Source organism: Coregonus lavaretus (assembly GCF_964263955.1).
Source record: "Coregonus lavaretus genome assembly, chromosome: 27".
In the NCBI taxonomy this organism is placed as follows: domain Eukaryota; kingdom Metazoa; phylum Chordata; class Actinopteri; order Salmoniformes; family Salmonidae; genus Coregonus; species Coregonus lavaretus.
The window spans coordinates 12,561,060-12,676,871 of NC_140014.1; the positions used below are offsets into that span (position 1 = coordinate 12,561,060).

Here is a 115,812-nt window from a genome sequence, read left to right on the forward strand (position 1 = left end):
TAACAACCTCATGATGGGTATAGAGCAAATTCGAGTATCATGTAGTAGCCTAAAACTATCGCTATTACATTGAGCTGGGTGAATGGAATTTGAATGACAGTCATTCAATGTCCTGTAATAGAAATAAGGCCCTGCTCATTAAAAAAATTAATTGTCCTCCCTAAACTTAAACGGAAGCACTGTCTGAATTGTCAATACTTAGTATACAAAACAGTCGGGCCGCAACCTAGGCCTACAGGCAGTGGTGAAAACATTTTCACACAAAAATGCAAGGCAATGCAGTCGCATTCTGTAGCTACTGTAGAAAAAAAAGAAGCACAGACACTTAGAAACTTCTTTCTAATATAAAGCAATAGAAAAAGAGACAGACACAGAAAGACGCAGCAAGGAATACTTCAGGAGAATTGTTAGGCTATTTGATGTGTACTTTCTATAAAAAGTGTATAAATAGCAGCTAAATAGCAGCTTAATACTGTATATAGCTATATATATAGTAGGCTACACTGCATAATGAAAAAAAAAACAATTTGAGGGTGGACTGACTGCATTATTTGGCATTAATAGACTGGTTTTTATGCACCACAACTGTCTATCCAAGCTGGAAGAGCGTAAAAGTGCGCAAGGACGGCTCATGTCATGCAGGTTCAGGTAGCCTATCCAGGACAGTTGTATACTTTAAAAATATATATTGGTAGCTGATTAGTATGCTGTTGCATCCCAAATACATTTTACAATCTTTATTGTTTGAATTTCCAACTTTAATTACTGAACAAGTAATTACATTATTGCCGTCAGCCAGCAGTCTAAATGTCAGCATTGCGACACCCTTTATAGCTTTGTGAAATGTTAGGCTTAACATGAGAAAATGACGACCAAATAGGCCTAGCAATAAACATTTATCCATTAGCTAAAGCAAAGCTATTGGCTACATGCCCTGGCACCACAGAAAGCCTATCATCGATTCGATAGGCAGCCGCATAGACGTGTCGCAATTTCAGCACCATGGACAGCAATCGGTAGTCTATACTTTGTGAGTGGCTGTCTGGCTGACACATTCGATTTTCTATTTTTATTTTAGGTAGGGGAGTGGGGGCAAACTCCGATCTTGAGGGGGTCCAGAGAAACTGCGTTACGCTAGTGGTCAGTCCTTAACTTCAAAACGTTGTTCTCTCCATAGCAAAGCTAGCTTAGCTTACCTCGCTGTACTCACTACTGCCCTTGTTTGTTGTGATTAAATGGCAAAGACACACCCAAAGAAACACCCACATAAAACCACACTCCCAAGACAAAGCTTGTTTGGCTTCAGTCATGGCCGCTCGTATTTCTTAATGACCAAGCATCAAAATGAGGCCAAATCAGGTTCAAGTTCAATCGCTCTTTAAGTTTCACTGTCAAAAATCATATGATGAGGCCCTATATACACGGCATCCATATTAGGAAGTCATCACACAAAACTCCCTGACGACTTCCTGATATGGATGCCGTAATCTTGGCTTTGGTCATCTTTCTCATTAGAGCTATCAGTGCTACCAGGGGATAGGGCGAGGGCGTTGGAGCGAGACATGCTACACCTGTCGACACACAGAGACATCTGGCGACACACCCCACTACCCCCTCAGTTGGCCTAGCTAACCCCACTAATGGTGCACAGGTGGTGGGGGCAGAGAGGGGGCAGAACGAGGGATGGGGAGAGGAGGAGAGGAGTGGAGGAGGAAGAAGTGTGATAGAGGCCAGATTTGTTTTTCCAGTCATCTGAACAGATAGGGTTAAACTCTGCCACACAGAGTTTGAGACAAATGTGCTTGATTTGATGAGAGCGTTGGACCACATTTGAATAAGGGGTGAATTCCGTATGTGCCCAGTATCTGGTAGCTCCACCACAGAGGAGAGAACAGGTCAGGGAAGAGAGGACAGGAGAGAAATAAGAATAGGACGAGAGTAGTGGAGAAAGGAGAATCGTACAGAGGAGAGAAGATGGAGTGGTAGGAAGAAGAGGAGACATACACTACCGTTCAAACGTCTGGGGTCACTTAGAAACTGACGAAAACCAAACTCTGCATTCCATAGTAAGAACATCATACCAAACGTCAAGCATGGTGGTGGTGGTGTGATGGTTTGGGGATGCTTTGCTGCCTCAGGACCTGGACGACTTGCCTTAATAGAAGGAACCATGAATTATGCTCTGTATCAGAGAATCCTACAGGAGAATATCAGACCATCCGTCTGTGAGCTGAAGCTGAAGCGCAGCTGGGTCATGCAGCAAGACAATGATCCAAAACACACAATCAAGTCTACATGGAAATTGCTAAAAAGCAACAAATTAGAAGTTTTGGAATGGCCTAGTCAAAGTCCAGACCTAATCCCAATTGAGATGTTGTGGCAGGACTTGAAACAAGCAGTTCATGCTTGAAAACCCACACGTCACTGAGTTAAAGCAGTTCTGCATGGAAGAGTGGGCCAAAATTCCTCCACAGCGATGTGAGAGACTGATCAACAACTACAGGAAGCATTTAGTTGGAGTCATTGCAGCTAAAGGTGGCACAACCAGTTATTGAGTGTAAGGGGGCAATTACTTTTTCACACAGGGGAATTGGGTGTTGCATAACTTTGTTTATGAAATAAACATGTAATTGTAGTGTTATTTGTTCAATTATGTTCCCTTTATCTAATATTAGGTTTTGGTTGAAGATCAGATAACATTCAGTATCACAAATATGTAAAAGTAGAGAAAATTAGAAAGGGGGCAAATACTTTTTCATAGCACTGTATGTCTCCTCTTCTTCCTACCACTCCATCTTCTCTCCTCTGTACTATTCTCCTTTCTCCACTACTCTCGTCCTATTCTTATTTCTCTCATATCCTCTCTTCCCTGACCTGTTCTCTCCTCTGTGGTGGAGCTACCAGATACTGGTAGCCATTTACAACATTAACAATGTCTACACTGTATTTCTGATCAATTTGATGTTATTTTAATGGACAAAAAAATTGCTTTTCTTTCGAAAACAAGGACATTTCTAAGTGACCCCAAACTTTTGAATGGTAGTGTACACTTTCAGCACCACACACACAAACACTCTCTCTCTGTCTCACACACACGCACACACACACACAAATACAGGTCGTCCTTCCTTCCTGTCCTTATCGGAGCTACAGGAAGTGATTGCTCTCTTATCTCTGAGAGTTCCCTGGATAGCTGGGTGGCTATCCGGCTCCTCACACATACAAACACGCACACACACTCATACAGGCACAGGTTAGGGGGTACGGGGCCACACACAGTGCATGTGTGGAACAGCTTACCTGAGTTAGGCGAGCAGACAGCATTTCAAATGAAGTTAAATCCTCTTTATTCTCCAAGCATGGGATGGCGGTGGACAGGAGGGGGACGTGAGGTAGGAGATTTACAGTATGTAAATCAAAGTGGGGCTGTGTTCAGAAGGAAGGAAACATTACATAAGAGGGGTTTTTTCCCCAGTTAAAGCTCCATTCTTTCTTTATTTTGTGTGTGTCTCTTTCTCTCCATCTTTCCCCCTCTCTTGCTGTGCTCCGCTTCCTTCGCCCTCTCCCTCCATCTCTCTCTTAGAGCACGGCTCCTGTCTAAGTTGTGACGTGTGAGCAGGATATGGCAGGCTGGCGAGTCAATGGGGCAGGCTGAAGACTCAATATGAAAGATCAATCGGATGTCGACGCGGTCTTATCACTATCTGTCTCCTCCTGCCACACTTCGTCCCCGCACGCACACACACACCTTACCCCCTCTGTCGCTGAACATGTTGAGTGTCACTCCTCATCCCAATACCACAAGACTGGCACCACACACACACCTTACCCCCTCTGTCGCTGAACATGTTGAGTGTCACTCCTCATCCCAATACCACAAGACTGGCACCACACACACAGTCCCTAAAAATAAACTGTCCCTCTTGCACTGTGGTGTGTGACTGGCTGATAAATAAATAGGAGGAGGAGAGGAGCAATGCAGTGTGTTCTCTGCTTTCCCTATGGAATCAGTTATTGTTACTAGCCAGGCTACAACACAATTTGATTCTTCCATTATGCTCAAGATATTCTCCCATTATGCTCAAGTCTCCCAGGACAACAACATCCAGGTGATGCCTAATTAGTTTGATCATTACTCTAACTGTGAATGAATTTATTTTCACTCAATGCATGATTTGCTGTCTAACGACTGTCACTCATTGAGAAAATTCTCCAGTCACTGTTGTGCTATTACAGATTACAGTGCAGCATTGGATCGAGTATTATTTTTTAGGGCGCTACCCCTGTTTTGAATGACACAATGACACTGAAGTGAGGAAGAGACGGTGAGAATTGTGGAGAGGTTCGGAGACAGAGAGATAGAGAAAGGGGGCAAATCATCCATGTTAAGGAAACTAACCAAGGTAGTGTTATACTCACAAACAAAGGGACAGCCTTTGTTTTAATTGAGGAGATTTTTCACCACTTTTTTCCACTTGATGAATATTAAAATACATCTCTCACAGGAGATGAGAAAGATATCAGTCAGCATGTGTCTATTTTTTTCCATCTCCTCGGCCTCTAAACCCACAGGGGACACCTCCGGGACCAATTTACCCACAATGCCATTCTGTGTGACCTGCAGGCAGCGGTGAGACAACAGATTTGATTCCCTTGCTTAAGTAATGACCCCCTACCCATAAACCCTCTCAATTCATCCATCTTTATAGAACCCTAGGTAATGGGAGTCTATACGGTCATTGCTGGCTGCAGCCAAAGACCATAAAAGACTAACGTCTGCATCACACCGCTCTCAGTCTCGATCACCCAACATTTAGGATATTAGCCACTCTGAGGTAACTGAAAAAAATTGCATCGTTTTTTTCTTCTTTCATATTGAAATGAAGTGGAGCTACAATCAGAAGTTGGGCCATGAATGGAATAGATATGGCGATTAGGATGGATGGAGGAAAGGGATGGAAATAGGTGATGATGAAGGGATGATGGAGAAGAGGGGGAAGGGAGGTTGCCATCTAAGCTTTAAAGGCCCAGTGCAGTCAAAGTCTTGATTTTCCTGTGTTTTATAAACACACAGTGACCAGTTTATTAGGTAACCCATCTAGTACCGGGTCAGACCCCACTTTGCCTCCAGAACAGCCTGAATTTTTCAGGGCATGGATTCTACAAGGTGTGGCATTCAAACCTTGCTCAATTGATATCAAGGGACCAATTGGATGGGGCCATGGACTCATGCTGCTTACGGCAAATCCTGACTCTGCCATCAGAATGACGCAACAGGAACCGGGATTCATCGGACCAGGTGATGTTTTTCCATCGCCTGGTCCCACTGGAGCCACCTCTTCTTGTTTTTAGCTGATAGGAGTGAAACCCTGTGTGGTCATCTGCTGCAATAGCCCATCCGTGACAAGGATCGACGAGTTGTGCGTTCCGAGATGCCATTTCTGAGATACTGGAATCGGCATGCCTGGCACCGACGATCATACCACGCTCAATGTCGCTTAGGTCACTCGTTTTGCCCATTCTAAAGTTCAATCAAACAGTAACTGAATGCCTCAATGCCTGTCTGCCTGCTTTATATAGCAATCCATGGCCACCTGACATTTCTGCCTGTTCTGGTGGGGTGGAGTTTTGGCCTGCCTAGGCGGTAAATTACTAAATAGACCAATAAGAAATAGTTCCAAACCTCTCTGCCAATAACAGCTAGTTTTCAGTTTTCCCTTCCCCATTGCTCTTTGCTAAGAAGCTATTTTCATTTCTTTTTTTACCATTTTAATTTATTATAATCACAGTAAGGTACTTAATTGTTACCCAGATTTGATTTGATATTGAGATAAAAACGGCTGCATTGGACCTTTAAATAGAGGATTAGGAACTGTGTCTCTTCCACAATATGGCATCTGTGTGCTGCTTTTCAATATACAGTGAGGGAAAAAAGTATTTGATCCCCTGCTGATTTTGTACGTTTGCCCACTGACAAAGACAGAATAACAACAAAAAAATCCAGAAAAACTTATGTCAAAAATGTTATAAATTGATTTGCATTTTAATGAGGGAAATAAGTATTTGACCCCTCTGCAAAACATGACTTAGTACTTGGTGGCAAAGGTCAGACGTTTCTTGTAGTTGGCCACCAGGTTTGCACACATCTCAGGATGGATTTTGTTCCACTCCTCTTTGCAGATCTTCTCCAAGTCATTAAGGTATCAAGGCTGACGTTTGGCAACTTGAACCTTCAGCTCCCTCCACAGATTTTCTATGGGATTAAGGTCTGGAGACTGGCTAGGCCACTCCAGGACCTTAATGTTCCTCTTCTTGATCCACTCCTTTGTTGCCTTGGCCGTGTGTTTTGGGTCATTGTCATGCTGGAGTACCCATCCACGACCCATTTTCAATGCCCTGGCTGAGGGAAGGAGGTTCTCACCCAAGTTTTGACGGTACATGGCCCCGTCCATCGTCCCTTTGATGCGGTGAAGTTGTCCTGTCCCCTTAGCAGAAAAACACCCCCAAAGCATAATGTTTCCACCTCCATGTTTGACGGTGGGGATGGTGTTGTTGGGGTCATAGGCAGCATTCCACCTCCTCCAAACACGGCGAGTTGAGTTGATGCCAAAGAGCTCGATTTTGGTCTCATCTGACTACAACACCCAGTTCTCCTCTGAATCATTCAGATGTTCATTGGCAAACTTCAGACGGCCCTGTATATGTGCTTTCTTGAGCAGGGGGACCTTGCGGGCGCTGCAGGATTTCAGTCCTTCACGGCGTAGTGTGTTACCAATTGTTTTCTTGGTGACTATGGTCCCAGCTGTCTTGAGATCATTGACAAGATCCTCCCGTGTAGTTCTGGGCTGATTCCTCACCGTTCTCATGATCATTGCAACTCCACGAGGTGAGATCTTGCATGGAGCCGAGGGAGATTGACAGTTATTTTGTGTTTCTTCCATTTGCGAATAATCGCACCAACTGTTGTCACCGTCTCACCAAGCTGCTTGGCGATGGTCTTGTAGCCCATTCCAGCCTTGTGTAGGTCTACAATCTTGTCCCTGACATCATTGGAGAGCTCTTTGGTCTTGGTCATGGTGGAGAGTTTGGAATCTGATTGATTGATTGCTTCTGTGGACAGGTGTCTTTTATACAGGTAACAAGCTGAAATTAGGAGCACTCCCTTTAAGAGTGTGCTCCTAATCTCAGCTCGTTACCTGTATAAAAGACACCTGGGAGCCAGAAATCTTTCTGATTGAGAGGGGGTCAAATACTTATTTCCCTCATTAAAATCAATTTATAACATTTTTGACATGCGTTTTTCTGGATTTTTTTGTTGTTATTCTGTCTCTCACTGTTCAAATAAACCTACCATTAAAATTATAGACTGATCATTTCTTTGTCAGTGGGCAAACGTACAAAATCAGCAGGGGATCAAATACTTTTTTCCCTCACTGTAAGTAACCCTCAAGTAATGTAAAGTGCTTTGAGACCCATACAAAAATGCTAGACCTCTACTCACTCTATCACAGTGAACACACACGCACACACACTCTCTTTTTGATTCTTCCCCCACCGTGAGAAGATGAGCATTCACCTCTGACTCTCCAAGCTTCCGCTTCCAAAACACTAATCCTCTATTTGGACAATAGGCATTTTGGGCCCGCATGACTCATTCTGACACGCACACAAACACATACATGCTCGCTTGCACGCATACACACATGCTAGCACGCACGCGCACACACACACACCTCTGTAATTGCAGTGGAACAAAGTAGCAAAATAGCATTGCACTGCCTGAATGAGATTTCTCCTTAAATTATGCTGACCTCTCCGTTTCTGTTTCTGGACCACAAATAGACTGCGGTTTACTATTTACTTAATCAAACCTTTGACCCAGTTACTTACCACCAATTACAAACCTGGTTTTCAAGGCCAACTCTACAGTGGGTATCATAAGTATTCATCCCCTTTCTTTACATTTTATTGTGTTACAAAGTGGGATTCAAATTGATTTAATTGTCATTTTCTGTCAATGATCAACACAAAATACTACACTTTTTAAAATATGAATTAAAAATAAAACACTAATGTACCTTGATTAGATAAGTATTCACCCCCAAGTCAATACATATTACAAACACCTTTGCCAGCGATTACAGCGGTCAGTCTTCTTGGGTAAGTCTCTAAGAGCTTTGCACACCTGCATTGTGCAATATTTGGCCATAATAATTTTCAAAAATAATTAAGCTCTGTCAAGGTGTTGGGGATCATGGATAGACAGCCATTTCAAGTCTTGCCAAACATTTTCAAACAGATTTAAGTCAAACTGTAAATTGGCCACTCAGGAACATTCACTGTCTTCTTGGTAAGCAACTCCAATATAGATTTGGCCTTGTGTTGTAGGTTATTTTCCTGCTGAAAGGTGAATTTCTCTCCCTGCAGTATTACTTTAGTACCTTGTTGTATACAGTATGCATGTTTTGCAATATTTGTATCATCTTTATTTTGTATTATTCTTTTCACTCTTATTTAGGTCATTATTGAGGAGTCACTACAATGTTGTTGATCCATCCCCAGTTTTCTCCTATCACAGCCATTGAATTCCGTAGCTGTTTTAAAATCACCAATGGCCTCATGGTGACATCCCTAAGCAGTTTCCTTCCTGTACTACAGCTCAGTTCAGAAGGACGACTGTATCTTTGATGTGTCTGGATGGTTTAATACATCAACCACAGTAAAAGCATTAACTTGACCATGCTTAAAGAGATATTCAATGTCTGCTTTGTTATCGTTACCCATCTACCAATCACTGCCCTTCTTTATGAGGCTTTGGAAAAGCTCCCTGGTCTTTGTAGTTATAATAATTAATAATAATAATAATAGTTGAATCTGTGCTTGAAATTCAATACTTGACTGAGGGACCTTACAGATGTTGTATGTATGGGGGACAGAGGAAGGGTTAGTCATTCTAAAGTGATGTCAACCCCTATTATTTAACATTTCCATGTACAGTTGAAGTCGGAAGTTTACATACACTTAGGTTGGAGTCATTAAAACTTGTTTTTCAACCACTCCATACATTTCTTGTTAACAAACTATAGTTTTGGCAAGTCGGTTAGGACATCTACTTTGTGCATGACACAAGTAATTTTTCCAACAATTGTTTACAGACAGATTATTTCACTGTATCACAATTCCAGTGGGTCAGAAGTTTACATACACTAAGTTGACTGTGCCTTTAAACAGCTTGGAAAAGTCCAGAAAATGATGTCATGGCTTTAGAAGATTCTGATAGGCTAATTGACATCATTTGAGTCAATTGGAGGTGTACCTGTGGATGTATTTCAAGGCCTACCTTCAAACTCAGTGCCTCTTTGCTTGACATCATGGGAAAATCAAAAGAAAGACCTCAGAAAAAGATTTGTAGACCTCCACAAGTCTGGTTCATCCTTGGGAGCAATTTCCAAACGCCTGAAGGTACCACGTTCATCTGTACAAACAATAGTATGCAAGTATAAACACCATGGGACCACGCAGCCGTCATACCGCTCAGGAAGGAGATGTGTTCTGTCTCCTAGAGATTAACGTACTTTGGTGCGAAAAGTGCAAATCAATCCCAGAACAACAGCAAAGGACCCAAAGTATCTATATCCACAGTAAAATGAGTCCTATATCGACATAACCTGAAAGGACGCTCAGCAAGGAAGAAGCCACTGCTCCAAAACCGCCATAAAAAAGCCAGACTACGGTTTGCAACTGCACATGGGGACAAAGATCGTACTTTTTGGAGAAATGTCCTCTGGTCTGATGAAACAAAAATAGAACTGTTTGGCCATATTGACCATCGTTATGTTTGGAGGAAAAAGGGGGTCGCTTGCAAGCCGAAGAACACCATCCCAACCGTGAAGCACGGGGGTGGCAGCGTCATGAACTTCACAAAATAGATGGCATCATGAGGAAGGAAAATGTGTAGATATATTGAAGCAACATTTCAAGACATCAGTCAGGAAGTTAAAGCTTAGTCGCAATTCGGTCTTCCAAATGGACAATGACCTCAAGCATACTTCCAAAGTTGTGGCAAAATGGCTTAAGGACAACAAAGTCAAGGTATTGGAGTGGCCATCACAAAGCCCTGATCTCAATCCTATAGAAAATGTGTGGGCAGAACTGAAAAAGCGAATGCGAGCAAGGAGGCCTACAAACCTGAGTCAGTTACACCAGCTCTGTCAGGAGGAATGGGCCAAAATTCACCCAACTTATTGTGGGAAGCTTGTGGAAGGCTAACCGAAATGTTTGACCCAAGTTAAACAATTTAAAGGCAATGCTATCAAATACTAATTGAGTGTATGTAAACTTCTGACCCACTGGGAATGTGATTAAATAAATAAAAGCTGAAATAAATCACTCTACTATTATTCTGACATTTCACATTCTTAAAATGACCTAAGACTGGGAATCTTTACTAGGATTAAATGTCAGGAAATGTGAAAAACTGAGTTTAAATGTATTTGGCTAAGGTGTATGTAAACTTCCGACTTCAACTGTAACTTATTATGTGATTTGTCACGCCACATTTTACTCCTGAACTAATTTAGACTTGCCTAAACAAAGCGGGTGAATACTTATGCAACGACAAGACTTTAGTTATTTTATTTGTATTAATTTGTAGAAAGTATTTATTTTCACTTTGAAATTATGGAGTGTAGATCAATGAAAAAAGAAATCACAATTAAATCTATTTCAATCCCACTTTGTAACGCAACAAAATGTGAAAAAATCCAAGGGGGGTGATTACTGATACCCACTGTATATGTGGTTCCCCATTGATCTGAAGGTGCATCAGTTGAGGCGGAATGGTTCTTAAGTGGGAGTAAGTGGTTCTGCATTCACTGCTATGCACTCACTAACTGTAAGTTGCTCTGGTTAGGAGCATCTGCTAAATGACTGAAAATGTCATACTAAGGGTGCAAAGATTTCCAAAGAAAACAAGTAGTGGCAACATTTTTGCCTGATTCACATAGGGACGAGCCAAGCGTTACAGGGCTGGCCTGGTTCCGCATCCCAACATAGCTGCTGGAACCGTACAGTGCTGAAAATCATACAACATTTTCACATGTGTGTTACCCACTGGGAGATAGCATGCTGTGGGATAAGGAATAGCTACATTTGGGTCTGATTTGTAGCTGAATTTTGAGTAATATTGAAATCTCAGTCTGGCACCCCTACTGCTCTCTGGACTGTCAAAGGAAAGATAAGGGTCATTCTTAAAATCAATCAACACCACCCCTTTCTACGCCCAGCTCACTCACACACACACACGTCCGCTGCCATGCTTCCTTCTGATTAGTGGCCGGAAAAATTACTCTAATCATGTCATCTTAATGAAGCAGCTGATAAGTAGAGACTGTGCTGGCCCCCTAATCCAGGAGACCTTCGCCTACTCCCAATATCAGCTGCTATCATCACACACACAGGCGCACACACGGGCACACCCACGCACAAACAAGATACAAAATCATAGTACATGCATACACAGACACTTAGGATGTCCTGATACTCCATGTCCACTCTAACTTGATAAGAAAAAACATCTACATAAGGGAAACATTCTGTCTAGTCATTTTGTGTTGAGGGAGAAGAGGAGAGGGTTGGTCCACCTCAAAAAGCCCAAGAAAGAGGATTTCGACACCCACCATCTTAGATTGTTCTGAAATTGTTTCTGTTGTTAGTAACAGATAAGATTAGCATTCCAGCAACATTATTTTGTTGAAGTATAATTTGATCTGAGAAATTACACTAATTGATTGCATCCAAATTGGCCATTTTAATTTATAGGATTCATATAATAATCAATAAATATAGTACCTAACAAATAGTGAGACATGAGGAATCTAAAGGTCAAAAGCCACCCACGGACCCCTGACGCCAATCCCAACCCAATAACGAGTATATAGAATCAGTTCTCAGTGTCTGACAAGTAATATGGAGCTGCGGCTCTGAGTATCGTTTCTTCATCCTATGTAATGTTTTCTCAGTGAATTTGGTGTTTTTTTCCCCCCTGTTCAGAGTAAATAGTCATTGAAGTTGTTTGTTTTATACTCCCGAGTGGCGCAGTGGTCTAAGACAGGGTAGGGGAGGGATTGGCCGGCAGGGATGTAGCTCAGTTGGTAGAGCATGGCGTTTGCAACGCCAGGGTTGTGGGTTTGATTCCCATGGGGGGCCAGTATGAAAAATAATTTTAAAAAATGTATGCACTCACTAAGTCGCTCTGGATAAGAGTGTCTGCTAAATGACGTAAATGTTTTATGTCCCATCCTACATCTTGATATTACCAGGCTCTTACCACTAGATGGTGTTGTTCCTGCTATTATGGTGCTGTTCCTGCTAAAAAGCTTGGTCTAAATAGGATGTTAGATACTATTTTTATTAAATATTATATGAATCATATAAATTAAGAGAGAGAGCGTAGAGGTAGAGGGCCTGACAGTGGAAAGGAGACCGGGTTCAAAGCCCTTGCCCTTTGCCTAGGGAAACCCCTCGGCGCTTGGCAGCCCACATCACAGCCTCTCCTTCTCAGGTCCTGCCAGGGGGTCGGGGTTACCACCGGCTACCAAAGAGCTACGGCAGCCATAACATTTACATTAAATTAGCCAGCTTCAAAGACTGTCTGTGTCTGTACACACACTGTCTGTACACACACACCCACACTAATGCGATGAGAGACATTTCACACGTCTAATCTCTAATCAATCACTCAGGTTACGGTGGTAACTGATTTTTGCAGCATTTTGCAAGAAAGGGAGATGAACCCTTGAACCACTGCAGCTACACAAAGCCACTGACTGTAGGTATTTGTCAGTGGAGTTCCACAGACCAACTTTGTTTGGCAGAACTTCACTTTGGTTCAAAAGGCTTTTGTGAGTCATAAGCAGTAGAGGAGAGGATGGAGACACCTCATCGCAATAACACACACACTGCATTAACTTACTGCACAGCTCTGTCTGCCCTTGTAATTTCACTCTATTATTAGGTCTGTAGAGCTTTTAGCTGCTCGCATTCCACAATGAAAAGGTCCTTCAACATATTACTCAACCGACTTCCTTTTGCTCTACAGTAGACCAAGGAACAAGGTAGCAGCAAGGGCATTTACGAGTGAGAGCGCGAGAGTGAGAGAGCGAGAGAGAGACTTATGTGAAGAAAATAGTAACTTATCGAAATTTCAATGTTTGCAGACCTGAAGAGACATGTCCAATTCCGTCAAATATGTCAACACTGTAGGGGAAAGGGCAAGAGGGGTTTTCTGAAGATTTAGGAGATCATGATCCAATAATTCTAATCTTTGCAAGATTATGGAGGTCCCCGTATTGGTTATGGGAGTGTCTAGCATCTTCACACAAACATTTAATTTGAACTAATAAGGATGACAGCAATAGTTTTCTCTGAAGATGAGAGCAATATAATAGCCCTGTTCTGATTCTGGTAGCATGGTGCCCTCTAGTGCAGTCTAGTGTAGCACTACATCCTTTACTAACTAGTGGTAGTACCAATGTGTTTTGAGAAGGAAGACAGAAGAGAGGATGTGAATAATGAAGGAAATACAATTGAGATTCACCCACTGGTTGCAATCTGATTGTCAACCTTCGCCCTTACATGTGCACTTGTTAACTCGTGAACGGGTACATACTTCACTGTATGGTTATCACCAGCAGGTGTTGCCATATCACTGTAAAAGATTCCCTTCTACTGTATAATCATTAGCAGCAGTTCCTCCATGTCCCATTGTTTTGACACAATTTAATTAGTTTGCATAGCTCTTTATCACTGACCCATGCAGGTAAACTACCTGGTTGCACAAGGTCCCAGTCTCTGATATCCCAGACCTTGGAGCATTGTAAATGGCACAACGTCTGGGGAGGATGTCGGATTCTCTCTGTCATTTCGAAAGGGACAAAAAAAACGCATTCCGGGGAGAGTCCTCTTCAGACAGACAACTCTCCCAACAAATCATCAGTTTGGGTAGGTGGGGCTTAAAATGCTGAGGGGAATTGTGCTCATGTTTAGCTTGGGCAGCAAGCGGATACGGCAGTGATGTTACCAGTGACGCACAGTGACACGCTTCGCATTTCCGACTCGTCCTCTCTGTCCCAACTGACGCCTCAACTTGCACAGACGTGTTAAGCTGGAGCATTGATACATTGCCGGAAGCAACCTGTCTGTCTAGAGCCCAGGAGGCTCATAATAATGGCCGGAACGGAGCAAATGGATTGGCATCAAATACCTGAAAACCATGTGTCTGATGTATTTGATACCTTTACACTAATTCCGCTCCAGTCATTACCATGATCCCGTTCTCCCCAATTAAGCTGCCACCAACCTCCTGTGGTCTAGAGAGACTAAAGCCTTGTTCACACTGGCAGTTTGAAGTGACTAAAATCATATTTTTTTATTTGAATCTGATATTTTTCCTGAAGTCTGAACAGCCAAAAACCACATGGAATCGGATATTTTAAGCAACATTTCAAACCACCTTCATAGGTGGTTTGAAATCAGATACAAAGCTGATTCCTGGCCATGTGACTTGTGTCTGAACGGTCAAATCTGATTTATTTGCCCCTAAGTGTTTTTTAGACTGTTATTTAGGATATCTTGTCGCTTGCTAGTTACTCTGACAGCTTGACAAGAACATGTGGTAGCTAACTAGCTTGTTAATTGTTTACAAACAAATGAGTGAATGTACTAGCAAACTAAACAGCTAGTTAGTTGACTGTTGTGATTAGCCAAAAAGGACTCATTTTGAAAGTTGGATCAAAGCAACTGGGAAACTTCCATTGTTGGCATTACTGTCACCTGAGCTTGCTACACAACAACTTCTGAGTGAGAGGCAGCACAAGCACCACCACCAATCAGCCTACACCACTGCACACACATCCGCCATTACCATGACAACTAGCATAGCCATGTCAGCAAATGACTGCTGTCTGAACACGAACAAATCTGATTTGGTCACTTGTAACTTAATGTTTGGACAGTCAGTATTTCAAAACCGATTTGAAAAACAAAACCGATTTCAGCATTAAGGCCTGCAGTGTGAACAAGGCTTAAAGGGAAATTTCACTGCTGCTCTATTTCACTGTATATGTCCATTAATATGTTATTAACATAACATATGTGTAATAAAAATCAAGAATTTCCTACACGCAAATACGTTCGTTAGAAACAGCCATCTACATTTCCTGGTTGTAAGCAAACCAAAATATTCACAATTCATAGTGATTTCAGGAGGTAGTACCACCCCGATGTTGGTGGATCCAGTTTATATGAATACTCCAGTCGTCACTAGTTACCACAGCCACAAAGTCATAAACCGCCTATTTCTATAATTTCTCTTCTTAAAGCTGCAATATGTAACTTTTTGGGAAAGCTGCAATATGTAACTTTTTGGGCGACCCGACCAAATTCACATAGGAGGGGGGGTAGAAGGATTACTTTTATACTATTCCAGGTATTCCTTAAAGAGGTAGGGTTTCAAGTGTCTCCGGAAGGTGTTCAGTGACTCCGCTGTCCTGGCGTCATGGGGGAGCTTGTTCCACCATTGGGGTGCCAGAGTAGCGAATAGCTTTGACTGGGCTGAGTGGGAACTGTGCTTCCGTAGAGGTAGGGGGGCTAGCAGGCCAGAGGTGGATGAACGTAGTGCCCTCGTTTGGGTGTAGGGTCTGATCAGAGCCTGAAGGTAAGGAGGTGCCGTTCCCCTCACAGCTCCGTCGGCAAGCACCATGGTCTTGTAGTAGATGCGAGCCTCAACTGGAAGCCAGTGGAGTGTGCGGAGGAGCAGGGTGACATGAGAGAACTTGGGAAGGTTGAACACCAGATGGGCTGCAGCGTTCTGGATAAGTTGAAGGGGTTTAATGGCACAGGCAGGGAGCCCAGCCAACAGCGAGTTGCAGTAATCCAGACGGGAGATGACAAGTGCCTGGATTAGGACCTGTGCCGCTTTCTGTGTAAGGTAGGGTCCTACTCTGCGAATGTTGTAGAGCATGAACCTGCAGGATCGGGTCACCGCTTTGATGTTAGCGGAGAACGACAGGGTGTTGTCCAGGGTCACGCCAAGGTTCTTTGCACTCTGGGAGGAGGACATAATGGAGTTGTCAACCGTGATGGCGAGATCATGGAGCGGGCAGTACTTCCCCGGGAGGAAGAGCAGCTCCGTCTTGCCGAGGTTCAGCTTGAGGTGGTGATCCGACATCCACACTGATATGTCTGCCAGACATGCAGAGATGCGATTCGCCACCTGGTTATCAGAAGATTAAGAAAATGAATTGTGTGTCCTCTGCGTAGCAATGATAGGAGAGACCATGTGAGGATATGACAGAGCCAAGTGACTTGGTGTATAGAGAGAATAGGAGAGGGCCTAGAACTGAGCCCTGGGGGACACCAGTGGTGAGAGCACGTGGTGCGGAGACAGATTCTAGCTAGCGAACTACCTTTGCTTATCTAAATCAAAATCTAGCTACCTAGCTTTCATAATATGCTGGCTATACATTCCAAAGCAAATCACTGTAATTAGCCAGCTGCTATCTGGCGATGTGATTTGTAACTTTGCAAGCTAACGTTAGCTACATCAGCTTACCTTAGCTACAGCCTACCGGACCGTATCTAACCGTTAGTTAGCTAGCTAACTAACTACCGCAGAGGCTAACGTTATGATGTGTTCTATTTAGAGTCCGATCGCATCAACATCAAGCTCAGCACCAGGAACAAGTGTAAGTCACCTTTGCTAAATCTTTCCATGACTCCATGATGAGCAAATAAATATACTGGAGCTAGGCATAAACATGGTCCGTGTCTTGTTGTCATAGTTAGTGTATTTACAAGTAGGCTACAACTTCTGCTGTAGTTTTCTCTGTATTATGGAGGCTTAGTTGATTGTTCATGCAGTCTAAATGGGAAAAAGCAGAGGTATTCGTAAGGAGGGGATGGAGTGGGTGACTGACTGGTGCATGTTGGGGGTGGGTATTGTGTGTGAAGGTTAGTATGCATATTCTTTTGACATGAGGGGGATGGGTGGATATAGTACCTTTTTTTAGTGTGTATTGATGGGACAATGTAGTACAGTATTGGCTAATCACTGACTACTGTGTGTTCTACAGACTGGTCCTGCTGCTGCTCGATGACCTTGACACCAGCTTTAGTAGTACAGAGTCTGTAGACCCATTGGATGAAAGCTTTCAGCAAAAAAGAATAGTAACTCAAGCGCAACATCATCTGACTCGGAAACAAGCCAGGAAGTATTTATGAAAGAAAAGAAAATCACCAATACACTAAACTGTCTACAAACCAAGTGCTCCTCAAACTTTTCACACCCTTGCAGTCAGTTCTTTAGCATGGGGGAGAGGGGCTGTTAGTATACTCTTCTAACCTATTCACTCTATTGTTGGCAGTGCTTGCCTACTCAAGACGCCAGCTTTAGTAGTACAGTCTCCAGTATATATGCTGCAATAGTCTATGTGCTAGGAGGATAGGGTCAGTATGTCATATCTGGTGTTCTGTGTGATCTTCGGTATGCTCCCTATAATTATCCTCCCTCTCTCTCTCTCCCACCCGCTCCCCTCCCAGAGGACCTGAGCCCTAGGACCATGCCTCAGACTACCTGGCCTGACGACTCCTGGCTGTCCCCATCCCCAGTCCACCTGGGCGTGCTGCTGATCCAGTTTCTGCATTTCTGCCTGTCACGGTTTCGGCCGAGGCTGCCTCTCTCCCTTGTTCGGGCAGGCTTCGGCGTTCGTCGTCTCCGGAATTCTAGCTGCCACCGATTTATGTTTTCATGTTCGTTTGCTTTTGTCTGTTTGTGTCACACCTGTTTCTGTTTTACGTGATTAGTGTCCTATAAGTTTCTCGTTGTGTTTGTCTTGTGTTGTGTGTGATTGTTTTCGTCAGTGTTGTGTTTGCTCGGTTGAGCCTATTTCTCTCCACTGCGCTGGAGCTCGTTTGCACTTGTTTCGTGCACTACATATTTTGTCGCACCTGTTTGTGCGCATTTTGCCTACACGCCTTGGGCGTAGTTTAGCTGTTGGGCTTTGTTGCCCTGTTGCCTGTGTTTGGGTCGGAATACAGCTTTTGGAACCTACCGTCTGCGTCCTGCATCTGATTTCCTACACCACACCTACACACGCCGTGACAGAATCACACACCACCCATGGAATCAGCAGGAGCAGAAGCAGCCCAGACAAGACTGGAAGCCCAGGTTCGGGATCAGCAGGAGCAACTCCTGCAGATGGGGAACGCCCTGCAGGAGGTTATTTCCACACTCCGAGGCTGGGGTTCGCCTCCACCACCGCCCGCCCAGCCAGCACCATCGGCCAGCCCGCCCGTTCCAGCACCGGAACATCGAGGAGTCCGTCTATCTCTCCCGAGGGCTTACGACGGGACAGCGGCTGGGTGTCAGGGGTTCTTGCTCCAGGTCGAGCTGTACCTGGCCACAGTCCATCCGGCACCTTCAGGGCATGAGAGCGTGTCCGCCCTAATCTCCTGCCTGGCCGGTAAAGCGTTGGAGTGGGCCAACGCGGAGTGGAGGAAGATCGACGCCACGACCATTACCTACACCGAGTTCTCCCGCCGCTTTAGGGCGGTGTTCGACCATCCCCCGGAGGGGAAAGCGGCGGGGGAGCGTCTGGTCTTCCTTAGGCAGGGGAGGAGGAGTGCCCAGGAATTCGCACTCGAATTCCGTACTCTAGCGGCAGATGCAGGGTGGAATGATCGGGCCCTCATCGATCTCTACCGATGTAGCCTCAGAGAGGACGTCCGTCGGGAGCTGGCCTGTCGGGACGCCAGTCTCACTTTCGACCAGCTGGTCGACATGTCAATTAGGTTGGATAACCTATTGGCTACCCGCGGACGTCCTGAGGGGGGTCCGTCCATTCCATCCTCCAGCGCACCCGAGCCGTGTCCTATGGAGCTCGGGGGCGCTGGCGCTAGAGGTAGGAGGAGTCGGCAGAGTGGGGGGTCCATCCACTGCACCAACTGTGGTCGGGGAGGACACACCGCGGCTAGGTGCTGGGGATGGCCTCCTCGGGGAGATGACGACAGGTCCCGCACTGGGGATTCCCTCCAGGTGAGTAGGCGCCCCACTCACCCAGAGCTCACTGTTGCCCATTTTTGTATGCCTGTGTGTTTTCCGCAGGTGGCACCTCATTCCCAGTGTAAGGCGCTGGTAGATTCAGGCGCGGCTGGGAATTTCATTGATAAGAAGTTTTGTTTAGAGTTAGGGTTTCCCCTTCTCCCTGTGGAAGTTCCTTTTCCCGTTCACGCCCTAGATAGTCGTCCGTTGGGTACGGGCTTAATCAGGGAGGTCACGGCGCCACTTAGGATGTGTGCGCAGGGGAGTCATCAGGAGATAATACAACTGTTTCTGATTGACTCTCCTGCGTATCCGGTGGTGCTGGGCATGCCCTGGTTAAGTACCCATAACCCCGTTATTTCGTGGCAGGAGAGGGCTCTGAAGGAGTGGTCTGCTCAGTGTGTGGGTAGATGTTTGGGCGTTTCCTTAGGGGCTACCTCGGTGGAAAGTCCAAACCAGGTGCCCGCATTGCACATTCCACCTGAGTATGGGGATCTGGCTATCGCGTTTAGTAAGGCGAGGGCGACGCGATTGCCACCCCATAGGCAGGGGGATTGTGCGATAGACCTTCAGGCAGGAGCTGCGCTCCCACGGAGTCATGTGTATCCTCTGTCTCAGGAGGAGAAGAAAGCTATGGAGGTTTACATAGACGAATCACTGAGACAAGGATACATACGGCCGTCCACTTCCCCCGCGTCCTCGAGTTTCTTTTTCGTGAAGAAGAAGGATGGGGGGTTGCGTCCGTGCATCGACTACCGTGGTCTCAATCAGATTACGGTGAAGTATAGTTATCCACTCCCGCTGATTGCGACCATGACTGAGTCGTTGCATGGGGCGCGTTTCTTCACGAAATTAGATCTCAGGAGCGCGTACAACTTGGTGCGCATCAGGAAGGATGATGAATGGAAAACAGCCTTTAGTACCACCTCGGGCCATTACGAGTATCTCGTCATGCCATACGGGTTGATGAATGCTCCGTCAGTTTTCCAATCATTCGTGGATGAGATCTTCAGGGACATGCAGGGACAGGGAGTGGTGGTGTACATAGATGACATCCTCGTGTACTCACCTACCCGTGTCGAGCATGTGGCCCTGGTGCGCAGAGTGTTGCGGAGGCTGGTGGAGCACGACCTGTATGTGAAGGCAGAGAAGTGTCTGTTTTTCCAGGAGTCGATTTCCTTCTTGGGGTATCAGTTGTCTGCGTCAGGGGTGAAGATGGAGGTAGACCGAGTGTCAGCCGTGAGTAATTGGCAAACACCAACCACTGTGAAAGAGGTGCAGCAGTTTTTGGGGTTTGCGAATTACTACCGGAGGTTTATCCGGGGTTTTGGGCAGGTGGCAGCTCCCATCACGTCTCTCTTAAAGGGGGGCCCGGTGCGTCTGCAGTGGTCAGTCGAGGCGGACAGGGCTTTTAAGAAGCTGAAGGACCTGTTCACCTCGGCTCCGGTGCTGGCGCATCCGGATCCCTCTTTACCATTTCAGGTAGAGGTGGACGCGTCTGAAGCCGGTATTGGCGCCGTGCTGTCCCAACGGTCAGGCGCGCCACCTAAACTCCGCCCCGTTGCCTTCTATTCCAAGAAGCTCAGCCCGGCGGAGCGAAATTATGACGTAGGGGACAGGGAGCTGTTAGCTGTGGTCCAAGCCCTTAAGGTGTGGAGGCACTGGCTTGAGGGGGCTCAACACCCTTTCCTCATTTTGACGGACCACCGTAACCTGGAGTACATCCGGGCAGCGAGGAGGCTGAACCCTCGACAGGCTAGATGGAGTATGTTTTTGACCCGTTTCTCTTTTAAGATCACCTACATCCCTGGGTCACAAAACGGTAAGGCAGATGCACTGTCTCGGCGGTATGACGGGGAGGAGAGGTCCGTGGAGCCCACTCCCATACTGCCGGAGTCGTGTCTAGTGGCACCGGTGGTGTGGGAGCTCGATTCTGAGCTCGAGCGGGCATTACGCACCGACCCTAGTCCACCACAATGCCCGGAGGGTCGGAAGTATGTTCCGCTCGAGTGTCGGGATCGATTGATCTATTGGGCTCACACGTCACCCTCCTCTGGACATCCGGGTATCGGCCGGACAGTGCACTGTCTTAGTGCCAAATATTGGTGGCCTACGTTGGCCAGGGATGTGAGGGTTTATGTTTCCTCCTGCTCGGTGTGCGCCCAGTGTAAGGCGCCTAGACATCTGCCTAGGGGTAAGTTACTACCCCTGCCCGTTCCACAACGACCATGGTCCCACCTCTCGGTGGATTTTATAACTGACCTTCCCCTCTCTCAAGGGAATACTACACTCCTGGTCGTTGTGGATCGGTTCTCTAAGGCCTGTCGTTTGCTCCCCATGCCGGGTCTTCCTACTGCCCTACAAACCGCCGAAGCACTATTCACTCATGTGTTCCGGCACTACGGGGTGCCCGAGGACATTGTGGCTGACCGGGGTCCCCAATTCACCTCCAGAGTCTGGAGAGCTTTTATGGAGCGGTTGGGGGTCTCGGTGAGTCTCACCTCGGGTTACCACCCGGAGAGTAATGGGCAGGTGGAACGCGTAAACCAGGATGTGGGCAGGTTTCTCAGAACATACTGCCGGGACCGGCCGGAGGAGTGGGCGAGATATGTGCCCTGGGCTGAGATGGCACAGAACTCTCTTCGCCACTCCTCCACCCAACTAACCCCTTTTCAGTGTGTTTTAGGGTACCAGCCGGTTCTGGCACCATGGCATGAGAGCCAGATCGAGGCCCCCGCTGTGGATGAGTGGGTGCGGCGCTCGGAGGAGACGTGGAACGCTGCACACGTCCATCTGCAGCGTGCCATACGTCGACAGAAGACGAGCGCCGACCTACACCGCAGTGAGGGGCCTGTGTACGCACCTGGAGATCGAGTCTGGCTCTCTGCCAGAAACCTGCCCCTCCGCCTGCCCTGTCGGAAACTGGGTCGGCGGTTTGTAGGGCCATTTAAAGTCCTGAGAAGGTTGAACGAGGTTTGTTATAGATTACAGTTGCCAGTGGAGTATAAATGTATTAACCCCTCGTTCCATGTGTCCCTTCTCAGGCCGGTGGTAGCAGGCCCGCTCCAAGAACATGAGATCTTGGAGACCCCCCCGCCCCCGTTGGACATCGAGGGGGCACCGGCGTACACCGTGAGATCCATCTTGGATTCTAGACGTCGGAGAGGGGGTCTTCAGTATCTAGTGGAGTGGGAGGGGTACGGTCCGGAGGAGCGGTGCTGGGTGCCGAGGAGAGACATCTTGGACCCGTCGCTCCTGACGGAATTCCATCGGGGGTATCCGACGCGCCCTGCGCCGCGGCCTCCGGGTCGTCCCCAAGGCCGGAGTCGGCGCGCGTCTGGAGCCGCGCGTCAAGGGGGGGGTACTGTCACGGTTTCGGCCGAGGCTGCCTCTCTCCCTTGTTCGGGCAGGCTTCGGCGTTCGTCGTCTCCGGAATTCTAGCTGCCACCGATTTATGTTTTCATGTTCGTTTGCTTTTGTCTGTTTGTGTCACACCTGTTTCTGTTTTACGTGATTAGTGTCCTATAAGTTTCTCGTTGTGTTTGTCTTGTGTTGTGTGTGATTGTTTTCGTCAGTGTTGTGTTTGCTCGGTTGAGCCTATTTCTCTCCACTGCGCTGGAGCTCGTTTGCACTTGTTTCGTGCACTACATATTTTGTCGCACCTGTTTGTGCGCATTTTGCCTACACGCCTTGGGCGTAGTTTAGCTGTTGGGCTTTGTTGCCCTGTTGCCTGTGTTTGGGTCGGAATACAGCTTTTGGAACCTACCGTCTGCGTCCTGCATCTGATTTCCTACACCACACCTACACACGCCGTGACACTGCCTGCGGCTATGGAACCCTGACCTGTTCACCGAACGTGCTACCTTGTCCCGGACCTAAACTGTTCACCGGACCTACTGTTTTGACCCTCTCCCGCTCTCTCTCTCTCGCTCTACCGCACCTGCTGCCTTGACCTCTGAATGCTCGGCTATGAAAAGCCAACTGACATTTACTCCTGAGGTGCTGACCTGTTGCACCCTCTATAACCACTGTGATTATTATTTGACCTTGCTGGTCATCTATGAACAGTTGATCATCTTGAAGAACGATCTAGCCTTAACGGCCGTGTACTCTTATAATCTCCACCCGGCACAGCCAGAAGAGGACTGGCCACCCCTCAGAGCCTGGTTCCTCTCTAGGTTTCTTCATAGGTTCCAGCCTTTCTAGGGAATTTTTCCTAGCCACCGTGCTTCTACATCTGCACTGCTGCTCAACCCCCCCCCCCCCCCCCCCCCCCCTCCCCCCCCCCCTCCCCCTCATTTACGTCATTTAGCAGACTCTCTTATCCAGAGCGACTTACAAATTGGTGCATTCACCTTATAGCCAGTGGGATAACCACTTACAAATTGGTGCATTCACCTTATAGCCAGTGGGATAACCACTTTACAATATGTTACAATCTACACACAATACCTCATAATGACAAAGCAAAAACAGGTTTTTAGAAATCTTTGCAAAAAAATAATAATCTAAAACTGAAATCACATTTACATAAGTATCCAGACCCTTTACTCAGTACTTTGTTGAAGCACCTTTGGCAGAGATTACAGCCTCGAGTCTTCTTGGGTATGACGCTACAAGCTTGGCACACTTGTATTTGGGGAGTTTCTCCCATTCTTCTCTGCAGATCCTCTCACACTCTGTCAGGTTGGATGGGGAGTGTTGCTGCACAGCTATTTTCAGGTCTCTCCAGAGATGTTAGATCGGGTTTAAGTCCGGGCTCTGGCTGGGCCACTCAATGACATTCAGAGACTTGTCCCGAAGCCACTCCTGCATTGTCTTGGCTGTGTGCTTAGGGTCGTTGTCCTGTTGGAAGGTGAACCTTCACCCCAGTCTGAGTGCTCTGGAGCAGGTTTTCATCAAGGATCTCTCTGTACATTTATCCGTTCATCTTTCCCTCAATCCTGACTAGTCTCCCAGTCCCTGCCGCTGAAAAACATCCCCACAGCATGATGCTGCCACCACCATGCTTCACCGTAGGGATGGTATTGGCCAGGGGATAAGCGGTGCCTGGTTTCCTCCAGATGTGACGCTTGGCATTCAGGCCAAAGAGTTCAATCTTGGTTTCATCAGACCAGAGAATCTTGTTTCTCATGGTCTGAGAGTCCTTTAGGTGCCTTTTGGCAAACTCCAAGCGGGCTGTCATGTGCCTTTTACTGAGGAGTGGCTTCCGTCTGGCCACTCTACCATAAAGGACTGATTGCTGGAGTGCTGCAGAGATGGTTGTCCTTCTGGAGGGTTCTCCCATCTCCACAGAGGAACTCTGGAGCTCTGTCAGAGTGACCATTGGGTTCTTGGTCACCTCCCTGACCAAGGCCCTTCTCCCCCAATTGCTTAGTTTGGCCAGGCAGCCAGCTCTATGAAGAGTCCTGGTGGTTCCAAACTTCTTCCATTTAAGAATGATGGAGGCCACTGTGTTCTTGGTGAATTTCAATGCTGCAGACATTTTTTGGTACCCTTCCCCAGATCTGTGCCTCGACACAATCCTGTCTCGCAGCTCTATGGACAATTCCTTCGACCTCATGGTTTGGTTTTTGCTCTGACATGCACTGTCAACTGTGGGACCTTTATATAGACAGGTGTGTGCCTTTCCAAATCATGTCCAATCAATTTAATTGACCACAGGTGGACCCCAATCAAGTTTTAGAAACATCCGAAGGATGATCAATGGAAACAGGATGCACCTGAGCTCAATTTCGAGTCTCTTAGCAAAGGGTCTGAATACTTATGTAAATAAGGTATCTGTTTTTTATTTTTAATACATTTGCAAAAATGTCTCAAAACCTGTTTTCGCTTTGTCATTATGGGGTATTGTGTGTAGATTGATGAGGAACATTTTAATTGAGTCAATTTTAGAATAAGGCTGTGACATAACAAAATGTAGAAAAAGTGAAGGTGTCTGAATACTTTTAGAATGCACTGTGTACATTTTTCAACCATTTTCCATTCAGAAAATGTGGAATTAGGTATAAACAAAGGTTTGATTTCTGGTCAAACAGATGTAAAAGGGGTCTTAGAAAACATAAGAACCAGAAAAAGTTAAGGTATTAGAAATACATCAAAACACAATAATGTTGAAGTAAAAGACCCCTGCCAACTAATATCAACACTTACATTTAGTTTGAGACATTTCTCTGCCTTCTGTAAGTTTTAGAAACATTGCCTTGCGCCCAGTGGTGTAAAATACTTTAAACTACTACTTAAGTAGTTTTTTGGGGTAACTGTACTTTACATTACTATTTCTATTTTTGCCAACTTTTACTTTTACTTCACTACATTCCTATAGAAAATATTGTATTTATCCCTGACACCCAAAAGTACTTGTTACATTTTGACAGGAAAATGGTCCAATTCACACAGTTATCAAGAGAACATCCCTGGTCATCCCTACTGCCTCTGATCTGGCGGACTCACTAAACACAAATTTGTAAAATATGTCTGAGTGTTGGAGCGTGCCCCTGGCTATCCGTCAATTACATTTTTTACAAAATTGTGCTGTCTGGTTAGCTTAAAATAAGGAATTTGAAATGGTTTATACTTTTACTTTTGATATTTAAGTACATGTTTGCAATTCCATTTACTTTTGATACTTAAGTATATTTAAAACCAAATACTTTTAGACTTTTACACAAGTAGTATTATACTGGGTGACTTTCACTTTTACTTGAGTCATTTTCTATTAAGGTATCTTTACTTTTACTGAAGTATGACAGTTGAGTACTTTTTCCACAACTGCTTGCGCCTTGAAATTCCATTACTAAAAACCTACTACATCTTTAAGATGTTTTCTAATTTCTCTACCTCATGAGGGAGGATAATGAAACGTTTGCAGAAGTAACAAGTAAAGGTACACCTATCAATTAGTTAGTGTTTTTACTGATACCAATTATGTTTATGAATTATTAAGTAATTAAAACGAAATTTCAGAAAAAACGGTAACGGAATTTCTGCAATTGAATTGGCTACAATGGGAAATCACAGTAGTCACAAACCACAGTTGGGTTCACAAGTTAGGACAGCACAGTAGAGTAGAGTTTAGTACAGTACAGTAAAGAAAAGTAGAATATAGTACAGTACACAGTAGAGCACACTAGAGTTGTACTGTACTGTACTCTACTGTACTGAACTCTACTGTACACTGCTGAGTTCCACTGTGCTGTACTTTGATGTCCAAACTTGTGAAACATAGACTTATTTTATTGGTTCAGATTTGGTCCAGAAATGTGGTCTTTTTTGGCGGCAGACCCTGATTAAAATAATAGCCAGTGTGTAGAATAATACTCAAATATGCAAAGGAGGATATTGCATATTTCTACCTTTGTGTACCTACTTAGGATACATCACCATGAAGAGAATGACATTCATATCCATAATTATGCATTTCTGCGTAGTACTAGGTGAAAAATCTGTCGATGTGCCCTTGAGTAAGGCACTTAACCCTAATTGCTCCTGTAAGTCGCTCTGGATAAGAGCGTCTGCTAAATGACTAAAATGTAAATGTAGTACAGATCAGGGACCTATGATGAAATTGCGTTACCACAATTCTGTTTCCGGGTGTAAATCCACTTCACTTAAATGTAGTTCAATAACCAAAATAGATTTTTTCAAAGTCAATGTGTCATGTCATAGCTGACACCCCATTCTTTCTGCAGACATTGTTGAATCTTAATTCGGAGCAGATATTTAAGAGTTTTAGGAAAACGTGGACACAAAAAACTGAAGGAGATTTTACTGAAATTCTGTTACCAAACCTTGCATCTGCACAGTTCTTCCAGTAAATCTGTTTTTGTAAAATGTTCAGTGCAAATTGTAAAAAATAGTCATTGTGCATAGAGTTGCATGGTTTGTTGAACTTTGAAATCAATGTTTTTTGTTTGGCATACATTTTAAGTGAAATATCTGAGTCTCTGCGCAATTCTGTTACCGTGGAATTGGCCCCCATCTCAATGCCCCATCATTGGCTGAGTGTAACAAAACACATACCAGTCTACAGTACCCTTTTTTGTTTACAGATTAACATGGTTTCTTGTATTGAATGTTTTACACATCCTCATGATCAGTCTTTGTGTCTTTCCAGAAGACTTACAGTGCAAACTAATCTTCTGCAAGAGGTCGAAGCAGTGGGTGGTGAAGAAATTGTACGAGCCCAGAACCCACCACTTCAGGGAGAGGCTTGTCCACCTGGCTGTGGAGCGCAGAAAGTACTAGACGGTTTTCTACAAGGAGCCAGAGTAACAGCTCTCCAAACCCAATAACCCTGCCAACGTCACCGAAGCCTGCTAAACCAGCTGCTGTTGCTCAACACAAGATGGGGTTCACCAGCTGAAGAACATTCTGGAACCTAGCTGAAATATTCAACCAACACAACATCCATATTCAGTTATACTGATGTTGAAGTATAATATAGAATGCCTAGTATGCTCACAATTGCATTGTGGTGGTATAGATATTGCTAGCTCTTGTACATATGTATATAATGGTGTTTGATCAAATGTTTTATATAATATTTTTTGCAAGTGTACTGACAAGTGACTAAGTGATTCCAGCTGCACCAGAAACCAATAAGGTGTTGACTTCAACTTCTGGATCAATTCATTGTTATATTCATTAAATGTATTTGGATAAACTAGCTACAATCTTACTGCTAAAACAAATGATGCAGGGAGTTGGTGTCTCATTTAAACTTCCATTTGTTGGCAAGTAAACCTGTTTCAATAAAATAGTAAATTAGTCAATATAGCAAATAAATAGACATGGCTTGTATTCAAGACAAAGTGTATTTGCTTTGGCGACCGAGCTGAGTTTACACAGCAGTATGCAGGAACAGTTATGGGAACGTATGACATACAGTATATACAGTAGAAGAAAAATATACTACTAACGTCTATAATAAATAATACAGTTCTACAAAGGTAACACTTGCATGGTGTGTTTTGGCTGTGCAGTGAGGTGTTTGGAGTCTCTTTGATACAAGGGGAGATTGTTGTTAAGGGACCTTTCACATCTCCTCTTGAGAGTCAACTTCTTCTTTGTATCCAAGCGGTGTTGTCGGTGAGAGAAAGATAAAAACGCTATTAGACATAAATGGACAATCGTTGTGTACTGTCTGTATTCCTACTGTAGCAGCATGATGTAGAATATGAGACATCCCACAGACACACATTAGCTAGCTAGCTACAACACAGAGGTATAGTTACTCCAAGACTCTTTGTCATCATCATCAAAACATTTCTCCAGTTTTGCTCCTAATGAGATGCACTGAGGCTAGCTAGCTAGCTATAACATTAGACTACAGTACATTTTAGGTATAGCAAACAAAGCTAGCTAAACTTGACTAGCTTGGCTTGTAGTGGTACTAGCAAGTCCCGTTATAGCCGAATCTATCAAGAAATTGTACTGTACTGACCAACACTGCCTTGCGTAAAAAGAGAGCTTATATTGCTAGCTAGCTAGCGACAGAAAAACAACTTACTCGTTTGTCATTTGCCTTCCTGGTCCAGCTGAGGAGCGTTCAGTTCGCTTGAATGTTTTCTTCGTTGCGGAACGGTTTGTACTGAACGACACATTTCCCCACAATGTTCTTGTATGTTCTTGTACAGAGTTTGAGGTATGTTTGCTCCCATTTGGTGGGTGTTGCGAGGTATGGCTTGAAGCAATGAGTGACGTATTTAAAGGGCAGTGGCCATGCTGACAGCAATCAACCCAACCCACAACCCAACCCCTCCCCGTTTTCCAACTGGTCGTTCAGTACAGCACCGTTTCCGTTCAATTGAATGCTCCAGAGCAAAAAACGTACTGAACGCAGCCCTGGTCTAGGCTGCTGCCACTGCTTGCTGGTCTCACAATTATTTTTCTCGCTGTCTCAACTACTCTTCAGTGTATTCCGGCTCAAATAAATAGGGCTGTATGTTCCTATGTAAAAGAACATCAAAAAATGTTTTGTCGTCCAGCACTTCTTGGAAAGAGTAATCATCAGAAGCAGCCATTGTAATTATTTAGCCATCTCAGATAGACAGTGGATTAACATACTGTTGCTCCCGTGAACCTGTAGAAACTAGTACCGCCTCCGTTTTGAAAAGCCCGCCTTCGAGGGTGGGAACACAATTGGACAAGGAAGTAGGGGTCCGGTCAGGCTGTAGTCTTTACAAAGCCAGGGGAAATGAATCAACCTAGATATCCTGTAATGTCCTGGCAGATAGGAACAGGTCCAATGGCTCTACTGAACAAGGACAACCATATCTTCTCGCTGCTAGCGATAATTGCTACAAAACATGACGACTCTATTCGTTTTTAGATCAGACAGCAGGCTCAATCAACCGATGATGTCATTGGTTGAACACTCCGGGCGTGAAAATTCAAAAATACCGCTATAGTACATAATTATGTCTGAAACACCTCGCATCACTCAGAAGTATGTAAGGAGACTGGAAAAACAGTGTCTAGCAGTGAAGTTTCCCTTTAAGCGGTCCCAGCTGCCAGACTACGGGATAATCTCAATTGCATACTCCTTGAGTCCTCTCCTCGCCTCCTTCTCAAAACCCACTGGAAGAGAGAGCCAGACGTCACTGCAATTGAGTTTCTCCCCATGTGTTTTAAATTGAACCAGGAAGCACCAAAGGTCAGCAGCACAGGGCCCTTTAAAATATGATATTTTGGAACCTGACATACAGTACCAGTCAAAAGTTTGGACACACCTACTCGTTCAAGGCTTTTTCTTTATTTTTTACTATTTTCTATATTGTAGAATAATAGTGAAGACATCAAAACTATTAAATAACACATATGGAATGATGTAGTAACCCAAAACGTGTTAAACAAATCAAAATATATATATTTTTTGAGATTCTTCAAACAGACACCATTTGCCTTGATGACAGCTTTGCACACTCTTGGCATTCTCTCAACCAGCTTCACCTGGAATGCTTTTCCAACAGTCTTGAAGGAGTTCCCACATATGCTGAGCACTTGTTGGCTGCTTTTCCTTCACTCTGCCATCTGACTCATCCCAAACCATCTCAATTGGGTTGAGGTCGGGGGATTGTGGAGGCCAGGTCATCTGATGCAGCACTCCATCACTCTCCTTCTTGGTAAAATAGCCCTTACACAGCCTGGAGGTGTGTTGAGTCATTGTCCTGTTGGAAAAGCAAATGATAGTCCCACTAAGCCCAAAGTTGCAATCTACTGTAGAGATAGCCTGCAGAGCTCTATCATACTATCCAGGTCTGTGCCCAAACAGTTTGAGCTTCTACTTCTAAAAATCCACCTTTCCAGAAATAAGTCTCTCACTGTTGCCGCTTGCTACAGACCCCCCTCAGCCCCCAGCTGTGCCCTGGACACCATATGTGAATTGATTGCCCCCCATTTATCCTCAGAGTTCGTACTGCTTGGTGACCTAAGTTGGGATATGCTTAACACCCCGGACATCCTACAATCCAAACTAGATGCCCTCAATCTCACACAAATTATCAACGAACCTACCAGGTACAACCCTAAATCCGTAAACATGGGCACCCTCATAGATATCATCTTGACTAACTTACCCTCTAAATACACCTCCACTGTCTTCAACCAGGATCTCAGTGATCACTGCCTTATTGCCTGCGTCCGTAACGGATCCGCGGTCAAACGACCACCCCTCATCACTGTCAAACGCTCCCTAAAACACTTTAGCGAGCAGGCCTTCCTAATTGACCTGGCCCAGGTATCCTGGATGGATATCGATCTCATACCATCAGTAGAGGATGCCTGGTTGTTCTTTAAAAGTAATTTCCTCTCAATCTTAAATAAGCATGCCCCTTTCAAAAAATACAGAACTAAGAACAGATATAGCCCCTGGTTCTCCTCAGACTTGACTGCCCTTGACCAGCACAAAAACATCCTGTGGCGTACTGCATTAGCATCGAGTAGCCCCTGCGATATGCAACTTTTCAGGGAAGTTAGGAACCAATATACACAAGCAGTTAGGAAAGCAAAGGCTAGCTTTTTCAAACAGAAATTTGCATCCTGTAGCACTAACTCCAAAAAGTTTTGGGACACTGTAAAGTCCATGGAGAATAAGAGCACCTCCTCCCAGCTGCCCACTGCACTGAGGCTAGAAAACACTATCACCACAGATAAATCTACAATATATAATTGAGAATTTCAACAAGCATTTTGCTACGGCTGGCCATGCTTTCCACCTGGCTACAACTACCCCGGCCTCCAGCTCTGCACCCTCCGCAGTAACTTGCCCATGCCCCCCCCCCCCCCCCCGCTTCTCCTTCACACAAATTCAGACAGCTGATGTTCTGAAAGGGCTGCAAAATCTGGACCCCTACAAATCAGCTGGGCTAGACAATCTGGACCCTTTCTTTCTCAAATTAGTCGCCGAAATTGTCGCAACCCCTATTAATAGCCTGTTCAACCTCTCTTTCGAAACGTCTGAGATCCCCAGAGATTGGAAAGCTGCCGCGGTCATCCCCCTCTTCAAAGGGGGTGACACTCTAGATCCAAACTGTTACAGACCTATACCTTCTCCGCTATGCAATCCGGTTTCCGAGCTGGTCATGGGTGCACCTCAGCCACGCTCAAGGTCCTAAACTATATTATAACCGTGATCGATAATAGACAGTACTGTGCAGACGTCTTCATCGACCTGGCCAAGGCTTTCGACTCTGTCAACCACCGCATTCTTATTGGCAGACTAAATAGCCTTGGTTTCTCAAATGACTGCCTCGCCTGGTTCACCAACTACTTCTCAGATAGAGTTCAATGTGTCAAATCGGAGGGCCTGTTGTCTGGACCTATGGCCGTCTCTATGGGGGTGCCACAGAGTTCAATTCTTGGGCCGACTCTTTTCTCCATGTATATCAATGATGTTGCTCTTGCTGCTGGTGACTCTCAGATCCACCTCTACGCAGACGACACCATTTTGTTTACATCTGGCCCTTCATTGGACACTGTGTTAACAAACCTCCAAACGTACAACACTCCTTCAGTAGCCTCCAACTGCTCTTAAACACTAGTAAAACTAAATGCATGCTCTTCAATCGAACGCTGCTGGCACCCGCCCACCCGACTAGAATCACTACTCTCGACGGGTCTGACCTAGAGTATGTGGACAACTACAAATACCTAGGTGTCTGGTTAGACTGTAAACTCTCCTTCCAGAATCACATTAAGCATCTCCAATCCAAAGTTAAATCTAGAATCGGCTTCCTATTTCGCAACAAAGCCTCCTTCACTCATGCTGCCAAACATGCCCTCGTAAAACTATCCTACCGATCCTTGACTTCGGCGATGTAATTTACAAAATAGCCTCCAACACTCTACTCAGCAAATTGGATGTAGTCTATCACAGTGCCATCCGTTTTGTCACCAAAGCCCCATATACTACCCACCACTGTGACCTGTACGCTCTTGTTGGCTGGTCCTCACTACATATTCGTCGCCAAACCCACTGGCTCCAGGCCATCTATAAATCACTGCTAGGCAAATCCCCGCCTTATCTTAGCTCATTGGTCACCATAGCAACACCTATCCGTAGTATGCGCTCCAGCAGGTATATCTCACTGGTCATCCCCAAAGCCAACACTTCCTTTGGCCGCCATTCCTTCCAGTTCTCTGCTGCCAATGACTGGAACGAATTGCAAAAATCTCTGAAGCTGGAGACTTATCTCCCTCACTAACTTTAAGCATCAGTTGTCAGAGCACCTTACCGATCACTGCACCTGTACACAGCCCATCTGAAATTAGCCCACCCAACTACCTCATCCCCATATTGTCATTTATTTTGCTCATTTGCACCCCAGTATTTCTATTTGCACATCATCTCTATCATTCCAGTGTTAATACTAATTGTAATTATTTTGCACTTTGGCCTATTTATTGCCTTACCTCCATAACTTGCAACATTTGCACACAGTGTATACAGTGAGGGAAAAAAGTATTTGATCCCCTGCTGATTTTGTACGTTTGCCCACTGACAAAGAAATGATCAGTCTATAATTTTAATGGTAGGTTTATTTGAACAGTGAGAGACAGAATAACAACAAAAAAATCCAGAAAAACTCATGTCAGAAATGTTATAAATTGATTTGCATTTTAATGAGAGAAATAAGTATTTGACCCCTCTGCAAAACATGACTTAGTACTTGGTGGCAAAACCCTTGTTGGCAATCACAGAGGTCAGACGTTTCTTGTAGTTGGCCACCAGGTTTGCACACATCTCAGGAGGGATTTTGTCCCACTCCTCTTTGCAGATCTTCTCCAAGTCATTAAGGTTTCGAGATTGACGTTTGGCAACTCGAACCTTCAGCTCCCTCCACAGATTTTCTATGGGATTAAGGTCTGGAGACTGGCTAGGCCACTCCAGGACCTTAATGTGCTTGTTCTTAAGCCACTCCTTTGTTGCCTTGGCCTTGTGTTTTGGGTCATTGTCATGCTGGAATACCCATCCACAACCCATTTTCAATGCCCTGGCTGAGGGAAGGAGGTTCTCACCCAAGATTTGACGGTACATGGCCCCGTTCATCGTCCCTTTGATGCGGTGAAGTTGTCCTGTCCCCTTAGCAGAAAAACACCCCCAAAGCATAATGTTTCCACCTCCATGTTTGACGGTGGGGATGGTGTTCTTGGGGTCATAGGCAGCATTCCTCCTCCTCCAAACACGGCGAGTTGAGTTGATGCCAAAGAGCTCGATTTTGGTCTCATCTGACCACAACACTTTCACCCAGTTCTCCTCTGAATCATTCAGATGTTCATTGGCAAACTTCAGATGGGCCTGTATATGTGCTTTCTTGAGCAGGGGGACCTTGCGGGCGCTGCATGATTTCAGTCCTTCATGGCGTAGTGTGTTACCAATTGTTTTCTTGGTGACTATGGTCCCAGCTGCCTTGAGATCATTGACAAGATCCTCCCGTGTAGTTCTGGTCTGATTCCTCACCGTTCTCATGATCATTGCAACTCCACGAGGTGAGATCTTGCATGGAGCCCCAGGCCGAGGGAGATTGACAGTTATTTTGTGTTTCTTCCAATTGCGAATAATCGCACCAACTGTTGTCACCTTCTCACCAAGCTGCTTGGCGATGGTCTTGTAGCCCATTCCAGCCTTGTGTAGGTCTACAATCTTGTCCCTGACATCCTTGGAGAGCTCTTTGGTCTTGGCCATGGTGGAGAGTTTGGAATCTGATTGATTGATTGCTTCTGTGGACAGGTGTCTTTTATACAGGTAACAAACTGAGATTAGGAGCACTCCCTTTAAGAGTGTGCTCCTAATCTCAGCTCGTTACCTGTATAAAAGACACCTGGGAGCCAGAAATCTTTCTGATTGAGAGGGGGTCAAATACTTATTTCCCTGATTAAAATGCAAATCAATTTATAACATTTCTGACATGCGTTTTTCTGGATTTTGTTGTTGTTATTCTGTCTCTCACTGTTCAAATAAACCTACCATTAAAATTATAGACTGATCATTTCTTTGTCAGTGGGCAAACGTACAAAATCAGCAGGGGATCAAATACCTTTTTCCCTCACTGTATATATTTTCTGTTGTATTTTTGACTTTATGTTTTGTTTTACCCCATATGTAACTCTGTTGTTTTTTATTGCACTGCTTTGCTTTATCTTGGCCAGGTCACAGTTGTAAATGAGAACTTGTTCTCAACTGGCTTACCTGGTTAAATAAAGGTTAAATACAAATAAAAATAAAAACCAGATGGTATGACATATCGCTGCAGAATGCTTTGGTAGCCATGCTGGTTAAGTGTACCTTGAATTCTAAATAAATCACAGACAGTGTCACCAGCAAAGCACCCCCACACCATAACACCTCCTCCTCCATGCTTCACGGTGGGAACTACACACGCGAAGATCATCCGTTCACCCACACTGCGTCTCACAAAGACACGGCGGTTTGAACCAAAAATCTCAAATTTGGACTCCAGACCAAAGGACACATTTCCACCGGTCTAATGTCCATCACTCATGTTCTTATTGGTGTCCTTTAGTAGTGGTTTCTTTGTAGCAATTCGACCATGAAGGCCTGATTCACACAGTCCCCTCTGAACAGTTGATGTTGAGATGTGTCTGTTACTTGAACTCTGTGATTCATGTATTTGGGCTGCAATTTCTGAGGCTGGTAACTCTAATGAACTTATCCTCTGCAGCAAAGGTAACTCTGGGTCTTCCATTCCTGTGGCGGTCCTCATGAGAGCCAGTTTCATCATAGCGCTTGATGGTTTTTCGACTGCACTTGAAGAAACTTTCAAAGTTCTTAACATTTTCAGTATTGACTGACCTTCATATCTTAAAGTGTAATGATGGAATGTTGTTTCTCTTTGCTTATTTGAGCTGTTCTTTCCATAATATAGACTTGGTCTTTTACCAAATAGGGCTATCTTCTGTATACCATGGTAGTACCATGGTGTAGCCGGAGGACAGCTAGTTTCCTCCTCTGGGTACATTGACTTCAATACAAAACCTAGGAGGCTTATTTTGTTGTATCTTTTTCACTTTCACTTTCTTAGCTAGCGAATGCAGCTAGCTAGTTTAGCCTACTCAAACACCCGGCTCAAACAGAGAGGGATGTTATGTTAGCTAGCTGGCTATGGCTATCCAACACTGGAACTCTTCCAAGTCAAGGTAAGCTTTTGGTTTCATTAATTTATTGCCACCAGGGCCTGCCGGTGTAACTGCTAAACTGCTTGCTGACTGTACACTGTACTGCATGCTTGTAGCGGGTTTACTAACACGTTAGTTCTAGTAGCTATGTTGACTATGAAGTTAACTTATATGGTGACATGATGTAGGCTGTGTGTAGCAGTTAGTGGTTATGATATGAAGGTTTGGTTTGGAAAGGTTTTATCGCCTGGTCACAGACAGCTGATGTGTTGTGCACTGAAGTCCACAAACGAAGGGAAAAGGTGAGAAGAGGAGAGCGCGTAGATGCGAGAAGGAATTATACAACGATCAGGGGTGTATTCATACCGGCGATTCTGTTGAATAACATTTCTTAAACGGAAGCAAACGGAATGAAAAGGGGATAAACATACCTGAATTTGTCCAATAGAAACTCTCGTTTGCAACTGTTGGACTAATGATTATACTCTAGATCAGCTAGATGCAGGCAAGAGTGTGCAAGGCAGTATTGAATGTGTCAATGTCTGTCACTTTGATTACTCAAATTTCTCGCAATCTGTGCACCTACGCTGTAATCGTTCATTCATAGGCTAGGTTGTAGCAACCTCATGATGGGTACAGGGAAAATGTGAGTATCATGTAGTAGCCTAAACCTATCGATGTTCCATTGAGCTGCCCTTTTCGTCCTCATGCTAAGTAGCCACAGCAGCCATTATGGAATGGCACTCGTGTTGAACAACAAAGGAGCTGATTGACTGACACTGCCATTCCAAAATGGCTGTGGTGGCTACTACTAGTTAGCATGAGGATGAAAAGGCCAGTTGTCCGGGAAAACTAGCAGTATTTCAATCTCCTCGATGTATCAGTGTGGATAAAGGTACAATTTGGGGTACATCCCTGCATTGAGGTACGTTTTCCGACTCATAATTTACACTGGCTCCAAGGTGTCTTATTGTAACCATGATTGGCCTCCCGAGTGGCGCAGTGGTCTAAGGCACTGCATCTCAGTGCTTGAGGCGTCAATACAGACCCCCTAGTTCGATTCCAGGCTGTATCACAACTGGCCGTGATTGGGAGTCCCATAGGGTGGCGTAAAATTGGTCCAGCATCGTCCGCGTTTGGCCGGTGTAGGCCATCATTGTAAATAAGAATTTGTTCTTAACTGACTTGCCTAGTTAAATAAAGGTAAATAAAAAAAAAAAAAATAATTGAGTTCTGACCCAAGTGCAGGGCTGCAACCTGGTCTCAGAGCATTTTGTATTATTCTGTACGTAACTCCTGGAATTAGAATGATATGTTTTGTTTCGTATAGTATGGTATGCATTAATTTGTGGATGTCCATCATCCATTTCGTTTGATATGTTACGAATTACAATTCGTATGATATGTAACGAATCCCAATTTGTTGTTGCTAACGTTAGCTAGGTGGCTAGCACTAACATTAGCTAGGTAGCTAATGCTAATGTTAGCTAGCTGGCTAACGTTAGCTAGGCTAGGAGTTAGGTTAAAGGGTTAAGGTTAAGGTTAGGGGAAGGGTTAGCTAAAAGGGTTAAAGTTAAAGGAAAATCCACCCAAAACCACTCATTCCTATAATTTACAGTGTTATATAGCACTAATATGTGAGTGAGAACAATATTTTTTGTCAACAAATGTTTCATTTTGTCACTATAATAAGATTGGTAGCAAAATGTGAAAATCGTTGTGGAAATCTGTTGCAGCTCAAGTCGACCACAATGCAATGCTAGGTAGCTAGCTATCAAACGTAGCTACACACAATAATACCAAAGTCAATATCAGCATGTGAAGTAGCTAGTTAGTGCAGTTTGTTTCGGCGATTTTATAACTATCAATTTAGGAGTCTACAATTTCACTATGTTCAACCTGCAGATCGATGTGCCTCAGCGTGGAGTCTGACATTCGCAACGGCACCATGCAATGCACCCTGGACTGAAGAGGCTGGCAAATAGGATTTTTAAATGTAAACTTTTAAATTACACATTTCTCGAGGTAGAAAAATCGCTAAAATATGATCAATGGCTCATTCGAGAGAAGACAACCTACATCGGGCAGTTTTGAAATCTGACATATATGATAGACGTTTTTGCGATCTAAAAGTCATATTCCTATTAACTTACAGTGTAGTGAGAGCGGCTTTATCTCAATGCTACGTCATACCAGCCGAATTTCTGTCTGCTTGAATGGCAATATCTCAGATACACATGAAAACATGAATTGACCCAGGGAATCGATAGAACATCGCTCAGAGATGCACAAAAACAATCTAACATTCAAAATAGGTGAATCTTTAATTTAAGTAACCTTTCGTCTTTTGTAACCATACCAAACCTAACATACTGTATCATACTTATAAGCGTGTTTACTATATTACGTCTAGTCTATGAGACCAGGCTAAATCTTCCTCACCCTATAATTATTAGACTACCTCGTGTGAAGAAACAGTGATGTTTTTCAAATCCATTGTGCCTGTACGAAGTGCGTACTGTAAATAGGGTTGTGTAGCCTACCTAAACAAAACGTTTTGATGTGTTTGACCTTACCATTATGGCGAAGGAGTCTTTCAGCCTTACGTTCTATAATGTGCTAGATTCTCAACGTTGCACTTCCAAATAGAATGTGTTTTCACGTAAGAGAAACAGTTACTTTGCTTCAAGTAATAGATAACAAATCATGACCTGACTGTTTTCGAACAAAAAATCACATTTCTCTCTGCAATGTTATGGCAGTGGAACTTCGTTTAAGCATGATAGAATTAGCTCCCGACCTTCCCTGACGGAAAGGGCGTGCACGAGGTTATCCCAGGTTGAGAGCTCCCGAACAGAATCAACGGAACACTGTGCTGACGGGGAATTGCTCGCCAAACAGGTGGAACATTTGGCGAAAAGACACGAATCTGAAACCACACATCACCATTGCAATTCCGTTCCGAAGACTGGATTTTAAAACACGGAGAAGCGTCGTCAGCGGGTAGATTGAGCCTCAGCACTTTCTTGTAAGTCGCGAAGTTGAGTCCCTCGACCCAGCCTGTTAGCTAGCGTTGCACATTATTATTAGCTACTAATTTTGTCAGCCAAGGGGTTCGGTCGCAAAGCAAATATGTTGTTATTTGCGTATTTAAACTATATTGGTTCGTATACACTTTAAATTATATAAGGTATGCTTGTTGGGCGTGTCCTTTAATCAATGTTAGCTGTCATTTGTTTGAATAAAGACACAATAGTTTTCCCCCGAGGGCAAGAAGATAGTCTTAGCTAGCTGATGATATTTAGCTAGGTTAGCGCATAGCCAAGCCAAGGTATCTATGACTATGCTATTTATCTGACTCGATTGCCAATTCATTAACTAGTAATCGATATTGTTTAGCTGAGTCTTAAATGCTAATATGTGAATGCCAAATGCATGTCTACATCGTAAAAGCAACGGTTATAGCCAGCTAGCTAGCATACTAACGTTTGGCCTCTCTAGTCTTGTGAAGACAATCAAATGGATCCAGTGTGAAACTAAACAGATTTCTTGCTTCTTTTGCAACATGTATTGATGCATTTTCTGGATTGTATTTTACAGCTCAAACCCCTCGGGACATGCAGTAACTGGAGGATAGCTGTTTATTGAAGATTTGTTGAAGGAGAGAATTTTCCTCCCAGCAAGCCATTGTGTGATGATGGAAAATGACATGTTTTAGGACGAACCCTTGTAGCTAGCTGGCTGATCAGGCAGCTAGCAACACATATCACGGATTCTGGATGATTCTTCCACTAGAGTCCATTGGGGATCATTATTATCTACCGGAGAGCGCCTCTAATTTATCACCGAGACAGACGCACTGTCTGTCCGTCTGACAGTGGACACAATGGGCGACACCAGTCTGAACGACTCGAACGTGAAGGTCGCAGTCCGTGTTCGTCCTATGAACAGGAGAGGTAAGTAACATTAGCTGGCTTATTGCTAAATTGATGACACGACACTCAGCTCAGTTGTTGTGAAAAGGTTCTAATCGATAACCTCTTAGCGAATCAAAGCCCTGACCCTTGCCTGCCATGGGTCACTCCCTGAGGCAGTCTGTTGGAAACGCATTATTACAGCCACAGTGAATCTTCATTGTTGTGCAATTCCAGTATAATTGTATATTTTCATGGGCATATATTAGAGATGTCTTGATCAATGAATGCCGCTTGGAGGGAAGAAATTACATTTTAGCCGTGTGTGTCCAGTCGAATTTAGCCGTGGGAGAACATGTCTGGAAGTACGGGTGTCTACTTTGTTGGGAAATACTGAGTCTAGCTACAGTGTAACCGGGTATGTCACGTGTTCCTTCTCACAGAGCGTAGAACTCAGTCACAAGACAGGGAATTTGACCAGCGCTCTTTCTCGTGTATCCTCCAATCATACAATGAAACAAGCCCATGGCAGTATCCATTCGACAGTTATATCCCCAACTACACCCATCCTTGTCCATTTTGATAGTAGCCTACTGTCTGCAAATTAATTCGATTCCCACCAAAACAGACCCTAGACTGAAGCCTCTCATACACTGTAATACAATTGTTAATAACCAACAATCAAAACACAACTTACTTTTTTTTTTTTTTTTTAATTTAGCAGAAGCTCTTATCCAGAGCGACTTACAGTTAGTGAGTGCATACATTTTTTTTCATACTGTTGATGTAACTGTACATTTGATTTCTAAGTTGTTAGGTGAAAAATCTGTCGATGTGCCCTTAAGCAAGGCACTTAACCCTAATTGCTCCTGTAAGTTGCTCTGGATAAGAGCGTCTGCTAAATGACTAAAATGTAAATGAAAATGAAAGTTACTGACATCTAAAGAAATGTATTATGGCAAGGCCTCATATTTATCTTTCGACCTTGGGCTCTAATAAGTGTGTGTGTGTATCAGACAAACATTTGTGTTTTTTGAGGTCGGTTCGGTTTCGGTTCGATTATTACAAAATAATCAGTTTTTTTCCGTTTTCGATTATTTTTTAAAACATTAAATGCATTATGAAATAAAGGTAGTGAACGTTCAATTGCTAAAACATTGAAGATATTCAATTGATGTAAATAGAAAATTACAATTAAATTAAATATATCAGTTTTGTATATTACTTTGTTCTTTATTTGATGACTTTATTATTTTTCATTCCTTTAAAAAAGTCATCTCATCTCTGCTCAGGCAGTAGTAGCCAGACAGCCATAAAACGTTATCTTTGTGCTGCCCATACTGTACTGTTTTTAGTCATCCTATTTAGCTAGGCTAGGCTAGCCTGCCTATGTATGCTGCAGAGCTGTCTGACAATCATTTTACTAGTTCTTCAAAGTAGATAAGGCATACTTTCACAAACTGTCTCTATCATTCTCTCTCGTTGTGTTGTTTACATTCCTTTCTCATGTGGTCTGTGTGTATCTTACCTAATGTAGCAGGAGTAAAAGTGTATCCATCTCTGTAGGAGCCAGAAAGAACAGGCACAATGGATTATGGTCATTGTAGTCATTTACCACACATCTGCACTGAACTAAGTTAAATATTTGCTTAATGAAAACTACAACTCCTTTCAGCCCAGCATGCCACATAATTCTTGACTTGATTTCTCTCAATAATTATTTGATTTCCCTCTAGAGAAACGGCACGTTGGGCTCACAAAAAAACCAACTAAATGGAATTCAAGTAATTGAACCGTAATCGTCAATTAGTTGTTTAATATTAGTGAAAAAACGGACATTTGGGTTAATCGCTCAGCAGTAGTCAGACTCGGAGCTGGTCTGGCTGTGCTGGACAAAGGCAGGAAGGGAGTCAGTCTAAAAGGACCATTTGCTAGCGTTGCATAACTGACCATGTTCTCATGGCCGTAGAGGAGTTACCAGTGGGAGGCCAGGTCTTCGAAGAACAACCCCATCGGCTCCAGCCCAGTCACATCATATACACTGCTTTTCCATTTCCACATTGATGTCATGCCTATTGTACCACCAACTAAGCCGGTGCTGTTTCACTTACTGCACGGAAGAAAGCAAAGTTGCAAATGGAAAATGAGCTGGTACTGGAGAGAATCTGATGAAAGATGAGAGAATACTAGGATATAACTGTCTCTTCTCCGTTGCATTTCACTTAAGATATTCTTTATTTCCGATCCATTTCCTTCGAGAAAAAGCTGATCTAATGCTATTACCTTAAGTCACAGAATAGTCATAACTGGTTAGAACATCATTAGCAGGTGTATGACCACACACTGATCTGTACTACCAGTCCGGTATGCGAGGCTGGTGGAGCTTACTCTCACATACGGCAAGATAACTGGTTCATCCATACCAGTGGCAGTGAAAACTGTGTGGCCTTCTTAACATGGCCTGTGCTTAGAGCTGGCGCTCAAAGCCATGTGATGATGACACACACCACCACCAATGAAGACGCTCAGTGACTCGGTTCAGGAAAACACGGGGCTGTGACACTGGCATGGCACGCATGATCACGCATTGTTATTTGGGATTGGACTGAAACCTAAGTCCTTCGATTCCTTCACAGCACCAGCACTGACTCTTAAACCCAATTTGACCCCAACAAGTATACACATTCTTTACCTCTTTGCTTCAGTGGTTACTGGTCACCAGTGCATGATGGGGAAGGATGGAGGGAGGAAGGGAAGAGAGGGAGGAAGCCCGTGCTTCCTCTGAGGGAGGAGGGTTGCAGCCAGCCGGAGTTACTCACCCTAAGGTCCCTTCCACCCCCTCTGTTCCCCAGCCTCCATAGGGTGGTGCTTCCTTTCCGTGCAACTCCCCTATGCAAAAAAACCTCCATGCAGTTTGCATAGACATGGTTGTGTTCAGTAGGAGGCAATGGAAGAAAATGGACTGAAACTGTGAGGGACTACTACCTGGACGTGTTTCATTGTGTGTCCTAATGAACACGACGCTGGACTAGCCTTTCCTCTGGACACACTTATAGTTTCATGGGTGTGTTTGAAATTGAATGTGTGTGGTTGTTTACATAGCCAAGTAGTGAAGGTTTGGGTGTCTGTGTGAGTTTGTCTGTTTGTTTGGCGTCTTGTCTACTGGTCTCTTTGTTTGTGTGCATTCCTTTCAATGCAAAGAAAATGAGGAATTGTGAAAATTGGACCCTAAGGGCCAAGAGCAAACAAAGGGTTTTGAAAATAATTAATTGGTTATAATGTTATTATTAACCAGTCTATAAGAATGCAGTCACTGAGGAATAAGTACAGATGAAATCTAGGCTACATCAGAATAATACTGTGGAAGTATGTTTTGTTCCCTAGCACAATTTGAAATGAGCAAACTGACAGTGTGGAAAAGGGATGAGCCCACATTTAGGCTATCAGTACAGCTGAAGAGCCCAATAATTAATGCTGCTATTATTAGACTTCCATATGGCAGCGTTGGGCTACAATGTGCTAACCAACAGGGCAGCCAAAATCATTGCACACCCATTGTGCCCATAGAGCAGTTTTGGAATTCAGAAAAGTATATTTAATGGGTTTTCTATGATGGGGTAAAACAGTTTATTCTCACTTTCCATTTTCGATAAAGTAACATTTCATGGTCATTCATCAGACACCTTTACAGTGAATGCGACTCAAGTGACTTACTGTAATATAGGCCTGCTACATGATCCATTAGTAGCCTTTGTGTGACCCTTGCAAGAATTGAACCCACAACCTTGTTTTTTTTGCCACTGTCAGCACTATGTGCACCACATCAGTCACTGGCTTCATCAATAAGTGCATCGATGACGTCGTCCCCACAGTGACTGTACGTACATACCCCAACCAGAAGCCATGGATTACAGGCAACATCCGCACTGAGCTAAAGGGTGGAGCTGCCGCTTTCAAGGAGCGGGACTCTAACCTGGACACTTATAAGAAATCCCGCTATGCCCTCCGACGAACCATCAAACAGGCAAAGAGTCAATACAGGACTAAGATTGAATCGTACTACACTGGCTCTGACGCTCGTCGGATGTGGCAGGGCTTGCAAACTATTACAAAGGGAAGCACAGCTGCGAGCTGCCTAGTGACACGAGCCTACCAGACGAGCTAAATCACTTCTATGCTCGCTTCGAGGCAAGCAACACTGAAGCATGCATGAGAGCATCAGCTGTTCCGGGTGACTGTGATCACGCTCTCCGTAACCGATGTGAGTAAGACTTTTAAGCAGGTCTACATTCACTTCTAGTCCTTAGGAAACTTTGCAGTATTTTGTTTTTTTATGTATTATTTCTTACATTGTTAGCCCAGAAAATCGTTAAGTTTTATTACATACAGCCGGGAAGAACTATTGGATATCAGAGCGGCATCAACTTACCAGCACTACGAACAGGAATACGACTTTCCCGAAGCGGATCCTTTGTTCGCACCACCCAGGGCATTTGAACTGATTCCAGAGGCCGACCCAAAACAACGCCGCCGGAGGAGAGGGAGCCGGAGCGGTCTTCTAGTCAAACTTAGGAGGCGCGCACACCACCCATCTTTTCTGAGTATATTACTCGCTAATGTCCAGTCCCTAGACAACAAAGTCGACGAGATCAGGGCAACGGTTGCTTTCCAGAGAGACATCAGGGATTTCACGGAAACATGGCTGTCTCGGGATATACTGTCCCCGTCCATACAGCCATCTGGGTTCTCAGTACATTGCGCCGACAGGAATAAACATCTCTCTGGGAAGAAGAAAGGTGGAGGGGGGGGGGGGGTATGCTTCATGACTAATGACTCCTGGTGTAATTGTAACAACATACAGGAACTAATTTTGTTCACCTGACCTAGAATTCCTCATAATCAAATGCCGACAGTATTATCTCCCAAGAGAATTCTCCTCGGTTATTGTTACAGCCGTGTATATCCCCCCTAAAGCTGATACCACGACGGCCCTCAAGGAACTTCACTGGACTTTATGCAAACTGGAAACCATATATCCTGAGGCTGCATTTATTGTAGCTGGGGATTGTAACAAAGCAAATTTGAGAAAAAGGCTTCCTAAAATCAGCATATTGACTGTAGCACTCACGCTGGAAAAACACTAGACCATTGTTATACTAATTTCCACAATGCATACAAGGCCCTGACCCCGCCCTCCTTTCGGCAAATCTGACCACGACTCCATTTTGCTCCTCCCTTCCTATAGGCAGAAACTCAAACAGGAGGCACCCGTGCTTAGGACTATTCAACGCTGGTCTGACCAATCGGAATCTACGCTTCAAGATTGTTTTGATCACGCGGACTGGGATATGTTCTGGGTAGCCTCTGAGAATAATATATACGTATACGCTGATTCGGTGAGTGGGTTTATAAGGAAGTGTATAGGAGATGTCGTACCCACTGTGACTATTAAAACCTACCCTAACCAGAAACCGTGGGTAGATGGCAGCATTCGCGAAAAACTGAAAGCACGAACCACCACATTTAACCATGGCAAGGTGACTGGTAATATGGCAGAATACAAACAGAGTGGTCGTTCCCTCCGCAAGGCAATCAATCAGGCAAAACGTAAATATTGAGACAAAGTGGAGTCGCAATTCAACGGCTTAGACACGAGACGTATGTGGAAGGGTTTACAGACAATCACGGACTACAATTGGAAAACCAGCCACGTTGCGGACACTGACGTCTTGCTGCCAGACAAGCTAAACAAGTTCTTTGCCCGCTTTGAGGATAGCACAGTACCACCGATTCGGCCAGCTACCAAGGACTGTGGGCTCTCCTTTTCCGTGGCCGATGTGAGTAAGACATTTAAACGTGTTAACCCTCGCAAGGCTGTCGGCCCAGACGGCATTCCTAGCCGCGTCCTCAGAGCATACGCAGACCAGCTGGCTGGTGAGTTTATGGACATATTCAATCTCTCCCTATCCCAGTCTGCTGTCCCCACATGCTTCAAGATGGCCACCATTGTTCCTGTACCCAAGAATGCAAAGGTAACTGAACTAAATGACTATTGCCCCGTAGCACTCACTTCTGTCATCATGAAGTGCTTTGAGAGACTAGTCAAGGATCATATCACCTCCACCTTACCTGTCACCCTAGACCCACTTCAATTTGCTTACCACCCCAATAGGTCCACAGACGATGCAATCGCCATCACACTGCCCTATCCCATATGGACAAGAGGAACACCTATGTAAGAATGCTGTTCATTGACTATAGCTCAGCATTCAACACCATAGTACCCTCCAAGCTCATCATCAAGGTAGGAAATAACATCTCCACTTCGCTGATCCTCAACACTGGGGCCCCACAAGGGTGTGTGCTCAGCCCCCTCCTGTACTCCCTGTTCACCCATGACTGCGTAGCCATGCACGCCTCCAACTCGATCATCAAGTTTGCAGACGACACAGCAGTAGTTGGCTTGATTACCAACAACGTTGAGACAGCCTACAGGGAGGAGGTGACGGCTCTCGGAGTGTGGTGTCAGGAAAATAACCTCTCAATCAATGTCAAAAAAACAAAGGAGATGATCGTGGACTTCAGGAAACAGCAGAGGGAGTACCCCCTATCCACATCGACAGGACAGCAGTGGAGAAGGTGGGAAGTTTTAAGTTCCTTGGCGTACATATCACTGACAAACTGAAATGGTCCACCCACACAGACAGTGTGGTGAAGAAGGCGCAGCAACGTCTCTTCAACCTCAGGAGGCTGAAGAAATTTGGCCTGTCACCTGAAACCCTCACAAACTTTTACAGATGCACAATTGAGAGCATCCTGTCGGGCTGTATCACCGCCTGGTACGGCAACTGCACCGCCCACAACCGCAGGGCTCTCCAGAGGGTGTTGCGGTCTGCACAACGCATCACCGGGGGCAAACTACCTGCCCTCCAGGACACCTACAGCACCCGATGTCACAGGTAGGCCAAAAAGATAATCAAGGACAACTACCACCCTAGCCACTGCCTGTTCACCCTGCTATCATCCAGAAGGCGATGTCAGTACAGGTGCATCAAAGCTAGGACCGAGAGACTGAAAAATAGCTTCTATCTCAAGGCCATCAGACTGTTAAACAGCCATCACTAGCACAGAGAGGCTGCTGCCTACATACAGACTTGAAAATCACTGGCCACTTTAATAAATGGAACACTAGTCACTTTAATAAGGCCACTTTAATAATGTTTACATATCTTACATTCCCCATCTCATATGTATATACTGTATTCCATACTGTCTATTGCATCTTAGCCTGTGCCACTCTGATATTGACATTGCTCATCCATATATTTATATATTCTTATTCCATTCCTTTACTTAGATTGTGTGTATTAGGTATTTTGTTGTGGAACAGTTAGATATTACTTACTAGATATTGCTGCACTGTCGGAACTAGAAGCACAAGCATTTAGCTACACTCGCAATAACATCTGCTAACCATGTGTATGAAACCAATACATTTGATTTGATTTGAAGGCCACAGGGCCAGACGGATTAGCAGGACGTGTACTCCGAGCATGCGCCGACCAACTGGCAAGTGTCTTCACTGACATTTTCAACATGTCCCTGTCTGAGTCTGTAATACCAACATGTTTCAAGCAGACCACCATAGTCCCTGTGCCCAAGAACACTAAGGTAACCTGCCTAAATGACTACCGACCCGTAGCACTGACGTCTGTAGCAATGAAGTGCTTTGAAAGGCTGGTCATGGCTCACATCAACACAATTATCTCAGAAACCCTAGACCCACTCCAATATGCATACCGCCCCAACATATCCACAGATGATGCAATCTCTATTGCGCTCCACACTGCCCTTTCCCACCTGGACAAGAGGAACACCTACGTGAGAATGCTATTAATTGACTACAGCTCAGCGTTCAACACCGTAGTTCCCTCAAAGCTCATCACTAAGCTAAGGACCCTGGGACTAAATAAGGACCCTGGGACTAAACACCTCCCTCTGCAACTGGATCCTGAACTTCCTGACGACCTCCCGAGGTGGTAAGGGTAGGTAAAAACACATCTGCCACGCTGATCCTCAACACGGGGGACCCTCAGGGGTGCGTGCTCAGTCCCATCCTGTACCCCCTGTTCACCCATGACTGCATGGCCAGGCACGACTCCAACACCATCATTAAGTTCGCCGACGACACAACAGTGGTAGGCCTGATCACAGACAACGATGAGGCAGCCTGTAGGAAGGAGGTCAGAGACCTGGCCGTGTGGTGCCAGGACAACAACCTCTCCCTCAACGTGATCAAGACAAAGGAGATGATTGTGGACTACAGAAGAAGAAAAGAGGACTGAGCACGCCCCCATTCTTATCGACGGGGCTGTAGTAGAACAAGTTGAGAGCTTCAAGTTCCTTGGTGTACACATCACCAACAAACTATTATGGTCCAAACACACCAAGACAGTCGTGAAGAGGGCACGACAAAGCCTATTCCCCTCAGGAGACTGAAAAGATTTGGCATGGGTCCTCAGATCCTCAAAAAGTTATACAGCTGCACCATCGAGAGCATCCTGACTGGTTGCATCACCGCCTGGTATGGCAACTGCTCGGCCTCCGACCGCAAGGCACTACAGAGGGTAGTGTGTACGGCCCAGTACATCACTGGGGCCAAGATTCCTGCCATCCGGGTCCTCCATACCAGGCAGTGTCAGAGGAAGGCCCTAAAAATAGTCAGACTCCAGCCACCCTAGTCATAGACTGTTCTCTCTGCTACCACACGGCAAGCGGTACCGGAGTGCCAAGTATAGGTCCAAAAACTTCTTAACAGCTTCTACCCCCAAGCCATAAGACTCCTAAACAGCTAATGAAAAGGCTACCCGGACTATAAGTCACATGATGAGGGCATTTGTGTGAGGAGGACTAATGGTTTTAGACACTTTGTTCTACAGTTATCGATTGAGTTACAGCTCAAATCCAAGATAAAAGGCAACAAGCCTTGGCCTATGCCTACCCAGTACTCACCAATCACTTAAAAAAGGGTTCTGCCAAGAAGAAAAAGCCTATGCTATACATTGCCTATATGTGCATCTCTCTGTCTTCACACTACTTAGATGCTCCCAAAGTTGACGATGACCCTGTTGATGTAATGTGACTGCATTAAACTCTGTCTGGGCCTGGGGCAAGTAAACAGTGTACAGATATTCTCCTTTCTATTCACATGATGATGGACCTACCCTGTACCTTTTTTAAGTTGTTCTGAACCTTTTCTATTTCCTCTCTCCCTCTCACAGAAAAGGACCTGAACACAAAATGTATTGTGGATATGAAAGGCAACCAGACCATCCTTCACCCAGGCGGAGGAAACCTGGGCAAGGGAGACTCCAGGTTGGTGTGTGTGTTTCTGTGTCTGTGTGTGCCCATGGGAGCCTGTTTCAGCTGTTGAAAGAGTTTGTGAGTCCAGTAAAGTGATTTGGAGAGTGTCGCATGACTGTGTTTGCGTGTCGACAGTCGGTCTGTCTGTCACCTGCTGAGTGAACAATGATTAGGGTCGGGAAGGGGGGTTGAACAGTCTGTGTTTGTGTGTGTTGAGCGAGTGTGTGTTTCTCTGTGTGTGTATGGCAGCAGACTGCCCAGCCCTCGCTCTCCCAGGCTCATCCTGCCGTGTGTTGGGGCATAACTCTCCTCTGGCTGACTTCCTCTCTTTTTCTCAACCCTTCCGTTGCCCCGACAATGCAGGGGGGAGGTCACGGCGGGGTCAACGCCTTGTGACCATGGAACCCCTTTACATTTGGAGAAGCTGGGGAGTGAGAGAAAAAATAACTGAAAGAAAGAAAGCAAAAAAGCACTTGTTTGCTTTAGCATCTGTCGGCCATAAAGATCCTTGGTTGACTTTTATGGGGGTAAACAAGGGAAGCGCTATCATTTCTCTCTTTCTCTGCCCCTCTTTTCTTTATTTCCCTTTATTTCCCTTTATTTTCCTCCGGTAACAATGGTGTGAGGGTTGGTGGGTGGACCAGGTTTTAAACTTGGAGGAGAAAGACGGAGCTGGCTGCTGCCCTCACACTGCAGACACTTTAATGGTGGAGCTGGGTTCATGTTGTGGGACCTGCTGCTGGGATGAAGAGATGAACGGAGTAGAGGCCCTCCTCACTCACTCACTCCCATAGAGCCTCTACTGACTACCAAGGCCCCAGATGCCTCCAATGACATGATTTCAAATGACTGCCCAGTGTTTAACCCAGTTTATCTTTGGCGGAGAGTGGGGGGGGGGTTCATTGCCATAGGGGCCCAGATGCCACCTATTGCACAAGTTCACACGGCACTGACTGGTCCCACTCCCCGATTCCCCCCCCCCTCCACTCCTCAAGGGCTGTTCAGCAGCAGACAGGGCTTCCATTGGAGTTTTCTCTCAGACGACATGAACCTAACCCTATAGAAAAATATAAGATATGCCATTTAGCAGACACTTTTATCCAAAGCGACTTAGTCATGCGTGCATACATTTTTATGTATGGGTGGTCCCGGGAATCTAACCCGCTATACTTGCGCTGCAAGCGCCATGCTCTACTACCTGAGCTACAGAGATCTCTATACAGTGCATTCGGAAAGTATTCCGACCCCTTGACTTTTTCCACATTTTGTTACGTTACAGCCTTAATCTAAAATTGATTAAATTATTTTCCCCCCCTCAATCTACACAAAATACCCCATAATAACTGGTTTTTAGAAATGTTTGCAAATGTATTAAAAATAAAAAACGGAAATATAACATTTACATAAGTATTCAGACCCTTTACTCAGTACTTTGAAGCACCTTTGGCAGCGATTACAGCCTCGAGTCTTCTTGGGTATGACGCTACAAGAATGACACACCTGTATTTGGGGAGTTTCTCCCATTCTTCTCTGCAGATCCTCTCAAGCTCTGTCAGGTTGGATGGGGAGCATCGCTGCACAGCTATTTTCAGGTCTCTCCAGAGATGTTCGATCGGGTTCAAGTCAGGGCTTTGGCTGGGTCACTCAAGGACATTCAGAGCCACTCCTGCATTGTCTTGGCTGTGTGCTTAGGGTCGTTGTCCTGTTGGAAGGTGAACCTTCGCCCCAGTCTGACGTCCTGAGTGCTTTGGAGCAGGTTTTCATCAAGGATCTCTCTGTTCTTTGCTCTTTCCCTCGATCCTGATTCCCAGTCCCTGCCGCTGAAAAACATCCCTACAGCATGATGCTGCCACCATGCTCACAGTAGGGATGGTGCCAGGTTTCCTCCAGACGTGACGCTTGGCATTCAGGCCAAAGAGTTCAATCTTGGTTTCATCAGACCAGAGAATTTTGTTTCTCATAGTCTAAAGGACTTTAGGTGCCTTTTGGCAAGCTCCAAGCAGGCTGTCATGGGCATTTTCCTTAGGAGTGGCTTCCGTCTGGCCACTCTACTATAAAGGCCTGATTGGTGGAGTGTTGCAGAGATGGTTGTTCTTCTGGAAGGTTCTCCCATCTCCACAGAGGAACTCTGGAGCTCTTTCAGAGTGACCATCGTGTTCTTGGTCACCTCCCTGACCAAGGCCCTTCTCCCCCGATTACTCAGTTATAGATCTGTCAATCTAATTGAAAGCAAGTCTAAGAAGCGTTAGATCTGTTCTATGTGCTCTATTTCTATGCTTCACATTCTAACGTTTTGTTTTTGCGTCTTTTACTTTCAAATTTCTACAGTATTTTTGGTTATTGAAAATATATTTCACAGCGGTTTAGATGGCACAATGATTCTCTACACTATACTTTGCTTGTTTTGTCACAAACTTAAATTAGGCAAACTATTAGAATTTTAGCATCCAGGAAATGGCGGAGCGATTTCTGCACATTGCAACTTTTAAAACGTGATGTTTTCGGTGCGAAAACCTGAAAAATCTGAAACCTGGAAAAACAACTGAGAGAACAGAATTTGGGGAAAAACAGAACAGATTTTATAGGGCCCTATAATATCCCTCCACTCCCCTGTCTTTTTCCTGATCCCAGCATGTGGAGGGTGGGACCGTGTTGTCTGACTGATCTCTCTCTCTCTCTCCATTGTGACTAGTGGAACATTGAACTGCTAATGTTTTGTCTCTGCTCCCGTGTCTTGTTAAAGTTAATGGCCGATTTAGGTTTGTTCTCCCTATGTGTTCTTTTCTCTAGCGATAGTTAGAATCAGGCATTGCGCTCTCTGTCGTGTCGATAGATGTTGTACCTTCTGTGTTGGCTGATCTGCTGTATCATGATTCATGAGTGGAAAATGATAATGTCAGATAGGGCCTGTCTGATTTTAATGTTCATAGGCCTACAGTAAAATTACACTCCCTGAATGTCCCTGGCTGGAACTGACTGTGCTCCACCTCCATTGAGACAAACTGGCCACTTGCTCAGCTCAGGCAGTCCTTGTACGGTGTATCTATCACTACCTTCAACAACCTTCAATAGATGAAGACCACCATACATGCACACAGGCCACACACATACACACACTAGGGCTGTGACAGTCATGGAATTTTGGATGATTGTAATTGGCCAGCCAAATGACCGTGGTCTCCGTAATAACCGTTTGAATAGCCCCCCAAAATTATTTATATACAGGTAAAAGTCAGTAAATTAGAATATTTTGAAAAACTTGATTTATTTCAGTAATTGCATTCAAAAGGTGTAACTTGTACATTATATTTATTCATTGCACACAGACTGATGCATTCAAATGTTTATTTCATTTAATTTTGATGATTTGAAGTGGCAACAAATGAAAATCCAAAATTCCGTGTGTCACAAAATTAGAATATTACTTAAGGCTAATACAAAAAAGGGATTTTTTAGAAATGTTGGCCAACTGAAAAGTATGAAAATGAAAAATATGAGCATGTACAATACTCAATACTTGGTTGGAGCTCCTTTTGCCTCAATTACTGCATTAATGCGGCGTGGCATGGAGTCGATGAGTTTCTGGCACTGCTCAGGTGTTATGAGAGCCCAGGTTGCTCTGATAGTGGCCTTCAACTCTTCTGCGTTGTTGGGTCTGGCATTCTGCATCTTCCTTTTCACAATACCCCACAGATTTTCTATGGGGCTAAGGTCAGGGGAGTTGGCTGGCCAATTTAGAACAGAAATACCATGGTCCGTAAACCAGGCACGGGTAGATTTTGCGCTGTGTGCAGGCGCCAAGTCCTGTTGGAACCTGAAATCTCCATCTCCATAGAGCAGGTCAGCAGCAGGAAGCATGAAGTGCTCTAAAACTTGCTGGTAGACGGCTGCGTTGACCCTTGATCTCAGGAAACAGAGTGGACCGACACCAGCAGATGACATGGCACCCCAAACCATCACTGATGGTGGAAACTTTACACTAGACTTCAGGCAACGTGGATCCTGTGCCTCTCCTGTCTTCCTCCAGACTCTGGGACCTCGATTTCCAAAGGAAATGCAAAATTTGCTTTCGTCAGAAAACATGACTTTAGACCACTCAGCAGCAGTCCAGCTCTTTTTTTCCTTAGCCCAGGTGAGACGCTTTTCGCGCTGTTTCTTGGTCAACAGTGGCTTGACACGAGGTATGCGGCAGTTGAAACCCATGTCTTTCAAGCGTCTCTTGGTGGTGGATCTTGAAGCCCTGACTCCAGCAGCTGTCCACTCCTTGTGAATCTCCCCCACATTTTTGAATGGGTTTTTTTTCACAATCTTGACTAGGGCGCGGTGATCCCTATCGCTTGTACACTTTTTCTGACCACAGTTTTTCCTTCCCTTTGCCTCTCTATTAATGTGTTTGGACACAGAGCTCTGAGAACAGCCAGCCTCTTCTGCAATAACCTTTTGTGTCTTTCCCTCCTTGTGCAATGTGTCGATGGTCGCCTTTTGGACAGCTGTCAAATCTGAAGTCTTCCCCATGTTTGTGTAGGCTTCAGAACTGGACTGAGAGACCATTTAAAGCCCTTTGCAGGTGTTTTGAGTTAATCAGCTGATTATTTTGTGGCACCAGGTGTCTTCAAAATGTAACCCTTACACAATATTCTAATTTTGTGACACACGGAATTTTGGATTTTCATTTGTTGCCACTTCAAATCATCAAAATTAAATGAAATAAACATTTGAATGCATCAGTCTGTGTGCAATGAATAAATATAATGTACAAGTTACACCTTTTGAATGCAATTACTGAAATAAATCGAGTTTTTCAAAATATTCTAATTTACTGACTTTTACCTGTATAGATATATACACACACACACACACACACAGTACCGGTCAAACATTTTGACACACCTACTCATTCCAGGGTTTTTCTTTATTTTTACTATTTTCTACATTGTAGAATAATAGTGAAGACATAAAAACTATGAAATAACACATATTGAATCATGTAGTAACCCAAAAAGTGTTAAAGAAATTAAAATATATTTTATATTTGAGGTTCTTCAAAGTAGCCACCCTTTCCCTTGATGACAGCTTTGCACACTCTTGGTATTCTCTCAACCAGCTTCATGAGGTAGTCACCTGGAATGCATTTCGATTAACAGGTGTGCCTTCTTAAAAGTTAATTTGTGGAATTTCTTTCCTTCTTAATGCGTTTGAGCCAATCAGTTGTGTTGTGACAAGGTGGGGGTGTATAGAGAAGATAGCCCTATTTGGTAAAAGACCAAGTCCATATTATGGCAAGAACAGCTGAAATAAGCTTTTTGGTTACTACATGATTCCTTATGTGTTATTTCAGTTTTGATGTCTTCACTATTATTCTACAATGTAGAAAATAGTAAAAATAAAGAAAAACCCTTGAATGAGTACAGTCGTGGTCAAAAGTTTTGAGAATGACACAAGTATTGGTCTTCACAAAGTTCGCTGCTTCAGTGTTATGAGATATTTTTGTCAGATGTTACTATGGTATACTGAGGTATAATTACAAGCATTCCATAAGTGTTAAAGGCTTTTATTGACAATTACATTACGTTTATGCAAAGAGTCAATATTTGCAGTGTTGACCCTTCTTTTTCAAGACCTCTGCAATCCGCCCTGGCATGCTGTCAATTAACTTCTGGGCCACATCCTGACTGATGGCAGCCCATTCTTGCATAATCAATGTTTGGAGTTTGTCAGAATTTGTGGGTTTTTGTTTGTCCACCCGCCTCTTGAGGATCGACCACAAGTTCTCAATGGGATTAAGGTCTGGGGAGTTTCCTGGCCATGGACCCAAAATGTCGATGTTTTGTTCCCGAGCCACTTAGTTACCACTTTTGCATTATGGCAAGGTGCTCCATCATGCTGGAAAAGGCATTGGTCATCACCAAACTGTTATTGGATGGTTGGGAGAAGTTGCTCTCGGAGGATGTGTTGGTACCATTCTTTATTCATGGCTGTGTTCTTAGGCAAAATTGTGAGTGAGCCCACTCCCTTGGCTGAGAAGCAACCCCACACATGAATGGTCTTAGGATGCTTTACTGTTGGCATGACACAGGACTGATGGTAGCGCTCACCTTGTCTTCTCCGGACAAGGTGTTTTCCGGATGCCCCAAACAATCGGAAAGGGGATTCATCAGAGAAAATTACTTTACCCCAGTCCTCAGCAGTCCAATCCCTGTACCTTTTGCAGAATATCAGTCTGTCCCTGATGTTTTTCCCGGAGAGAAGTGGCTTCCTCGCTGCCCTTCTTGACACCAGGCCATCCTCCAAAAGTCTTCACCTCACTGTGCGTGCAGATGCACTCACACCTGCCTGCTGCCATTCCTGAGCAAGCTCTGCACTGGTGGTGCCCCGATCCCGCAGCTGAATCAACATTAGGAGACGGTCCTGGCGCTTGCTGGACTTTCTTGGGCGCCCTGACGCCTTCTTCACAACAATTGAACCTCTCTCCTTGAAGTTCTTGATGATCCGATAAATGGTTGATTTAGGTGCAATCTTACTAGCAGCAATATCCTTGCCTGTGAAGCCCTTTTTGTGCAAAGCAATGATGACGGCACGTGTTTCCTTGCAGGTAACCATGGTTAACAGAGGAAGAACAATGATTTCAAGCACCACCCTCCTTTTAAAGCTTCCAGTCTGTTATTCTAACTCAATCAGCATGACAGAGTGATCTCCAGCCTTGTCCTCGTCAACACTCTCACCTGTGTTAACGAGAGAATCACTGACATGATGGCAGCTGGTCCTTTTGTGGCAGGGCTGAAATGCAGTGGAAATGTTTTTGGTGGCAGCTGGTCCTTTTGTGGCAGGGCTGAAATGCAGTGGAAATGTTTTTGGGGGATTATGTTCATTTTCATGGCAAAGAGAGACTTTGCAATGAATTGCAATTAATTGGATCACTCTTCATGACATTCTGGAGTATATGTAAATTGCCATCATCAAAACTGAGGCAGCAGACTTTGTGAAAATTAATATTTGTCATTCTCAAAACTTTTGACCACGACTGTAGGTGTGTCCGAACTTTTGATTGGTACTGTGTATATATATATATATATATATATATATATATATATATATATATATATATATTCTGCACCTTGTGTCTGAGAAAAGCGCTTTCCAAATTAAATGTATTATTATTATTACAAAAAGTATATTCCATTGCATCAGCCACATCAGTTATCATCATTTGAATGAACATTCTACATTACCATGGAAATGATTGGAGCACAATACCAGGCAGCCATTGTGAGTGTACCCATGAGTTTACAACCCAAATTGCCGGGGTTAGAGGTTCCAAGCCCATTCTATTCATTGTTTGCTATAACACCTTGTTTGTTTCAGCAAGGGGCAACAAAGTTTCATGACGTTGTTAAGAGTCCATGTCATCGCAGAAACGGTTTATGACGGTTATTTTATTTTCATGATAGTCTTCATTCATAATCGTCGGTTATACGGTAATTGTACCAGCCCTAACACACACACCACCAGGCTGAACAATGAGTTATGTAGCAGCGAGGCCAGAGGACCTCTGACGGGAGGGAGACTGTTGATCTAATATGGCCGACCAGCTGCACACAGTGTCATAAATGACTCATGGACAGTAAGGCTGCTGCCAACATGCTGCCTCCACTCCTCTAGACTCATCTCTCCCTTTTTGTTCTGATAACCAGATTGGCTGACTGTCTATTGAACACTTGGCTGGGTCTGGGTGGCTGGCTGGCTCGCTCATATCCTGCCGCTGTTGGAGTTTGCATTGTGTGTGTGTGTGTAGTTTGCATAGTGACGTAAGGCTTTATTTGCTTAAGTGTCAGAGTTCAATGTTGACTCGTTCAGTTCAGTCAGACCTTGGCTCAAACTCTTAAGATGTCATTGTTCTTATTATATTGAATTATTATATTGACAAGTTGTTTATTGCACATGGGGCACACGTACAGTGGGGAGAACAAGTATTTGATACACCGCCGATTTTGCAGGTTTTCCTACTTACAAAGCATGTAGAGGTCTGTAATTTTTATCATAGGTACACTTCAACTGTGAGAGACGGAATCTAAAATAAAAATCCAGAAAATCACATTGTATGATTTTTAAGTAATTAATTTGCATTTTATTGCATGACATAAGCATTTGATCACCTACCAACCAGTAAGAATTCCGGCTCTCACAGACCTGTTAGTTTTTCTTTAAGAAGCCCTCCTGTTCTCCACTCATTACCTGTATTAACTGCACCTGTTTGATCTCGTTACCTGTATAAAAAACACCTGTCCACACACTCAACCAAACAGACTCCAACCTCTCCACAATGGCCAAGACCAGAGAGCTGTGTAAGGACATCAGGGTTAAAATTGTAGACCTGCACAAGGCTGGGATGGGCTACAGGACAATAGGCAAGCAGCTTGGTGAGAAGGCAACAACTGTTGGCACAATTATTAGAAAATGGAAGAAGTTCAAGATGATGGTCAATCACTCTCGGTCTGGGGCTCCATGCAAGATTTCACCTCGTGGGGCATCAATGATCATGAGGAAGGTGAGGGATCAGCCCAGAACTACACGGCAGGACCTGGTCAATGACCTGAAGAGAGCTGGGACCACAGTCTCAAAGAAAACCATTAGTAACACACTACGCCGTCATGGATTAAAATCCTGCAGCGCACGCAAGGTCCCCCTGCTCAAGCCAGCGCATGTCCAGGCCCGTCTGAAGTTTGCCAATGACCATCTGGATGATCCAGAGGAGGAATGGGAGAAGGTCATGTTGTCTGATGAGACAAAAATATAGCTTTTTGGTCTAAACTCCACTCGCCGTGTTTGGAGGAAGAAGAAGGATGAGTACAACCCAAAGAACACCATCCCAACTGTGAAGCATGGAGGTGGAAACATCATTCTTTGGGGATGCTTTTCTGCAAAGGGGACAGGACGACTGCACCGTATTGAGGGGAGGATGGATGGGGCTATGTATCGCGAGATCTTGGCCAACAACCTCCTTCCCTCAGTAAGAGCATTGAAGATGGGTCGTGGCTGGGTCTTCCAGCATGACAACGACCCGAAACACACAGCCAGGGCAACTAAGGAGTGGCTCCGTAAGAAGCATCTCAAGGTCCTGGAGTGGCCTAGCCAGTCTCCAGACCTGAACCCAATAGAAAATCTTTGGAGGGAGCTGAAAGTCCGTATTGCCCAGCGACAGCCCCGAAACCTGAAGGATCTGGAGAAGGTCTGTATGGAGGAGTGGGCCAAAATCCCTGCTGCAGTGTGTGCAAACCTGGTCAAGACCTACAGGAAACGTATGATCTCTGTAATTGCAAACAAAGGTTTCTGTACCAAATATTAAGTTATGCTCTCTGGTCTTGGCCATTGTGGAGAGGTTGGAGTCTGTTTGATTGAGTGTGTGGACAGGTGTCTTTTATACAGGTAACGAGTTCAAACAGGTGCAGTTAATACAGGTAATGAGTGGAGAACAGGAGGGCTTCTTAAAGAAAAACTAACAGGTCTGTGAGAGCCGGAATTCTTACTGGTTGGTAGGTGATCAAATGCTTATGTCATGCAATAAAATGCAAATTAATTACTTAAAAATCATACAATGTGATTTTCTGGATTTTTGTTTTAGATTCCGTCTCTCACAGTTGAAGTGTACCTATGATAAAAATTACAGACCTCTACATGCTTTGTAAGTAGGAAAACCTGCAAAATCGGCAGTGTATCAAATACTTGTTCTCCCCACTGTATCCTCTTTTTAATTGTATGTAGTAGGATTAATCTAAAAGTACAATTTAGGCACAATTTTTTGAAACTATTGTAAACACTTACTCGCTTGGCCTCTCCTGAGAGGGTGAGCTTTAAAGTTGTTGATGATATCCTTGAAGGCCTAGTCCGCTGACCCATGACCCCTGACCTCTGCTTGTTATTTACAGTAGTATTATGATCAGCCACCCAAGACATGCAGGCCCCACTCTGTTGTTTGTCACGCATATTAATTAATTAGAATGTGTCTGCTCTGCTGTAGCTGTGGGATTACTATTTAGGTCAATAGTACAGTACAGTCCCCTCAGCCCTGCTCCTGGCTTCACAGTCCCCTCAGCCCTCCTCCTGGCTTCACAGTCCCCTCAGCCCTGCTCCTGGCTTCACAGTCCCCTCAGCCCTCCTCCTGGCTTCACAGTCCCCTCAGCCCTCCTCCTGGCTTCACAGTCCCCTCAGCCCTGCTCCTGGCTTCACAGTCCCCTCAGCCCTGCTCCTGGCTTCACAGTCCCCTCAGCCCTGCTCCTGGCTTCACAGTCCCCTCAGCCCCTCCTCCTGGCTTCACAGTCCCCTCAGCCCCTCCTCCTGGCTTCACAGTCCCCTCAGCCCCTCCTCCTGGCTTCACAGTCCCCTCAGCCCTCCTCCTGGCTTCACAGTCCCCTCAGCCCCTCCTCCTGGCTTCACAGTCCCCTCAGCCCTCCTCCTGGCTTCACAGTCCCCTCAGCCCCTCCTCCTGGCTTCACAGTCCCCTCAGCCCTCCTCCTGGCTTCACAGTCCCCTCAGCCCCTCCTCCTGGCTTCACAGTCCCCTCAGCCCCTCCTCCTGGCTTCACAGTCCCCTCAGCCCTCCTCCTGGCTTCACAGTCCCCTCAGCCCTCCCTATCCTTCTCCCCGGTCCTCTATCCTCAACCCTAGCCCATGCTTCCTCACCCTCCCCCCTGCCTGATACTTCCTCACCCCTCCCCAGTTATCCCCAATCCTCCTCCCCACTCCCTAGTGCTCCTTACCCTCCCGTCCTCCCCAGCCTTGTCCCCCCTATCCCTTACCTCTAGTAGGCTGTAGCATAGGCTAAATCTCGTCCCTCTCCATACTAACCCTCCCTATCCCTTCCCCAACCATGGCATGCCAAGCACAAGGAGAGGAGAGGGGAGGGGAGCGAGCGGCCAGCATCGTGCATCCATGCGGAAACTCATTTTTTAAATGAAGCTGATCGCAACAGAGAGAACCAGAGAACGGAGAAGAGAGCAGGCAGGCGCAGGGTCTCCTGACTGCCTCACACTCTCCTCTCATTGGCCGGCATGCTGCGTCACGTGACGCGATGTGTGACTGGGTCATGGGGTGCGGTACGGGGACACTCACGGCCCTCTGGAGTCTAACCCCCCACCCCTCACCCCCAAACCTAGCGCCGGATCCCGGGCCCCTGATTCGCCGTGACAGATGTCAGTGTGCCGAATGTCAACTTCTAAGAGAGCTGGTTATGGCTGTGGGGAGGGAGGGTTCTTTTCTCAGGCCTGTACCATCCAGAGTGGTTGAACACTCGCTGAGCTCTTGGAAGAAATTGGTTAAGAAAGACTCATCGTAGCAATGCATTGGGGAGGGTTGGTTACATCGAGCTGTGCTGTGGGGTTGCAGGTTTTCTACTGACTCAATGCACTATACAGTGTTTCACTGAGCTCTTGGAAGAAATTGGGCCAGTGGAAATGCTGGGCTGGGCTGTGGGGTTTTCTCTCACTCGGTGTGCGCACATGGTTTGTGCACATGGGCGCCTGTGTGTATGTGTGTGTATACAAGGTAACGGTATACGTATTCGGATCGAACTGTTCAGTATGGGGACCTCGGTTCGGTCCGCACTGTGAACCCGAATGAATACATTACAAAAATAAATAAATATATATATATATATATATATTAATATTAGTGTTGTTGATGAGTATTCTTGTGTTTTCATTTAAGAAAATACCAAGGGTTGTTATTCCTGATTTGTGCTCTCATCAGGCGTTATATGACTCATGATCATATATGGAATCAGGAATACCAACACTTTGTACAGGAACTGTTAGCATTTAATTTTCCCGCTGTACCTAAACCGAACCGTGATTCCAATGCCGCAATACGTACCGAACCGTGGGTTTGGTGAACCATTACACCCCTAATAAAAGGCATGGCTCCTGGTCTGGAAGACATGAGACGAGTGTGAAAGGCAAAGCCGGAGATGAAAGGAAGGGTGGTAGTGGAAGGATAGAGGAGAGAGAGCTGTTGGAAAACAGAGAAAACATGTTCAAAGCCTCCCCTACCTTCTTTATGGGCCCAGTCCTAACTGGAGTGTAAATCACACAGTGATGTAGCTCTCTTTATAGGGAAATGCCATGAAAGTTGGAGTCGCTGGGGAAATAGGCCTATGTCAGTTGTTTGTTTTATGTAGCCTAGTGTCAGTCAAATGACGTGTCCAATACCTGCTGCCAGAGTTTTGGGTGTTTTTAATAAAGACCTGAAGAAGTGCAGCTGAGGTATTTAATGGAAGAATGTGCATGGATAAAGGGAAACAGGTGTCTGTGTTTTACTGCTGTTGGGCATATCACAAAGTGAGATAGATTGGTTGGTGAAATGCCACTCTTGGTTCCCACTCAGTGTGTGTTTTTAGATTGTCTGTCAACAATCTTTTGCTTCAAGTGTGTTTGTTTTTCCCTTTTAGTGATTGTGTGTGTGTGTGTGCGCGTGCCGCTTCGAGTGTGTGTGCCGCTTCGAGCGTGTGTGCTTGTATATGTGTTTTCTTCTATGTAGTTGTGTGTGTGTGTGTGTGTGTGTGTGTGTGTGTGTGTGTGTGTGTGTGTGTGTGTGTTAGGGCTGGTACAATTACTGTATATCCGTGTAATCGACAGTTATGTATGAAGACCGTCATTTAAAAAAAATAACCGCCATAACCATTAAAAAAAAGTATTCAGACCCCTTGACTTGTTCCACATTTTGTTACGTTACATACTTATTTATCAATCTACACACAATACCCCATAATGACGAAGCGAAAACAGCATTTTAGATTTTTTTGCAAATGTATACAAAATAAAAAACAGAAATACCTTATTTACATAAGTATTCAGACCCTTTGCAATGAGACTCAAAATTGAGCTCAGATACATCCTGTTTCCATTGATCATCCTTGATGTTTCTACAACTTGATTGGAGTCCACCTGTGGTAAATTCAATTGTTTGGACATGATTTGGAAAGGCACACACCTGTCTATATAAGGTCCCACAGTTGACAGTGCATGTCAGAGCAAAAACCAAGCCATGAGGTTGAAGGAATTGTCCGTAGAGCTCCGAGACAGGATTGTGTCGAGGCACAGGCGTTACATGACTCATAGCTAATTTACTTGTGTGGCTGCCGGCCAAATAGCTTTGCACTTCTTTTGTCATCTGATGAAAAGGAAGCTATTTTCTGCCGAATGTGTTGCGCTAATGCATTTTCTGTAAAGGAAAACTATAGTTGCACGCCCCAGATCACTCTATTGAAGCAAAAAAACAACATTTGACTTTAAATATAAAACGCTGGTGAAATGGTTTAAAACGCAGATTTTTTGATGGTCTGTTTTGAAAATGTCGATTTCTGAAACAGCAACCTCCATCCCTTTCTTCTCCTCTGTTTCACTCATCCTTCTATACCCCATGGCACCTGTCAGACCAGGCAGGATGCAACCAGACTCATATGATGAGCACTACAGGCAAAACAACCTGAAGGCAGACTAGACGCCCACATACACACTACTAGGGCTATGACGGTCATGGGATTTTGAATGCTGGTTATTGGTCAGCCAAATGACCCGTCACAGTTATAACCGTTAGTTAAATTTTTTAAAGACGCACATTTTCTCCTCCACTCCTCACTGCATGTGCTGCTGCAGGGAGGGGGGTATTGCCTAGGCAACCAAACTCGTTTGCTATAACACCTTACTTGTTTCAGCCAGGAGCAACAAAGTTTCATTACGCTGTAGAGTCCATGTTACTGTAGGGTCTACGTTACAGCAGAAACGGACTGCCCGGCCATTCAGTCTTCCGTCAGCTTTTCTTATTTAATAATAATAATACAAATATACAGTGCCTTCGGAAAGTATTCAGACCCCTTGACTTTTTCCACTTTAAGTTACAGCCTTATTCTAAAATCAATCTACACACAATACCCCATAATGACAAAGCAAAAACAGGTTTTTAGAAATGTTTGCTATTTTATAATGAAAAGAAACTGAAATATCACATTTACATAAGTATTCAGACCGTTTACTCAGTAATTTGTTGAAACACCTTTGGCAGCGATTACAGCCTTAAGTCTTCTTGGGTATGACGCTACAAGCTTGGCACAACTGTATTTGGGGAATTTCTCCCATTCTTCTCTGCAGATCCTCTCAAGCTCTGTCAGGTTGGATGGGGAGTGTTGCTGCACAGCTATTTTCAGGTCTCCCCAGAGATGTTCGTTCAGGTTCAAGTCCGGGCTCTGGCTGGGCCACTCAAGGACATTCAGAGACTTGTCCCGAAGCCACTCCTGCATTGTCTTGGCTGTGTGCTTAGGGTCGTTGTCCTGTTGGAAGGTGAACCTTCACCCCAGTCTGAGTGCTCTGGAGCAGGTTTTCATCAAGGATCTCTCTGTACTTTGCTCTGTTCATCTTTCCCTTGATCCTGACTAGTCTCCCAGTCCCTGCCGCTGAAAAACATCCCCACAGCATGATGCTGCCACCACCATATTTCACCGTAGGGATGGGGCCGGGTTTCGTCCAGATGTGACACATGGCATTCAGGCCAAAGAGTTCAATCTTGGTTTCATCAGACCAGAGAATCTTGTTTCTCATGGTCTGAGAGTCTTTAGGTGCTTTTTGGCAAACTCCAGGCGGGCTGGCATGTGCCTTTTTACTGAGGAGTGGCTTCCGTCTGGCCACTCTACCATAAAAGTCTGATTTGGTGGAGTGCTGCAGAGATTGTTGTCTTCTGGAAGGTTCTCCCATCTCCACAGAGGAACTCTGGAGCTCTGTCAGAGTGAACATCGGGTTCTTGGTCACCTCCCTGACCAAGGCCCTTCTCCCCCGATTGCTCAGTTTGGCCAGGCGGCCAGCTCTAGGAAGAGTCCTGGTGGTTCCAAACTTCTTCCATTTAAGAATGATGGAGGCCACTGTGTTCTTGGGGACCTTCAATGCTGCAGACATTTTTTGGTACCCTTCCCCAGATCAGTGCCTCGACACAATCCTGTCTCAGAGCTCTACGGACAATTCCTTCGACATCATGGCTTGGATTCTGCTCTGACATGCACTGTCAACTGTGGGACCTTATATAGACAGGTGTGTGCCTTTCCAAATCATGCTAATCAATTGAATTTACCACAGGTGGACTCCAATCAAGTTGTAGAAACATCTCAAGGATGATCAATGGAAACAAGATGCACCTGAGCTGAATTTCGAGTCTCATAGCAAAGGGTCTGAATACTTATGTAAATAAGGTATTTCTGTTTTTATTTGTAATACATTTGCAAACATTTCTAAACCTGTTTTCGCTTTGCCATTGTGGTATTGTGTGTAGATATATGAGGAAAATGTTTTATTTAATCGATTTTAGACTATGACTAATGTAACAATGTGGAAAAGGGGAAGGGGTCTGAATATTTTCCAAATGCACTGTACTTCTCATTTAACTTTTAATTCCATAGTTTGAATATCTTCCGTTGATAATCTCTTAACTTGCTTTGCCACACACGGAGGCTCTATGACTGTAGTGGAGCTATGTTGGCTTGTGATCGGCCGAAAACAACAAGCTACATGCGCCACTCTGGGCTATTCTAGTTTAGCAGTGGAGAACATACTTTTTAAAGTTTTATCCACAACTCTGTCCATCACTGTTGTAATCGACTGTGAAGCCAAAATGTTCCCAAACTGGGGATTTAAACAATGATTGAGGATCCTCCAATTCTGGTTTATCGATTCCACCACTCGCCATCCACAGAGTTCCCGGCTAAGCCTCACCAAAGGATAATTTGATATCCGCCAGTTAAGATTAGAATTTTGACTGTAACGTGCGCGTAGGCTGTTGTTGTTTTAACGGCATAGCCTACAATGTTTTTTCAGATCAGATGGCATACAACGCAGTGTAGGCGTAGCCATTAGGCTTAGTGTTTTTCATTTATTTTAAATATTTTTTGTATTCATTCAGGTACACAGGGCGGACCGAACGAGGTCCCCGTACCAAACGGTTCGGTACGAGTACGTGTACCGTTACAGCCCTAACAGATACTGGCCATGGCTACACTGTGTGCCATTGTGGTGTAGCTTCCACTAGAACTATGCTAGCTTGTGTTTGGCTACAGTTGAGCAGAGCCTTTCAGATTTACTGTATTTAATCTCGTAAACCTAATGAGGAAATGGCATCGCTGACTTTTAGACAGCCAGCAATATTTATTTTGTGGTTTATGGTGCAGCCTTTTAGATCGAATTGGGTAGTGAGAAATTCATGACTCTCTGTTGTGGTATGTTTTGTGGCTGTGGTGTGTGTAGAGAAGTAGGTTCTAAATTACTTTGAGGCTTTTGACGTGATATACCACTCTAGGCCCAAGGCCAGTCATCCAAAGATGATTCCGATAGTTTAGATTGTACAGCTGTAGTAATAGGACTATCACGTACTAGAATAAATCCTAGGGGATTACATTCAACGCCCATGTCTTCCAACCCCTGGCTGTCTCTGTGGTATGTAACCAGGTCTATATCAAGTGTGTGTGTGTCAGAGAGAGTGTGTGTGCGTGCGTGCGTGCACGAGCGAGAGCAATGTTGTGTGTTGGGGAATGCCAACCCAGCAGCTGCTGTGAAAGCAGAGCCCCATCCCAAATTGAGGATAAAACCACTGACAGTTTTGAAATGACTCTGCGACAGGAGGAAATCTATTGGGCTGAATGATAGTAAACAAAGCACAGCACAGGAGAGTAAAGAGGATTCCCCCCTGCCTCCAGTAGTCGATGCCTTGCTTCATTTGGACCAGTCCAGTGTTTGGGTTAATTGGGGCATAAATTGAATTTAACAGCCCGGCCAATAAACTCTCAAATTACCCAATAAACTAAGAGCGTTGTCACACGGTTTTGAGCTCTAGTTCGAATCAGAATTCAATTTTTGTTTTACATTGTAGTTTTTTTCTCTTTTTTCCCGCATTGCCAAATATCAAACAAACAAAAATTCCTAAACAAAACCATCTGTTCATGCAAGTTATTTGTTTATTAGACAGAAAATGCTGGTGTTAAATCCATCTATGATTATCATGAAGCATCACTTCTGTGTTCCAATCGTCATATTACTTTCGCGTTGGTCTTCCAACAACATGCAGGAGGAAACAGCGCAATAGCTGCTCTTACTGCGACTTGAATAGGCTATATTCAGTAGCCTATATCCCCGGTATAGCCCTGTCTCCCCTAATCTGCATCAGATGCACTCATAAATGAGCTGCTACTCACAGAATGTTTCAGAGATATGAAGTTATGATGCTGTGTGCATTTCATTAAATGCTTGCAGTCAAACAACCAGTAATACTGCGCAGCTCTGGTTCTTTTCCTGTGTTTGGTTCGGACTGCGTTCTCACCTGCAGTGTACCGCACTACCTTTAAAAATGAGGATAGTGTTCACACCAGTCCAAATGAACCGAACTAAGGGTGTAAACACACCAGAGTTTGGAAAAAACGCTCCAAACCAATTCGGTGTGAAAACCTACTAAGTGAGTGTATTGCCTTGATTCCTCGCTTTTTCTCTCCTCTCCTCCTTCTCAAAACCCATTGGAGGAGACGGTCAGACAGGAAGGATCTCTGACCTTCTCATCCAATGGGTTTTGAGAAGGTGAGGACGCGAGGAATCATGGAAATGCAATTGAGATTCTCCCTGTGAATGGTAAGTTATTTTGTGACACGACAATCCTCTGTTTTAGTGTTTCGAGTTTGGTTGAATGTCAAATTGTAAGACATTTCTATTCTAAGATTTTTCTAGAACAGGATCGAGGAAGTTTGCTAGAGTCATTTGCTTATGTCTAGCCTACCTTGTTGTCACAGCTCTGCCAGTGGGAGTAAACACACACAGACACAGACACAGAGACTTGGATTGCCTGGAGGAGAACTATTAACAATGTTTTCCCAGCCTTTATCAGACAACTTTTTTTCCACCCCTCATATCATTATCATCCATAAGGCCATAATGTTTCATGTTTTATGGGTGCAGTTGGTGCAGTTGGTGTGCCTGGCGGGCATGCTGCTAAGCTGGCAGAACAGATGTCCTCTACCCTCAGTACCCAGACTTGGGCAGGCTGAGACAACATGCCAGGCTGCTGCTGCTGTAACAGCATGCTGTAGCCAGGCCTGGCTGGGAGATGGGAATACCAGGGGATGAGCAAGCTAGTGGGGCGGTGGTGGAGGGGAGGGTGGTGGAGGGGAGGGTGGTGGTGGGGAGGGTGGTGGAGGGGAGGGTGGTGGTGGGGAGGGTGGTGGTGGGGAGGGTGGTGGAGGGGAGGGTGGTGGTGGGGAGGGTGGTGGTGGGGAGGGTGGTGGTGGGGAGGGTGGTGGAGGGGAGGGTGGTGGTGGGGAGGGTGGTGGAGGGGAGGGTGGTGGTGGGGTGAGGGCTGGGAAGCAGCTGCCAAATACTTCCACTTTCCGACCATCCATCCATCGCCAACGCCTTCCTCCCTACCTACCTCTCCATGGCTGTCAGTTAAGCCGAGGGTTGGAGCAAAAACCTACAGGATGGTAGCTCTCTAGGAACAGGGTTGGAGAGCCGTGATACAGTTTCTGCATAGAATCCACCTGACCCTAGTCGTAACTAGTGTTTCCCCTACCTAACCATCCATATAGGCGTGGTAGTCCACCTGGCTGACTAATGTTTTTAGGCTCTGGTCATGTGTTGGTGTAGTGGGTTGGTCTAATAAGAACGATCAGGGCCTTGGGCTAGAAGGAGCAGTCACAGTGATCGGACAAGGTCAAAGTAACTCTAGCTAGGCTACATTGTTTAGGAAGGGAGTTGGCTGGGCCATCGGGCAGTGGTTGTGTTGACGAAGTAGGGCCCTATCAAATCTGCATTGCGGAAAACGAGAACGGAACCTAGACATAAAAAAAGAATTCAACAATATTAAACATTTATTGAATTTAGTAGGAAATCAACCAAATGTATTGAACTTATTAGAAAATGCATTAATTTGCCTAAGTTAATCATAAGACATTAACAAAATGCATCAGGGATTCATATTTTCCTGCAACTTTCTGAAACGGCATAGGAATGCCCCTGTTTGTGTGTTGTGGCGGTGCGCGTGTATGTCTACACTTTGTGGAGCCGTTAGCAATAATGCTAATGATAACCGTCTGCTGGTAGATGGAAGGGCTTTCCAAAAACCTTCTCAATTAAATGTTAACTACAAAGTAGCCTATGCCTACCTGGCAGAATATCATGATTATTTGCATCAATACAGTGTCAATGTTTTTAGCAAACTGCAATCACATGAGCACTACAGAAACACCGCTAACCAAACAAAGGTCTCTGGCTGGTATGCACTTGCATTAAAGGGTAACAGACCTCAAAAGTCGTCTCCTGATGTGGTTTACGCGTTGTTGTGGACTTAGAACTAGGCTTGGGCGTTATCCAGATTGTTATACCTTCATACCGACCTTGTGCCATACCAGGATATTATGTAATACCAGCAATGAACACAAGAGGCGCTGTTTTCAAACTCCACTAACCTGAAGGTTAGCAATGCTAACAAGTATATGTAACATTTCATAGAGAATGCTAACGAAATGCTAACGAGCGCTTTGCAAACATTTTATACAGTCTCTGACCTAAATTATACAAGTAACTCAAAAATGCTACTCGCAGTTTGCTGCATGGATAAACCAAATATTAGACAGCAAGGTGCTTGAGCCAGGAGCGGATTCTCTGCTGTTACCAATCGAAACTATGCCTTACCTCCATAACTTGCTACATTTGCACACACTGTATATATCTTTTCTGTTGTATTTTTGACTTTATGTTTTGTTTACCCCATATGTAACTCTGTTGTTTTTTTATCGCACTGCTTTGCTTTATCTTGGCCAGGTCGCAGTTGTAAATGAGAACTTGTTCTCAACTGGCTTACCTGGTTAAATAAAGGTGAAATAAAATATATACAAATAAAAAAAACTAGATTTTTGGAAGAAGCTAACCACTTGGCTAGATAGCTAACTAGCTACTAAATTAGCAAATCAAATGCACAGCTGCAGAGAATTTAGCACATTTTAGACATGTAATTGAATAGTTAAGATATCTAGCAGGCAAACATTTTAGTTCTGAATTCCATACTGTAACTAGATCACCTGGCGCGTGCTGTACAACAGTGAGTGACACACAAGGCTCCGGTCTCTCGTCGTTGTGTGCTTGTAAAGAAACAAACACTACGTGACTGTGGACTACCGGTAAGTTTCATAATGAAAAATTGTGACAGGTGAAATGAAGAATTATCTCCTAACATATTGCACAAGTTGACTGCAGGTATTTACTTAAAAAGTAGCTACAAATATTAAAATGTATAAAAAAAAGTATAAGATATAGTTTCAACGGTGTTCATGGAATTGAAAAAAAATCTTGTGGCTTTTTCTAAATACCCCGGAATTATGTATATATGGTATACTGCCTGTGCCTACTTAGAACATACAATTTGGGTGTTTTCCTATTAAAAAGAGGGATTTTTGAGAGCGAAAACTTGAAAGAAATGGGGGGTGAAAACGGAATCAGGCATAAAATGAAATTGATTTTATAGGGCCCTAAGGAAGAGGGTGTGAAGCGCTCAGGATGTATCACACTGATTGGAGGGTGCGCGCACACGCGCCCGCACACTCACCCTTTCCTCAGATTTAATTCAGGAGTCAGTAATGTAGGCCTGAGGAAGAAGGCAGGGCTTTATAAGGCCTTTATACATCTTTAATCAGACTAATCATTTACTGCTACCGCCACACCCCTCGCCTTAAACAACTGTCTCTGTGTGATGAGAGAACTTATTGTCTTCTATTAAAATCTGTCTGGCACATATTCTCATCTGACATGCAAACTGTATCCTCTGTCATTTGTCTGCTAGATTGGTTGAGTGTATCATCATTAGGGGTGTGAACGTTTAAATGTTAAAACATTTAAACGTTGTTAAAACATTTAAACGAAATTGGGATCCTTAACGTTAAGAAAAGTCCCTAACTGAAAAACAATGTTTTTTTACGTAGATGCAGAAAGTAAACATAGTGGGTCAATTTCCGCAACAACTAAGAGCGTTGAAGGGCGAGGCTCAACTTCTTCGCTGTTTTGGAGCCCTGGCTACCATGCTGTGAACAGCGTGAAGCGAAGCAGTGCACATGCGCAGATACTTTGTGTGACTGTGTGAGAGCAAAGTGTTGCATCTTGCTCATCTCAATATCCTAGCCTATTCATTGATGATAGGCCCTGCCTTACTGAAGTTGGAAGACATTGCAAGCTAAGAAATTGCAAGATACATCACTCCATTGCTTTTGATTGCCGATAGATAGGCCTAGTGCACGGTTCGGACTCCGTCTGCCTGATGCCCGACCTGCCTATACTGTGCCCCTCCCCTCTCTCTCCGTCCCTCACTAGCTCGCTATGAAATTTGCAAGTGTTTGATTAGTTGCTGTACTTCCGAGAACACAGTCTCCTCCGTTCCAAAAATACAGATTCCTATCAGAATCGAATCTTGACAGTCAGAAATTGGAGTTGAGTCCGAAAGTTGATGTGCAAGGAGTCGAGGAATCAATTATTTTGGTGTCGACTCTCCACTACATTGTCGTTAACAGTTGGAAAAATGGCAGAGAAAGGAAAGCGACAGCAGTGAAGTCCTGTATGGCAATGCTTTGAGAAGGAAACAAACTTTGCGAGGTAGAATTGAAGTACGGTAATAGTAGTACAGGTGCAATGCTTAACTAAACTCAGCAAAAAAAGAAATGTCCCTTTTTCAAGACCCTGTCTTTCAAAGATAATTAGTAAAAATCCAAATAACTTCACAGATCTTCATTGTAAAGGGTTTAAACACTGTTTCCCATGCTTGTTCAATGAACCATAAACAATGAATGACAAGACACTAACAGCTTACAGGCGGTAGGCAATTAAGGTCACAGTTATGAAAACTTAGGACACTAAAGAGGCCTTTCTACTGACTCTGAAAAACACCAAAAGAAAGATGCCCAGGGTCCCTGCTCATCTGCGTGGACGTGCCTTAGGCATGCTGCAAGGAGACATGAGGACTGCAGACGTGGTCAGGGCAATAAATTGCAATGTCCGTACTGTGAGACGCCTAAGACAGCGCTACAGGGAGACAGGACGGACAGCTGATCGTCCTCGCAGTGGCAGACCACGTGTAACAACACCTGCACAGGATCGGTACATCCGAACATCACACCTGCGGGACAGGTACAGGATGGCAACAACAACTGCCCGAGTTACACCAGGAACGCATAATCCCTCCATCTGTGCTCAGAATGTCTGCAATAGGCTGAGAGAGGCTGGACTGAGGGCTTGTAGGGCTGTTGTAAGGCAGGTCCTCACCAGACATCACCGGCAACAACGTCGCCTATGGGCACAAACCCACCGTCGCTGGACCAGACAGGACTGGCAAAAAGTGCTTTTCACTGACAAGTCGCGGTTTTGTCTCACCAGGGGTGATGGTCGGATTCACGTTTATCGTCGAAGGAATGAGCGTTACACCGAGGCCTGTACTCTGGAGCGGGATCGATTTGGAGGTGGAGGGTCCGTCATGGTCTGGGGCGGTGTGTCACACCATCATCGGACTGAGCTTGTTGTCATTGCAGGCAATCTCAACTCTGTGCGTTACAGGGAAGACATCCTCCTCCCTCATGTGGTACCCTTCCTGCAGGCTCATCCTGACATTACCCTCCAGCATGACAATGCCACCAGCCATACTGCTCGTTCTGTGCGTGATTTCCTGCAAGACAGGAATGTCAGTGTTCTGCCATGGCTAGCGAAGAGCCCGGATCTCAATCCCGTTGAGCACATCTGGGACCTGTTGGATCGGAGGGTGAGGGCTAGGGCCATTCCCCCCCAGAAATGTCCGGGAACTTGCAGGTGCCTTGGTGGAAGAGTGGGGTAACATCTCACAGCAAGAACTGGCAAATCTGGTGCAGTCCATGAGGAGGAGATGCACTGCAGTACTTAATGCAGCTGGTGGCCACACCAGATGCTGACTGTTACTTTTGATTTTGACCCCCCCCCCCCCTTTGTTCAGGGACACATTATTCAATTTCTGTTAGTCACATGTCTGTGGAACTTGTTCAGTTTATGTCTGTTGTTGAATCTTGTTATGTTCATGCAAATATTTACACGTTAAGTTTGCTGAAAATAAACGCAGTTGACAGTGAGAGGACGTTTCTTTTTTTGCTGAGTTTATATGAAAGGGACCCACCTTGAGACCCACACTGTTGCTGGCAGCAACGCAGCTGCATTGTGAATTCACATGGAATTGTATGAATTCTTCTTATATTTTTAACGGAAAATGTAACATTAAGATAAATTGTAAATTGGTCACATCCCTAGTCAGCATAGCTTCCGATAGCTGCACTGGTCTTGACCCTGAGCTCTGATTGGCTATGTTGGTCCAGTCCCTGAAGCCTGATTTGGCTATGCTGGCCCAGTCACTATCCTGGTCCCATCCTGGAGGTCCATGTCACCCACCCAGCACTGTCTACCCCTGGGCCGGTGAGATGGAGGCCCACCCCCCTGACATGTTAACTAGGACCCCGGGGGTCCCCAAACCTCCCTGCAGTTTCTGGAGATGTGACACACACACACACACACATACACTCCCTGCCTGTGGCGCTGCTTGTTATACAGTTGAGCTGATTCCTCACGACAAGCCCAGCCCCAGGTCACTGGAACAGTCTGAGGCCGTATTTATTCCTCTCTCTCTCTCTGTCTTTGTGTTAGCCAGCTCTCCTCAGTTGTCACTAACATTGCCGCATATGCTCCAGTGGGTTTCTCGTGTGTGAGTGTGTGTGTGTGTGTGTTTGAGACTCCATGTCATGATGTGCGCTCTCGCACATGGCGATTTTTCAGATTGGAACTGTGTGTGTACTGTTGCTGTGTAATCTATTATTAAACTCATTTACTAATGGACAATCAGTGTGTGGGACCTTCAAAGGACACATAAAATGTCTGAAAGAGTGTGTGTGTGAATACGTGTGTCATGCATGCTCTCTCAGATGGGAGCCAGTGTGTTTGTGTGTAGCATCCCCAGCATTTTGTGAATGCAGTGTAGAAACTGTGTCTCCTTGTCGCTCTCCCACGGCCTGTGTGTTAGTCAGTGTGTGTTGGTGTGTAATGTTTATATAGGTCATTGTGTTCATGCAGTGCTGTGCAAAGCTTCTGCTCAGCCACAGGGTAGATAAGGGAGTCCTCAAATGCATATTTACCCTGCTGCTCTACTCGACTCTCCCTCTTGTCATTTTGTGAATCTCCCTTTCCCTCTCTCTTTCCCTCTATCCCTATCCCCCCCCCTCCATCCTATCCTCTGCCATTGAGTGATGCTCTCTCTGTTTGTGTTCAGGTCCACTGAACAAAGTCCAACTGATGACATGGACCAAGAGAGGGGCTTTGTGTCCCATAGACCCCCCCCCCCCTCGCTCTCTCTCTCGCTCTCTTTCTCTCTTCTCTCTTGCTCGGGGAGCCAGGCCCCCCCCCCCGCCCCCAGGGTCCTGGCTCCCCATGATATAGCCTAGGGGTTGAAGGGTTGTTGAGAAACAGTGAAGAAGCATTGTCGTAAACAAGGGTTGATCAACTCTAGGCCCCGGCAGCCACAGGATGTAACATTTTAGAGAAAGAGATGGTGTGAAAGACTGAGAGAATGAGAGAGAGGGAGCAGGAAGTTTGAGTGGAAGCTTGCATGCATTCCTGTGAATAGGCATCTTGGTTCACATTAGCTTTATTACCCATGCATCCTGTCTCAGACAAACAGCAAAAGAATGATAATATGAATACTAACTTTCTTTTCTTGATTTATCTAGTGATGATCACATCACTGATAGTAGGATGTAATCTGAATACACATCATTATACTCATAAACGATGCTTCTTAAGATCACAAAGTGGGCCTCTTCAAATGTTATTGATGGATAATAATCTCAAAGCACTATTCACCAATGTGTGTGTACCCTTGACGCAGTGCCAGAGTAATTCGTTTTTGGACCTGTCTCAGAAAATCCTGTTACAGTGTGATTGTCTGTCTCGGTGTACACTACAGTACATCAGGGCCAGTGTCCACAAAGCGTCTCAGAGTAGGAGTACTGATATAGGATCCGTTTTTCTGTGTGGATCATAATTAATAATATTATATGGACATGGAGGACCTGATCCTAGATCAGCACTCCTACTCTGAGACGTTTTGTGAGTACGGGCCCAGTATGTCCTGGTGTTTGTTTACATGGTGTCTGAGACATGATGCTTTAGTCTAAATATCCCCCTTTTCTTTCCTTCTCTCCCTCTACCCATGTGGCCATCCTGTGACCTCATGTGAACTTCATCAGGAGTCAGACCAAGGTATGTCCAGTACTGTGACTGGCTCCTATTACTACTGATTGTGTTGTTTGGTTGTCAATGCTGTTAATGTTTCTGCGTTTACATTCTAGCTACTCTGTATTCATGTGTTTACAAAGCAATCATTGTACTTGTATGTTGACATGCACACACACTGTTAATTTGTATGGCATGTTTATCATTGCCAGTGCTCAACAAGAAACACCCAATGGGCAAAACTGGTTGAAATGACGTCATAACAACGCCGTTTCAACTGATCATTCCCATATGTTTTGCCCGCTGAATAACAGCTTTTCTAAATCAGTTCTAAACTATTTTGTTTCATTGTGTCCTCTTCTATGTCTCGTTCCTCAGACCTTTGCCTACGACTACTGTTTCTGGTCCATGGACGAGTCGGAAAAGGACAAGTTTGCGGGTCAGTTTTCATTTTCCTCACGTTAACCCCTCCTCACTTCCCTTCCTCCCCTCTTCTTCCTCCACCTCATGTGTATCTACAGGTATCCCTGTGAGCACAGGAGGTTGAAAATATGTTGAAAGGACGTTGAAACTGTCTTTTTAGTTGAAAATACGTATTTTCAACGTCTTGTGCTCAATGGGATAGGTCTGTTCAGGTGGTTTTAGGTATTTTTTCAAACATTTATCTCTACAGTGACTAAGGAATCGGGATCCCACCTGAATTCTCTGTCGTTTACTCACTTGGATGGATCTGCAGGTGGTTGGTTTAATTTAAATGTCAAATATTCCTGTCAGACCTGCTAGTCATCCATCCACCTTTTTGTGCTGTAGGCCTAAACCGAATGAGGTTCTACACTGTTTCTCACACTGTTCATGGATACAGTTTGAAGGTCCTATTTAAATTAACATGCATAGCTTGTAGATTATTTTGTAATTGTGTCTGTGTGCTCCAGATCATTTTCTAAACCACCCCTAAAGGAATCAATTAAGTCCTATTGTACTGTTTTATATTGTATAATGTGTGGTGTTGTAACGTTGCCTGGTGGTTGTCTCCAGGTCAGGACGTGGTGTTCCAGTGCCTTGGGGAGAGTCTTTTGCACAATGCCTTTCAGGGCTACAATGCCTGCATCTTCGCCTATGGACAGACGGGTATGTTATTACGTTATCGGAGAATCTCAATTGCATTTCCTTGATTCCTTGCGTCCTCTCTCCTCGCCTCCTTCTCCAAACCCATTGGATGAGAAGGTCAGAAGGTCACCATTTCATCCAATGGGTAAGGAGAAGGAGGCGAGGAATCAAGGAAATGCAATTGAGTTTTTCCCTATGACATATGCTATGATACTACTGGCTGTTTTGATAAGCGTAGAACAGATCCTTAGTTTATCTGTCACCTCACTGCTCTCCCATTGGCTGTCTCCTCACATCTGTGCTCACCCATTGGCTGTGTGTGCGTTTCCCTCCAGGTTCGGGGAAGTCGTACACAATGATGGGTTCGGTGGACTCTCCAGGTCTGATCCCGCGGCTGTGCAGCTCTCTGTTTGACCGCACCCTGCTGGAGCAGAGGGAGGGTGAAGCCTTCACCATAGAGGTCTCCTACATGGAGATATACAACGAGAAGGTCCGCGACCTCCTCGATCCCAAAGGGTACGACCTTTAACCTCCACTTGACCTCTTGTTTTAGTTATTTGTTTGAATATACTACAGTTTGTCTGTGGCCCCATTTCAAATAATTTAAACACGCTTCCTCCCTTCCTTGATGTATTCACTGATAACACAGTTGTTCCATGAAATACTGGTAGCTTTCACCTATCCATTCATGTCAGATCAGTGATTACACTCTGAGGAAGCGAGTACATTTCCAAACATGCTTCAGAGCAGGGCCCCAGTGCTTTTGCACACATTTGCACATGTTTGTCTGCTCACAGTTTCTATGGCACCCCGCTTGACCCCAAAGGTTATGACCCCGTCACCTCTGACCCCTGCTAAAACAACCAATAGAATAACAGAGCTGCGTGCCACAGGAGTGGGAGGTCCGACATCTGACGGCCATATGGAGTCAGTCTGCCACATTTCACAGTATCAGGCTGTAGACTCCTTTAGCTCTATACGGATGCTAGAACTTGGCCTAATGATATAACACTTGTATTGATCTGGCTATTGCTCATTCCATTTGGAGAATTGTTGCCTTTACACAGAATGTAGGAGAGTGGATAGGGATACATCTAAAATAGAACACTATTTGAGATTCATTTAGTTACAAATAAATAAATAAATACATGTTTTATTCATTTACAAATAAAACATGATATGAATGTATTAATTAATTAATATTGTTTTTAGATAGAGTATGGGAGCATGATGACTGGATTTCTTCCATAGTAAACCACATTCATATCTGCCATTCCCCCCTCTCCCCCAGGAGCAGACAGGCTCTGAGAGTGAGGGAACACAAGGTGTTGGGGCCATATGTGGACGGCCTGTCTCGTCTGGCTGTAGCCAGCTACAAGGTACACCACAATATCACTACTGTACCACTACCACCACTAGTAGAATGACTACTGATATGACCATGCTACTGATGATATAAGATTTATTCAATATTCATAAGCAACAGAATTGATATGGTATGGTTAATAATGCAACTCCATGAGATATTCATGGTCTGGGTTGGAGAGTAGAGAGGGGTGTGATAGCTGAGAGGTTTGTTAGCTGTTCACATATCAGTGGTAATATACCATGCTGTGGTGTTCATGCTCCCAGGTGATTTTATTAGGTCAGGATGCCTGATGAAGACCTAATGGTCGAAACCTTGTAACGGTAAAATCACCTGGGAGCATGAACAGCAGTGTGCAGCGTTTTCCTTTTTATTTTTAATGAGTTCACTGAAAACTCGAGCACCTGCAAAAAAAGTACCTGGATGCGCGTATGTTCTTCAGCTTTTGTAAATGTATCATGCTACCCTGCCCAAGAGGGATGGTTTCTCTGGAGAAAATATATTTGTATGCTAATGAATTCATTTATAACATCTCCCTTCCTTCTTCCTGTCTCCATTCTTCCTTCCTTCCAACCCTATCCCCATCCCTCTCTCTCCTGCTTTCTTCTGTCCCCATTCATCCTCCTCCCTCCATCCACCCCTCTCCGATAGGACATAGAGTCTCTGATGTCAGAGGGGAATAAATCTCGTACGGTGGCCGCAACTAACATGAACGAGGAGAGCAGCAGATCTCACGGAGTTTTCAACATCATCCTCACACACACACTCAAAGACCTGCGGTCTGGGGTAAGACACAGACATACTGACACACACGGAAACAGACACACACACACACACACACACACACACACTGACATAGACACAGACACACAAACCCTCCATCTGGGAGTTAAGCGGACCCCCCCGATCATTTTTATGTAGAAGGACTGGGAAGTTAAGTTCTTGTGACTTTTTAAAAGGACGTTCTACTCCAAAATTAATGAAAATAAAATATAATTTCCACCTCCAGAAATTAGCCCAATAACGTATTGGTAAAATAATTTGTAAAAAGTATTCTAACATACTGTATTGGACCATGCATATAGGCTACGTATCATCTATATCACGTGTCAAACTCATTTCACGGAAGGTGTCTGCGGGTTTTTGCTCCTCCCTTGTACCTGATTGATGAATTAAGGTCACTAATTAGTAAAGAACTCCCCGCACCTGGTTGTCTAGGTCTTAATTGAAAGGAAAAAACAAAAACCTGCAGACATTAGGCCCCCCATGGAATGAGTTTGACACCCCTGGTCCATATTATCAGGTATGCTATTAGCAATAAGCATTATCACCTTTAGCCCAACTGAGCATAGTAGCTATAAATAAATACCGGTAGGCTGAAGAATGGGGTTGCTTATCTGCATTTACCCTATTGGGCTAATCATTAGCTAGATCCCAAATGTGATCTTTTAACTAGTTAGCATCATATTGATGCATTTAATGTTCCCAAAAAATTACATAAACACAGTGAATATAATGTAGGTCTACATGCTAGGGTAACTTGGGGTAACACCGCCACCCGGGGTAATACGCCCCCTGCCTGTACTTCTCACAGAAACCACTTCATGTCACAATTTCCCCCCCAACACTTTCCCTGGTTGCCACTACTCTTGCTCAACTAAAAATGTCATCTGTCTTATCACAATTTCTTAAGTCACTCCAAAAAAAGGATTTTGAGGTAGGGTGGTGTTCTACCCCAAGTGACCCTACAATTGACCTGTGCAACTTCCAGCCCCACTCTCCCCTATGCGCTCATGGCAAATTGCAGAGCAATAGGGTGCTTAACCATGCCGCTTCTTAAAACTCTGGGTTTAAAATGGTGCAGTTTGCGCATATTTAGGAGTTGAAAAATAAATTTAAAGTAGGAATGGAAAGCTGGGATTCCCCTCTTTTTAACAAAGGCCATTAAAACTGCTGTTTTCCATTAGGAATTGTTGTGCATTGTCAGAATGCATCTTTCCCTCCCTATAGCACTTGCAACTTGAATGGGCCTTGTGAGGAATATTTATCTCGCATAGAACTCACAACAACAAGTCGACTAGGTAAATATATAAACTATTCTACTATGGGGTTGTCTGATTTTTCTATTCATTACTCGTTTTGTTTGCAGAGGAAAAGTCATCTTCAAATGTTCCAGAGTTTTTTGGCGTGGCGGCAATGATTTTGCCGTGGTGCAGAGCCACAGCGAAGTGACTGCAGCGTAAACACTGCGACTGCTGTAATGCTTTGTGGAGACTGCATCTTGTTTGTCGTTATATAAAACTCTCATCCTCTCCCACTACATCTAAAGCACTTTCTATCTGGGGCACTGTGTATATAGGCTGCGTTTACATGGGCAGACCAATTCTGATATTTTCTTCACTAATTGGTCTTTTGACCAATCAGATCAGCTATGAAGAAGATCTGATGTGATTGGTAAAAATACCAATTAGTGGAAAAAAGATTAGAATTGGGCTGCCTGTGTAAACGCAGCCTAAGAGTGTCCCAGAGAGACTGTCCTGTCAGTGAGCCCCAGTTTCCACTGTTCAGGAACTAGCTAGTGATGTTAGCTTCCAGGAAAACCTTTAAATAAGTAATGAGCTGCTCTCTTTCTGTCTGGATGTCAGCTGATCTGCTGCTGTCAGCCTGTTCCTTTATTATCCCAACAACACCTGGTCGGTCATCCAACCCTGTGTGTGTGTGTGTGTGTGTGTCGGTGTGTCTGTGTGCGCACACACGTGCCCCTGACTGTGTATTTACATGCGTGTGTGTGTGACCTGATCATCCAACCCTGGTCTTCTGGCACAATGTATGAAGCACACAGATTTAATAATGCAGGAGTGGAACAGTTGGTTCTAGTCCAGGTCAAATAAGGCTGTGTTCAAGTCATTGATCTAAAGTGTTGCTCATTGTTGCAGACTGAGCCTCTGTACCACTTTCATACCTTGTTGGTTGTGTTCCTGAATGCAGCCCCAGGTGCACGTGCTGGAATTGAAACAAAGCTAAATATAGTCTGAGCCGGACCATTGAAACTAACACACAAATAAAGGCTGTTGACATTTCAACACATACACACACAGTTTTGGATTGCTATCCTTGTGGGCAAAAAAGAATTGATTCCCATCCAAAATCCTATTTTCCCTTAACCTAAGTCTAACCTTAACCCCTAACCCTAAAACTATACCTAACCCTAACCTTAACCTTAATTCATTTTTACATTTACATTTGACATTTTAGTCATTTAGCGACTTACAGTTAGTGAGTGCAAACATTTTTCATACTGGCCCCCCGTGGGAAACGAACCCACAACCCTGGCGTTGCAAGCGCCATGCTCTACCAACTGAGCTACAGGGGACTACATTCTAAATTCTAACCCTAATTGTAACCATAACCCTAAACCTAAGCCTAAAATAGCATTTTTCCTCGTGGGAACTGGCAAAATGTCCCCACTGTCTGAATGTTCCTTGTTTGACTATCCTTGTGAGGACTTCTGGTACCCACAAGGATAGTTAAACAAACACACACGCACAGTGAGAGAACGAGAGATCGAGAATCATTGGGCGTCCTTTTTCTGCTGTTGATGATATGCTTTGTCCTCCCTTCACTGATGGTTTGCATATCTCCATGGAAATTCAGTCCAATGCAAATTCACAGGGGCGTGTTGACAGTGCGTGTAATCTAATCCTGTGTGTCTGAGATGTTGCTTGGGTGTGCAGTGGTGAGAGAGAGGGACGTTTTAGTATAGCATCTTTATAAAAGGTTGACAACACAATAACTAAACCATAGGAAAGAACAACATATTTCCTGTGGAATCCAGTGTGTGGAAAACAGTTTGAGGTACCAGCCAAATACTTGGAATCCTTTTTGACCTAGGTCCACCCCAGTTCATCAAGTCTTTTTCCTTCTTTCTGTTCTCTCTCTCTCTTTTCTCTCGCTCTTCTCTCTCTCTGGGGACAAGGGCGGTCTTTGTTTTCACAACACACTGTAATCTCTGCCTGCTCTATTCCCACTCAGTACAACCCAGGACATAATGCACGCCCCCGCTGCCCTTTGGCTCTCTCTCCCCCTCCCCCACTCTCTCTAATTTCTCGCTCAACTCATTCACTCACCCCATCTCACATTTTTACATACTTTCATTCTCCCCCACTATCTCTCATTTTATACATATTTCTCTTACATTCTTTCTGTCCACTACTGCATTCCTGCATTCTCTCTCTGTTCTTCCTCTGTCTTAAATTATCTCTCCTTCCCAGAACGCTTTCCTCTTTCTTTCTCTCCCTCCTCCCCATCCTCTCCTTCCCTCCCTCCCCCTCTCTTTTCTCACCTGTCTATTATCTCTCCGTCTCCCAGTCAAGCTCCAGTCCTTAGTGCACACATACCTTATTTAAGATAAGTTCCCCGTTACACACACACACACACACACACACACAGTGTTGTACAGCTAACCTTGTGGGGAGACACAATTCAGTCCCATTCAAAATCCTATTTTCCCTAACCCAAAAACCTAACCTTAAACCTAACCCTTGCTCCTAACCCGTAACGTAATTCTAACACTAATTCTAACCTTAACCCTAAACCCCCTAGAAATAGCATTTGACCTCGTGGGGACTAACAAAATGTCCCCAGTTGGTAATTTTTGTTTGTTTGTTTACTATTGTTGTGGGGACTTCTGGTCCCCACAAGAATAGTTAAACACACACACACACACACACACACACACACACACACACACACACACACACACACACACAGTGAGTGGAGGCTCCACCCCTGCACCTGGGACTGTAAATCACATCCATATGAATGTCTGTCTGATAGTCTGGTTAATGAGTGCTTTCATACTGTATACAGTGAGGGAAAAAAGTATTTGATCCCCTGCTGATTTTGTACGTTTGCCCACTGACAAAGAAATGATCAGTCTATAATTTTAATGGTAGGTTTATTTGAACAGTGAGAGACAGAATAACAACAAAGAAATCCAGAAAAACGCATGTCAAAAATGTTATAAATTGATTAGCATTTTAATGAGGGAAATAAGTATTTGACCCCCTCAATCAGAAAGATTTCTGGCTCCCAGGTGTCATTTTATACAGGTAACGAGCTGAGATTAGGAGCACACTCTTGAAGGGAGTGCTCCTGATCTCAGCTTGTTACCTGTATAAAAGACACCTGTCCACAGAAGCAATCAATCAATCAGATTCCAAACTCTCCACCATGGCCAAGACCAAAGATCTCTCCAATGATGTCAGGGACAAGATTGTAGACCTACACAAGGCTGGAATGGGCTACAAGACCATCGCCAAGCAGCTTGGTAAGAAGGTGACAACAGTTGGTGCGATTATTCGCAAATGGAAGAAACACAAAAGAACTGTCAATCTCCCTCGGCCTGGGGCTCCATGCAAGATCTCACCTCGTGGAGTTGCAATGAGAACAGTGAGGAATCAGCCCAGAACTACACGGGAGGATCTTGTCAATGATCTCAAGGCAGCTGGGACCATAGTCACCAAGAAAATTGATAACACACTACGCCGTGAAGGACTGAAATCCTGCAGCGCCCGCAAGGTCCCCCTGCTCAAGAAAGCACATATACAGGCCTGTCTGAAGTTTGCCTATGAACATATGAATGATTCAGAGGAGAACTAGGTGAAAGTGTTGTGGTCAGATGAGACCAAAATGGAGCTCTTTGGCATCAACTCAACTCGCCGTGTTTGGAAGAGGAGGAATGCTGCCTATGACCCCAAGAACACCATCCCCACCGTCAAACATGGAGGTGGAAACATTATGCTTTGGGGGTGTTTTTCTGCTAAGGGGACAGGACAACTTCACCGCATCAAAGGGACATTGGACGGGGCCATGTACCGTCAAATCTTGGGTGAGAACCTCCTTCCCTCAGCCAGGGCATTGAAAATGGGTCGTGGATGGGTGGTCCTCTGTAGCTCAATTGGTAGAGCATGGCACTTGTAACGCCAGGGTAGTGGGTTCGATCCCCGTACGTAAAAATGTATGCACATATGACTGTAAGTCGCTTTGGATAAAAGCGTCTGCTAAATGGCATATTATATTATTATTATTATTATTATTATTCCAGCATGACAATGACCCAAAACACACGGCCAAGGCAACAAAGGATTGGCTCAAGAAGAAGCACATTAAGGTCCTGGAGTGGCCTAGCCAGTCTCCAGACCTTAATCCCATAGAAAATCTGTGGAGGGAGCTGAAGGTTCAAGTTGCCAAACGTCAGGCTCGAAACCTTAATGACTTGGAGAAGATCTGCAAAGAGGAGTGGGACAAAATCCCTCCTGAGATGTGTGCAAATCTGGTGGCCAACTACAAGAAACGTCTGACCTCTGTGATTGCCAACAAGGGTTTTGCCACCAAGTACTAAGTCATGTTTTGCAAAGGGGTCAAATACTTATTTCCCTCATTAAAATGCAAATCAATTTATAACATTTTTGACATGCGTTTTTCTGGATTTCTTTGTTGTTATTCTGTCTCTCACTGTTCAAATAAACCTACCATTAAAATTATAGACTGATCATGTCTTTGTCAGTAGGCAAACGTACAAAATCAGCAGGGGATCAAATACTTTTTTTCCCTCACATTCCCCGCCTTTATGTTAGAGCAAGGAAACGGTTGTATACTGCATGGAAATGATCGGGATGGGGAAAATTGAGTAAATCTGACTGAAATCTGTCAATAAGTTGACATCCCAAATAAGCACTGTGTGCAGGATGGGAGTTCTTCTAGCATGTATTGGAACACCAATGATGTTATTTGAATTGAAAGAAAATCTGCTAAAATGACTTCTATCCATTCTCACCCCCTCCTTTCATTTTCCCTCTCTCCCTCCCCCTTAAACCTACCCCCTCCTACTCCCTTCTCTTCTCTCCCCCTCCCTCCAACCCAATCACCCCTCTCCATCTCTCCCCTTTAACCTCTCATCTCATCTCTCTGTCTCCCCCCTCTTCTCCCCCTCACTCCCTCCCCTTCCCTACCTCCCCCCTCCCCCTTAACCTTCCCCTTTCTCTCTCTCCCCATTTAACCTCCCCCTTCCACCGTTTCCCCCCTTCTTTCCCCCCTCACACCCGCCTCCTCCTTGTTCTCTCTCCCCCCTGTCTCTGTAGACGAGTGGTGAGAAGGTGAGTAAGCTGAGCCTGGTGGACCTGGCTGGCAGTGAGAGAGCTGCTAAGACTGGAGCTACCGGAGAGAGGATGAAGGAGGGCAGCAACATCAACAAGTACGTCACTGAAAACACACACACAGGCGCATGCAAGTATGCTTACACACACACACACACACACACACACACAGCTCCAAGTTGTTCTAGTTTTAGCTTCAAGTTCCCAAATGAAAGAAAGATTCACACTTCCACTCAGAAAACATGCCACCGCTTATGATAGCGGGCCGGTGTGTGTTACAATATTTTACCTGACGGAGGGTGTGTTCTCTGTGTGTCTCTGCAGGTCTCTGACCACTCTAGGCCTGGTCATATCTGCTCTGGCAGAACAGGGATGTGGGAAGAACAAGACCAAGTTTGTCCCCTACAGAGACTCTGTACTAACATGGCTGCTTAAGGTAAGACGCACACACACATCTTTTTCTCCTCTTAATAGAACTTCTCTCGTCCTACTTTCACTCTCTCGCTCCCATATCTTTGTTGTTTCCTTTAGTTATTTGAACACATATTAAGATTTGGTCCCGACAACCCTTTGTCTTTCTCTTTCATTCTCCCTCTCTTACCAACACTCATTTCTCCCCCTCCCACCCGTCACCAGGACAGCCTGGGCGGCAACAGCCGCACGGCCATGGTGGCCACGGTGAGCCCGGCGGCCGACAACTACGACGAGACGCTGTCGACGCTGCGCTACGCCGACCGGGCCAAGAGCATCGTCAACCACGCCGTCGTCAACGAAGACCCCAATGCACGCATCATCAGGGAGCTCCGCGAGGAGGTGGAGAAACTACGGGACCAGCTGACACAGGCAGAGGTGAGGGGTGGAGGGTGGAGGGGGAGAGAGAAGGAAAAAGGGATGGAGAGGAGGAAAGAGGGAGAGAGAATGGGGGGGGGGGGTATCAACTGACACAGGCGAAGGTAAGGAGCGATGGGAGAAGAGAGCCCACACCAGCTGGCAAAACTGGTTGCGTTCTGGTTGTATAAGGAATTGTTTATTTTTTATTAGTGCATCCAGAAAACGACTGCTTCATCAGGTGTAGCAGAGACCAGTTAGTTGTAATTTGGTTACATGAAGACTTTTCAACCGGAACATCCGTTTACAAATGACATCAACTACCACATCTTGTCTGCTGGGAGACAGGGAAGGGAGACAAATAACAAAAGTAAGAGAGTTGATTTGTCTTGTCTCCTGTCCAGTCTATGAAGGCCCCGGAGCTGAAGGAAAGGCTGGAGGAGTCTGAGAAACTCATCCAAGAGATGACAGTCACCTGGGAGGAGAAGCTACGCAAGACGGAGGAGATCGCACAGGTACACACACTAGGTCACGAAACAGAAAAAAATGCTCTGAAACAGGTACTTTCTAAAATTGTCCAATAAGACACGTATTTTTATTATTGATTTTTTTCACACCATTTTGAAATGCGCCCTTATTAAAACAACCAATCTGAATGTATGGTTTCCCTGTGTTGTGTGTCTTGTAGGAGCGTCAGAAACAGTTGGAATCCTTGGGCATCTCTCTCCAGTCGTCTGGCATCAGAGTGGGAGAAGACAAGTGTTTTCTAGTCAACCTCAATGCTGACCCCGCTCTCAATGAGCTGTTGGTCTACTACCTGAAGGTACACACACACTAGTGGTGCACGGGTCAGCTGTTTGTTCACCCGCAATTCCAATAACCCATCCACAACCGCACGACTATATGTGATAGTGAGAATCTGAGGCCCGCACCCGACCCTAACCCGCTAATATAGAAAATGCGCTGTAGGCTACAGTCAGAGACGGCGTAAGGATTTTTTGACTGGGGGTGCAGGATTTCTTTGGCCTGATTTTAGATATATTTCTGCTTATTTCCGACATTTTGGGAGGCTATTTGTTAGTCAACTTGTCTATAATTAGATACATGCAGCTTCTCTTCTGTCATTATGTTGCCCTAGAAGACTAAATACACCCTTGCTCACCAGAATGTCATAAATGAATGCTTCAGTCTAGTTGACAAAATGAAAATGAAAGCTGAGAAAACGACCCGTCGGCTTGGATGAATATTTGATGTGGTTGAAATGCTATCAGCTTTTATGATGCTAATAAAGACAGCACCTCTACAGACGGTATATAACTTATATATTTATGGATATTATAAGGTATTGTATTCTCTTTATTCAACCTGCCTGCCACCCACCCGCCTTTGATCCACACAATATTTCATGACCCTAAACCCGCCCACCCCGCTAATATAACCGCGGGGACTGCGGGTCAGGAGTCAACCTGCCATTCACTAACACACACACACACACACACACACACACACACACACACACACACACACACACACACACCCCATTGTAACATGGTATTGTTGTGTACTGTAGGAGCACACTAAGGTTGGTTCCGCAGACTCCCAGGATATCCAGCTGTGTGGGATGGGCATCCAGGCTGAACACTGCATCATAAACATCACAGCTGACCAAAGGGTGGTCCTCACTCCCCACAGGAACTCACGGTACGTATAGAACACTCCTCTTCATCTCTACCATCATCCTCCTCATCAGTATAATCCACAACGGGGCAAACCTGGATGAGGTGACGCCTTTCCACAACCAAAATCTGGTTTTAAAAATGTCATTGTTACCAATTTTGCCCGCTGGCACCGGCTCACACCGCAGAAAATGTCACGGTACACCAGCAGTCATTATAGTCATCATAATTTCAACGCACATCATCGAAATCGGCATTCTTGACATCATCATTATTGCGACACATCTCTAGCAAGAGATTCGGTCTCGAGTCACATGACTTGGACTCGAGTCTGACTTGAGTCTCAAATTTGACTTGACTCAGCTTGTTAGAAAATTAAATAACTTAAGATTTGACTTCGACTTGGAACCTCAAGACTCGGGACTCGACTTGATGACTTGAAATTATCTGGGCAGGTTTTGTAACGTTTTGTCGCTCATTTTGTCGCTCCGAGTCTCAGTGGTTTAGGCTACTCTCCGCGCAGCCAGAGACTGTATCGCACTTGCAAAAAAAAACAGATTGGCTAGTGAAACGCACACTCGGCTCTGATTGGACCAGCAAACTGTCAATGAACAGTTGCTTTGCTTATTAGATCTGGTCACTTACATAGGCCTATGGCATTGCACCAAATGTTGTTTCAAAACACGTGTTTCAGAACCAATAAATTGCGAAACTTGACTGTTGACCAGTCATCAGCATTGGCGCGCAAAGGCGGACTCACAAATCCAGATTAGTGACCAGAAAGAGCTAGTTTAATTTTCTCCGGTTTTGCCTGGCAGAAACAAAGTAGCCTGCCTACCTACGTTAATATTATCCATATAAAATACGGTTTAGCAATCTGCTATGGACACAGCTTTGCCAGAACAATAGGCTACCTGTTGATTTCATTGATCATTTTCATATTTCAGATAGGCCTAGTTTGCGTGGGTTATAATTCCATACCTCAATGGTGGTACTGGCTATATATCTAAAGATAGCTGTAACATCACACTACCTTCAATACTTAGCTATGAGATGAAGATGTAACATTTTCTGGCAAATGAATGACAGGGTTTGTTAGTAAGAAAAAAGCTACAGATAGATCATGCTTTCCATCCGATCCTGCAACCTCCACTGCACACAGGTAGGCCGTATGATCCTGCTTGGTCTGGACTCCAGAGAAGTGACAATGTGACATGATATCCCTAGTTGATATTGACTACTAACATGAATGACTTTCAGCTCAAAATGCAGTTGTAAAACACAGTTTATTTCTGTATCTTGTGTTTTGAAAATGCATCACCGTTTATGGCTGTAATGACAGGCTACATTTGCGCTGCGATTGTGCGTGCGTGTTCACCCTGTGCGGGTGCGTGCGTGGGGGTCGCAAGCTTTGAACCACTCCTTTTGGGGGGGGGGTCGCAGGTCAAAAAGTTTGAGAATCATTAAGCTAGCGAATAGAGTGCTGATTTGCTGTACAGCTAGCTATAGGATCGGGTGCAGTGCAAACGTCAAATTGTAGGGGGAGAGGATTGCCATAAATAAATATGCAGCTCCAAAAATTGTTTGGTGATCAATAATATTAACTGTTTACTTTGCAAGCTCACCAGCAATGGGGCATCAATCAACAATTACTAGCATAGGCCTACTGGTCTTTTGGTATCCCAGAATTGCTTACAATTGATAAAGGTACCTAAAGTATCAAAATCCTGAGACATCCCAGATAGAACCTTATGGCTCTGAAATGTCAATCTGGATTTAGCCATAAGGTTCTATCTGGCACTGCTGAATTATACAATGTTCCGTTTTTAAGAAGACTAGCTATTTTACCAGGATAGTCAGAACACATCATCAAATACATGAAGAAATGTATTATGCTCATCAGACGAATGATTGTCATCACTGAACAACGATGTGACAACATCATTTACTTTAAGATTATTGCTGGCTAGACTAGCTAGACCATACTTATTGGTCTGTCTGTATTTGTTCAGGCTTGTGATTGGATTGCAGATAGAACCTTAGTGCCAAGTTCAAATGGTTTTATGCAGATAGAACTTTCTAGTTTTTCTTTTTTTTATATACATAAAATGTACTTTTTCAAAAATCTAACTTCACAGACATACGAATAACCATCTAAAGATCTATTATATGTGACTAACTCATTTTTGACAAAAATGTCAGATGGAACCTTTAATAGTCCCAACGTCTCGATTTGTAGTTAAACAAGACATTGCATGTATAGATTTTTTTTTACTTGACTTGAAAAAAACTTGTGATTCGACTTGCTCTTAGAATGCACAACTTGGACTTGACTCGAGACTGGAGACTCGACCCGTTCTACTTGTGACTCGACTTGAGACCTTGAGACTTGCTTGTGACTCAAATAATAGTGACTTGGTCCCACCTCTGTCTCTAGCCTCTAGTCACCCCTCTATGACTCTCACACACACACACACACACACACACCTCTAGACTCAAGTCTGATCTCCTGCTTTCAGATGATGGTGATGTCATGTTGCCTCAAGGCCCCTTAAGAATTGAAAGAACTAACTGGATCATTCATTCATTTTTATTAGATTTTTCTTTAGCCAGGATAGTCCACTCCAGTAACAATTGGCAATGTTTTCCAGGGAGTCACTTGGTTCCATATAATCAATAAAAACAAACATCATAATAGTAAAGATGTTGTTATGCATTTATGTTGTTTTTGCAGAATGTGTCTTATGTCATGGTTACACAATGTTTTTATTATGCTGAACTTAAGTTGTTGTTACATTACAGAACATGTGTGAACGGCTCTCCTTGCACCAGCCCGCAGCAGCTCCACCACGGAGACCGCATCCTGTGGGGCAACAACCACTTCTTCAGGTCTGTATCTGTCTGTCTGCGTCTGTCTGTTTGTGCTCCAACAGTTCTGACAATACTGTGAAATCTCGTTCAACTACTGGTCCTCGTTTGGAAAGAGTAGTACTGAACCCATTCCCTTTCTCTTTCCTCCCATCCCTCTCTTCCCCTCCTCTCTCCCCCACAGGATCAACTTGCCTAAGCGACGGTCGCGGGGTGGCGGTGAGGAAGAGGAGGGTGAGGGGGGCCTGATGAAGAACAGTAGCAGTAGTGAACAGCTGGATGGGGACGGAGACACCAACAGTGAGGTGTCCTCCGAGGTCTCCTTCTCCTACGAGTTCGCCCAGACAGAGGTCATGATGAAGGCCCTGGGCAACAATGGTGAGGGCACACACACACACACACAGGTCCTTGTAAACAACGATGAGAATGGAGGGATGTGTATGAAGGAGAGGGATGGAGGGAAAGGAGGAAGGGGGAAGGAACATAAACACCTTCAGAAACAAATGTGTCGATAATCATCGATTGACTACGCAACTGCTGTCTGTCACACTGCAATCACGATTGGTTGCTCATCCGAAACCCCCGTCCCTGATTGGCTCTCGCCCCTGTCCGTCACCTTCAGACCCCATGCAGGCGGTGCTCCAGTCCCTAGAGAGGCAGCACGAGGAGGAGAAGCGCTCGGCGCTGGAGAGACAGAGGCTGATGTACGAACAGGAGCTGCAACAGCTGAGGAGACGGCTGCACCCGGACAGACAGTCTGTAGGGCAGACTGGCACGGCCCCCAGCCAATCACAGGGCCAGGCCGACAGGCCGGGACAGCCCCACTACCGCAGCCTGGAGAGACTCAGCATGGGAGGCATGTCCAACTCACCTAGTGCACAGAGCAGGCTGAGGCAGTGGAGCGAGGAGAGGTGAGTGGTGGGGGAGGGAGGGTGGGTGGGGATGTCTGTAAATGAGTTATATTGTCAGTGATATTGACAGTAGTGATGATGGTCTCCATTCTGTAGAGGTAGTGTTGACACGTGTGTGTGATTAAATATGATGATGATGATGCTCTTTCTCTCACTCTCGCTCTCTCCCCCCACCCCCTCAGAGAGGCAGTGTTGACCCGGAGCCTACGTAAACTGAGGGAGCAGATAGTGAGAGCTAACCTGCTGGTGCAGGAGGCTGGCTTCATAGCAGAGGAGCTGGACAAACGCACAGAGTACAGAGTCACCTTGCAGATACCTGCTGCTAACCTCAACGCCAACCGCAAGGTACACACGCACGAGCATTAACACACTCACCTGGTGCTGTGTACATAAACACACACCTAACCCCCAGCCCCCTGGCTGTTTCTCCCTCCTCATAGCGTGATGCAGTGCTGAGTGAGCCTGCGGTGCAGGTGAGGCGTAAGGGGAAAGGGAAACAGATCTGGGCGCTGGAGAAGATGGAGAACAGAATGGTGGACATGAGAGAACTCTACCAGGAGTGGAAGGACTACGACGACAACAACCCTGTGAGTTCTAACGACCTGTGTGTAGGTGTGTGAGGGTGTGTGTGTGTGTACGTGGTAAACCTTTAAGCCAGGTCAGTGTTGATGGAGTGTGTGGCGGGGAGAGAACTTGGACTACAATGAAGGCGAACCCTGAGAGACAAATCATGGTTTTTGCGTGATATCCAAATGGAGTGCATTTAGTAGTCCTCTTTTTTTCTAGTCCATTCAGATGTACGCAAATGCAATGTAAAGTGGAAGGGCTCCATCGCTCATTTCTCTCTCGCTCTGTCATCTGCAGGTGATGCGTTCTTACTTTAAGCGTGCCGACCCGTTCTTTGACGAGCAGGAGAATCACAGTCTGATAGGCGTGGCCAACGTCTTCCTGTCCTGTCTGTTCTACGACGTCAAGCTGCAGTATGCAGTACCCATCATCAACCAGAAGGGGGAGGTAAAGAGAGGCTTCAAGTGCTACATAACAGGGTCGTGTTCATTCGGCATTGTGTAGCGAAGCGTTTTTGCAATGGAATTAGAAAACAAGCGTTTCTCATTGGACAAGTCAGTTTTATTCCGTTATCGCCGAATTAATATGACCCTGTTTCTCAACCAGTGATGTCCAACTCTTGTGCTCCAGCCCAGCAGTAACACACCTGATAAATCAAATAGTCTTCTAGCTTGATGACTGCGCTGAGTCAATTGTTTGAAGGAACAAAGTGTCTTGGTGATGTGCTAAAACGAAAGCCTCATATTGTGGAACAGTGATGATGCAGTACAGAATGCCCCCGTGTTATGAAATGATTTCACCCGTGCCGTTGGTTTTCTTGTAGGTGGTTGGGAGATTACACGTTGAGGTGGTGAGAGTGGCGGGGGGGGTTGATGACAGCATGGCTGGGGGAGAGGATGAGGCCAGCCCTGATGGAGAGGTGCAAGAGAGGAAACTGGTCTGCATGGTGAGTCTATTTCGGATAGGGAGACACTCGTACACACACACAGAAAAGTCCCTTTTTATATGGCTCTTCTGGCTCTATAAAAATGGAAAGCAATATAGTTTACTCATTCTCTCTTAAATCCTATTTAATCCCCCCCCGTTCCTCTCCTCCAGATCAAGATCCTGCAGGCGACAGGTCTCCCCCAGTACCTGTCCAACTTTGTGTTCTGCCAGTACTCGTTCTGGGACCAGGCGGAGCCCGTCATCGTGGCCCCAGAGGTGGACCCCTCCGCCTCGTCCCCCAGCAGCAAGGAACCGCACTGCATGGTGGTTTTCGACAGCTGCAAGGTATGACATTCAATTCAATGAAAAGTACTTGTATTGCCAAAGCAACAATGTTGAACAGTCCAACAGGACATAAGACATTTACATTTCAGTCATGTTGCAGATAGCGTATGTAGCTCAGGATGAATCAGGTAGCCTGGTTAAACTAGTGGTGAGTGCAGTGTTCAGTCTGGATTAACCAGGACCCTTCCTATCTCCTTACAGCATTTGTATTGTTCCGCTCTAGTGTGTTAATGTAATGCTAATTCACCTCTGTTCTTTCGGTGGTGGTCTATGCTATTATTTCTGCCCTTTCCAATGCTGTTTTTCTTTCTCTCTGTCTCTCTTTCTCTCCCTCTCTCCCTCTCAATAGGAGATAGGTGTGGCGGTAACAGAGGAGTTTATAGAGTATCTGAATGAGGGGGCAGTGGCCATCGAGGTGTACGGACACAGACAGGCAGACTCCGGCAGGAACCCTGCCCTCTGGGACCTCAGTATTATACAGGCCAAGACACGCACACTACGGGACAGGTACACACACACACTCATGGACAGGTACACACACACTACGGGACAGGTACACACACACACTCATGGACAGGTACACACACACTACGGGACAGGTACACACACACTCATGGACAGGTACACACACACTCATGGACAGGTACACACACACTACGGGACAGATACACACACCCAAGGTACGGGTATATGGTACACTGTACGGGTCAGCTATACACACACACACACACACTACAGGACAGGTACACAGTACAGACACACTAAACACACACACACACACACACACGCTCATACAGAGTGATACAGGTTCCATTTCTACATAAAAGCAACCTTCTAAATGACATCATGACCTGTGTATGTGTCTCCACCTGCAGGTGGAGTGAGGTAACGCGTCGTCTGGAGATGTGTATCCAGGTGTTGGAGATCAACGAGAACGGGGACTTCATGCCTGTAGAGGTCATACCTGCCAGAGATGTACGCACCGGGGGCATATTCCAACTACGACAGGTAAGTGTTACCTGTGTGTGTGTGTTTGATTTTTTTCCATTTTCTCCTGCCAATGTAATGCTGTAATTTAGTTTATATCTATTCAGGATTTTTTCTTGTCATTGCAATTTTAAGTAAATACATATTTTTCCCTGCTTAATCAGCAATTCCAAGTTGTTCTTATCTCAGAGAATAGCATTTCATACAGTGCCTTCAAAGTATTCACACCCCTAGACTTCATCCAAATGTTGTTGTGTTATAGCCTGAATTTAAAATGGATTCAATTGAGATTTTTGGTCACTGGCCTACCCCTTAATGTCAAAGTGGAATTATGTTTTTCAATTTTTTTTCATATTAATTAAAAATTAAAAGCTGAAATGTCTTGAGTCAATAAGTATTCAACCCCTTTGTTATGGCAAGCCTAAATAAGTTCAGTAGTAAATATTTGCTTATCAAGTCAAATAATAAATTGCAAAAAACACTATTATTGCACTCTGTGTGTAATAATAGTGTTTAACATGATTTTTGAATGACTACCTCATCTCTGTACCCCACATATACAATTATCTATAAGGTCCCTCAGTTGAACAGTGAATTTCAAACACAGATTCAACCACAAAGACCAGGGAGGTTTTCCAATGCCTTGCAAAGAAGTTCACCTATTGGTAAAGATAAAAAAAAAATCTGACATTGAATATCCCTTTGAACATGGTGAAGTTATTAATTACACTTTGGGATGGTGTATCTATACACCCAGTCACTACAAAGATACAGGCGTCCTTCCTAACTCCATTGCTGGAGAGGAAGGAAACCACTCAGGGATGGATTTCACCATGAGTCCAATGGTGACGTTAAAACAGTTAGTTTTATGGCTGTGATAAGAGAAAACTGAGGATGGATCAACAATATTGTAGTTACTCCACAATACTAACCTAATTGACAGAGTGAAAAGAAGGAAGCCTGTACAGAATACAAATATTCCAAAACATGCATCATGTTTGCAACAAGGCACTAAAGTAATACTGCAAAAAAAAATTGCAAAGCAATTCACTTTTTGTCCTGAATACAAAGTGTTATGTTTGGGGCAAATCCAATACAACACATTACTGAGTACCATTCTCCATATTTTCAAGCATAGTGGTGGCTGCATCATGTTATGGGTATGCTTGTAATCATTAAGAATTTTTCAGGATTAAAAAGAAACGGAATGGAGCTAAGCACAGGCCAAATCCTAGAGGAAATCCTGGTTCAGTCTGCTTTACACCAGACACTGAAAGATGAATTCACCTTTCAGCAGGACAATAACCTAAAACACAAGGCTAAATCTACACTGGAGTTGCTTACCAAGAAGACAGTGAATGTTCCTGACTGACCGAGTTAAAGTTTTGACTTAAATCTACTTGAAAATATATGGCAAGACCTGGAAATGGTTGTCTAGCAATGATCAACAACCAATTTGACAGAGCTTGAAGAATTTTGAAAAGAATAATGGGCAAATGTTGCACAATCCACATGTGGAAAGCTCTTGGAGACTTACCCAGAAAGACTCACAGCTGTAATCGCTGCCAAAGGTGCTTCTACAAAGTATTGACTCAGGGGTGTGAATACTGAATGTAAATGAGATATTTCAGCATTTCATCTTCAATAAATTTGCTAACATTTTTGAAAACACATTGTTATCATGTGTAGATGGGTGAGAAAATAATCTATTTAATCCATTTTGAATTCAGGCTGTAACAACAAACTGTAGAATAAGTCAAAGGGTATGCATACTTTCTGAAGGCACTGTACATCTATCATTTGAAATGAACAAGCAACTTTCTATATTGTGTTGATGCCATGTGTGTCCCTCGGGGCCAGTCCAAAAGCATGTCATGGAAAAGGTCTTACCAAGAAAAACGTCCAAAAGGACTAATTCGAGGTCGAAAGGAGCTCACTTTAATCCATTGTACAGGATGCGAACAGGTGACTGACGTTCAGAACTCTTCTTCATTACCTCTATCCCTCTCCTTCACCCCCACCCGCAGGGCCAGTCAAGGCGTCTGCAGGTGGAGGTGAGGTCCGTGCAGGACAGCGGCACCATGCCCCTGATAGCTGAGGTGCTGTTGGCCGTGTCCGTGGGCTGTGTGGAGATCAGACAGACATGCCAGGCCAAGGCCAACAACGAACCCATACAGGTAACACACATACATTACTATACAGGAAGAAAGAAATGGCTGCCATTTACGAAAGTGTTTTGGACTAATACTATTGTGTATTTTGTTGTTTGTCTCACAGGTGGAGGGTGATGAGATGGACAGCTATCAGGTAAATAACATTTAGATTATCTCTACTGAGAGACAGATAGTGGTAAGACTCAATGATTGCTTCTGGCGCTATATCTGATTGGTTGGTGTGTGTTCTGTCCAATAGGAGCGTGATCTGGAGCGTCTGCGTCACCAGTGGCTGACGGCTCTCACCAAGCGACAAGAGTACCTGGACCAACACCTCCAGACCCTGGTCAGCAAGCCAGGTAACACACACACACAACAGTCAATGTGTAGTGGAGGAAGTACTGTATAAGTTTGGGCGGCAGGTCAAAGGGCACGGGAAATGAGGTAGGGGAAGTGGTGGCAGGAATCACATTCCTCTGATTGCCTACACATCTGTGTAAAACATCTGTGTGGAGTTGAGGAAGAAAGACATTGACATTGTTGTGCTCCCTCTACAGAGAAGACAGAGGAGGACGTGGAGAGGGAGGCCCAGCTTTTGGAATGGCGTCTGACTCTGACCGAGGAGAGGAACGCGGTCATGGTGCCTTCAGCTGGCAGCGGCATCCCAGGAGCTCCCGCAGAGTGGTGAGAGAGACAGGGAATGTGCGTGTGTGCGTGTTTGCAAGCGATTTGGATCTAGATGGAGATGTAAAAGGATCAAACCGTTTTCCTATGGGAAATGTCCATATTATTCAACAAGTGTCTTTGTTTAATGTTTCTTTGTTTCTCCAGGGTCCCCCTACCTGGAATGGAGACCCATACCCCTGTGCTTTTCCTGGACCTTAGTGGTAAGTTCTTTCTCTACTCTCTTCTTTTCTTCGTTCTCTCTTTTCTGACTGTTCTAGAGTGACATTACGTCAATCATTGAATCGTCACTTTCATTCATCTAGTAGTGAATGTCTTTCTCTTATCCTCTCTCTCTCTCTCTCCCTCTCCAGCGGATGACTTCAGTTCCCAGGACGCGTTGGAGGTCCCGGAGGTGGGTGGTTGGGACGCCACTCTGAGCGGAGAGGACGAGGACGACTTCTTCGACCTGCAGATTGTCAAACACTACGATGGAGAGGTAGGCACCGGGTCCTATTCATTAGGGCTCACCGTAGGAAAAACGTTTTACAACGGAAAACCAAAACTAGCGTTTCTCATTGGGCAAGTCCAAGTAGTCCCTCTCCGTTTCAGTCGGCTCTCTTCCATATGATCCCTAATGAACACAACCCTGCTCCTCCCCATCCCCTCTCCACTAGGTAAAAGCTGAGGCGTCATGGGACTCCACAGTGCATGAGTGTCCTCAGCTGAGCCGCGGCGGAGCGTGCCCAGAGCAGAGGGTGTATCTGACGGTACGCTGCGTGGTGCAGCTCAGCCACCCGGCAGACATGCAGCTGGTGCTGAGGAAACGGATCTGCGTCAACCTGAACCCGGGAAGACAGGGCTTCGCCCAGAACCTCCTGAAGAGGATGTCCACGCGCTCCACCATCTCCGGCTGTGGGGTCACCTTCGAGGTGGTCTCCAACATCCCCGGGGTAAGCCATACAGGAGGGACACAGGAAATGTTATGATTTATAATCAGTTACCATGGCTCTTTTTTGTAGTAACTTACTACAATCACTATAGCTCTCAGTTGTCTAAAAGTCTGTCCTCTCCTTCATTGCACAGAAGTAGTGTATTTTAATAAAGTATAATAATATAATATGCCATTTAGCAGACACTTTTGTCCGAAGCGTCTTAGTCACGTGTGCATATTTCTTACGAATGGGTGGTCCCGGGAATCGAACCCACAACCCTGGTGTTGCAAGCGCCATGCTCTACCAACTGAGCCGACCAGTGCCAATGAAGGGGAGGAGATATTTTAGCTTTTTGGCAGCTCTACTAACTCTCCCGTCTCCCTCAGGATGCCCAGGGTTCAGAGGACAGGGAGATGTTGGCTCGTCTAGCTGCCAGCGCCGAGAACCCCAAGTCGGCCGACAACGAGGCGGCCATCGAGAAATACCTCCGCAGTGTCCTGGCCGTAGAGAACATCCTCACTCTGGACCGCCTACGACAGGTCACTACACACTTAGCACTTGGGATGGACTGTGTTCAATGTCTGTGTTGAGTTAGACATGTTTTCAGTGCTTATAAGTTTAACCTGCTAAATAGTTGCATTTGTACATTTTGAGTACTTGTATTCAATTATTAGTAAACCAATAGAAACCTTTAATCGAGTACTCGAGTACTCGTGCCTTTTCCCACTACACACTAGGACCCTCTACATGCTTAACACTTAACATTTGTATTGGTCCATCGCTGCACAATTCAGTACTGTTGCTTCTATTGCCTGTTCCTGGTTTTGACTGTGTTTTATTGTGTGTGTGTGTAGGAGGTGGCAGTGAAGGAGCACCTGGCAGGCAAAGGGAAGGGCAACAGACGCAGTCTCAGCTCCCCCAGTGTACACAGGGTAAATGGCACATTCTCTCTACAAAAGTCATGTCTGTTGGGGTACTGGGTCCTTGCTATATTGATTTATTTAATAGGTTTAGGCAGCAGAGGTCATGACATTTCTTTTTTTCTCTCTCTCCCTTTTTCTCTTTCTCTTCTTCAGCTCTCTGGCAGCAGACAGGAGCTGTCTTCTACCTGCAATCTGGATGACAACAAGGTGATAATACAACCCTGTTGAAGCTATACAACTGTTAGTGTTCAAACTGAACAACTCCAGAGCCCAAAGTACATGAATCAATCCTCACATCTTTTAATTCTCTCTCTCTCTCTGCTGTTCTTTCCTCTCTTCTGTCCTCCAGAGTCGCTGGGAGAGCCAGCAGGACATCTTCATCACCTCGCCCCAGTTCAGCCGGACTCTGCCTCGCCCCTCGCCCTCCTCCTCCCCCCCCACCATGCCCCCCCAGAACCAGAGCCAGGACCCAGAGCAAGGTAAGGCACTGACTCCTCCCTCTACACTACTACTCCCCCCCCCCCCCCCCCCCCCCTCCACTCTCTACCTTTCTCCCCCTGAAACTGCTCTGCTAACTGGCTGACTCTACCTCAGTCTTGAACTTCACTCTCTCTCTTTTTCTCTCTTCTCCTGTCATCCTTGTATTTTCTGTGCAGTAGACCTCTGGTGTGATTCAGTCTGTCTGTCTGTCCTATCTACTAGGGTTGTATCTTATGTTTAAACTGTGTTTTAATTCTGTTTGTGTGTTCGTGCCAGGGTTTCCGTGAATCGGTAATTGGGGGGGAGAGTATTTCTGTCTAATAAAGCCCTTTTGTGGGTAAAAACTCATTCTGATTGGCTGGGCCTGGCTCCCTAGCAGAGTATGTGAGCGGAGCGTGCCCAATTTGACTGGAGTGCGGAGCTAGATTTCCAAAGGCTGGAGTGTCGGCCTTCTACTCGCCTGCTCCAGTAGCGCTCCAGTAGCGCTCACGTCACGAGCTCAGGGCATGCCTGGCCCAGCATGCATTTGTAGTCTACTTGTGTGCTGCTATAGTCCCTTGCTTTAGCTACTGTCATGGAGTTCACTAAATATTTTTTATAAAGAAACTGATAGAACACACAGGTGCTAAATCAAGGTGACTTACAAAGATGAGGACCAAGAATGAGAGAGGGAGTGTGGTGATGTAATGTCCACAACTAAAGAATCATTGTGGAATCTGAAACGTATCCCGAAAGCATGATGGTGTACTTACTACATGCACATGCTAACAGAAAGGAACGAGGTGGGTAGATAACTAAGCGTGTATTTGTAGCAAAGTATTTATGAACTAAAAATCAGATCTCTTAAACGTTGCGTTCATTTTCGTTCTATTATCTATACAATAGGCCATAAATGATTTTGGCCCAATAGGCCTGGTAGATTCCCCTGTTCAAGGAGCTTTCCGTTTTGATTGGGTTATTTTGCCTAAAAACCTTTAGGCCTACCTATAGAAAAACTCTGCATCTCTGCCCAGCCTGGCAAGAATGGCCAAAGGGTGTTTAGCGTCCCCAGTGGCTCTGCAAGTGTGGAGAAGATATTCTCTGCTGCTGGCCTGCTCTCCAGGCACCATCGCATGAGCCTGAAGCCACAGACTGGCCAAATTCATGTTTCTAAAAATGAATTCAAAGGCACTAATAAGTCATTTTTCGTTTAATTTGTATTTACTTCTAAGTAAGTCATAGCCTGTATGCGCAATTTATAGACTATAATGATTTAATACAACTAAATGTTGTCTATATGCTGAGAGCTTTACGTCCCTACCAGCCTGTTGTGTCACACTCACAAATGCTTCACAATGTATTGCTTTGTAGGCTATAGCCTTGAAATAATTGAAATAGTAGCCTAAATAATTCATTTTCGTTCCTTCTTAGGCTCCCTGTCTGGCACCTGACCTATTTAGAGTGTTTATATACTGTTTAATATGACATGTAGCCTATTTGAAATAATGTGTCTTACATTCACCTTTTTTATGTTTATTCAAATACTTTTCATTCAAATCCATATGGTTTGGTTTCAATACTTCAAAACCAAATGGTAGGTCCAGGTTGTCACAAAAATAGATGGGTGTTGGTTAAATTGTGATTTTAATGAATGGAGCGAATTTGGAGCAGAATTTTTTCCCCCTGTGAGCGTGGAGTGGTTTTTAGCGGAGCAGTTGGACCGGAGCGCTCCATGAGCGCTAAGAAGGATTTCCAACTGCTCAACTCCGCTCACATGCTCTGCTCCCCAGTGGGTGGGCCTGGCTCCCAAGTGGGTGGGCCTATGCCCTCCCAGACCCACCCATGGCTGCTCCCCTGCCCAGTCATGTGAAATCCATAGATTAGGGCCTAATTTATTTATTTCAATTGACTGATTTCCCTATATGAACTGAAATTGTTGCATGTTGCGTTTATATATTTTTTCAGTATAGTTAACTACCTGCCCTAATGGGTTACGCACCCAATGCATATACAGTGGGGAGAACCAAGTATTTGATACACTGCCGATTTTGCAGGTTTTCCTACTTACAAAGCATTTAGAGGTCAGTAATTTTTATCATAGGTACACTTCAAAAATCCAGAAAATCACATTGTATGATTTTTAAGTAATTCATTTGCATTTTATTGCATGACATAAGTATTTGATCACCTACCAACCAGTAAGAATTCCGGCTCTCACAGACCTGTTAGTTTTTCTTTAAGAAGCCCTCCTGTTCTCCACTCATTACCTGTATTAGCTGCACCTGTTTGAACTCGTTACCTGTATAAACAGACACCTGTCCACACACTCAATCAAACAGACTCCAACCTCTCCACAATGGCCAAGACCAGAGAGCTGTGTAAGGACATCAGGGATAAAATTGTAGACCTGCACAAGGCTGGGATGGGCTACAGGACAATAGGCAAGCAGCTTGGTGAGAAGGCAACAACTGTTGGCGCAATTATTAGAAAATTGAAGAAGTTCAAGATGACGGTCAATGTGATTTTCTGGATTTTTGTTTTAGATTCCGTCTCTCACAGTTGAAGTGTACCTATGATAAAAATGACAGACCTCTACATGCTTTGTAAGTAGGAAAACCTGCAAAAACGGCAGTGTATCAAATACTTGTTCTCCCCACTGTAGGTCCGATAGATTTCTCAAATGGCCGGTCAATTTAAATCTTCCCGGTCATGTTGTCTGGCGCCACATTTTCCTAACGGAAACCCTGGTGTGTGCGTGTACCTGTGTTACATACAGTAGTAACATTTCCTGTGGTTTTTTTCTTTGTTTGATTTCACTCTCTCAGCGATGTCATTTTAATGGATGTATGGCCAATGATAATTAATCATTCAGATTAATTTGCAATCTTCATGATTATAATCCAGAGATTATAATATGTTATTACATGGTAAAATCATATTTTTATTTTCAGTTATTTTAATCAATTCTTTGTCTTGTCTCTCTGACCTGGTCCAGCCATGTTTTATTTTTGGGGGTCATTTCCTGGGCTTACTTTTCAACTTCCTGTCTTAATCTCTCGCACCTCCCCTACCTTCCAAACCTCCTCCTGCACTTCCTCTTTTCCTCCGGTTCCTGCTGCTACTCCCTTTCCTCTCCTCCCCTCTCGTCTTCCTGCACCTCACCCTCTCTTTTCCTCCACCTCCCTCACCGGTTCTCCCCTCAGGTCGTTCAGGGCTTGCTGCCTCTTATCTTTCAGTCAAAGCCCTGATGCCGCAGATGCCCAAACTGCTCAAGTCCCTGTTCCCAGCCCGCGAGGACAAGAAGGAGCCCCTGCGCCCCTCGCCCCACTCCCTACAGGTAGGGATCACACCCCCCCCTGACCTTAGTCCAAAGGTCACTTGGTTACTTATCACCCTGGTCCAGCAACTAAGGCTGAATGGTCATTGGTCTAAATCCTTTTTTATGTTGTAACCCAGGGTTTCACATACTCGGTCCTGTCCTAGACCCCACCCCCCCCCCCCACAGCTGATTAAAATCATCAAAGCTTGATGATGAGTTAGTTATTTGAATCAGCTGTGTGGGGCGGGGGCTAGGATCGAGTTTGGGAAACCCTGTTGTAACCCCACTGAAGCCTTTCCCATTTTCTTGTGATCCACCAAATAAACCGAACCATATTTCTAGCCACAACAGCAATTAATCACTGGGAGCCCAGAGACAATGGATGGTTGATGTTGGTCTATACTCCACTGTAGTTCACGGTCTCCGATATGAGTGCTCTAATCCATGCCTTCTTTTCAGTGTTGCCTATATTTCCTTTTTTTTCTCTCCACGTAATATGACATGATGATTTGCTCAATTCATCCATCAGGCCTTTTACCAGGTGCTACTATCACAATAAGGCATATCATTTTCTGCATTTGAGTGGAGTGGAGGAAAGTGGAGATGGTTTTTAGAGCATTCAGAGGAAGTGTCTAAACTAGTGAATGTTACTCAGCTTCCAACAGAGCAGACAAAACACTCTTGTATTAAAGGTTTTAAGACGAGCTACTCTCAGAAAGACACAGCTCGATACACTGTGCAGCGCTGAAATGATTCCCACCTGCCACTTGTGATTAGAGTTGTTTTCCACAGCGAGAGATGGGCACACCTGGGGTGGTGAGGCTGGGGGTAGAGCGGTCTAGAGCTGTCTAGTGGGATTATGGTCATTATTGCACTGTGATGCAATGGCTTCTAACAGCCATATGCATGTCAGTCTCTCTTGGCTCAAAGTAGAGGAGAGATTGACTGCATCAATTCTTGTTTTTGTGAGAAAAATGATTGTGTTGAAAATACCAAATTGTTGGTATAATCAACTTACATATAGCTCTGACAGTCATACTTACCCCACCAGTCCCCAAATCCAGAACGAATTCAAGGCAACGCACAGTGTTATATAGAGCCATAATCCAGGGTTGTCACCTTGTGGACTGGCTGAGCCACTATGTCAAAATAAAATTGTTTATTTGTTATCATTTAAGGACAGGCACTAATAGAGTTTTTTTTTTTTTGCGCTAGAATGCAGCAAATGGCATTTACATGTCTTCAAAAACGCTAAAATGTAGAAAATAGTAAAAATAAAGAAAAACCCTGGAATGAGTAGGTGTGTCTAAACTTTTGACTGGTACTGTATGTGCAGATATGTGCACCCCGTCATTGCTCTCTCTTGCTCTGCTTTGTGTGTATCTTGCTACCTGTCACTCAAATGGAGAGGGGCTGAATATCATTGGCTGGAACTTGAATTGCTAGGGAGCTCTTTCAAACTAGGGATTTCGTAGCTAATTGAGGTAAAACAGTAATTCTGCTCATAGGTTATGCATGTATGAACTACACATTGACACATCCAGCCCTAAGCGGGAAGTTTGAAAAATACTAGTCGCCAAAGTACCGGAGCATGTCTTTATGGCATATGTACACTATATATACAAAAGTATGTGGACACCCCTTCAAATTAGTGGATTCAGCTATTTCAGCCACACCCGTTGCGGACAGGTTTATAAAATCGAGCACACCGCCATGCAATCTCCATAGACAAACATTGGCAGTAGAATGGCCTTACTGAAGAGCTCAGTGACTTTCAACGTGGCACCATCATAGGATGCCACCATTCCAACAAGTCAGTTCGTCAAATGTCTGCCCTGCTAGAGCTGCCCCGGCCAACTGTAAGTGCTGTTATTGTTTAGTGGAAATGTCTAGGAGCAACGATTGCTCAGCCGCGAAGTGGTAGGCCACACAAGCTCACAGAACACGGGACTGTCGAGTGCTGCAGTGCGTAAAAGCGAGGTCCATACAGAAATGGTTTGTTGAGATCGGTGTGGAAGAATTTGACTGGCCTGCAAGAGCCCTGACCTCAACCCCATCGAACACCTTTGGGGTGAATTGGAACGCCGACTGAGAGCCAGGCCTAATCACCCAACATCAGTGCCCGACCTCACGAATGCTCTTGTGGCTGAATGGAAGCAAGTCCCCGCTGCAATGTTCCAACATCTAGTGGAAAGCCTTTCCAGAAGAATGGAGGCTGTTATAGCAGCAAAGGGGGGACCAACTCCATATTAATGCCCATGATTTTGGAATGAGATTTTTGACGAGCAGGTGTCCCCATACTTTTGGTCATTTAGTGGATATGTAGTAATGTATGTATGCGTGCAAGTCTGCTTGTCTATGTTAATGTTTTTAAATATACACTACTAGTCAAAAGGTTTAGAACACCTACTCATTCAAGGGTTTTTCTTTATTTTTACTATTTTCTACATTGTAGAATAATAGTGAAGACATCAAAACTATGGAATAACACATATGGAATTGTGTAGTAACCAAAAAAGTGTTAAACAAATCCAAATATATTTGAGATTCTTAAAATAGCCACCCTTTGCCTTGATGACAGCTTTGCACACTCTTGGCATTCTCTCAACCAGCTTCACCTGGAATGCTTTTCCAACAGTCTTGAAAGAGTTCCCACATATGCTGAGCAGTTGTTGGCTGCTTTTCCTTCACTCTGCCATCTGACTCTTACACAGCCTGGAGGTGTGTTGGGTTATTGTCCTCTTGAAAAACAAATGATAGTCCCACTAAGCCCAAACCAGATGGAAGGGCGTATCGCTGCAGAATGCTGTGGTAGCCATGCTGGTTAAGTGTGCCTTGAATTCTAAATCAATCACAGACAGTGTCACCAGCAAAGCACCCCCACACAAGAACACCTCCTCCTCCATGCTTTATGGTGGGAACTACACATGCAGAGATCATCCATTCACCCACACCACGTCTCACAAAGCCACGGCAGTTGGAACCAAAAATCTCAAATTTGGACTCCAGACCACAGGACACATTTCCACCGGTCTAATGTCCATTGTTCGTGTTTCTTGGCCCAAGCAGGTCTCTTCTTCTTATTGGTGTCCTTTAGTAGTGGTTTCTTTGCAGCAATTCGACCATGAAGGCCTGATTCACACAGTCCCTTCTGAACAGTTGATGTTGAGATGTGTCTGTTACTTGAACTCTGTGAAGCATTTATTTGGGCTGCAATTTCTGAGGCTGGTAACTCTAATGAACGTATCCTCTGCAGTAAAGGTAGCTCTGGGTCTTCCTTTCCTGTGGAGGTCCTCATGAGAGCCAGTTTCATCATAGCGCTTGATGGTTTTTGCGACTGCACTTGAAGAAACTTTCAAAGTTCTTGAAATGTTCTGTATTGACTGACCTTCATGTCTTAAAGTAATGATGGACTGTCGTTTCTCTTTGCTTATTTGAGCTGTTCTTGCAATAATATGGACTTGGTCTTTTACCAAATAGGGCTATCTTCTGTATACCCCCCCGTACCTTGTCACAACACAACTGATTGGCTCAAACGTCATTCCAGGTGACTATCTCATGAAGCTGGCTGAGAGAAGGATTTGTTTAACACTTTTTTGGATACTACATGATTCCATATGTGTTATTTCATAGTTTTGATGTCTTCACTATTATTCTACAATGTAAAAATTGAGTAGGTGTGTCCAAACTTATGCCTGATACTGTATGTGAATTGTAAAGTATTTTTGTTTGTAATGTCTTTTTCGTTATGTGTCGGACCCCAGGAAGACTAGCTGTCGCTAATGGGGATCCCAATAAAAATCTAAATCTAAGCTTCAATGGAGGGAAAACGTTTAACACAGAAGGCAAACTATTACTCCCTACATCTCTCCAAGAATCTGGTTCTTTCCCCATCTTCTCGAGCTGTCTAGTGTTATAATGGCGCCTCGAAGCATTGCTCTAAGGCAGGGGTGTCAAACTCATTCCATGGGGGGCTTAGTGTGCTGGTTTCTTGGCTTTTCCTTTCAATTAAGACCCTGACAACCATGTAAGGGGAGTTCCTTACTAATCACTGACCTTAATTCATCAATCAAGTACAAGGGAGGAGTGAAAACCCCCAGACACTCGGCCCTCCGTTGAATGAGTAGTGCAGGGTTTCCCAAACTTGGTCCTGCACATTTAGGTTTTTGTCCAGCTGATTCAAATAACCAACTCATCATCAAGCTTTGATTAGTTGAATCAGCTGTGTAGCACTAGGGCAGAAACCAAAACGTGCACCCAGGGGGGGCCCCAGGACAGAGCTATGGAAACCCTGAGGTAGTGGAAGAACATAAAAGCAGTTCGACAGAAAATAATTAAACATATTTTTCCAAGAATGCCTTTTATTTTTTTGGAACCTTGAAGCAATTGTATAAGTGGATGAACAACATGAGCGGTTTACATAGCGAAGTGATTCCTTACATCTCTTGTCAGGAAAATAGTTGATGGGTTGCTTATTTAATACCATTGTTATGTCTATAGCCTATATAGTGAAGTCTAAAGTCGTTGAACACTATTTTGGTTTTGCCCAGCCAAGCTTGCTGTTTAATTTCCATATAGACTAGATGTATTGCTAATGCAAGAAGATTTAGCAATGCCATGGTTCCACTTCTGTCAACGCTGCATTTGTTAGTCACTCTTTAAAGACAGATAACACCACAATGGATTAAAATATTATTCTGTAGGGATTAAAACCATTTTTGTAAAGAGCTGAATATAATCGACTGAGCTTTTTGGCTTTTTATATTAAACTCGTAGTTATGTACAATGTGACAGAATACTGATGTATTTATCTCATTGAACAGTGTTTCTTCTATCCCATTGAACATAATTGTGTTTCTCTCTCTCCCTGGCAGCCTCGTATCATCATGCAGACGACAGGGCCTGAAGACAGCAGGATCCGGATAGAACCGGTATGTTCCAGTCTAGTTGTAGTTAGTTGTTTAGAGATCACTCTAGTTCGAGTTGGAAATTTCCCAATATTCCCCGGTTTTCCAGAAATCCTGGTTGGAAGATTCCTGGAATTACAAGGGAATAAGCAGGAAATCTGGGAATCCCCCAAACAGCATTTCTGGAAGGCCTGGGAATTTTGGGAAAGTTACCGGAATTTAGCAACCCTAGTTAGAGATCAGTTTACAACAACTCTTCAGGCTGAAACAGTCTATTGACCATATAAATATAATTAATTATATTTCTATGGTATTGACTGTAATATGACGCTATGATTGGTAGTAAGCAAGTGGATCTGAGGATCTCATTACGATGATGGTGGTCGGGGTGGTAACGATAATTGTGGTGGTGATAGGCAGGCAGTATGATGTCATGGTTTGCTCCAGTCAGTCTTGAGTTGGGTTGAATAATTCTTAAATCCCTGTCATTGAGGTGTGATTGCCATTGCCGTCAATTCCCTGTAGGTTGCTATGGTAGTGAGGACAGCCCTGATCCCGGCCCTGACCAATGACAGGTGGTCGGAGTCCCCTGATGCCCCTCCTCTTCCTGTTCCGTCCTCCCAGCATGACCCGCATGACTACCCCCTCAGCCCCATCAGCGAGGCCTCCAGCGGCTACTTCTCCACTAGCGTTTCTACGGCAACCTTGTCCGAGGCTTCTGCCGTCGCCAGTGGCGACCACCCCACCACCCCCCCCCTCCGCCCCTCCTCCTCCCTCACCCTCCTAGAGGCAGGGGTGGGGCTAAAGGGGAGTAATGCTCCTGATACTACATTACCCAGAACCCATCCGCAGCAGCGAGCTGACTGGAACGGTGTTACTGCTGCATCTCCTCAGTACGAAAACAAAATGGCCACCACCGGTCCCGGCTCTAACATCAACAGCGTCGCCACGGGCAACAAGCCCTTCTCAGTGCAGAGGGTATGCACGTCGGACCTGAAGTCGTTGCAGCAGTGTGTCCTGGGGGAGGAGGAGGGAGGAAGAGGAGGACAAGGGTGTCTGGAGAGGTTGGAGATCATCCTGGACGATGAGGACGGCGGCTGCGACTTCGTGCTGCCCGATTGGCTGAGAGAGGGGGCGTGCGTGACGGTGGGAGCCAATAAGGGCGGGACGGTGCGCTACGTGGGCAACACAGAGTTCGCAGAGGGCATGTGGGTCGGGGTGGAGCTCGACTCGCCCTCAGGTGTGTGTTTACTGTTCACAAAGGAATCGCATGACTTCACATAATGACACCATAAGCAATGGAATCTAAGGAAGAAAGCAGAAAATGAAAATTTAGAGGACCCTGACCTTGTCCACATACACATGAGAGATTAGAGTAGGCAGTGCTTAGTTTAGGAAATTCAAAGTACTAAACAAACTCTTCCTTGTCTAACTCCCCTCATTCCATCCTCTACCTTCACCTCCCTCCCCTCTCTCTCTCCCTCCCTCCCTCCTTCCCCTCTCTCCCTCCCTCCCTCCTTCCCCTCTCTCCAGGTAAGAATGACGGCTCCGTAGGCGGGCGCTACTACTTCCGCTGTAACCCTGGTTACGGCGTCCTCGTGCGTCCCGACCGAGTGTTCCGACGGGAGCGTTCCACCAAACGGAACCCGGAGAATCGGCGCAGCGGCGAGTTCTGCCAACCCGTTCTACGGGGAGAGTCCACTAACAGGAGAGCGGAGAACCGCAAGTCCTGGAGCAGTTGAACTGGAGAGAAACAGGCCTGGGTGGGAGAGCATAATTCCACACACCACTTTGTCTCCTGGCTTGGATCAACTAGAAAACCCACACACCCTTTTTATCCTGTTTCTAAGCCTCAGTCTCACTCAGACTCCTCTATCTATGCAATACTACTGCATCTAATGTAGAAACAGTCCCTATCCCCTTCCCACCATCCACCCACAGCTTGGCAACACTACTTCAGTACTGTGCCCTCTCCTGGCCAAGCGATGCTAGGCTGGGTTTCTGTAAAGCACTTTGTGACATCTACTGATGTAAAAAGGGCTTTAGAAATACATTTGATTGATTTATACAGGCTGATCCTGTGTTGGCTTGACTGGCCATGCCACTGTCCCACTACAGGGAAACACCCATAGGGATCTGTCTGAATTAATTTCAATAGGGAAAACTTTTACTCAACAAGCCCCTGCTCCTGGTGCGCTGCCTCCCTATCTGGACGCAGCACTTGTGGCACCCCCTGTGGCATGGATTGGGCACAGCACTTGAAGTGTGACTATACAGAGTGCTGCTGTCTGTATGAAGTGACGCACAGAGCGACCAATGGAGACCGTTTCTTCTCGGGGCCAAGGTTCAGGATCCATAGTGATGACTACTTTTTCTGATGTCATCAAACTCTGGTCACCTCGAGAATCCTTCTGAACGAATGAGGCTTTATTCCAACGGACTTGGACTGGACCCCCCCCCCCTTCTTATATCTGTTTCCACATGTGGAGTCATTTATCTGAAATGATCAATTCTTCCAGAATGTGCCTTCATTAGTTTATTTTTCGTTGTAACATATTTCTTAGTGGTTTTATTCAATGCACATTTCGTCCTCTGTTGAGATTTGATGAGAATGCCTTGTGTAAGTGTGAGGTGATCTCAGGGACTGCAGAGTGGACATGGACTTGAAGATGTGTGCGTGTGTTTTAGAAGTTTGGCCCTTAACGGCCAAATTTACCCATGGCAATGTTGTACAGTGGACGAAAATTGATCTGTGTGTGTTTTCGGCTGATCTGAAAGGTGAAGCATCGTTGTTATGATGACGTGGTTTGTGCAACAGTCATTGCCGTTGGTTTTAAATTGTACGTTGAGAAGTCAGTTGAAAGATGGTTCCACTATGAGCAAAATTGGTTAAAAAATATGTATTTTCAACAAAAAAAAGATATGTTTTTCAATCTATTTTCAGCGTCTTGCTCATAGGGAGATTTTGCCCAGTAGAGGTTTATCCCTAGTTTGGTGGTGACTAGTGATCTGTGTTAGCAACATTGGTGTCTATGGTTCTAGAACTGTTTGAGGAAGTAGCAGTGGCATATATGTATGTTGGACTGCTGGTTTTGTGTTAACATTGTGGAACATCATGTAACATGTGGAGCGGAAGTTGGATGGAAGCTGGTCTTTGATTTGTGTTTGGAAAAAAAGATCTCTTCTATGCATGCGTTCACCTGTTATTTTTAGACGGGTGCTCTTAATGTGTTTGAAGATACAGATCTGTAATAGGGTCTGAAATGTACATACTGACCTAATGACATTGGGAGATGAAGGAAATCAAGGATGTGGAAGCATATTTTTTTTATATAGTTTCAGACAAAGTTTTAGGAGCAATTTTGTTTGAATGCAAATTCCAGGTTGAGAGTTGAAGGATGTGTAATGAGGGACACTGGAATTTAAATGTATACGTTGAATTGATCCCTGAAGTTCCTCTGTAGTAAATATCATTTTTATTAGACGTTCCATTTTTAGACAGAAGTGAATTTCATTTCATTAAAATAAACTGTGCGCTCTTACCTAGTGAGCTGAGTCACAAGCTCTGACAAGACTCAATGTGTTTTAAAAGGATAGTTCACCCAAATTACACATTGGTTTCCTTACCCTGTAAGCAGTCTATGGACAAGGCATGACAGCAATCCATGCTTTAATCCCATTCAAGTCATGGGACCGATATTATCATTTTTCGCACGTCCAAATCATCTACATGTCCAGTATCTACAATTGATTGTGAAGCTCAGTCACTTATAAATGTTTTGTACATGATGCACAACCAATGCTCTTATCGGTCCCATGACTTGAATGGGATTAGTGCCACAAATGCTAAAATGTTAGCATGTGGAAACAGTGCCAGGGAAACTAAACCAAAGCATGGATTGCTGTCATACCTTGTCCATAGACTGCTTACAGGGTGAGGAAACCAATGTAATTTTGTAATGACTATACCTTTAACACTAGTCCATTCAGCAAGCATGGAGCGAAGTCACAACATATATGAAGGATCTGAAAGATATGCCCCTTCACCCCAACGCTATGCCATTTATTTAGAGTATTTTATATGATTTAAGAAAGGCCTACATTTGCTATATATATATATATATATAGTTGAGGACCTGTGAGAGGCACCTGTTTCTCAAACTAGACACTCTTGCTCAGTTGTGCACCGGGGCCTCCCACTCCTCTTTCTATTCTGGTTAGAGCGCTGTTCTGTGAAGGGAGTAGTACACAGCGTTGTACGAGATCTTCAGTTTCTTGGCAATTTCTCACATGGAATAGCCTTCATTTCTCAGAACAAGAATAGACTGACGAGTTTCAGAAGAAAGTTATTTGTTTCTGGCCATTTTTAGGCTGTAATCGAACCCACAATTGCTGATGCTCCAGATACTCAACTAGTCTCAAGAAGGCCAGTTTTATTGCTTCTTTAATCAGCACAACAGTTTTCAGCTGTGCTAACATAATTGCAAAAGGGTTTTCTGATGATCAATTATCCTTTTAAAATGATGAACTTGGATTAGCAAACACAACATGCCATTGGAACACAAGACTGATGGTTGCTGATAATGGGCCTCTGTACGCCTATGTAGATATTCCATTCAAAATCTGCCGTTTCCAGCTACAATAGCCATTTACAACATTAACAATTTCTACACTGTATTTCTGATCAATTTGATGTTATATTAATGGACAAAACAATTGCTTTTCTTTCGAAAAACAAGGAAATTTGTAAGTGACCCCACACTTTTGAACGGTAGTGTGTGTGTGTATATATATATATATATATAGCAAATGTAGGCCTTTCTTAAATATATATATAGTATAGTAATGGTTGACATATACCTTTATCGTGAAAAAGTCTAAGCTTTTAAATTGTACTGAAAAAAGTTGTTGATTGCACAAGTAATTCTATGAGGAATGATGCTGCTATAGCAACTGTAATATAACTGTAAATTGATCCAATCATTGGTATTATAGTCCTTGTCGGGAGTTAATCTTGATTATAGTCTTGATCTTTGGCCTTATACACCACTTGATATGGGACAGAGTAAGAAGGAGTTGTCAATGGGCTGATGACTGGCCAGTTGGGAGATATAGTCTAGTAGATGGGATGAGCAAGTGTTTGTTTATTATTGGTCATGGTTGCCTTTTAAGTACTTTTCCCAAGTCACTCAGACCCTTTACGTTGCTGTTAGCGGAGCTAGGGCGTTTTTTAAAAGTTGTTCGTCATGGTTGAGTTGGTGTCGAGCCTTTAACCGAGTGATCATCATTGTGCTAGTAGATGGAATGGAACTGAGTTTCTGAGGGTGTGTGCGTGTGTCGTACATGTGTATTAAATGAAGATTGTGAGAGCAGGTAGGTTGCGTTTAGACAGGTAGTCCAATTCTGATCTTTCTTTCACTAATTGGTCTTTTGACCAATCAGATCAGCTCTGAAAAGAAAAAAGATCAGAATTGGGCTGCCTGTGTAAACGCAGCCATAGTGTATCGGATGGATTTGGCCTCGGTTTCGTCGTGTCCACGCTTCTTTGCACAGAGACCGAAAAGTGTTTGAGATCTCTTCAGGCTTATCTAGTTCTTTATTTCAGTGCCTCGCTCTTTCTTTCTCTCACACTCATCATGAAGTCAGACCCACAAGTAGCTCTGATTCAAACACTTAATTATTCACTAGATTTGACCGGTTTGTATTTCCAACTGTTAGCTCTTTAACGTGATGTGGTTTCCTAGTTCAGACTAGCACGTGAACGCGGCATGTCCTTCATTTCATCATCATGGACTTGCTCATATGACCATATATGGTTGTGACTGTACATGCTCAGAACCACGTGTATTCTATTGAGTTTGACCGTTAGACTGTCTATACTTCATTAAGGATATATCCATTCTGTTACCGTATCATTCCACAGAAGGCATGCTCTGTGTTTTAAAGAATAATCAAGGCCCAAGGACACAGATGCAACAAACTTATGGGATGGGGGGGGGGGGGGTTTCAAGAGTATATTTGTTTATCTTCCTTTCTAATATATGCATTTCCTGTATATCTCTATCTATGGCAACACAGGTCCAGAGCTCAGAGCAATATGACACCTGCCTTTACGTGGCCTTCAGTCTACAAGTTAGTCTTCACGTCAGTCTGTCCCTCTCTGGGTTTAATAACTAAAAACCTCCATCTTCGGCTTTCTCCAGACTACCAATGCGAGACTGCGTAACTAGAAACCCTCAAACTCCAGCCATGGAGAAACCTGGGTACTATTAGACTTTCTTCACACTACACGTGGCTTGTCCATAGCCAGCAGTGGACCACATCAGACACACTGCCACTGGCTTATGTGCCAATGGAAGCTCATGTCAGTAGAGGATTCTAATGGGGAACTTGTCTGTTTTTCCCCAACACAGACATCAATTAGAGTTGAGCCTCTTTACCTCCAACTTTCACCGGCCACGTTCCATTTCTGTCCTGAGCTCCCATCTCTCAGGTGTTCAACACTAAAGCGGTAGGAGGAAGGGGCAAGGGGACAGAAATGGAATTGGGCCGGATCTTCAGACTGTTTGTACAACTCTTCTACAATGGTTGCTTCTGAAATGGCACACAATGGTATTCTATTCCTGTAGTGCATAGAGAAAAGGGTGCCATTTTAGACACACAATGACTGACCTGAGACCAGCTCTGGTTTGTGCCTCGTCCTGGAGTCATCAATATTATCATTATTATTAATAATCGACATCAGTGATTTGCCTATCTGATTCTGTTCTGCCGGTTGTTGTGAAGTGTATTAGTTCAGAGTATATTTGTGAGAGCGAATGTGTGTAGGCATGACTATGTATGTACGTGTATATATAAAGACTTAAATCTGAGCACAAGTTTGGATTTTGATTAATTTAATTGTTCCATGTAATTCTCTGCTGAAATCCAAAGAATAATCATGTATTATAATGCATTTATAATGTTCTTATTGTCTGGACAATAATCTCCCTGTAAAGGAAATAATAAAAAAATGAAATGAGTTACAGATTTTTATCGTCTGCATTTTTTAAATTTTTATGAGACTGCGTAATCTTCCATTATTAAGTGCAGAATGCTAATTTGAGTAATGCACATGTAGGTCTTGAAGTCATGCATTGATGTCAATTGCAGTTCGGGTTTGTGCAGCTCGTGCAGATTTGGGCCGATTGATACACATTTTGAGAGAGATTTCAGTTGCTCACAACACACAGACCCATTGTTCATCGACCTTTATTCTTTAGTAGGTACAATACTAAAATAAACAAGTTAAAATGTTTTTTGAACAAATGCAACAATTTAACAAAGGCATATATAGATTTCTACATATTAATTACAGAACAGTCTACTGTCCAAAAAAGGCACTAAATTCTGAAATAGGAGATAACAGAACTCGTTTAACTATTTCAATCTGATACAACAGTAATTTCAATAATTTTATATTCATTTCATCTTCTAGAATATTTGTTATTTCATGTATTCACATTGTATGTATGAACGAGGACTGGCGATAGCTGTTCCCTCGCAATTTCAAAGGCAAAGCCCCTCCCACAGAGGTTAATGGTCATTATTGAGGAGCAGTCTTTAGCAAAGACAACCTTTTCACCTGGTTTTGTATACAGTACCAATTTAATTTGTAGATTTGACAGATTCATCAAATTCTGGGTGATGCCAAAGATGCAGAACCAAAATCTTGTGTGTGCTAGCTAGCTAGCGAGCTACTCGATATGGCGTTAGCAATTGTTAAACAGTCTCAAATTAAGTCTTGAGAGACTAGTAAAGACCTCAGAAACCTGAAGGATAAGTTTTGCCTTTGAGTGACTGAGTACAATAGGTCAATGAAAATCACGGTAGATTGGGGCCGAACTCAGACCCGAGTTATGCACGCATAAATTGAACTTTATTCCCCCTATTCTACACTTTTCTCACTTTCCAATATTTCATGGGTTGAACAATTGAATATGGCAACTTTCAGGATGTATCAAACCATTGTATTTTTGATTCACCAATCTATTTCATGCTTAAAGGCTTTCCAAACCTGTTTTATTATTCAAATACTTTACATTTACATTTTTGTTATTTAGCAGACGCTCTTATCCAGAGCGACTTACAGTTTAGTGAGTGCATACATTTTCCTAACCCTAAATAATATACAAGATCAGAGTATTTTTAAATATACCAATTGGTGCTGAAAATGAGACTAACATGCTTGTAAGCCCTTTACACACCAGTCTGAATACCAACTACTGAGAAGTGCGTAGGAAAGGCATACATTTCCTAAGTCTGAATCGGGCCCACTATGCATATCAAAATGGAAAAACAAAAAACAGGAACATTATTTTAAAAAACAAAGCATTTCATGAATCAAATGATTAATCTCATACTATACATTTCTGCTTGGCAGAATTTTACACATGGAAAAATGTAAGTAACAAACTGAAAATACAAATATTGTTTTTTCTGCCTCTGTCTTTAGAATAGTATTTTTAAAATCTTGTAAGATACATGTTTGATACAGAACAAAGCACTAGGTTAGTGGCTAGCGGAACCTCAGAGATTCACAAGCTCTGAAGCAGCAGAAACCGTCATCAGGTCAGCTTGGCTGTCATTTAATACATATTGGACTACTTAAAGGGACAGTTCACCCAAACATAAACTTGAGTCTAATCTCTGCAACTTGGTCAGCTAACAGTATGTCACGAGAGACTGTTTGCCAAATATCTCAATACCTCAGAAGCAGGGGTTGGAGCCGAAATCATTAGTTTCATTCTGAACAGAACCATAATTTATTTAAATTCCGTTCTGACATACAAAATAAAGTTCTGAACCGGTTTGAACTAAGTAATGGTTTATGTTGTTCCTTTCTGTTTTTGTTTTTTTAAACCTCTGAAATCAAGTGGGGAGAGAGAGAGGGTGGAAGAGGAGGCTTGGCTTGAAGCGCTGGGCATCTTGTTATGACATGCATTATCTGAATTAGGCCCACAGTATTACACCTGCGAAGGAGCGGCTCCTATGAAGGAACTTTTAATGTCTTTGAACTTCAGAGAGTTGGCTTAATGTTGGACCAGAGCTAGCTAACAAGCTTGTGTGTGCAGAGCGGCACCAGAATTAAAATAAAAACACGTCTTACCTTTTCGTAGTTAATAAATCCAATGTGAAACGTGATAACTATAGTATCCAAAACTAGCATTAAAGGTTAATCCATTCTTCTCTAATAAAAAATCTCTCTCCCTAATTTCTGAATCACGCTTGTGACGTCAGTAGGCTACAGTAGACAATACTTCGGAGGGGGAGGGGCAGGTAGCCTACACACGCACAACGGCAAAGATTTTCAGCTGGCAGGGAGGCAGACACTGGAATAAGATTCTACATGACAGAGTGAGGGCTTTGCATA

General features: G+C 44.5%; 1 protein-coding gene across 1 annotated transcript; it reads left to right on the forward strand.

Annotated features, from left to right (window-relative positions):
* The first annotated feature begins 38,541 nt into the window (after nt 1-38,541).
* kif13ba (kinesin family member 13Ba) lies at nt 38,542-108,852 on the forward strand. Its single transcript, XM_084143699.1, has 40 exons — nt 38,542-38,765; nt 39,338-39,693; nt 48,933-49,026; nt 74,317-74,329; nt 74,681-74,741; nt 75,338-75,430; nt 75,745-75,925; nt 76,701-76,788; nt 77,427-77,561; nt 83,918-84,030; nt 84,257-84,368; nt 84,569-84,781; nt 85,165-85,275; nt 85,449-85,583; nt 86,331-86,461; nt 89,239-89,325; nt 89,489-89,682; nt 89,927-90,215; nt 90,398-90,560; nt 90,656-90,802; nt 91,080-91,229; nt 91,606-91,728; nt 91,881-92,054; nt 92,404-92,561; nt 92,930-93,062; nt 95,069-95,218; nt 95,319-95,348; nt 95,454-95,553; nt 95,752-95,878; nt 96,026-96,081; nt 96,232-96,356; nt 96,535-96,810; nt 97,179-97,331; nt 97,647-97,724; nt 97,869-97,922; nt 98,065-98,194; nt 101,411-101,511; nt 106,368-106,424; nt 106,926-107,640; nt 107,934-108,852. The coding sequence occupies exons 2-40, from the start codon at nt 39,624-39,626 to the stop codon at nt 108,140-108,142; spliced, it is 5,529 nt and encodes a 1,842-aa protein (XP_083999825.1). The 5' UTR covers nt 38,542-38,765; nt 39,338-39,623; the 3' UTR covers nt 108,143-108,852.
* Nucleotides 108,853-115,812: the final 6,960 nt, after the last annotated feature.

What these genes read in the sequence shown, in the direction of transcription:
- kif13ba (XM_084143699.1), top strand. Translation starts at nt 39,624, where the DNA reads ATGGGCGACACCAGTCTGAACGACTCGAACGTGAAGGTCGCAGTCCGT. An exon ending in AGGCAGTGGAGCGAGGAGAG is followed by an intron (nt 90,216 to 90,397) that starts GTGAGTGGTGGG and finishes CCACCCCCTCAG; the next exon opens with AGAGGCAGTGTTGACCCGGA. An exon ending in GAGCCAGGACCCAGAGCAAG is followed by an intron (nt 98,195 to 101,410) that starts GTAAGGCACTGA and finishes CTTATCTTTCAG; the next exon opens with TCAAAGCCCTGATGCCGCAG.